This window comes from Drosophila bipectinata, chromosome 3R (genome assembly GCF_030179905.1).
Source record: "Drosophila bipectinata strain 14024-0381.07 chromosome 3R, DbipHiC1v2, whole genome shotgun sequence".
NCBI classification, from domain to species: domain Eukaryota; kingdom Metazoa; phylum Arthropoda; class Insecta; order Diptera; family Drosophilidae; genus Drosophila; species Drosophila bipectinata.
Window position 1 is genome coordinate 91,801 of NC_091739.1, and position 144,179 is coordinate 235,979.

Here is a 144,179-nt window from a genome sequence, read left to right on the forward strand (position 1 = left end):
TTAACCCAACTCGTGTTTTTGAAGATAGAAAGCTAGAACTTGGTACAGATTATATATTTGGTCAGTTGATCCGACCTACCAAATTTCATTAGGATCGGCCGACTATATCCTATAGCTGCCATATAACTGAACGATCGGAAATGGTACTTGGTAGAAATAGAAACTTTCGTATTTTTGAAGATAGAAGTTTGGGACTTTTTTTAGATTTTGTATTGTAAAAAATTGGATTACATATTCCTATTGCCATAAGGATCGGCCAACTATATCCGATGTTTGCGATATATATCCGGTTTTAACTGCAAGGGTATATAAACTTCGGCTCCGCCCGAAGTTAGCTTTCCTTTCTTGTTTTTGGTTATCTGTTGGATAATTTTTCTTAGAGGTGGGTCGTTTGCGTGCATGATAGTGTTAATTGTTTTTGTATGTAAGTGTTCGATTCTGGTTTCTAATGGTTCGATGTTAGATTCCAGGTATAGATTGAAAGTGGGGGTAGAGCAGAAGGCTCCCAGAGATGTTCGCAAGATTGAGTTAATTAACGTTTTAATTGGTTTTATAAGTGACTTAGAGGAGTTACCGTATATCGGTAAAGCGTAATCAATTTTGGAAATACATAGGCTTTTGACGATTTGATCGAGGGTGATGGGGTGGCTGTTGTATTTTCCGCTGGAAAGGCATTTTAATATATTTGATGATTTCTGTAGTGATTTGTGTAATTTATTGAAGTGGGGTTTGAATTTGTATTTTGTGTTGAAGGACAGACCTAGAATAGTTAGTTCGTTAACTGTGTTTATAATTGCGGATTGTGTAGAGACCTGGCATGAACATTGTTTTTTCCGGCAAATGTGGATGTGTTTGCATTTTGAAATTGAAAGCATTGCGCCGGATTTTTGGCACCATTCATTTCAGTAAATTTCAGTATTTCAGTAAACAGCATGTCGAGGTTGATTGAAATGTTTTTATCTTTTTTCAATGGTATTAAGATGTTAAAATCGTCCACATAAGCTGTGTGTTGAAGTTCCTTGTGCTTGTCGATTATATCTGAGAGACTGTTGAACGCAATGAGAAAAGGTACTACCGAGAGGGGAGATCCCTGCGGAATGCCATTGTGGAGTGGGTGTGTCCTTGAGGTGTTATCATTGGCACGAACTCTTATTTTCCTTTTTGACATGAAGTTCATCACATATTTGATAATTAATGGGCCGAAGCCCCATACTGATAGTTGATTTGTGATGGTATGCAAACCTATTTTTTCGAATGCTTTTGCGAAGTCAAGAGATATAATGGATATGTGTCTTCTTTCAGCGAGGGCTCTGCTAATTAGAGCGTCTGCGTAAAGCAGACAATCCATTGCAGATTTCCCTTTTTTAAATCCGAGTTGACGGCTGTTCAGTAGCTTGTTGGTTGTAGCAAACCACTGTGAGGAGAATTAGCCTCCTCACACGCTAAGATAGCAATGGCCAATCATTTGGGGGGGCCGCGGGAGATAGGCTAAGGACCAATACGATCGGGGAGGGGTAGGGTTTCACCATCGAGTACGAAGACGGAATCAAGGTGGAACGTAACGGTTCCCGGAGCAGCAGCAGACGAATGGAAAGACAAGGTTACATCGCCCAGTGGGAGGACAGAATCGACGTGGAACGTAACGGTCAGTGAGGGCAGTGAGGGGCTGAGGCCCATCATCGAGTGGGAAGACGGAGTCAACGTGGAACGTAACGCAGCGCCGCGCAGCAGTGTTCAGGATGGGCGACAAGACTGGGAGCAGCAAAGGAGCAAGGAGCAACAGGGGAGGCGAAGGAGGCCAGCGGCACGTCGCATAGCAACAGCAGGGGTCAGCGGCCGAACGGAAAGTGGCGTGATCTTGGAAACAGGAGTAACGGCAGCCCGCCAACGGGAAAGTGGCGTAATATTGGAAGCAGGAGTAACGGCAGCCCGACAACGGGAAAGTGGCGTGATCTGTGGAGCAGAATCCAGGAGGATTAACGGGCGCTCCAGAGGGTATAAAAGGAGGCCCATTGGAGCGGCTCGGGACGAGTCTTTTTAGGAAGCTTGTAGCGTTGAGTTGGAGGACCGCCTGTGGAGAATCCGCCAATTAAGTGTTAGAGCGTTTCTAAAAAGGATTCGGTTGTTTGAGTTGAAGGACCGCCTTTGGAGAGTCCAACAGCCAAACGTAAGGAGAACGAACGAGACAAGGAAAGATCAGTACAAGGACAGTTCCGTGGAAAGACCTAGGCGACAGGAGACGAGTTGGACCGGTTCCTGGCCCCGGCAGGTAGCCTTGCTAGGAAGTGCGGGAAGGATAAGTCTGGCACACGCCACTCTGACTCCTGACTCACAACCAACAGGCGTGGTCTTGCAACGGAAAGGACAGGCCAACTCAGGATCCCGAGCCCGGTTCGCTCCGGAGAACGAGAAGGACAGGACGAGAAAGGATCGGCGTGGGTTGGTTTCCTCGACAGCGACAGGGTATCAGAGTCGAGTTTGGGCTATTCCCGGTCAAAGCAGGTAGCCTTGCAAGGAAGTGAGGAGGGAACAAGTCTGGCGTACGCCACGCGGGTTCCTGACTCGCAACCAACAGGCGTGGTCCTGCAGGACACGGATAAGCCGACTCGGGAACTTCACGCCCGTTTAGGAACGCGATCGGGGAGGCACCGATCACCCACCGAGCAGCTCTTGACCCGGGCCCATTGGCGCGTACGCGCGGTGGTCACCCGGCCGAAAGGGAGGCGTGACATACGGTCCTGGACAGGCGACTTCCGACCCCGTCGGAACTGACAAGACTTCGGCGACTCCCAATCCAGGCCCGCAGGTGCCAAAAGGCACGGCGTCTCCTGGCGTAGAGGAGCCGGCTGTAGACAGCAAACTCTGAACCGGGGCCGCTGGTGCGCATGCACAGCGGGTTACGGAGACGACCACCAGTAGCCATCTTCCAAACCGGACTCGCCGGTGCGAAAAGCACGGCGTTTTCCTGGCGTAGCGGAGCCTACTGCAGGCCGCACACTCCGAACCAGGTCCGCCGGTGCGCATGCACGGCGCATCTCCCTGGTGGTGCAGAGGCGACAGTCAGTAGCTATCTCCTGAACCAGTGTCGCTGGCGCGCAGAGCACGGCGTTTATCCTGGTGTAGCGGAGGCTACAGCCCGCCAACTCCCGAGCCCGGCAGTACAGCGCGTAGGCGCGGTATCCCCGGCGACTTAGTGGAGGCTTTTCAGTGCATAGCCGAAGGCCAGCCCAAGTCAAAGAGGTGGAATGCTTGACGACGGATCAACGAAGAGGAACCCCGGCAACGAGAGCACCAGCGGAAACACCAGCAACGGAGCAGATCACCAGTACGGCCGAAGGAGACACCAAGGGTCACGACCACTAGGAGTGGGGCCCATTCCCGGGAATCCGCGTAAACCATCATTGTAAGCAGAAAGAGCAGCGAATAAAGAGACTGCACAACGGAAAGCTATTTGTATTATTTTCTGGGCTTGGGCAATCACGTCGAATCTATAAATTCGGTGGAACGGATCCGCGAAACTCTGTGAGCTAGCCGCGGCAAATTGTGGCGAGCGGAAGCAGAAAAGACAGTTCGTTGCACCACCATAGCCGCTTTGAGATTATTTTGTCAAGGGTTTTAGATATACATGGGTTGAGGGAGATAGGTCTATATGATTCCGTCATGGTTTTGTCTGCACCTTGTTTGTGGATAGGTATAATTGTGCTGATTTTGTACGATTGAGGAATATAAGATTTTAAAATTTTGTTGAAAAAACGGATAATTCTCATTTTCAGTGATTGAGCGACGTGTCGTATCATGTCATAGTTAATTTTATCTTAACCTGGGGTGTCACCCTTTAAGCTATTTAGTTCCGATGAGAACTCTAGGAAGTTTATACCCTGTTCCATGAACGCTGCAGTTTTGTGTGGGGGAGATAAAAAGTTTAGCGTATTTAGATTATTTTTTTCTTCAATGAAAAGGTTGGAGAATTGGGAGTCTTCTGAACGGAGTGACCAATAGCTTGCGAAGGCTTCAGAAATATCTTCGGAGCTGGTGAGCAGATCGCTACTGCTGTTATCCTTGATAGCGTGTATTTGTGTAGCTTTGTGAAGACCACAGAGCTTTTTTATATAACTCCAAATTGCTTCCGGTTTGGACTGAGGAGAGATTGTCGAAGTCAATTTAAATAGTCAATTTTTCCTTATTCAGACCTTCCAGTTTTTTATTCCACCAAGGAACATTGTGGTGGGTCTTAGGTGGTCTCGTGTGTGGAATGCTCTCGTATGCACTTTGCAAAATAATTTTCTTGCTTCCTGCTGCCTGCTTCCTGATTAATGTTTAGTGATATTGGTATTTTATTGTTCAGGTCTTTAGTTAGCATCTCGAATTTTTCCCAATCAGCTCTGCTAGTAATGAATCGTTGTACAAAGTTTTGACTTGCTCTCTGATTTTTCGGAAAAATTTCGATGGTGATTGGAAAGTGATCGCTTCCTTGGAGGGAGTCACTGATTTTGAAGTCGCAATATACTTTAAGTTCAGGTGAACAGAATGCCAAGTCAATATGTGTAAAGGACCTATGTGTTGAGAAATGCGTGGGTTGTCGTTGTTAAGGATAATGAAGTTGTTATCCAGAATGAATTTTCCTAATATTCTTCCCCTCAGATTAATTTTTGGGGATCCCCAGCTGGTATTCCAGCTGTTGAAGTCTCCTGTAATTAGATTTGGGGAGTTTTCTGGTGGTAAAATTGAATGGAGATCTGTTTGGTTGAATTTCTTGTTAGGAGGTATATAGGATGCTATTATATTAAATTTTTTTACAGACTGAATTTCCAATGCAATGGAATCAACTGTGCTCTGAAGAGGGATGGATTTGCGCTGTATAGATTTGTGAATTAAAATTGCCGCGCCGCCATCCGGGCTGTGCGAGGCTGTGTAGTAAATATTGTAGTTAACTGGAATAGGGATTGGTTGGGTGTACGTTATGTGGGTTTCTTAAAGTGAAATGATTTTGGGAGTAAAGCGTTTAATCAGGACTTGCAGTTCGTTGTAATTGTTCAGGTATCCATTCATGTTCCATTGTTTTAGGGTCATTATGATTGTTACTGTGTTGTTTTAGTTTCAATTGAGGCAAGGGATTTAAGTTTAGATCTGGTGATAATTGCGCTCTGATCGTTTTTAAAAAGCCTTTTGGTTCTATTTGTAGTGTTAAGCGGAAGGATTTTTGCCGGTTTTTTAGCAGTGTGGGAAGTGCAGGGAGTTTCCGAGCTGGATGACATAGGTTCGTCTGGGTCTGGGTCGAGGTTCCTGGAAGTTGGTGTTTCAAATTCATTTGGGGCATAGCTTATTGTTTTCCTTGTTGACGTTTGGTTTGAGTTGGCTAGATTGGATTTGGCTGCTGAGGAGTAGAGAGATCCATCGTGGTGTCTTCTGTTGTATATGGACCAGGCTGTCCTATTGTCAACTTTTTGTAGGGTCCTAATGGCCTGGACTTCCTTGTTCGACAGGAAGACAGGGCCGTCCTTGCGGGCATGGTGGTCAGATGTTGGGAGTTTTTTAAGGGAGCAATTTATGCAATTCGGCTTGTTTTGGCAAATATCTGAGTTCTCATAGTTAACGTGGGCATCGAGACCACAGTTGGCGCAAGTTGGTGTGTTTTTGCAGAACTTTGCGGTATGACCAAACCTAAAGCAGTTATTGCAACGCATAGGACGCGGTATAAATGTACGCACATCAACTCTCTCATAGCCAATATAGAGAAAGTCTGGCAGATGGGTTAGCTTAAATGAGATTTTTTATTAGACCCGTTTCGTTTTGTGGAGTTTTATTGAGAACCTGGTTGGGAATATATTTATATATTTTCTCGACTCTTTCAACTTTTTGCAACTTTAGGTTGTCCAAGATGACTTTTTCATCGATTCCTCGCAAATCGTTCGAATATATTATCCCAATACTCGAGTTAAGACTTCGGTGTTCAGATATTTTAATGGGGACATCGACATATGGAGTGTTGGAAGGCATACTGACGAGTTTCTTAAGTTTTTCGGCTTGTAATAAGTTTTTAGTCTTAATCAGTAAATTGCCGTCTTTGGTTTTCTTACAACTTGAAACTTCACCTTGAATAGTATTGTCGATTGTCTTCTTAATAATGAACGGGCAGATTGCAGCCAGGGGCTGGGAATCTTCGTCCGTTGTGGTTGCAACCAAATATATACCGTCTGGAGGGTGTTTTCTCCAGATATCTGGAGGGTCCAGCATTGTGGGGTCAACAAACTTTAAGGCCACTTAAATTCTGCCAAAATTGTCCGTCGCTCCAGTTGGAGTAGAGATAAGAAGATTTCGTTATTTCGTTTGCTTTGTGCTTGTGTTGTTGTTTTGAAGCTGCGCTACGTAGACGTCTCGCGGAAGAATACGAACGATCGGTTAGACTGTCGAAGGTAAACTGTTGCATATTATAGTGTAGTCGTCTGCATAGGCGGTGAATTGGCAATTCTTTTGTTTGGCTATTATTTGGCTTAACTTGTTTTAGGATATAACAAACAGGATAACCGACAAGGGTGAGCCTTGGGGTATGCCGTTGTCTAAGGGTTGTGAGGATGAGTACACCTTATTGGCAAGAACTGATATTTTTCTATTGGTAAGAAAGTTGAATATATATTTGGTTATTTTAGGACCTATTTTCCAATCTTTGAGTTCATCCATGATGCTGTGAATGCCTACCCTGTCAAAGGCTTTGGCAAAGTCTGAAGAAATGATAGAGGCATGATTTTTTGTTGACAGGGAGGAGGTTATCTGATAATCTAGTATGGCTAGAGAATCAGAGGTCGATTTTCCCTTTTTGAATCCGAATTGACGGCTGTCTAATAGCTTGCAGTTTGAAGCTAGCCACCAAAGCCGTTTAGATATTATTTTATCCATGACTTTTGCTATGCATGGGTTGAGGGAGATAGGGCGATAAGAGTCAATGGAGGTTTTATCCAAATTTGGTTTGGGTATAGGTATAACAGTGCTAACTTTAAACTGCTGGGGGATATGTGAGTTAAGGATGTTATTAAAAAGTTTGAGAATTCTTATCAGTAGGCTTGGAGATAGGTTTTTTATTACGATCTCGCTAATACGATCTCGTCCCGGTGTCGTTCTTTTAAGTTGATTAATGGAAGATAGAATTTCGATCATGGTAATATCTTTTTAAATACTAAGGGCAATAGTAGATGGGGTGTGTGAGGAGTCGTGTGTTGAATTTGATTTTTGTTGAATGAAGGTTGAGGAAAAATTGTTGTCAAGTGATGAGTTAGACCAATGGGTACTAAGTGTGTTGGCTATTTCCTTATTATCAAGTATGTTTTGTGTGGGGTTGTTGGGGTCAGTAAGGCAATGAATGTTGTGTTGTGTTTTTAAGCCACAGGCATAGATAGTCGTTTTAGACTTTTGATATTTTGGACATTTTCTTATGTACTCTTTTATGGTTAAACATATTTTTCCAGTAGTATATCTCTGGACCTTAGCCAAAGTTTTTGTAATGCCTGTGTGACCTCCTTGTATCGGATCATCATGCAATGTAGACAGTATTGTGCTTCCTTTTCTTTTTTATTATTTATTACGGTCACCGGGTTGAGTATCGCTACTCTTAATAATTTCAATATTTTATTGCCCATTAATTTGAAATTATCAATTGAAACTAGTTCAAAGTTATTTTCTCACCGTGCCACTTTGGAAGAATTGACCTAAGTCAAGGGTTCCATTAGTATACAAATCGCTAACATCATATCTTGCTGTAATTTTTTTTCCGCGCTTAAATAAACACATCTTATTATTTACATGCAAGGTCACTACTTTACGTACCTCATCATTATTAATGACTTCATATACGTTGGGCTCTGAAGCTTTTTCAATAGATTGCTTATGCAATTCTTTTTGTTCTTTTCCTGCGCAGGATTTTAATCTACTTTGGTTTCTGGTAGTAACTTTCAGAATATTTAATTGTATGTTTTTTAAGTCTTTGATTGTTATTCTGGAGAGCGCATCGGCTACATAATTATCTTTGCCCTTTAGGTACTCTACCGTAGAATTATAGTCCTCTAATTCAAGTCTCATTCTTGTTAGTTTGGAACTGTGATTTACCATTGAAAATAAGTAAATAAGTGCTCTGTGGTCTGTTTTGACAGTGAAATGTCAACCATAAATATATTGTCTGAAGTGTATTATTGCCCAATGAATAGCTGCTAGTTCTTGTTCTGTAGTGCTCTTGTCGCTATCACCTTTCGTAAAGGATCTTGATGCGTATGCAACCGGAAGCTGAAGTCCATTTTTGTTTTGAGTTAGGACTGCTCCACAAGCGTATATGCTTGCATCTGTGATTATGCAAAATTCTTTGCTAAAATCTGGATATTGCAACAGAGTTGGATTTATTAATGCTGATTTAAAATGTTCAAAGGCGTTTTGACATTCTTCTGTCCATTCGAATTTTACATTTTTCCTACATAATCTTGTTATGTGACGGGAGTATTCTGCTAAATTCTTTATGAAACGTCTGTAATAATTGCAAAATGTGATGAATCTTCTAGCGCTGTCCGCATCATGTGGGACTGGATAATTTTGAATTTGACGATAGTCCCATCGGCATTTTTTATTTTCCGGAAATGATTTTTTGGAAGTGATTATTTTGGTACTAACAATAGTATGCCATTATAAGGTGATACAAAGGGTTTTTTTTTTTTTTTTTTTTTTTTTACGCGGTCTTTCAGAATTTGGAAATGGCTTGTGCATCAATAAGAGCATCAGCTAGCATTCCTGTATTCATCATAAAGCTTAGAGGCCCAGACGACGAAGGGGCGCTCGAGAAACGATTTTTTAGTACATATTAAGCTATTTAAAATTTGTTAAGCTAAGAGGAGTTAGTAAGGAAATTTAAAATTCTATATTTTAAATTAGAGGGACAGGAAAGTGATGTAATAGAGTAGAGACCATTGTAGTTCGAACATAATACCCATGCAGTGCATATGTCGAACTACAACGGCTAAGGAACAGAGGACTAAAGTTTCGAGTCCTTCTATTAGGAATGTTAAAATTAAAGCGTGTTAGTAAATGCTGGCTATCTACACCCCCGTTAATAAGGTTATGCAGAAAAACTACACCGAGCATTGTCCTACGATTTGTTAAGCTAGGTAAGTTTATAAGTAAAAGTCTGCTACTGTAGGATGGAAGCTGAAGATTGGCATCCCAGTGTAGACCTCTAAGTGCAAATATTAAAAAGTTCTTTTGTACGGATTCTATGCGTTCCTTATGTACTCCATATTGGGGACTCCAGACACATGAACCGTACTCTAGTATAGGACGGACCAAGGAAATAAATAATGTTTTGGTTATATAGGGGTCATTAAATTCTTTTGACCACCTTTTGATAAAACCAAGGACTCCTTTAGCCTTATTAACCATTAAGGAAATATGTTCGGCAAATTTAAGTTTTATGTCTAATAGGATGCCGAGATCATTAACCTGGGTTAATTTTTCTAAGGCAATCCCATTAATAGAATAAGTAGCTTGCAGAGGGCAAGAACGATAAAAAGACATATGTTTGCATTTTGATCCATTAAGTATTAGATCATTAGCTAAACACCATTTTTGAAAGTTATCAAGGTCAGACTGAAGACTGTATTGGGCAGAGATGGATTTGTACTGAAGACAAAGCTTTACATCATCTGCATACATAAGAACTAGAGAGTTCGTTAAAGCAGGGGGCAAGTCTTTTATAAAAAGCGTAAATAATAACGGGCCAAGATGACTTCCTTGAGGGACGCCGGATGTAGCACGGACCAGACGGGACTGTATGTTTTTAAATAAGACTCTTTGTGTCCTTCCATCTAGGTAGCTGGAGATCCACATTAAGAGGTCTTTAGGAAAACCCAGCATATTTAGTTTACTAAACAAGAGTGAGTGATTAACTGAATCAAATGCTTTGCTAAAGTCTGTGTAAATTACATCGGTTTGATATCTTTTACAAAAGCCATCTATGACAAAGGAGGTCAACTCCAATAAGTTTGTGGTGGTGGAGCGACGCTTAATAAAGCCATGCTGACAAGGAGTGATAATCGAAGAGCAAAGGTTTTGCAAACGAGGGGTAATTAATTTTTCAAATAACTTTGGAATTGCCGACAACTTTGAGATGCCTCTGTAGTTGGCAGCCTCGGACTTTTTCCCTTTTTCATGTAGGGGAATTATAAATGATTCCTTCCACTTAAGGGGAAAAATCGAGGTTTCCAAAGATAAGTTGAAAAATCTTAGAAGAGGTTTGCACAGAGCCCTGGCGCAGTATTTTAGCACACAGCCTGGTACTCCGTCGGGGCCTGGCGAATAAATGGGTTTTACCCTTAAAAGACCAGATAATAAGTTGTTCTTAGAAAAAAACGCACAGAAAATAAGATTTGCTGCTTGAATGTTACATGCGTAAGGCTGATCTGTCAAATTAGGCGGAGAATAAGTTGTTTGAAAAAATTCTGCGAATAGATCGGCAATGGCCTGATCAGAGGTCGCAGAGGAATTTTCAAACGTAAGCAGGGATGAAAAAGATACGTGTTTACGCTTATTGTATCCGGCAGCGGTCAATATAATTCCTATAACATTCCGCGTTATGCACGGTAAAATTCGAGCGAGCTAGCAGGTATCTTGAAAAATCAACACCACTACAGTTTTTTTTGTATTTTAGTAAGAGCCTATTTTTAATATTTTTTAGGTTAGTGAAGCACCTTGTATACCAAGGAGGATTTTTTGAAGCGGACGGATATTTCCATGGCACACAGGAATCAAAAAATTTATTTAAAGTAAAATAAAATTTTTCTAAAGTGACGTTAAGATCAGTGCATGCCAGAATATCAGACCAATCGTATGTATCAATAAGGCTATTAAGTTTCTGAAAATCAGCTTTACGGAAGCAGCGAATCTTATTTGCCACGCATAAAGACATCTGATCGATACCAGGAATAGTTTCGATAGAGACCTCCAGCGTGGGGTGATAAGGATCCTCTGAGGTTGAAAGGGGAAAAGCTCTGGAGAGAGCGGTACCATCAGGATCAGATACAAAACATAAGTCTAAAAGCCGACCTAACGAATTTCTAACATGGTAAATCTGACCTAGGGACATGTCAAACATGCCCGCGGTGAAGTCATGGTGAGTGATAAGTGACAAAGATGGTGAGTTATCGACGTTGGACCACTTTAATTCTGGGATATTAAAGTCGCCCACCGCTACAAGTTGGTCACGATCCGTCATTAAATTAAAGACGTGTCGAATAGCGGACAAATGCTGCCAATATGTAGGCGGTTCAGACATAGGCGGTATATATGAACATGTAATGTATAAATATTTCACGGACATAGTGATTTTAACGCAAATAAATTCTATGTCACCAAACTCTTGGGATTTCACCTCTTCAGAAGCAAGAGTAGAGTCTACCGAAATGAGGACTCCACCCTCCCTTCGCTGAGGTCGATCCCGTCTAAAAGTGGTGTACTTACTTGGAAAAACTTCGGAGCTAAAGATCTCCGACTTTAACCAAGTTTCTGTAAAGGCTATAATGTGGGATGCAAAGGAAGAACTATCAGAATATAGTTCTGATAGTTTAGGGAGTTTAGGGAGTTTGCTACGGAGCCCCCTAGTGTTCTGATAGGTAAGAGTTAGTGACGAAACTAGTTTTTTGGGTTAGAGGCCAAAGAAGAGGTAGAGGGTTGGTCAGTGGTTCCGATATTGGGAAGTCTCACTCCCACTGGTTTTTTAACTTTTTTCTTTACGGAACTAGGCTGATGTTCTTGGACGAAAAGATTCTCTGGTCAAAAACTGGGAGAACAAATCGTCTTGAACATCAGCGCGGGCACACGAATCTTGAAAGAAGACGTGCGCCATGTATAATTATATTTAAATTTAGTTATGTCCTCCACCTTTATATCGGCTTTTGTTTTGGCTTTGATATAAGCCGAGATATCAATCTCTGAAGTATCAGGGGCAAGCCGAGAAACAAATATATGTTTCGATGGAGGGTAATAATAAGGTAACACCCTTAACCCTGTAAGGGTTTAGGTGTCGCAGGTATGAGAACTGCAGAACTGCAGTCCGGTGGTCCGGACTGTAGAATACCCTTTTGGGTGACTCTAATGGGGGTTTAGTTCCCTAGGACTTGTGGCATCACTTAAAGGGATGCCATGGCGGACATATCGGACAATTGCTCATTATCCCTGAGAAATTCGGACGAATTTTTCTCAGTTCTAGCCCTTGGGAAGGCCAGAGATATAAGCGGCTGCATTAATGTCGGCTGAGCAGGCTGAGGCGGATCACAAACAGCGGATTTCTTACGCTTAGGAGACTCCGTTGGTAGCTGAAGGCTGCTAAACTGAGTGTCAAGCTCACAGAGTTGGTCATTGACTTTACGAAAGCCAGTGATCAGCTCTTTAAATCCATTTTTTGTCTGTCCCATGAACGACCTCATTTCGCCTTGGACAGCACAACAATTCTCACAACAATAGTGTATACCCGACCTACGGGAAATGGCATCCGAAACTGAGGCAGTGAATTCGGCACACTTGGCGTGCACGACGTTTTCACATAACCAGCAATGGATGGTAGGCTGGGATGTGGAAATTGTCTTGTTACCAGACTTAATTGCGCAGACAAGTTTAAATTCAATTTTTTTTTTGTAATTAATAAAAAAAAATTAATATATAAAAAGTTAAAAAACACAATACCTTGAACCACTGTGCCAAATAGGAGGCCGAAGCGGGAGCTTTGAAATAATGCAAAAGAGAAATGCAGAAATAAAGATAAGCCGGGGAAGAAGCAGAGCTGAGCTATGCGTGGAATTGAAATTATTCAATTTATTAATTCGACTCCAAATATACCACAGCACTAGCGAAGCGATATGGTTTAAGATTAAGATTCACAATATATGTATGCAATTGATTAAGTGAGTAAACACCGGTTTACCAATATTTATAATAAAACGCAGTGCGCACAAAAAAAACACGACCGTTCGCTTAAGAGAAAGAGAGGGAAGTTCCCCTATTTTATCTTTAATGAGTTTTTGGACATGTTTTTGAATTTCGTCTTGTTGACTATGAGGATTTCTATAATTTTTAATATATACGGGTTCATCATCAGTTAATCTCAGTTTTTGTTTAGAGAAATTATTGGTAGTGATTGATTCGGTTTCTAGTCCGAAGACATCACTATACTGGGTGCATAATGTTGTGAGTTGTTCGTTGAATTGAGGAGGGAAGTTTTTGAAAAGTTGGGATAATACAATTTTTCTCGGGTTTCTAAGTCAGTTTGTACTACTTCGTAATGGTTCATGCTGAATATTTTTAATATAAACTACTTGATCCAAATCTGTAGTATTTAATAGCCCTATATATGCATTCTGGGTTGTTGCTATGGTATTTGCTATATAGATACCATGCTGGACTTCTTGATTCGGAATTAATACACTGTCATTTTCTGAATTTATTTCAATCATGTGGAATTCCAAATCATGTTGAATTATGTATTTTGAAGTTTGAATTTCAATAGAAGTTAAACATTTTGATTTGGTAACTTCTTGACTTATACCCTGTATGTTTATTATTTGATTATTTTTGATGTTTTGAAAAGCATCAGAATTTTCCTTTAATATGGATATTTCTGCACCTGTATCTAATAGAAAAACTAATTCTTTTCGTGTTGCTACGTTTGTGAAACTAACAAATGTACTTTGACTGAGATTTATGGTGTGAACTTTGGTGTTTCTTACTGTTGTGTACCTAAAGGCGCCTGGGAGTTTCCCGAATCTGTATGGACTACCCTGACGTTATTGTTATGGTTGTTATTGCCATTATTATTATGGTTTCCACCACGGCCGTGTCCGCCGCGATTGTTTCCACCACGGTTGTTCTTGTTCCTGTAGTTATTGTTATTATAGTTATTATTGTTTCCATAGTAACCATTATTATGGTTATTTCCATAATTTTGGTAATATTCGTCATTGTTATATCTACCTCGATTATTACCTCTACCGCGATAATTGTTTTTGTAATTATTACCGCGATAGTTTCCTCGATGGGCGTATAATATGGAATTTGCATTGACTGTCATTTCAGTACTGCATTGCTGCAGTACTGCATATGTACTTCGTGACGGCTTCATTCATTGTTGCAAAATTACTTGCTTCCAATATTGTTTTAAGTCGGCCATGCTCACAATTTTTAGCCATTGTGAAGATGGCCTCATTGGTGCTGAATTTGTCAGCGTGCTCGGACGATAGACCTTCATCAATATACGAAGCTTCTAGAAGCTTCCGTAGATTGTCTATCTCTATCGTTTTTCCTTTCTGGTTTTTGCCATTTTGGCTTTCATCACGTCAGATGTTTCTCCGACTATAGTATCTTGCAGTTTTTTAATTATTGCTTCTATAGTCGTTTCGCTTTGGACTCTGTACAAAGTGGATCCAACTATTTTGGATTTAATAACTTCTACAGCCAAAGCTTCGCTTTGCCTCGCAAACCTTTCGTTAGGTTGACTAACCTCAAAGCTGTTATAAATGCTTGCAGGTGTAACCTTTGCCCGTTTAATTCTGGGATGGTACTCGATATTTCCCTAATGTATGCCCTTTGGGCAATTGTTTCGTCAGCCATTGTGGTAGGTTTTACTTCCAAAATGCTGTTGTCTAAATCTGAGTCTGTGTAGTCCTGGTCTGACAATTCAGATTGAATAAGGACTGCCGTAATTGTAAAATTGTTTATATCTTTTTCCTCAATTTCGGGTTCCGTGGAGATAGGGTCATCAGTTTAGGCTTGTACCTGTGCTGATAAATCTGAATATTCTGACTCTTCACCAGTTTCTATTGTCAGAGGTGTGTTCAGAACCGTTGGTACTGAAATTGTTAGGTCGTACCTTTGCTTTATAAATATGAGATTGTCTCTTAATTTATTCAGATATTTTGACACCTGAGACCAATGGGCTTTGTCTAGTAATGTATCAGTGTACGCTCTGTATTGAAGCGGTTTACTAATATTTCTGCATGCTTATTCACAGTGTTTATCTGTGCTGGCCTAGGCCTCGAAAATGACTTATAAGATTTGTCAAAATCAATTTTTATACCATGCAATCTTTCATAAATTTCCTTCCATTCCATTATCTTCCATTCTTTTCTATTTTGTTAGACATAAAAATAGATTAAGCTTCATACTTTATAAATATATATTCTGTTCTTCAATATAGCATCCTAAGAATAACATATCTCCATATGGATATACATATTATAGGTGTTGTATTTTATTTCTTAACGGAAATAAAATAAATTTTCTTTATATTTTGTCCAGGTTATTAGCCTGGCTTCTGTTTATGGCTCTTTTGTTGTGAAATATATAAGCCTTATACAAGATATATGCGCTCATAATTAATACAATTATTAAAAATAAGATGTTCGTTAGCTCTACATCAATTGTTTTGGATTCAATTTTATTTATCACATTAGCAGTGGAGTCCACCTGCTTTACATCTACTAACCCTATTTTGGGTGTCCTCTCATTCGTTAATATGTTTTTCCTTAATTTAATTGTGTGATTCAATTTATTATTAATTTGCCATTTATTGTGGCTCATTTATTTTTTTTTTAAGTTTCTTTGGAGTTTTTCTTTGCGTAAATGTGCAATGTCTCTATATGAAAATTGCCTTATTTGGCCATATTATTAAATTAATTTTTTTACTTGTCCTTTATTTGTTTTTTTAACATAAAGAAACCTGCCTAGTTTTTGTATGGTTTTCAGGCCACACGCTAATTGGGCAACATTAATATTGCTCAATTTTCAATTATTATATATAATATTATAAAAAAATAAATATATATTATAAAAAACAAGAAAGGAAAGCTAACTTCGGGCGGAGCCGAAGTTTATATACCCTTGCAGTTAAAACCGGATATATATCGCAAACATCGGATATAGTTGGCCGATCCTTATGGCAATAGGAATATGTAATCCAATTTTTTACAATACAAAATCTAAAAAAAGTCCCAAACTTCTATCTTCAAAAATACGAAAGTTTCTATTTCTACCAAGTACCATTTCCGATCGTTCAGTTATATGGCAGCTATAGGATATAGTCGGCCGATCCTAATGAAATTTGGTAGGTCGGATCAACTGACCAAATATATAATCTGTACCAAGTTCTAGCTTTCTATCTTCAAAAACACGAGTTGGGTTAAAGTTGGGTCATTTCCGATCGTTCAGTTGTATGGCAGCTATAGGATATAGTCGGCCGATCCTTACGAAATTTAGCATGTCGTATTATTTTGCCAAAAATAGCTCTCACCTAAAATTTGAACTCTCTAACTTTAAAAACACCAAAGTTATACCATTTCCGATCAATCAGTTATATGGCAGCTATAGGATATAGTCGGCCGATCCGGGCCGTTCCGACTTATATACTGCGTGCAAAGGAAAGAAGGGTGTGTGCAAAGTTTCAAGACGATAGCTTTAAAACTGAGAGACTAGTTTGCGTAGAAACAGACAGACGGACAGACAGACGGACAGACAGACGGACAGACGGACATGCTCATATCAACTCAGGAGGTGATCCTGATCAAGAATATATATACTTTATAGGGTCGGAGATGTCTCCTTCACTGCGTTGCACACTTTGCACACCGTGGAGATAGGGTCATCAGTTTAGGCTTGTACCTGTGCTGATAAATCTGAATATTCTGACTCTTCACCAGTTTCTATTGTCAGAGGTGTGTTCAGAACCGTTGGTACTGAAATTGTTAGGTCGTACCTTTGCTTTATAAATATGAGATTGTCTCTTAATTTATTCAGATATTTTGACACCTGAGACCAATGGGCTTTGTCTAGTAATGTATCAGTGTACGCTCTGTATTGAAGCGGTTTACTAATATTTCTGCATGCTTATTCACAGTGTTTATCTGTGCTGGCCTAGGCCTCGAAAATGACTTATAAGATTTGTCAAAATCAATTTTTATACCATGCAATCTTTCATAAATTTCCTTCCATTCCATTATCTTCCATTCTTTTCTATTTTGTTAGACATAAAAATAGATTAAGCTTCATACTTTATAAATATATATTCTGTTCTTCAATATAGCATCCTAAGAATAACATATCTCCATATGGATATACATATTATAGGTGTTGTATTTTATTTCTTAACGGAAATAAAATAAATTTTCTTTATATTTTGTCCAGGTTATTAGCCTGGCTTCTGTTTATGGCTCTTTTGTTGTGAAATATATAAGCCTTATACAAGATATATGCGCTCATAATTAATACAATTATTAAAAATAAGATGTTCGTTAGCTCTACATCAATTGTTTTGGATTCAATTTTATTTATCACATTAGCAGTGGAGTCCACCTGCTTTACATCTACTAACCCTATTTTGGGTGTCCTCTCATTCGTTAATATGTTTTTCCTTAATTTAATTGTGTGATTCAATTTATTATTAATTTGCCATTTATTGTGGCTCATTTATTTTTTTTTTAAGTTTCTTTGGAGTTTTTCTTTGCGTAAATGTGCAATGTCTCTATATGAAAATTGCCTTATTTGGCCATATTATTAAATTAATTTTTTTACTTGTCCTTTATTTGTTTTTTTAACATAAAGAAACCTGCCTAGTTTTTGTATGGTTTTCAGGCCACACGCTAATTGGGCAACATTAATATTGCTCAATTTTCAATTATTATATATAATATTATAAAAAAATATTATAAAAAAATAAATATATATTATAAAAAACAAGAAAGGAAAGCTAACTTCGGGCGGAGCCGAAGTTTATATACCCTTGCAGTTAAAACCGGATATATATCGCAAACATCGGATATAGTTGGCCGATCCTTATGGCAATAGGAATATGTAATCCAATTTTTTACAATACAAAATCTAAAAAAAGTCCCAAACTTCTATCTTCAAAAATACGAAAGTTTCTATTTCTACCAAGTACCATTTCCGATCGTTCAGTTATATGGCAGCTATAGGATATAGTCGGCCGATCCTAATGAAATTTGGTAGGTCGGATCAACTGACCAAATATATAATCTGTACCAAGTTCTAGCTTTCTATCTTCAAAAACACGAGTTGGGTTAAAGTTGGGTCATTTCCGATCGTTCAGTTGTATGGCAGCTATAGGATATAGTCGGCCGATCCTTACGAAATTTAGCATGTCGTATTATTTTGCCAAAAATAGCTCTCACCTAAAATTTGAACTCTCTAACTTTAAAAACACCAAAGTTATACCATTTCCGATCAATCAGTTATATGGCAGCTATAGGATATAGTCGGCCGATCCGGGCCGTTCCGACTTATATACTGCGTGCAAAGGAAAGAAGGGTGTGTGCAAAGTTTCAAGACGATAGCTTTAAAACTGAGAGACTAGTTTGCGTAGAAACAGACAGACGGACAGACAGACGGACAGACAGACGGACAGACGGACATGCTCATATCAACTCAGGAGGTGATCCTGATCAAGAATATATATACTTTATAGGGTCGGAGATGTCTCCTTCACTGCGTTGCACACTTTGCACACCGTGGAGATAGGGTCATCAGTTTAGGCTTGTACCTGTGCTGATAAATCTGAATATTCTGACTCTTCACCAGTTTCTATTGTCAGAGGTGTGTTCAGAACCGTTGGTACTGAAATTGTTAGGTCGTACCTTTGCTTTATAAATATGAGATTGTCTCTTAATTTATTCAGATATTTTGACACCTGAGACCAATGGGCTTTGTCTAGTAATGTATCAGTGTACGCTCTGTATTGAAGCGGTTTACTAATATTTCTGCATGCTTATTCACAGTGTTTATCTGTGCTGGCCTAGGCCTCGAAAATGACTTATAAGATTTGTCAAAATCAATTTTTATACCATGCAATCTTTCATAAATTTCCTTCCATTCCATTATCTTCCATTCTTTTCTATTTTGTTAGACATAAAAATAGATTAAGCTTCATACTTTATAAATATATATTCTGTTCTTCAATATAGCATCCTAAGAATAACATATCTCCATATGGATATACATATTATAGGTGTTGTATTTTATTTCTTAACGGAAATAAAATAAATTTTCTTTATATTTTGTCCAGGTTATTAGCCTGGCTTCTGTTTATGGCTCTTTTGTTGTGAAATATATAAGCCTTATACAAGATATATGCGCTCATAATTAATACAATTATTAAAAATAAGATGTTCGTTAGCTCTACATCAATTGTTTTGGATTCAATTTTATTTATCACATTAGCAGTGGAGTCCACCTGCTTTACATCTACTAACCCTATTTTGGGTGTCCTCTCATTCGTTAATATGTTTTTCCTTAATTTAATTGTGTGATTCAATTTATTATTAATTTGCCATTTATTGTGGCTCATTTATTTTTTTTTTAAGTTTCTTTGGAGTTTTTCTTTGCGTAAATGTGCAATGTCTCTATATGAAAATTGCCTTATTTGGCCATATTATTAAATTAATTTTTTTACTTGTCCTTTATTTGTTTTTTTAACATAAAGAAACCTGCCTAGTTTTTGTATGGTTTTCAGGCCACACGCTAATTGGGCAACATTAATATTGCTCAATTTTCAATTATTATATATAATATTATAAAAAAATATTATAAAAAAATAAATATATATTATAAAAAACAAGAAAGGAAAGCTAACTTCGGGCGGAGCCGAAGTTTATATACCCTTGCAGTTAAAACCGGATATATATCGCAAACATCGGATATAGTTGGCCGATCCTTATGGCAATAGGAATATGTAATCCAATTTTTTACAATACAAAATCTAAAAAAAGTCCCAAACTTCTATCTTCAAAAATACGAAAGTTTCTATTTCTACCAAGTACCATTTCCGATCGTTCAGTTATATGGCAGCTATAGGATATAGTCGGCCGATCCTAATGAAATTTAGTAGGTCGGATCAACTGACCAAATATATAATCTGTACCAAGTTCTAGCTTTCTATCTTCAAAAACACGAGTTGGGTTAAAGTTGGGTCATTTCCGATCGTTCAGTTGTATGGCAGCTATAGGATATAGTCGGCCGATCCTTACGAAATTTAGCATGTCGTATTATTTTGCCAAAAATAGCTCTCACCTAAAATTTGAACTCTCTAACTTTAAAAACACCAAAGTTATACCATTTCCGATCAATCAGTTATATGGCAGCTATAGGATATAGTCGGCCGATCCGGGCCGTTCCGACTTATATACTGCGTGCAAAGGAAAGAAGGGTGTGTGCAAAGTTTCAAGACGATAGCTTTAAAACTGAGAGACTAGTTTGCGTAGAAACAGACAGACGGACAGACAGACGGACAGACAGACGGACAGACGGACATGCTCATATCAACTCAGGAGGTGATCCTGATCAAGAATATATATACTTTATAGGGTCGGAGATGTCTCCTTCACTGCGTTGCACACTTTGCACACCGTGGAGATAGGGTCATCAGTTTAGGCTTGTACCTGTGCTGATAAATCTGAATATTCTGACTCTTCACCAGTTTCTATTGTCAGAGGTGTGTTCAGAACCGTTGGTACTGAAATTGTTAGGTCGTACCTTTGCTTTATAAATATGAGATTGTCTCTTAATTTATTCAGATATTTTGACACCTGAGACCAATGGGCTTTGTCTAGTAATGTATCAGTGTACGCTCTGTATTGAAGCGGTTTACTAATATTTCTGCATGCTTATTCACAGTGTTTATCTGTGCTGGCCTAGGCCTCGAAAATGACTTATAAGATTTGTCAAAATCAATTTTTATACCATGCAATCTTTCATAAATTTCCTTCCATTCCATTATCTTCCATTCTTTTCTATTTTGTTAGACATAAAAATAGATTAAGCTTCATACTTTATAAATATATATTCTGTTCTTCAATATAGCATCCTAAGAATAACATATCTCCATATGGATATACATATTATAGGTGTTGTATTTTATTTCTTAACGGAAATAAAATAAATTTTCTTTATATTTTGTCCAGGTTATTAGCCTGGCTTCTGTTTATGGCTCTTTTGTTGTGAAATATATAAGCCTTATACAAGATATATGCGCTCATAATTAATACAATTATTAAAAATAAGATGTTCGTTAGCTCTACATCAATTGTTTTGGATTCAATTTTATTTATCACATTAGCAGTGGAGTCCACCTGCTTTACATCTACTAACCCTATTTTGGGTGTCCTCTCATTCGTTAATATGTTTTTCCTTAATTTAATTGTGTGATTCAATTTATTATTAATTTGCCATTTATTGTGGCTCATTTATTTTTTTTTTAAGTTTCTTTGGAGTTTTTCTTTGCGTAAATGTGCAATGTCTCTATATGAAAATTGCCTTATTTGGCCATATTATTAAATTAATTTTTTTACTTGTCCTTTATTTGTTTTTTTAACATAAAGAAACCTGCCTAGTTTTTGTATGGTTTTCAGGCCACACGCTAATTGGGCAACATTAATATTGCTCAATTTTCAATTATTATATATAATATTATAAAAAAATATTATAAAAAAATAAATATATATTATAAAAAACAAGAAAGGAAAGCTAACTTCGGGCGGAGCCGAAGTTTATATACCCTTGCAGTTAAAACCGGATATATATCGCAAACATCGGATATAGTTGGCCGATCCTTATGGCAATAGGAATATGTAATCCAATTTTTTACAATACAAAATCTAAAAAAAGTCCCAAACTTCTATCTTCAAAAATACGAAAGTTTCTATTTCTACCAAGTACCATTTCCGATCGTTCAGTTATATGGCAGCTATAGGATATAGTCGGCCGATCCTAATGAAATTTGGTAGGTCGGATCAACTGACCAAATATATAATCTGTACCAAGTTCTAGCTTTCTATCTTCAAAAACACGAGTTGGGTTAAAGTTGGGTCATTTCCGATCGTTCAGTTGTATGGCAGCTATAGGATATAGTCGGCCGATCCTTACGAAATTTAGCATGTCGTATTATTTTGCCAAAAATAGCTCTCACCTAAAATTTGAACTCTCTAACTTTAAAAACACCAAAGTTATACCATTTCCGATCAATCAGTTATATGGCAGCTATAGGATATAGTCGGCCGATCCGGGCCGTTCCGACTTATATACTGCGTGCAAAGGAAAGAAGGGTGTGTGCAAAGTTTCAAGACGATAGCTTTAAAACTGAGAGACTAGTTTGCGTAGAAACAGACAGACGGACAGACAGACGGACAGACAGACGGACAGACGGACATGCTCATATCAACTCAGGAGGTGATCCTGATCAAGAATATATATACTTTATAGGGTCGGAGATGTCTCCTTCACTGCGTTGCACACTTTTGACCAAAATTATAATACCCTCTGCAAGGGTATAAATATGCATCGCAGTGCCGCAATACAAAAAAAATATGCAACGCTGTGCATTGGGTAAAGAAAAAATTACGATGTGAAAGCTCTAGAAAGCGCTGCCGGACTCCCTCCTTGGTCGTCAGTCGGGGCTGGTGTTGGCTGCAGGCTGTTGTCTCTTTGATGGGGCACCGGTGCTGGCTTCACAGGTGCTTGTCAAGGATAACGGTGTGCGCTCTAGGAAGCGCTGTTGGTCTTCCTTCCGCAGGTAAACTCGCAGTACGGCGAGTAGAGCGGTCCCTCGCAGTCGTTCGGGCACTTTTTCTCCAAATTTGTTATCTCTTTTTTCGGCGGTGGAAGAGTCTTTTTGTTGGTCATTGCAATGTTTTTAATTACCGCGTAGGTGGATGTGTGCGTGGCCGTGGTTTCAGTTTTTCTTTTTTCGAGCAAGTTTTTTAAGTGCTCCAATTCGGCATGAATCCTTACCAAGCTGTTCCAGCTTAACTTTTCGCTATTCAACAGCTTAAGTAGCTCAGCGGCAGAGAGGTGGTTATATATTCTTTAATATAAAGCTAATCGCTTAAGCGGAGGTTTTTATGCACATATAAGTGGTTGTTCATATTAAATTTACGCTGCATATGCAGTTTCGGCGTGCGGCTAAGGCACAGCGAGTGTAAATTGATTTACATTTATTAAAGTCGAAAATTTGTATTTTATTGAAGTCGAAAAATTTGAATTATAGTTATAGCTGAATTGTATTTGTTAGTTGTTAGTCTATAAATTTACTCTTAGATAGCTTAGGGCGGAGCGGGAGCGAAAGCTCATATTCGCTCTTGTGCGAATTCGCCCCGCTTCGCCGCAATAGATAAGTTAGGCTTAAGATTAGAGAAAGATTAGAAAATATACTCGAATTTATAACGTTGAAGAAGCAAGACCTTTCGTTTTCGTTTTCGCCCAGTTTTTATTAAATATTACGCAGCCACCTTTTTGTTTTGTGATTTAAAGTGTGAGATAAACTAATCTCGTTATACATTTTGGCGCCCCCGGGTGGACAATAGTGCAAAATATTTAATAAATAAACAAAAACAAACAAAGTGACAGTGACACTGTGTAATTACACACAAAAAAAAAAAAAAAATAAATAAATAAACATACAATTTAAAGAGCTGCTCGCGACGCGTCCGTGCTGTGGAAAATAAAACCCAAAAATCACCGCGTCGTGAAACCCTCAATCCTCCAGCCTCCAGGATCATCACCGCAGGATCTTCGCCACTCATCAATACCAATCTCCTTCCATGCCGTGCACCTGCATCGACTGCAACAGGAAAGTGGCAGCGGGATTAAAGGATCCCAAGGCAGAACCCCAGGTATTTGTGCGAAAAATTGAAAGTTGAGAAGAGACAAATTAAATCTTCGTCTTGTGTTGAAATATTGCACCCTCCTTTCAATTCTTGGCGCATACGTACTTGAAATTAGTAGAGCTTAAAAATTTGAGTAGTTAGTTAAATTATTAACAAACTGCCTGTGGCTAAAATTGACAAAAACATACATTGTAAATACATATCCACATCACTGTCGCCCTCCCCTTTACCCCTCGTTCGTTTTCGCCAAACAAAATAGTTAAATTTAGTGCAGCCAAACATTTATTTATATACAAATATATGTACAAATATAATACATATTTACGTGCATAAATAATTTGGCGTACATACAAATATATGCAGCGGTAAAATTTTCGTTTTCGCTCCAACCGTTGTCCGCTGCTATATATGTATGTATGTATATGCATTAGTTTGGCGCATTTTATTTTACCGGAACGCCAAGTGACGCGCTACCCTATAATTGTGGGGTATACACCTTTTTCGGTGTCATTGGCAACCAACTATTTTTTTGGATACTCAGTGCCTCGACTATCAACATAATTCGACTATCAAAATAATTAATTAATTATTTTATCTTTTTTCGCCATATTAATTAATTATTTTTCGTTTTCGCTAGATATTAAATTAAATATCCTTTTTTCGTTCGTTTTCGTTTTTTGAATTTAATTTATTAATTAAATAATTAAAATTAAAAAATTTGTTATATTAGTCAAAATTTTTATTTTTTTTGCTAATTAACAAATAAATTAAAAAATTTTTATTTAAAAATAAAAACAAAAATTTTAAATTTTTTTATCGTCGTCTGTTTATTAAAAATAAATAAATAAATTTAAAAATGGAAAGTAATAAACAGAAAGTAAAATCCACGACTCTTGATGAATTAAGAAGAAGATTAAATGTCAGAGTAAAAAGCATTCGCCGGTTAGAGGAACGTTTGGAAGCTGGGTCAGTTCCTTTAGTGAAGACCGAGCTAGAGTGCCGGCTTCAGGTTTTAAATGAGACAATATTTAAGGCAAACGAGTTGCAAGACCAGATCGAGCAATTAGATGAGGAAGATGAATTTGGAGCCGAGTTGGAAGAATTAGAGATAACAACTAAGGCAAGGGTGATGTCTTTATTAAATGCTTTCACGTTAGCTGAAGAGTCCCCACCAGCTACTGCAATTTCTGCAGCCCCAACTCGAGCTCGACTTCCCAGTTTGGCATTGCCAAAATTCAGTGGAAACTATTCGGAGTTTAAAAATTTCATGAGTCTCTTTGAGACATTAGTAGACAAGGATGTGAACATTCCTGTTATCGAGAAATTTAACCATTTAATTTCTTGCCTCTCTGGTGAAGCCTTAGGAACTATCAAGGCATTCCAAGTCACCGAGAGTAATTATGACAAAGCTATTGCTAGTCTAAAAAGAGTTTACGATAACGAATGTCTCATCTTTGCGAACCAAATAAGCAAATTATTCAGCCTTCCGAAAGTTTCCCAGCCGTCTGCGTCGTCGTTGAGAGGTCTCATCGACACAGTGTCATCGATCTATGGGTCACTTTTATCCATAGGAGATGACACTAAAATTGCAAACTCAATGATCATTCATTTAGTTTTGAGTAGAGTAGATCCAGTGACCAGAGAAAAATGGGAAGAGTCACTGGATTATGAGGAATTGCCGCTGTGGTCCGATTTCGAAAAAATATTAAACCGTAGGTACCAGCACCTGTCCGCTGAAGAGACTGGCAAGCCAAAGCAGGAGAAAATTGGGTTCGGGAAGCAGCACAATAGGAGTTCGTTGGCTTGCTCCGCTTCCAATAAACAAGCTTGCAGTTATTGCAACGCACAAGACCATAGTCTTGCCCAGTGTAGTCCGTTCGCTCGCCTTGCTGTAATGCAACGGTTTGAGTTTGTCAAGTCAGCCTCATTATGTTTAAATTGTCTGCGAAAAGGTCACACGGTTGCGAAGTGTAAATCGACTAGATGTCAAATTTGTGCAAGATCGCACCACAAACTTCTGCACCGATTTACTGTGACCGAAAATAACTTGGCGTTACCACCACCAAATGAACATCCTCCCCCAGCGCTACATCTTGATGGCCCTTCTACGTCACATGCTTTGCATGCGTCATCACTAGAAAGGGTTTTGTTAGCGACGTCGATCGTAAGCGTTAGAACTAAAAATGGCGAGCATATATTGGCCCGAGCACTACTTGACTCTGGGTCTCAAATGAACTTCATTACTGAAGAACTTGCTCAACGCTTACAGATCCGTAGGGAGGAATCGTGTATCAACTTGCTTGGAATTGGTCAAGCTAATTCCCAGGTTAAGAAAAAGATACACACTGTGGTGAAGTCAACGATTAATGGTAGTGAGTTTCCGTTCGACTTTTGGATTTTGAGAACTATCTCGGGTTATCACCCTGACCAGTCAGTGAACGTGAAAGATTGGGACCTACCAAAGAACTTGCCGCTAGCAGACCCATATTTCTACAAACCTCAGCGGATAGATATGTTAATTGGAGCTGAGTCATTTTTCGAATTGTTGTCCGTGGGCCAAATAAAACAAGGGCCAAACCATCCCATCCTCCAAAAAACTCTCCTTGGATGGATAGTATCGGGAAAATATAAGGCAAATACTTCAACTCCTCAACAGCCTGTCTCTAGCCTGAATTGCCAAGAAGAACTACTCGAGTCGATAGATGGCAATTTGAAAAAATTCTGGTCGTTGGAAGAAGTACCAACTTCCAAAAAGCTTTTGTCACCTGAACAAGAGTTATGTGAGGAACATTATCAGAAAAATACAGTTGTGCTGCCTTCAGGTCGATTTGAAGTCAGGCTTCCATTTAAATCGGATCCAAGCGTTTTGGGAAACTCGTTCGAGGTAGCCAAACGCCGTTTTTTGTCGCTCGAGAAAAGATTATCTCGAGATCCGAATTTAAAGAAAATGTATGTGGAATTTATGGAAGAATACGAATCCTTAGGTCATATGTCCCCTACAAGCAATGATGTTCTTGCTACTCCACACTACGTCATACCCCATCAGTGTGTCTTACGGCCTCAAAGCACATCGACTAAATTACGAGTCGTGTTTGATGCGTCTTGTAAGACATCAACACATAAGTGTCTTAACGATCTGTTGATGGTTGGTCCTACCATCCAGGAAGAGTTGTATTCAATTCTTCTTAGGTTCCGGCTGAACAGATTCGCTCTGATAGCCGACATAAAAAAGATGTATCGCCAAGTAATGGTAAATGAAGCCGATAGGCGATACCAGTTGATAGTGTGGAGGAAAGACCCATCAGAGTCCTTGAAACTGTGCAAGCTCAACACCGTTACATATGGCACTGCGCCAGCCCCATTCCTGGCCATAAGGTGTTTGAAGAGGTTGAGTGAATCTGTGAAAAATACATTCCCTCGAGCTGCCGAAGTTATTGGGTCCGACTTTTACGTCGACGACATGTTAACGGGTGCTGGTTGCATTGAGGAGCTAAAGACAATTAAGTCTGAAGTAACTCAGGTTCTTCAAAACGCTGGGTTTGAATTGAGCAAGTGGTTTTCAAACTCGCCTGAAGTTACTGCATCCGAGAGCACGGTTAAGCCAATAACACTTTCGGACTCAGAACTGACTAAAGCATTAGGAATCGCTTGGGTTCCTAAAGAAGATGTATTTAAATTTGAAATTGATGCTTCAGTCATGGGTCAAAGGGCGACCAAGCGGAACATCCTTTCGGTGACATCGAAGTTGTTTGACCCCCTTGGCCTATTAAGCCCTATACTTATAAAAGGAAAGATCCTATTGCAGGAACTTTGGCTAAATAAGCTAGATTGGGATGAGTCAATTCCACTGCACTTAGAAACAGCGTGGAACAAAATACAAGTTGCCCTGTCGCAATTAGAGGACATCTCAATTCCGAGATTCGTGTTTACCGAGCCGATGTCACCGATTCAAATTCATGCCTTTTCTGACGCATCGATGAGAGCCTATGGAGCCTGCGTCTATATTCGTTGCAAATCTGCAGAAGGTATTAAAGTTTCATTGTTGACGGCAAAGTCCAAAGTAGCGCCGCTCAAGACAAAGACGCTCCCCCGTCTTGAGTTATGTGCCGCTCACCTTCTCGCAGATCTCTGCCGCAAGATAAAGCCTCTAATAAAAGTTCCGATCGAACGAAGTGTATTTTGGTCGGATTCAGAAGTAACTCTTCATTGGATTCGTTCCCATCCATCGTCGTTGTCAACGTTCGTATCGAATAGAGTAGCTGAAATTCAAGAGTGGTCAGATGATAGCACGTGGCGGCATGTACCAACTAAGCAGAACCCGGCAGATATAGTGTCCAGAGGTGGAGACGTAAAGGAGACTGTAGAATCGATCTGGTTTACAGGTCCATCGTTTTTAAAGGAACCGGAAGATAAGTGGCCGACGAGCCCCCGGTTTGATCTGTCACCAGAACTTATACAGATGGAAGCGAAAAAGAATGCGGTCGGATTAACCGCAATCGTATCTACCTCAGATTTATTGGAAGTGATAGAAGGTTATTCCTCTCACCTAAAACTGCTGCGAGTGTTCGTTTATATGTTCCGCTTTATAAGGAAATCGAAGAAATTAGTAGTGAATTCTGATATTGTTCCCTCACCTGTCGAATATAATGAAGCATTTAAGAAAATAGTCGAAATAGTCCAAGAGCACGAGTATCAAGATGAAATAGAAAAGATCCGAAAAAATTTAAGTGTTAGCCCTAGCCTACAAAAGTTAAATCCCTTTCTACACGAATCTTCAGAGGCTGGGCTTACCTTTTCGTTGGTGCGGGTTGGGGGGCGACTAGCTAATCGATGCCTATATCGTACGATGCCAAGTTTCCAGTATTGTTGACAAAACGCTCTCAATTTGTTCAGAGCTACGTCCGATACTTGCACGAGTCGAATTTTCATGTGGGTCCACGAGCACTTGTGAGTCTTTTGCGACAGCGCATATGGATCGTAAATGCGCAGGAAGTCTGCAGTCAGACAGTACGGTCATGCATTCGCTGCTTTAAATGCAAGCCTCGTCTGATGACTCAAATCATGGGTGATTTACCCTTAGATAGAATTCGTGCTCTCCGCCCATTCTCCATATGTGGTGTTGATTTTTGTGGCCCTATAGATACGACATTGAAAATTCGTGGTAGGCCACCCTATAAGTCCTACATTGCCTTATTTGTTTGTTTTGCGTCCAAGGCAGTTCATTTAGAAGTAGTTTCCGACCTTTCAACTGATTCCTTTTTATTGGCTTTTCAAAGGTTCGTTGGGCGCCGAGGATGTCCGCAGATCGTGCACTGCGACAACGCGACGAACTTCGTCGGAGCGAGTCGCCACTTCGCAGACCTTCGTCGGAGAATCGAGGACGAGGTCGACGCGGTCACGCAATACGCATCAAAAAGCGGATGCGTATTTGCGTTCATACCGCCGCGGGCTCCGCACATGGGCGGACTATGGGAGGCAGGTGTGAAGTCTGCAAAACACCTACTCCTACGAGCGGTAGGGAACGCCAGACTGACCGCGGAGGAGCTGCAGACCGTCCTCGTTGGAGTCGAGGCCGTCCTGAACTCACGACCCCTCGGGGCTCTGAGTCAGGACCCAAGCGACGGCGAGGCGCTTACTCCCGGGCACCTGTTGACAGGCGGGCCGCTCATCGCCCCACCAGCACCGCGGACCCCGGACCAGCAGGGTCTAACGTGCTTGCGGCGATGGCGGCTTGTCTCGTCAATCAAGCAAATGTTTTGGCAGCGATGGTCCCGGGAGTACGTCTTGGGCCTACAGGCGCGGTCGAAGTGGCAGCACCAGGAGGACGACATCCGGACGGGCGAGCTGGTCCTGATCGCAGAGGATCACCAGCCGCCACAACAGTGGCTCACGGGACGAGTAGGAGCAACACACGCCGGCGCGGACGGAAGGGTCAGGGTCGCCGTCGTCCGAACTAGCTCTGGAGCGGAATATAGGAGAGCGGTCCACAAGCTGGCGCGGCTGCCAGTTAGTTGAAGCCTGATGGAGGCCTTCAACGGGGCCGGTGTAAATTGATTTACATTTATTAAAGTCGAAAATTTGTATTTTATTGAAGTCGAAAAATTTGAATTATAGTTATAGCTGAATTGTATTTGTTAGTTGTTAGTCTATAAATTTACTCTTAGATAGCTTAGGGCGGAGCGGGAGCGAAAGCTCATATTCGCTCTTGTGCGAATTCGCCCCGCTTCGCCGCAATAGATAAGTTAGGCTTAAGATTAGAGAAAGATTAGAAAATATACTCGAATTTATAACGTTGAAGAAGCAAGACCTTTCGTTTTCGTTTTCGCCCAGTTTTTATTAAATATTACGCAGCCACCTTTTTGTTTTGTGATTTAAAGTGTGAGATAAACTAATCTCGTTATACAGCGAGTATTTGGAAATTCGGCCACTTAAGGATGTAGTCTCATGTGTGAGGTTGAAAAAATCGATTTTTTTTGTTTTCACATATTTCGATAGTATTGTTTATTAAGAATGTACTGTTAAAGTTTCAAATAAAAATATCAAATAATGACAGAGATACAGCCCATAATCGTAGCGCGCCTACACCGAAAAGTATGAGTTTCTCGGTAGCGTCTAAACTTTAAACGCGTTTTTCTCGGAACGACATTTTTGTGTGCGGCGCAGGTGATTCACAAAATTCTATGGTACCGATATAGCTGAAATTTGGATATGTTGTTCTAAAAAGTAACACCTCTGTCCCGTACTAGAATCATTTATTTTTAATGATTAGTTTTTTTATCATTAATTTAAGATAAATTTCTTAAATTTTTTAAAATTTTTTTTTTTTGTGAATTCGCCATTTTGTTGTTTATTGATGAAAATATTTCATTCTAGTACGGGACAGAGCCATCAGCTTACAAAACAATAATCTATTCTAATTTTTTGTTTCGGATGACTCTAGCAGTCGAAATCACCTGCGCCAGGGACCTACCTTTTTTTTTTATATGCATACTTTGGCATGCTATAAAGTGTATTAAACTACACAAGAATAAATTGAACAAAATATTTTCAAATAGTTTATGATGCCTATAAAAACATATGTGAAAATTGGAACGATGGCATTATTTTTTATTACAAAAAAATTTTTTTGAAATAACCTCTAAAAAGTAGCCCGGAACATGAGACTACATCCTTAAGGCTTATGACCCAGGTTTCAAATAACATAAACAAACGTAAATACTACAGTGTTTGCCCTTGAAATACTCTTGGTACAGTGGGTGGTCAACATATGTGTTTCTATATATGTGCATATTACAGGATCGGCCAGGCACTCCACGCGTCGGCTGCGGGATCGGCCGGTTACTCCAGGTCTTGGCAGGGAGATCGTGAAGGCATATCATTTATTGGCTGGCATGGGAATTGGCTAGGCACTCCACGCTTCGGCAGGGGAATCGGCTGGGCACTCCAGGCCTCGGCGGGGGGATCGGCCGGGCTCTCCAGGCCTTGGCAGGAGATCGGAGAGGCACTTTACGTATGGGCAGGTTATCAGCTGGCAGGGTATCGGCCAGACACTCCAGAGGGATCGGCCGGGCACTCCAGGCCTTGGCAGAGAGATCGGCCAGGCACTTCACGTATTGGCGGGTTATCAACTGGCAGGGGATCGGACAGGCACTCCACGCGACGGCAGGGGAATTAGCTGGGCACTCCCCTTCTCGGCAGGGGGATCGGCCGTGCACTCCAGGCCTTGGCAGGGGGATCGGCCAGGCGCTTCACGTATTGGCGAGTTATCAGCTGGCAGAGGATCGGCCAGGCACTTCACGCGTCGGCAGGGGAATCGGCTGGGCCTTGACAGGGAGATCGGCCAGGCTTTTCACATATTGGCGGGTTATCAACAAGCGTGGGAATCGGCTAGGCACTCCACGCGTCGGCAGGGGGGGCGAGGAGGCGCGAAAGCGGAAAAAGGGGGTCAACCACCGGTCATCAACCTTGCAGCGAAATGGAATATCGCCAGGATCAGGACGGGGGGTTGGGGGAAATGTGAAAGCCAGTTACTAACCGGGCTACCCGTGGGAGGACGGAATCTACGTGGAACGTAACGGTGTCCGGTGAAGGCGGGCTTTCGAAGCCCACCGGTACACCACATACCAGCAGCAGAGATCGTGGCCGGGGGAAAAAGGGGCCACGGACAGCGACCCACCAACGGGAAAGTGGCGTGATTCTAGAAGCAGGATTAACGGCAGGAGCAGAATCCAGGAGGATTAACGGGAGCTTCAGTCAGTATAAAAGGAGGCCCATTGGAGCGGCTCGGGACGAGTCTTTTAGGAAGCTTAGCGTTTATTTAGAGGACCTAATGAAATTTGGTAGGTCGGATCAACTGACCAAATATATAATCTGTACCAAGTTCTAGCTTTCTATCTTCAAAAACACGAGTTGGGTTAAAGTTGGGTCATTTCCGATCGTTCAGTTGTATGGCAGCTATAGGATATAGTCGGCCGATCCTTACGAAATTTAGCATGTCGTATTATTTTGCCAAAAATAGCTCTCACCTAAAATTTGAACTCTCTAACTTTAAAAACACCAAAGTTATACCATTTCCGATCAATCAGTTATATGGCAGCTATAGGATATAGTCGGCCGATCCGGGCCGTTCCGACTTATATACTGCGTGCAAAGGAAAGAAGGGTGTGTGCAAAGTTTCAAGACGATAGCTTTAAAACTGAGAGACTAGTTTGCGTAGAAACAGACAGACGGACAGACAGACGGACAGACAGACGGACAGACGGACATGCTCATATCAACTCAGGAGGTGATCCTGATCAAGAATATATATACTTTATAGGGTCGGAGATGTCTCCTTCACTGCGTTGCACACTTTTGACCAAAATTATAATACCCTCTGCAAGGGTATAAATATGCATCGCAGTGCCGCAATACAAAAAAAATATGCAACGCTGTGCATTGGGTAAAGAAAAAATTACGATGTGAAAGCTCTAGAAAGCGCTGCCGGACTCCCTCCTTGGTCGTCAGTCGGGGCTGGTGTTGGCTGCAGGCTGTTGTCTCTTTGATGGGGCACCGGTGCTGGCTTCACAGGTGCTTGTCAAGGATAACGGTGTGCGCTCTAGGAAGCGCTGTTGGTCTTCCTTCCGCAGGTAAACTCGCAGTACGGCGAGTAGAGCGGTCCCTCGCAGTCGTTCGGGCACTTTTTCTCCAAATTTGTTATCTCTTTTTTCGGCGGTGGAAGAGTCTTTTTGTTGGTCATTGCAATGTTTTTAATTACCGCGGAGGTGGATGTGTGCGTGGCCGTGGTTTCAGTTTTTCTTTTTTCGAGCAAGTTTTTTAAGTGCTCCAATTCGGCATGAATCCTTACCAAGCTGTTCCAGCTTAACTTTTCGCTATTCAACAGCTTAAGTAGCTCAGCGGCAGAGAGGTGGTTATATATTCTTTAATATAAAGCTAATCGCTTAAGCGGAGGTTTTTATGCACATATAAGTGGTTGTTCATATTAAATTTACGCTGCATATGCAGTTTCGGCGTGCGGCTAAGGCACAGCGAGTATTTGGAAATTCGGCCACTTAAGGATGTAGTCTCATGTGTGAGGTTGAAAAAATCGATTTTTTTTGTTTTCACATATTTCGATAGTATTGTTTATTAAGAATGTACTGTTAAAGTTTCAAATAAAAATATCAAATAATGACAGAGATACAGCCCATAATCGTAGCGCGCCTACACCGAAAAGTATGAGTTTCTCGGTAGCGTCTAAACTTTAAACGCGTTTTTCTCGGAACGACATTTTTGTGTGCGGCGCAGGTGATTCACAAAATTCTATGGTACCGATATAGCTGAAATTTGGATATGTTGTTCTAAAAAGTAACACCTCTGTCCCGTACTAGAATCATTTATTTTTAATGATTAGTTTTTTTATCATTAATTTAAGATAAATTTCTTAAATTTTTTAAAATTTTTTTTTTTTTGTGAATTCGCCATTTTGTTGTTTATTGATGAAAATATTTCATTCTAGTACGGGACAGAGCCATCAGCTTACAAAACAATAATCTATTCTAATTTTTTGTTTCGGATGACTCTAGCAGTCGAAATCACCTGCGCCAGGGACCTACCTTTTTTTTTATATGCATACTTTGGCATGCTATAAAGTGTATTAAACTACACAAGAATAAATTGAACAAAATATTTTCAAATAGTTTATGATGCCTATAAAAACATATGTGAAAATTGGAACGATGGCATTATTTTTTATTACAAAAAAATTTTTTTGAAATAACCTCTAAAAAGTAGCCCGGAACATGAGACTACATCCTTAAGGCTTATGACCCAGGTTTCAAATAACATAAACAAACGTAAATACTACAGTGTTTGCCCTTGAAATACTCTTGGTACAGTGGGTGGTCAACATATGTGTTTCTATATATGTGCATATTACAGGATCGGCCAGGCACTCCACGCGTCGGCTGCGGGATCGGCCGGTTACTCCAGGTCTTGGCAGGGAGATCGTGAAGGCATATCATTTATTGGCTGGCATGGGAATTGGCTAGGCACTCCACGCTTCGGCAGGGGAATCGGCTGGGCACTCCAGGCCTCGGCGGGGGGATCGGCCGGGCTCTCCAGGCCTTGGCAGGAGATCGGAGAGGCACTTTACGTATGGGCAGGTTATCAGCTGGCAGGGTATCGGCCAGACACTCCAGAGGGATCGGCCGGGCACTCCAGGCCTTGGCAGAGAGATCGGCCAGGCACTTCACGTATTGGCGGGTTATCAACTGGCAGGGGATCGGACAGGCACTCCACGCGACGGCAGGGGAATTAGCTGGGCACTCCCCTTCTCGGCAGGGGGATCGGCCGTGCACTCCAGGCCTTGGCAGGGGGATCGGCCAGGCGCTTCACGTATTGGCGAGTTATCAGCTGGCAGAGGATCGGCCAGGCACTTCACGCGTCGGCAGGGGAATCGGCTGGGCCTTGACAGGGAGATCGGCCAGGCTTTTCACATATTGGCGGGTTATCAACAAGCGTGGGAATCGGCTAGGCACTCCACGCGTCGGCAGGGGGGGCGAGGAGGCGCGAAAGCGGAAAAAGGGGGTCAACCACCGGTCATCAACCTTGCAGCGAAATGGAATATCGCCAGGATCAGGACGGGGGGTTGGGGGAAATGTGAAAGCCAGTTACTAACCGGGCTACCCGTGGGAGGACGGAATCTACGTGGAACGTAACGGTGTCCGGTGAAGGCGGGCTTTCGAAGCCCACCGGTACACCACATACCAGCAGCAGAGATCGTGGCCGGGGGAAAAAAGGGGCCACGGACAGCGACCCACCAACGGGAAAGTGGCGTGATTCTAGAAGCAGGATTAACGGCAGGAGCAGAATCCAGGAGGATTAACGGGAGCTTCAGTCAGTATAAAAGGAGGCCCATTGGAGCGGCTCGGGACGAGTCTTTTAGGAAGCTTAGCGTTTATTTAGAGGACCGACTGTGGAGAGTCCGCCATTCAAGTGTTAGATCGTTTCTAAAAAGGATTCGATTTGTTTGAGTTAAAGGACCGCCTTTGGAGAGTCCGACACCCAAACGCAAGGAGGGCGAGTAGACAAATAAGGAAAGGTCCATTGCTGGACTTTCCTCTAAAAACCCAGGGTCGTGTAGTCGAGTTGGTCCATTTCCGAACACGTCAGGTAGCCTTGCAAGGAAGTGGGGAAATGATACGTCCTGAAATCGCAACCAACAGGTGCGTTCCGGCGAAACAAGGATCGGCCGACTCGAGAACTCGCGCCTAAGTCAAAGACCGAGTGAGAACACCCCGTTCACCAGCCCCGCCACTACAAACTCGGGTTCGCCGGCGAAAACAAACTCCCAACAAACTCGCAAACCTGGCACCGGAGCGTATGCACGGTGTCCCGGTGTAGCGGAGGCGACAGTCCGCAACCAGCTTTTAATCCCGGCCCGCCGGTGCTTATGCACGGAGGTTCTCGGGAGTAGGGAGGCGAAAGATCACTGCCAATTGTCTGGCCAGTCGTAGTCGACCCAAGGGGGTGTTCTCAAGGCAGAAAAGGAAGGAGCAACGAATAACAGAGAAAGAAAGCCCTTTGTGGCGTAAAGAGGTTTCGAAATAAAGAGTGTGGAAATTTCAAGCTGTTTGTATTATTTTCTGGGCTTGGGCAGTCACGTCGAATCTATAAATTCGGTGGAACGGATCCGGGAAATAGCTTTGAGCTAGCGGAAGCAGAAGAAACAGTTCGTAACAACGTATAGGCGGGTTATCAACAAGCAGGGGAATCGGCTAGGCACTCCACGCCTGGGCAGGGGGATCGGCCAGGCACTCCAGGCCTTGGCAGGGAGATCGGCCAGGCCCTTCACGTATTGGCGGGTTATCAGATGGCAGGGGATCGGCAAGGCATTCCACGCCTCGGCAGGGGTATCGCCCGGGCACTCCAGGCTTTGGCGGGTTATCAGCTAGCAGGGGATCGGCCAGGCACTCCACGTCTCGGCTTGGCACTCCCACATCGGCAGGGGGATCGGCCGGTCCCTCCAGGCCTTGGCAGGCAGATCGGCCAGGCACTTCACGTCTTGGCGGGTTATCAGCTGGCAGGGGATCGGCCACGCCCTCCACGCGTCGGCTGCGGGATCGGCCGTGCACTCCAGGTCTTGGCAGGGAGATCGGGAAAGCATATAATTTATGGGCGGGTTATCAGCTGGCAGGGGAATTTGCAAGGCTATCCACGCGTCGGCAGGGGAACCGGCTGGGCACTCTACGCCTTGCAAGGTGATCGGCCGGGCACTGCAGGTCTTGGCAGGGAGATCGGCCAGGCACTTCACGTATTGGCGGATTATCAGCAAGCTGGGGATCGGCCAGGCTTTTTATGCATCGGCAGGGGAATCGGCTGGGCACTCCACGCCTCGGCAGGGGTGTTGGCCGGGCACTCCAAGTTTTGGCAGAGACTTCACGTATTGGCGGGTTATCAACTGGCAGGGGATCGGCCAGACGCTTCTAGTCTCGGTAGGTGTATCAGCTTGCAGGAATTACGGCTTGGCACTCCCACATCGGCAGGGGGATCGGCCGGTCACTCCAGGACTTGGCAGGCAGATCGGCCAGGCACTTCACGTCTTGGCGGGTTATCAGCTGGCAGGGGATCGGCCAGGCCCTCCATGCGTCGGCTGCGGGATCGGCCGGGTACTCCAGGTCTTGGCAGGGAGATTGGGCAGGCATATAATTTATTGGCGGGTTATCAGCTGGCAGGGGAATTGGCAAGGCTATCCACGCTTCGGCAGGGGAACCGGCTGGGCACTCCACGCCTTGCAAGGTGATCGGCCGGGCACTGCAGGTCTTGGCAGTGAGATCGGCCAGGCACTTCACGTATTGGCGGATTATCAGCAATCTGGGGATCGGCCAGGCTTTTCATGCATCGGTAGGGGAGTAGGAAAATCGGCTGGGCACTCCACGCCTCGGCAGGGGGATCGGCCGGCCACTCCAGACATTGGCAGGGAGATCGGTCAGGCACTTCACGTATTGGCGGGTTATCAGCTGGCAGGGGATCGGCAAGGCATTTCACGTGTCGGCAGGGGAATCGGCTGGGCACTCCATGCCTCGGCAGGGGGATCGGCTGGGCACTCTAGGCCTTGGCAGGGAGATCGGTAAGGCACTTCAGATATTGGCGGGTTATCAACTAGCAGGGAAATCGGCTAGGCACTCCACACATTGGCCTTGGCAGGCAGATCGGCCAGGCACTTCACGTCTTGGCGGGTTATCAGCTGGCAGGGGATCGGCCAGGCCCTCCACGCGTCGGCTGCAGGATCGACCGGGCACTCCAGGTCTTGGCAGGGAGATCGGGCAGGCATATAATTTATTGGCGGGTTATCAGCTGGCAGGGGAATTGGCAAGTCTATCCACGCGTCGGCAGGGGAACCGGCTGGGCACTCCACGCCTTGCCAGGTGATCGGCCGGGCACTGCAGGTCTTGGCAGGGAGATCGGCCAGGCACTTCACGTATTGGCGGATTATCAGCAAGCAGGGGATCGGCCAGGCTTTTCATGCATCGGCAGGGGAATCGGCTAGGCACTCCACGCCTCGGCAGGGGGATGGGCCGGGCACTCCAGGTTTTGGCAGAGACTTCACGTATTGGCGGGTTATCAACTAGCAGGGGATCGGCCAGACGCTTCACGTCTCGGTAGGTGTATCAGTTTGCAGGAATTACGGCTTGGCACTCCCACATCGGCAGGGGGATCGGCCGGTCACTCCAGGCCTTGGCAGGCAGATCGGCCAGGCACTTCCCGTCTTGGCGGGTTATCAGCTGGCAGGGGATCGGCCAGGCCCTCCACGCGTCGGCTGCGGGATCGGCCGGGCACTCCAGGTCATGGCAGGGAGACTGGGCAGGCATATAATTTATTGGCGGGTTATCAGCTGGCAGGGGAATTAGCAAGGCTATCCACGCGTCGGCAGGGGAACCGGCTGGGCACTCCACGCCTTGCAAGGTGATCGGCCGGGCACTGCAGGTCTTGGCAGGGAGATCGGCCAGGCACTTCACGTATTGACGGATTATCAGCAATCTGGGGATCGGCCAGGCTTTTCATGCATCGGTAGGGGAGTAGGAAAATCGGCTGGGCCCTCCACGCCTCGGCAGGGGGATCGGCCGGGCACTCCAGACATTGGCAGGGAGATCGGCCAGGCACTTCACGTATTGGCGGGCTATCAGCCAGCTGGGCACTCCATGCCTCGGCAGGGGGATCGGCCGGGCACTCCAGGCCTTGCAAGGTGATCGGCCGGGCACTGCAGGTCTTGGCGGGTTATCAGCTGGCAGGGGATCGGCCAGGCACTTCACACATCGGCTGCGGGATCGGCCGGGCCCTCCAGGCTTTGGCAGGGAGATCGGCCAGGCACTTCACGTATTGGCGGATTATCAGCAAGCAGGGGATCGGCCAGGCTTTTCATGCATCGGCAGGGGAATCGGCTGGGCTCTTCACGTCTTGGCAGGGGTATCAGCTTGCAGTGAATACGGCTTGGCACTCCCACCTCGGCTGAGGGATCGGCCGGGCACTCTGGGTCTTGGCAGGGAGATCAGCGATTCACTTCACGTATTGGCGGGTTATCATATAGAAGGGGAATCGGCTAGGCACTCCACGCGTCTGCGTGAACTCGGCTGGGCACTCCACGCCTCGGCAGGGGGATTGGCCGGGCACTCCAGGCTTTGGCACGGGGATCGGCCACGCACTTCACTTGGTGACGGGTTATCAGCTGGCAGGGGAATCGGCTAGGCACTCCAGGCCTTGGCAGGGAGATCGGCAGGGCACTTCACTTGGTGACGGGTAGGGGCAGGGTATCGGCTGGGCTCTTCACGTTTGGGCAGGGGTATCAGCTTGCAGGGAATACGGCTTGGCACTCTCACCTCGGCTGAGGGATCCTCGGCACTCAAGTTCTTGGCAGGGAGATCGGGCAGGCATATAATTTATTGGCGGGTTATCAGCTGGCAGGGGAATTGGCAAGGCTATCCACGCGTCGGCAGGGCACTCCATGCCTCGGCAGGGGGATCGGCCGGGCACTCCAGACTTTGGCAGGGAGATCGGGCATGCATATAATTTATTGGCGCGTGATCAGCTGGCAGCGAATCGGCCAGGCACTCCACGCGTCGGCAGGGGAATCGGCTGGGCACTCCACGCCTCGGCAGGGGATTCGGACGGGCACTTCAGGTATTGGCGGGTTATCAACTATCAGGGGAATCGGCTAGGCACTTCACACATCGGCTGCGGAATCGTCCGGGCACTCCAGATCATGGCAGAGAGATCGGGCAGGCATATAATTTATTGGCGGGTGATCAGTTGGCAGGGGATCGGCAAAGCACATCACGCATCGGAAGGGGAATCGGCTGGGCACTCCACGCCTCGGCAGGGGGATCGGCCGGGCACTCCAGGCCTTGGCAGGGAGATCGGCAAGGCACTTCACTTGGTGACGGGTTATCAGCTGGCAGGGGAATTGGCAAGTCTATCCACGCGTCGGCAGGGAAATCGGCTGGGCACTCCACGCCTCGGCAGGGGGATCGGCCGGGCACTCCAGGCTTTGGCACGGGGATCGGCCACGCACTTCACTTGGTGACGGGTTATCAGCTGGCAGGGGAATCGGCTAGGCACTCCAGGCCTTGGCAGGGAGATCGGCAGGGCACTTCACTTGGTGACGGGTAGGGGCAGGGTATCGGCTGGGCTCTTCACGTTTGGGCAGGGGTATCAGCTTGCAGGGAATACGGCTTGGCACTCTCACCTCGGCTGAGGGATCCTCGGCACTCAAGGTCTTGGCAGGGAGATCGGGCAGGCATATTATTTATTGGCGGGTTATCAACAAGAAGGGGAATCTGCTAGGCAACCCACGCGTCGGCGGGGAATAGGCTGAGCACTCCACGCCTCGGCAGGAGGATCGGCCGGGCACTCCAGGCTTTAGCGGGTTATCAGCTAGCAGGGGAACGGCCAGGCTTTCCACGCGTGCAGGGGAAGCGACTGAGCGCTCCACGCCTCGGCAAGGGGATCGGCCGGGCACTCCAGGCCTTGGCACGGAGATCGGAAACGCACTTCACTTGGTGACGGGTTATCAGCTGGCAGGGGAATCGGCCAGGCACTACAAGTCTCCCTTCATGTATCGGTGCGGGGAGTTGCCAGGCCGATCACGGGCATCAAGTGTCCGCAGGGGTATCAGCTCGCAGGGGTATCAGCTCGCAGAGGATACGGTTAGGCACTCCACGCGTCGGCGGGGAATAGGCTGGACACTCCACGCCTCGGCAGGGGGATCGGCCGGGCACTCCAGCCTTTGGTAGGAGGATCAGCCAGGCCCTTCAAGTCTCGGCACGAGGATCAATCGGGGACTTCACGCCTCGGCAGGGGCATCGGCCAGTCTCGTCACATTTCGGCACGAGGATCAACCGGGCACTCCACATCTCGGCAGGGGGATCGGCGAGGCACTTCAGGTATTAGCGGGTTAGCTATCACAGAATCGGCCAGGCACTCCATGTGTCGGCAGGGTAATCGGCTGGCAGGGGGATCGGCCGGGCACTTCACGTATTGGCGGGTTATCAACTGGCATGGGGTCGACCAGGCTCTTCACTCACCTTGGCTGCCGGATCAGCCGGGCACTCCAGGTCTTGGCAGGGAGATCGGGCAGGCATATAATTTATTGACGGTTTATCAGCTAGCAGAGGATAGGCCAGGCACTCCCTGTGTCTGCAGGGGAATCAGCTGGCAGGGGGATCGGCCGTGCACTGCAAGCTGTGGAAGGGGGATCGGCCGGACACTCCAGGCCTTGGCAGAAAGATTGGCAGCGCACTCCACGTGTTAACAAGGGAATCGGCTGCCAGTGGGAATAACTCCAGGCTTTGGCAGGGAGATCGGGCAGGCATATAACTTATTGGCGGTTATCCGCTAGCAGACGATCGGCCTGGCACTCCACGTGTCGGCAGGGGAATCGTCTGGCAGGGTGGTCTGCCGGCAACTCCAGGCCTTGGCAGGGGGATTGGCAGGGAGGTTGGCTCGGCACTTCACGTATTGGCGGGTTATCAACTGGCAGGGGACCGGCCAGGCACTCCACCCGTCGGCAGGGGAATCGGCTGGGTACTCCACGCGCCGGCAGGGGAATCGGCTGGGCACTCCACGCCTCGGCAGGGGGATCGACCGGGCACTCCAGGGCTTGGCAGGGAAATCGGCCATTTCGTATTCACGTATTGGCAGGTTATCAGCCTGCAGGGGATCGGCCAGGCACTCATCAGGGAATACGGCCCACCTCGGCTGAGGGATCGTCCGGGCACTCAGGGTCTTGGCAGGGAGATCGGCGAGGCACTTCACGTATTGGCGGGTTATTATATAGAAGGGGAATCGGCTAGGCACTCCACGCGTCTGCGGAAAATCGGCTGGGCACTCCACGCCTCATCAGGGGAATCGGCTGGGCACTTCACGCCTCGGCAGGGGGATCGGCCGGGCACTCCAGGCCTTGGCAGAGGATCAGCCAGGCACTCCACGTGTTGACAAGGGAATCGGCTGGCAGGGGGATCACTCCAGGCTTTGGCTGGGAGATCGGGTAGGCATATAACTTATTGGCGCGTGATCAGCTGGCAGCGATCGGCCAGGCACTTCACGCGTCTGAAGGGGAATTGGCTGGGCACTCCACGCTTCGGCAGGGGATTCAGCCGGGCACTTCAGGTATTGGCGGGTTATCAACTATCAGGGGTATCGGCTAGGTACTCCACACATCGGCTGCGGGATCGGCCGGGCACTCCAGGTCTTGGCAGGGAGATCGGGGAGGCACATAATTTATTGGCGGGTGATCAGTTGGGAGGGGATCGGCAAAGCACTTCACGCATCGGCAGGAGAATCGGCTGGGCACTCTACGCCTCGGCAAGGGGATCGGTCGGGCACTCCAGGCTTTGGCAGGGAGATCGGCCAGGCACTTCACGTATTGGCGGGCTATAATACTAGAAGGGGAATCGACGAGGCACTCCACGCATCGGCAGAAAATCGGCTGGGCACTTCACGCCTCGGCAGGGGTATCGGCCGGGCCCTCCATGCCTTGGCAGGGAGATCGGCCAGGCATATAATTTATTGGCGGGTGATCAGTTGGCAGGGGATCGGCAAAGCACGTCACGCATCGGAAGGGGAATCGGCTGGGCACTCCACGCCTCGGCAGGGGCATCGGCCGGGCACTCCAGGCCTTGGCAGGGAGATCGGCCAGGCACTTCAGGTATTGGCGGGCTTTCAACTATCCGGAAATCGGCTAGGCACTCCACACATCGGATGCGGGATCGGCCGGGCACTCCAGGTCTTGGCAGGGAGATCGGGCAGGCATATCATTTATTGGCGGGTGATCAGTTGGCAGGGGATCGGCAAAGCACTTCACGCATCGGAAGGGGAATCGGCTGGGCACTCCACGCCTCGGCATGGGGATCGGCCGGCCACTCCAGGCTTTGGCAGGGAGTTCGGCCAGGCACTTCACGTACTGGCGGGTTATCAACTGGCAGGGGATCGGCCAGGCATTCCACGCGTCGGCAGGGGAATAGGCTGGGCACTCCACGCCTCGGCAGGGGATTCGGCCGGGCACTCCAAGCCTTGCAGGGAGATCGGCAAGGCACTTCAGGTATTGGCGGGTTATCAACTAGCAGGGGAATCGGCTAGGCACTCCACGCGTCGGCGCGGAATAGGCTGGGCACTCCACGCCTCGTTGAGGGGTTAAGCCGGGCACTCCAGGCCCTGGCAGGGAGATCGGCCAGGCACTTCACGTATTGGCGGGCTATTAGCTGGCAAAGGATCGGCGAGGCACTGCACGCTTCGGCAGGGGAATCGGCTGGGCCCTCCACGCCTCGGCAGGGGGATCGCCTAGGCTCTCCAGGCTTTGGCAGGTAGATCGGCCAGGCATTTCACGAACTGGCGGGTTATCAACTGGCAGGGGATCGGCCAGGCATTCCACGCGTCGGCAGGGGAATAGGCTGGGCACTCCACACCTCGGCAGGGGATTCGGCCGGGCACTCCAAGCCTTGCAGGGAGATCGGCAAGGCACTTCAGGTATTGGCGGGTTATCAACTAGCAGGGGAATCGGCTAGGCACTCCACACATCTGCTGCGGGATCGGTTGTGCACTCCAGGTCTTGGCAGGGAGATCGGGCAGGCATATTATTTATTGGCGGGTTATCAACATGAAGGGGAATCGGCTAGGCACCCCACGCGTCGGCGGGGAATAGGCTGGGCACTCCACGCCTCGGCAGGGGGATTGGTCGGGCACTCCAGGGCTTGGCACGGAGATCGGAAACGCACTTCGCTTGGTGACGGGTTATCAGCTTGCAGGGGAATCGGCCAGGCACTACAAGTCTCTTTTCATGTATCAGTACTGGGATTTGCCAGGCCGATCACGGGCATCAAGTCTCCGCAGGGGTATCAGCTCGCAGGGAATACGGCGGGGCACTCCACGCCTCGGCTGGGTATCTACCGGGCCCTCCAGCCCTTGGCAGGAGGATCGGCCAGGCCCTTCAAGTTTCGGTACGAGGATCAATCTGGCACTCCACGCGAGGATCAGCCAGGCCCTTCACGTCTCGGAACGAAGATCAATCGGGCACTCCACGTCTCGGCAGGGGGATCGGCCAGGCACTTCACGTCTGCGCAGGGGTATCAGCTGGCTGGGGATATGGCTAGACACTCCACGCCTTAGCTGGGTATCTGCCGGGCACTCCAGCCCTTGGCAGGGGGATCAGCCAGGCCCTTCAAGTCTCGGTACAAGGATCAATCTGGCACTCCACGCCTCGGCAGGGGGATCGGCTAGGCACTTCACGCCTCGGCTGGGGTATTTGCCGGGCACTCCAGCCCTTGGCAAGAGGATCAGCCAGGCCCTTCACGTCTCGGAACGAGGATCAATCGGGGACTTCACGCCTCGGCAGGGGCATCGGCCAGTCTCGTCACATTTCGGCACGAGGATCAACCGGGCACTCCACATCTCGGCAGGGGGATCGGCGAGGCACTTCAGGTATTAGCGGGTTATCAGCTATCACAGAATCGGCCAGGCACTCCATGTGTCGGCAGGGTAATCGGCTGGCAGGGGGATCGGCCGGGCACTTCACGTATTGGCGGGTTATCAACTGGCATCGGGTCGACCAGGCTCTTCACTCACCTTGGCTGCCGGATCAGCCGGGCACTCCAGGTCTTGGCAGGGAGATCGGGCAGGCATATAATTTATTGACGGTTTATCAGCTAGCAGAGGATAGGCCAGGCACTCCCTGTGTCTTCAGGGGAATCAGCTGGCAGGGGGATCGGCCGTGCACTGCAAGCTGTGGAAGGGGGATCGGCCGGGCACTCCAGGCCTTGGCAGAAAGATTGGCAGCGCACTCCATGTGTTAACAAGGGAATCGGCTGCCAGTGGGAATAACTCCAGGCTTTGGCAGGGAGATCGGGCAGGCATATAACTTATTGGCGGTTATCCGCTAGCAGACGATCGGCCTGGCACTCCACGTGTCGGCAGGGGAATCGTCTGGCAGGGTGGTCTGCCGGCAACTCCAGGCCTTGGCAGGGGGATTGGCAGGAAGGTTGGCCCGGCACTTCACGTATTGGCGGGTTATCAACTGGCAGGGGACCGGCCAGGCACTCCACCCGTCGGCAGGGGAATCGGCTGGGTACTCCACGCGCCGGCAGGGGAATCGGCTGGGCACTCCACGCCTCGGCAGGGGGATCGACCGGGCACTCCAGGGCTTGGCAGGGAAATCGGCCATTTCGTATTCACGTATTGGCAGGTTATCAGCCTGCAGGGGATCGGCCAGGCACTCATCAGGGAATACGGCCCACCTCGGCTGAGGGATCGTCCGGGCACTCAGGGTCTTGGCAGGGAGATCGGCGAGGCACTTCACGTATTGGCGGGTTATTATATAGAAGGGGAATCGGCTAGGCACTCCACGCGTCTGCGGAAAATCGGCTGGGCACTCCACGCCTCATCAGGGGAATCGGCTGGGCACTTCACGCCTCGGCAGGGGGATCGGCCGGGCACTCCAGGCCTTGGCAGAGGATCAGCCAGGCACTCCACGTGTTGACAAGGGAATCGGCTGGCAGGGGGATCACTCCAGGCTTTGGCTGGGAGATCGGGTAGGCATATAACTTATTGGCGCGTGATCAGCTGGCAGCGATCGGCCAGACACTTCACGCGTCTGAAGGGGAATTGGCTGGGCACTCCACGCTTCGGCAGGGGATTCAGCCGGGCACTTCAGGTATTGGCGGGTTATCAACTATCAGGGGTATCGGCTAGGCACTCCACACATCGGCTGCGGGATCGGCCGGGCACTCCAGGTCTTGGCAGGGAGATCGGGGAGGCACATAATTTATTGGCGGGTGATCAGTTGGGAGGGGATCGGCAAAGCACTTCACGCATCGGCAGGAGAATCGGCTGGGCACTCTACGCCTCGGCAGGGGGATCGGTCGGGCACTCCAGGCTTTGGCAGGGAGATCGGCCAGGCACTTCACGTATTGGCGGGTTATAATACTAGAAGGGGAATCGACGAGGCACTCCACGCATCGGCAGAAAATCGGCTGGGCACTTCACGCCTCGGCAGGGGTATCGGCCGGGCCCTCCATGCCTTGGCAGGGAGATCGGCCAGGCATATAATTTATTGGCGGGTGATCAGTTGGCAGGGGATCGGCAAAGCACGTCACGCATCGGAAGGGGAATCGGCTGGGCACTCCACGCCTCGGCAGGGGCATCGGCCGGGCACTCCAGGCCTTGGCAGGGAGATCGGCCAGGCACTTCAGGTATTGGCGGGCTTTCAACTATCCGGAAATCGGCTAGGCACTCCACACATCGGATGCGGGATCGGCCGGGCACTCCAGGTCTTGGCAGGGAGATCGGGCAGGCATATCATTTATTGGCGGGTGATCAGTTGGCAGGGGATCGGCAAAGCACTTCACGCATCGGAAGGGGAATCGGCTGGGCACTCCACGCCTCGGCATGGGGATCGGCCGGCCACTCCAGGCTTTGGCAGGGAGTTCGGCCAGGCACTTCACGTACTGGCGGGTTATCAACTGGCAGGGGATCGGCCAGGCATTCCACGCGTCGGCAGGGGAATGGGCTGGGCACTACACGCCTCGGCAGGGTTTCGGCCGGGCACTCCAGGTCTTGGCAGGGAGATCGGGAAGGCACTTCACGTATTGGCGGGTTATACACTAGCAGGGGAATCGGCTAGGCACTCCACGCGTCGGCGCGGAATAGGCTGGGCACTCCACGCCTCGTTGAGGGGTTAAGCCGGGCACTCCAGGCCCTGGCAGGGAGATCGGCCAGGCACTTCACGTATTGGCGGGCTATTAGCTGGCAAAGGATCGGCGAGGCACTGCACGCTTCGGCAGGGGAATCGGCTGGGCCCTCCACGCCTCGGCAGGGGGATCGCCTAGGCTCTCCAGGCTTTGGCAGGTAGATCGGCCAGGCATTTCACGAACTGGCGGGTTATCAACTGGCAGGGGATCGGCCAGGCATTCCACGCGTCGGCAGGGGAATAGGCTGGGCACTCCACACCTCGGCAGGGGATTCGGCCGGGCACTCCAAGCCTTGCAGGGAGATCGGCAAGGCACTTCAGGTATTGGCGGGTTATCAACTAGCAGGGGAATCGGCTAGGCACTCCACACATCGGCTGCGGGATCGGTTGTGCACTCCAGGTCTTGGCAGGGAGATCGGGCAGGCATATTATTTATTGGCGGGTTATCAACATGAAGGGGAATCGGCTAGGCACCCCACGCGTCGGCGGGGAATAGGCTGGGCACTCCACGCCTCGGCAGGGGGATTGGTCGGGCACTCCAGGGCTTGGCACGGAGATCGGAAACGCACTTCGCTTGGTGACGGGTTATCAGCTTGCAGGGGAATCGGCCAGGCACTACAAGTCTCTTTTCATGTATCAGTACTGGGATTTGCCAGGCCGATCACGGGCATCAAGTCTCCGCAGGGGTATCAGCTCGCAGGGAATACGGCTGGGCACTCCACGCCTCGGCTGGGTATCTACCGGGCCCTCCAGCCCTTGGCAGGAGGATCGGCCAGGCCCTTCAAGTTTCGGTACGAGGATCAATCTGGCACTCCACGCGAGGATCAGCCAGGCCCTTCACGTCTCGGAACGAAGATCAATCGGGCACTCCACGTCTCGGCAGGGGGATCGGCCAGGCACTTCACGTCTGCGCAGGGGTATCAGCTGGCTGGGGATATGGCCAGGCACTCCACGCCTTAGCTGGGTATCTGCCGGGCACTCCAGCCCTTGGCAGGGGGATCAGCCAGGCCCTTCAAGTCTCGGTACAAGGATCAATCTGGCACTCCACGCCTCGGCAGGGGGATCGGCTAGGCACTTCACGCCTCGGCTGGGGTATTTGCCGGGCACTCCAGCCCTTGGGAAGAGGATCAGCCAGGCCCTTCACGTCTCGGAACGAGGATAATGGGGCACTTCACGCCTCGGCAGGGGGATCGGCTAGGCAATTCACGCCTCGGCTGGGGTATTTGCCGGGCACTCCAGCCCTTGGCAAGAGGATCAGCCAGGCCCTTCACGTATCGGAACGAGGATAATCGGGCACTTCACGCCTCGGCAGTGGGATCGGCCAGTCTCTTCACATTTCGACACGAGGATCAACCGGGCTCTCCACGTCTCGGCAGGGGGATCGGCGAGGCACTTTAGGTATTAGCGGGTTATCAGCTAGCACGGTATCGCCCAGCCACTCCATGTGTCGGCAGGGTAATCGGCTGGCAGGGGGATCGGCCGGGCACTTCACGTATTGGCGGGTTATCAACTGGCATGGGATCGACCAGGCTCTTCACACACCTGGGCTGCAGGATCGGCCAGGCACTCCAGGTCTTGGCAGGGAGATCGGGCAGGCATATCATTTATTGGCGGGTTATCAGCTTGCAGAGGAAAGGCTAGGCACTCCATGTGTCTGCAGGGGAATCAGCTGGCAGGGGGATCGGCCGTGCACTGTATGTCTCGGCAGGGGGATCGGCCAGGAACTTCACGTCTGCGCAGGGGTATCAGTTGGCTGGGGATATGGCTAGGCACTTCACGCCTTAGCTGGGTATTTGCCGGGCACTCCAGCCCTTGGCAGGAGGATCAGCCAGGCCCTTCAAGTCTCGGCACGAGGATCAATCTGGCACTCCAGCCCTTGGCAGGAGGATCAGCCAGGCCCTTCAAGTCTCGGCACGAGGATCAATCTGGCACTCCACGCCTCGGCAGAGGGATCGGCCAAGCACTCCAGGCCTTGGCAGGGAGATTGGCCCGGCACTCCACGGGTTATTAGCTGGCAGAGGATAAGCCAGGCACTTTAACTCTCCCTTCATGTCTCGGTGCGGAAATCGGCCAGGGACCAGCCGGGCACTCCACGTCTCGGCAGGGCTTTCAGCCGGCTGGAGGTCGGCTAAGCACTTCACGTTTCGACAGGAGGATCGGCCAGGCACTTCACGTATTGACGGGTTATCAGCTGGCAGAAGAAACGGCCAGGTACTACATGTCTCAGCATGGAAATCGGCTGAGCACCCTACGCCTCGGCAGGGGTGTGGACCAGGCAATTAACTTATTGGCGGCAGGGGATCGGCTAGGCACATCACTTCTCAGCAGGGGTATCAGCTGGCAGGGGAATCGGCTAGGCACTCCACGCCTCGGCACAAGGATCAGCAGGGCACACCACGCCTCGGCAGGTGGATCGGCAATGAACTTCACGTTTTGAGAAGGGGATTAGCTGGCTGGGGAATCGGCTAGGCACTCCACGCCTCGGCAGGGGGATCGGACGGGCACTCCCGGCCTTGGCAGGGGGATCGGCCGGGTCCCGCACGGCACTTCACGTCTCGGTACGAGAATCAACCAGGCACTCCAGATCTTGGCAGTGAAATCTGCCAGGCACATCACGTCTCGGCAGGGGTATCAGCTGGCAGGGGAATCGGGAAGGCACTCCACGCCTCGGCAGGGGGATCGGCAGGGCACTCCAGGCCTTGGCAGGGGGATCGGCCGGGGACCCGCAGGGCACTTCACGTCTCGGAACGAGAGTCAACCGGGCACCCCACGCCTTGGCAGGGGGATCTGCCGGGCAATCCACGTCTCGGAAGGGGGATCAGCCGACCCCCCGGGTCGGCTTGGCACTTCACGTTTCGGCAGGGGGATCGGCCAGACCCTTCATGTCGTGGCATAGGGTATCAGCTGACAATGGATGCTGCTAGGCACTCGACGCCTCGTCTGGGGGATCTGCCGCGCAATCCACGTCTCGGAAGGGGGATCAGGCAGGCCATTCACGTGTCGTTAGGAAGATCTGCCGGGCCCTTCACGTCTGGGCAGGAGGATCAGCCGGGCACCTTAGGCCTGGGGAGGGGGATCAGCCGGGGATGAGCCGGGTACTCCACGTCTCGGCAGTGGGATCGGCCTGGTATTTCACGTCTCGGGACGAGGTTCAGCCGGCACTCTATGATCGGCAGGGGGATTGGCCACTTCAGCTCTCGGCAGGATGATCTGGAAGACCCTTCACGTCTCGTCAAGGTGATCTGCTTGGCACTCTACGTCTCGGAAGCGGGATCGGGCAGGCCATTCATGTGTCGGCACGGGTTTCAGCCGGTCACTCAACATCTCGGCTAATGGATCGGAGAAGCACTTCCCTTCTTGGCACTGGGATAGGCCGGGCACTCCACTCGGAACTGGGTTCAGCTGGCACTCCACATTGACAGGGGAATCACCCAGGCAGGAGGATCAATCTTGGCCGGGCACCTCAGGCCTAGGGACGGGGATTGGACGGGCACTCTACGTCTCGGCAGGGGATCGGCCTGGCAAATCACTTCTCTGCAAGGGGATCAGCTGAGCACTCCATGTCTCGGCAGGGGGATCTGGCAGGCCCTTCACTTCTCACACGGGAATCAGCCGGCACTCCACGTCTCGACAAGGGGATCACCCAGGCCCTTCTCGTCTTGGAAAGAGGATCACGTTTTTGCCGGGCACCTCAGGCTTGGGGAGGTGGATCGGCCGGGGATGAGCCGGTCACTGCACCTCTCTGGAAGGGGATCGCCCTGGCACATCACGTCTCGGCAGGGGAATCAGACGGGCACTCCATGTCTCGGAAGGGGGATCGAGGAGGCCATTTACGTCTTTGCACGGGGATCTTTCAGGCGCTGCACGTCTCGGCAGTGGGATCAGCCGAGCACTCCACATCTCTGTGGGAGATCTAGCAGACCCTTCACTTCTCAGCACGGGGATCAGCCGGGCACTTCATGTCTCGGCAAGGAGGATCAGCCGGGCACCTCAGACCTGGGGAGGAGGATCTGTTGGGCACTCCACTCCGCGTCACGGCAAGAAGAAAAGCCGAGCACTCCGCATCTTCAGGCCGATCCCCCTGCCGAGACGGGGAGTGCACGGGGATCAACCGGGCACCTCAGGCCTGGGGATGGGGATCGACCGGGAAGGAGCCGGACACTCTACGTCTCGCTAGGAGGATCAGCCGGGACCTCAGGCCTGGGGAGTGGGATCCGCAAGGGATGAGGCGGGCACTCCACGTCTGGGCAGGGAGATCGGCCTAGTACTTCACGTCTTAGCAGGGGGATCTGGCAGGACCTTCACTTTTTGGCACGTAGATCAGCCGGGCACCTCAGGCCTGGGGAGGGGATCGGCCTCGTACTTCACGTCTCGGATCCCCTGATCAGCCGAGCACTTTACGTCTTGGCAGAGGGATCGGGCAGGCCCTTCACTTCTCGGCACGGGAATAAGCTGGAACTTCAATTCTCGGCACGGGGATCAGCTGAGCACTTCTGGTCTTGGGAGGGGGTTCTGGCATGCCCTTCACTTATCGCCAGGAGCTTAAGGGATGAGCCGGGAACTCCACGTCTCGGCAGGGGGATCTGGCATGCCCTTCACTTATCGCCAGGAGCTTAAGGGATGAGCCGGGAACTCCACGTCTCGGTAGAGGGATCGACCTCGTACTTCACGTCTCGGATCCCCCGATCAGCCGAGGACTTCACGTCTTGGCAGAGGGATCGGGCAGGCCCGTCATTTCTCGGAAAGGCAATAAGCTAGCACTCCACTTCTCGGCACGGGGATCAGTCGGGCACTCCACATCTTGGCAGGGGGATCGGCCTGGCACATCACGTCTCGGCAGGGGGATCTATCATGCCCTTCACTTCTCGGCAGGAGGATCTCGTCTTGGCCGGGCACCTCAGGCCTAGGGAGGGGGTCGGCCGCGGATGAGCCGGGCACTCTACGTCTCGGCAGGGGAATCGGCGTGGCACATCTCTATTCGACAGAGGGATCAGCCGAGCACTCCACGTCTCGGCAGGGGGATCTGGCAGGCCCGTCATTTCTCGGCATGGTGATCAGCCGGGTACTCCACGTCTCCGCAGGAGAATTAACCGGGGAATCGGCCAGGGATGAGCCGGGCACTTCACGTCTCTGCAGGGGGATCAGTCGAGCATTTCACGTCTTGCAAGAGGGATCTGGCAGGCCCTTCACTTCTCGGAACGGGAATAAGCTGGCAATCCACTTCTCGGCACGGGGATCAACCAGCACTCCACTTCTCAGCACGGGGATCAGCCGGGCACTCCACGTCTCGCAAGGGGGATCAGCCGAGCACTTCACGTATTGGCGGATTATCAGCTAGCAGGGGATCTGCCAGGCACTCCACGCTTCGGCGAGGAATAGGCTGGGCACTCCACGCCTCGGCAGGGGTATTGGCTGGGCACTCCAGGCCTTGGCAGGGAGATCGGCCAGGCACTTCACGTATTGGCGGGTTATCAACTAGCAGGGGAATCGGCTAGGCACTCCAAACATCGGCTGCGGGATCGGCCGTGCACTCCAGGCCTTGGCAGGGAGATCGGCACCCTGGCCGATTCGAGGCACTGCACTTTTCGGCAGGGGAATCGGCTGGGCCCTCCACGTCTCGGCAGGAGGATCGGCTGGGCTCTCCAGGCTTTGGCAGGTAGATCGGCCAGGCATTTCACGTACTGGCGGGTAATCAACTGGCAGGGGATCGGCCAGGCATTCCACGCGTCGGCAGGGGAATAGGCTGGGTACTCCACGCCTCGGCAGGGGATTCGGCCGGGCACTTCAGGTATTGGCGGGTTATCAACTAGCAGGGGAATCGGCTAGGCACTCCACACATCGGCTGCGGGATCGGCCGTGCACTCCAGGTCTTGGCAGGGAAATCGGGCAGGCATATTATTTATTGGCGGGTTATCAACAAGAAGGGAAATCGGCTAGGCAACCCACGCGTCGGCGGGGAATAGGCTGAGCACTCCACGCCTCGGCAGGAGGATCGGCCGGGCACTCCAGGCTTTGGCGGGTTATCAGCTAGCAGGGGAACGGCCAGGCACTCCACGCGTGCAGGGGAAGCGACTGGGCGCTCCACGCCTCGGCAAGGGGATCGGCCGGGCACTCCAGGCCTTGGCACGGAGATCGGAAACGCACTTCACTTGGTGACGGGTTATCAGCTGGCAGGGGAATCGGCCAGGCACTGCAAGTCTCCCTTCATGTATCGGTACGGGGATTTGCCGGGCCGATCACGGGCATCAAGTCTCCGCAGGGGTATCAGCTCGCAGGGGATAGGGCTGGGCTAGGAATAGGCTGGACACTCCACGCCTCGGCAGGGGGATCGGCCGGGCACTCCAGCCCTTGGCAGGAGGATCAATCTGGCACTCCACGCCTCGGCAGGGGGATCGGCTAGGCAATTCACGCCTCGGCTGGGGTATTTGCCGGGCACTCCAGCCCTTGGCAAGAGGATCAGCCAGGCCCTTCACGTCTCGGCAGGGGGATCGGCGAGGCACTTCAGGTTTTAGCGGGTTATCAGCTATCACGGTATCGGCCAGGCACTCCATGTGTCGGCAGGGTAATCGGCTGGCAGGGGGATCGGCCGGGCACTTCACGTATTGGCGGGTTATCAACTGGCATGGGGTCGACCAGGCTCTTCACTCACCTTGGCTGCCGGATCAGCCGGGCACTCCAGGTCTTGGCAGGGAGATTGGGCAGGCATATAATTTATTGACGGGTGATCAGTTGGCAGGGGATCGGCGAAGCACTTCACGCATCGGAAGGGGAATCGGCTGGGCACTCCACGCCTCGGCAGGGGGATCGGCCGGGCACTCCAGGCCATGGCAGGGAGATCGGCCAGGCACTTCAGGTATTGGCGGGCTTTCAACTATCCGGAAATCGGCTAGGCACTCCACACATCGGATGCGGGATCGGCCGGGCACTCCAGGTCTTGGCAGGGAGATCGGGCAGGCATATAATTTATTGGCGGGTGATCAGTTGGCAGGGGATCGGCAAAGCACTTCACGCATCGGAAGGGGAATCGGCTGGGCACTCCACGCCTCGGCATGGGGATCGGCCGGCCACTCCAGGCTTTGGCAGGGAGATCGGCCAGGCACTTCACGTATTGGCGGGTTGTAAACTAAAAGGGGAATCGACGAGGCACTCCACGCATCGGCAGAAAATCGGCTGGGCACTCCACGCCTCGGCAGGGGTATCGGCCTAGTACTTCACGTCTTAGCAGGGGGATCTGTCAGGACCTTCACTTTTTGGCACGTAGATCAGCCGGGCACCTCAGGCCTGGGGAGGGGATCGGCCTCGTACTTCACGTCTCGGATCCCCTGATCAGCCGAGCACTTTACGTCTTGGCAGAGGGATCGGGCAGGCCCTTCACTTCTCGGCACGGGAATAAGCTGGAACTTTAATTCTCGGCACGGGGCTCAGCTGAGCACTTCTGGTCTCGGGAGGGGGTTCTGGCATGCCCTTCACTTATCGCCAGGAGCTTAAGGGATGAGCCGGGAACTCCACTTCTCGGTAGAGGGATCGACCTCGTACTTCACGTCTCGGATCCCCCGATCAGCCGAGCACTTTACGTCTTGGCAGAGGGATTGGGCAGGCCCTTCACTTCTCGGCACGTTGTTCAGCCGGGCACTCCGCGTCTCGGCAGGAGAATTAGCCGGGCTCCTCAGGCCTTGTTATGGGTTCGGCCAGGGATGAGCCGGGCTTTCCACATCTCGGCAGAGGAATCAGCCTGGTACATCACGTCTCGGCAGGGGGATCAGCCGAGCACTTCACGTCTTGCCAGAGGGATCTGGCAGGCCCTTCACTTCTCGGAACGGGAATAAGCTGGCACTCCACTTCTCGGCACGGGGATCAGTCGGGCACTCAACATCTTAGCAGGGGGATCGGCCTGGCACATCACGTCTCGGCAGGGGGATCTGCCGAGCAATCCACGTCTCAGCAGGGGGATCTGGCAGGCCTGTCATTTCTCGGCACGATGATCAGCCGGGTACTCCACGTCTCCGCAGGAGAATTAGCCGGGGAATCGGCCAGGGATGAGCCGGGCACTCCACGTCTAGGCAATGGGATCGGCCAGGCCCTTCACGTCTCGGCAAGGGAATCAGCCGAGCACTTTACGTCTTGGCAGAGGGATCTGGCAGGCCCTTCATTTCTCGGAAAGGCAATAAGCTAGCACTCCACTTCTCGGCACGGGGATCAGTCGGGCACTCCACATCTTGGCAGGGGGATCGGCCTGGCACATCACGTCTCGGCAGGGGGATCTGGCATGCCCTTCATTTCTCGGAACGGGAATAAGCTGGCACTCCACTTCTTGGCACGGGGATCAGTCGGGCACTCAACATCTTGGCAGGGGGATCGGCCTGGCACATCACGTCTCGGCAGGGAGTACTGGCATGCCCTTCACTTCTCGGCAGGAGGATCTCGTCTTGGCCGGGCACCTCAGGCCTAGCGAGGGCGTCGGTCGGGGATGAGCCGGGCACTCTACGTCTCGGCAGGGGAATCGGCCTGGCACATCTCGTTTCGACAGAGGGATCAGCCGAGCACTCCACGTCTTGGCAGGGGGATCTGGCAGGCCTGTCATTTCTCGGCACGGTGATCAGCCGGGCACTCCACGTCTCCGCAGGAGAATTAGCCGGGGAATCGGCCAGGGATGAGCCGGGCACTCCACGTCTAGGCAATGGGATCGGTCAGGCCCTTCTCGTCTCGGCAAGGGAATCAGCCGAGCACTTTACGTCTTGGCAGAGGGATCTGGCAGGCCCTTCATTTCTCGGAAAGGCAATAAGCTAGCACTCCACTTCTCGGCACGGGGATCAGTCGGGCACTCCACATCTTGGCAGGGGGATCGGCCTGGCACATCACGTCTCGGCAGGGAGTACTGGCATGCCCTTCACTTCTCGGCAGGAGGATCTCGTCTTGGCCGGGCACCTCAGGCCTAGCGAGGGCGTCGGTCGGGGATGAGCCGGGCACTCTACGTCTCGGCAGGGGAATCGGCCTGGCACATCTCGTTTCGACAGAGGGATCAGCCGAGCACTCCACGTCTCGGCAGGGGGATCTGGCAGGCCTGTCATTTCTTGGCACGGTGATCAGCCGGGCACTCCACGTCTCCGCAGGAGAATTAGCCGGGGAATCGGCCAGTGATGAGCCGGGCACTCTACGTCTCGGCAATGGGATCGGCTAGGCCCTTCACGTCTCGGCAAGGGAATCAGCCGAGCACTTTATGTCTTGGCAAAGGGATTTGGCAGGTCGTACACGTCTCGGCACAGGAATCAGCCGGGCACTCCACTTCTCGGCACAAGGATCCGCCGCGCACTCCACGTTTCGGCAGAAGAATCAGCCGGGCACCTCAGGCTAGGGTAGGGGGATTGGACGGGGATGAGCCGTCTCGGCAGGGGGATCGGCCTGGTACTTCACGTCTCTGCAGGGGGATCAGCGAAGCACTTCGCGTCATGGCAGAGGGATCTGGGAGGCCCTTCACTTCTCGGCACGTGAATCAGCAGGCGCTCCACGTCTCGGCAGGGGGATCGGCCTGGTACTTCACGTCTCGGCAGGAGAATCATTCGGGCACCGCAGGCCTGGGTAGGGGGATCGGCCACGGATGAGCCGAGCACTTTGCGTCTCTGCAGGGGGATCAGCCGAGCACATCACGTCTCGGCAGAGGGTCAGCTGACCACTCCACGTCTTGGCAGGGGTATCTGGCAGGCCCTTTACTTTTTGGCTCGGGGATCAGCCGGGCACCTCAGGCCTGGGGAGGGGGATCGGCCTGGTACTTCACGTCTCGGCAGGAGAATCATTCGGGCACCGCAGGCCTGGGTAGGGGGATCGGCCACGGATGAGCCGAGCACTTCGCGTCTCTGCAGGGGGATCAGCCGAGCACATCACGTCTCGGCAGGGGGTCAGCTGACTACTCCACGTCTTGGCAGGGGTATCTGGCAGGCCCTTTACTTTTTGGCTCGGGGATCAGCCGGGCACCTCAGGCCTGGGGAGAGGGATCGGCCTGGTACTTCACGTCTCGGCAGGAGAATCATGCGGGCTCCACAGGCCTAGGTAGGGGGATCGGCCACGGATGAGCCGAGCACTTCGCGTCTCTGCAGGGGGATCAGCCGAGCACATCACGTCTCGGCAGGGGGTCAGCTGACCACTCCACGTCTTGTACTGTACGTCTCGGATCCCCCGATCAGCCTAGCACTTCACGTCTTGGCAGAGGGATCGGGCAGGGCCTTTACTTCTTGGCAGGGGAATAAGCTGGAACTTCACTTCTCGGCAGGAGGATCGGCCGAGCACTCCTCGTCGCGGCAGGGAGATCTGGCAGGCCCTCCACTTCTCGGCACGGGAATCAACCAGCACTCCACTTCTCGGCACGGGAATCAGCAGGCACTGCAGGCCCTTCACGTCTCGGCAGGAGGATCACGTCTAGGGCACTTCAGGCCTGGGAAAGGGATTAGACGAATGTGAGCCGGGCACTCTACGTCTCGGCAGAGGGATCAGCCGGGAACTTCAGGCCTGGGGAGGAGGATCGGCTGGGGATGAGCCGGGAATCCTAAGGTTCGGCAGGGAGATCTTCCTGGCACTTCACGTCTCGGCAGGGGGATCTGGCAGGCCCTTCACTTCTCGGCAGGAGCATAAGGCATGAGCCGGGAACTCCACGTCTCGGCAGGGGGATCGACTTCGTACTTCACGTCTCGGGAGGGGGTTTAGCCGAGCACTTCACGTCTTGCCAGAGGGATCTGGCAGGCCCTTCACTTCTCGGAACGGGAATAAGCTGGCACTCCACATCTCGGCACGGGGATCAGGCGGCCACTCCACATCTCGGCAGGGGGATCAGCCGAGCACTTCATGTCTTGCCAGAGGGATCTGACAGGCCCTTCACTTCTCGGAACGGGAATAAGCTGGCACTCCACTTCTCGGCACGGGGATCAGACGGGCACTCCACATCTTGGCAGGGAGATCGGCCTGGCACATCACGTCTCGGCAGGGGGTCAGCTGACCACTCCACGTCTTGGCAGTGGTATCTGGCAGGCCCTTCACTTTTTGGCTCGGGGATCAGCCGGGCACCTCAGGCCTGGGGAGGGGGATCGGCCTCGTACTGTACGTCTCGGATCCCCCGATCAGCCGAGCACTTCACGTCTTGGCAGAGGGATCGGGCAGGGCCTTTACTTCTTGGCACGGGAATAAGCTGGAACTTCACTTCTCGGCAGGAGGATCGGCCGAGCACTCCTAGTCTCGGCAGGGAGATCTGGCAGGCCCTCCACTTCTCGGCACGGGAATCAACCAGCACTCCACTTCTCAGCACGGGGATCAGCTTGGCACTCAACGTCTCGGCAGGAGAATTATTCGGGCTCCACAGGCCTAGGTAGGGGGATTGGCCACATCTCGTTTCGGCAGAGGGATCAGCCGAGCACTCCACGTCTCGGCAGGAGAATCATTCGGGCTCCGCAGGCCTAGATAGGGGGACCGGCCGCATCTCGTTTCGGCTGAGGGATCAGCCGAGCACTCCACGTCTCGGCAGGTGGATCTAGCAGGCCCATCATTTCTCGGCACGGTGATCAGCCGGGTACTCTTCGTCTCGGCAGGAGAATCATTCGGGCTCCGCAGGCCTAGGTAGGGGGATCGGCCACATCTCGTTTCGGCAGAGGGATTAGCCGAACACTCTACGTCTCGGCAGGAGAATCATTCGGGCTCCGCAGGCCTAGATAGGGGGATCGGCCACATCTCGTTTCGGCAGAGGGATCAGCCGAGCGCTCCACGTCTCGGCAGGAGAATCATTCGGGCTCCGCAGGTCTAGATAGGGGGATCGGCCGCATCTCGTTTCGGCAGAGGAATGAGCCGTGCACTCTACGTCTCGGTAGGGGAATCGACCTCGTACTTCACGTCTCGGCAGGAGAATTAGCCGGGCTCCTCAGGCCTTGGTATGGGATCGGCCAGTGATGAGCCGGGCTTTCCACAACTCGGCAGAGGGATCGGTCTGGTACATCACGTCTCGGCAGGTGGATCGACCTCGTACTTCACGTCTCGGCAGGGGGTTTAGCCGAGCCCTTCACGTCTTGGAAGAGAGATCTGGCAGGCCCTTCGATTCTCGGTAAGGGAATAAGCTAGCACTCCACTTCTCGGCACGGGGATCAGTCGGGCACTCCACATCTTGGCAGGGGGATCAGCCGAGCTCTTCACGTCTTGCAAGCCGAGGAATCGACCAGGGATGAGCCGGCCACTCCACGTCTCGGCAATGGGATCGCCCAGGCCCTTCACGTCTCGGCAAGGGGATCAGACGAGCACTTCATGTCTTGGCAAAGGGATTTGGCAGGTCCTACACTTCTTTTTTTTTTTTTTTTTTTAACGTTGCTTTTATTTCTTGAATCTTCTCTTTGCGAGACTAACAAGAGGTGTATCAAGTCTTATATTTTTAACTTAACTAACAGTCATATTGACTGATACGGTGTTAGACGGCCCTAAAAATCGGCGGGATACGCTAAAAACCCGAGACAATCCCCGAGCGAGAAAATTTGGGTGCGAAGACAGTTTTTCTTTGTATGACTCTTTTTGCTTCTGGATTTCGTCTTTCACTGCGAGGATGCCCAGATCCCGGTGGATGTTTTCGTTGCGAACATACCAAGGTGCCCCTGTGATAGTTCTCAAGATTTTTGATTGTGCGCGCTGTATGATGTCTATGTTGCTGCTGCTCGCGTTTCCCCACACCTGGGAGCCATACGTCCAGATTGGCTTTAGGACTGAATTGTACAGTAGTAACTTGTAGTCCTGGCACAGTGGCGATCGTAAGTTTATGATCCAGTGGAGACTGCTGGCTTTCAGTTTTAGGTGCATCTTTTTGCATTCGATGTGCTTGCGCCAGGTAAGTCGTCTATCAAGGTGAACGTCAAGGTACGTTACGTCGTTAGCTTGAGGGATCTGTTATATTGTATTATATCATTATATTGTAATGTTATCTCGAAGGCTCCCCAGGTTTGTGGTCGTGTTCCCTGTTTTATTGATTATATCGGTTGGTTTGAAGGTTTAGCATATCTTTATTTTATTTAAGGTTTGAGTTGTATTCGGAGCAGCTGTTGTTGCCGCTCCGAGCTCATGGGAGTTTCTGCTTTCTACAAATTTACTTATGAGTAAAAGGAAGTCTAAGTCTCGTAGCTGCGCTGCCCAAAGCAGCAGCGGAGCGACGGTTATGTATTCAAAATATTTATATATGAATATATATTTATGTTATGTTCGCTTAGGCGGAGGTATGTGGACATCAGGGCCGTAGCTAGAGCCTCGGGGGCCCTGGGGCAACAAGTAAATTTGGGGCCCCCTATACGGAAGTCTTTTGCCCCGGCGGGGCCCTTTCCCTTCGGGGGCCCTGGGGCACCGCCCCACCTGCCCCATGCTAGCTACGGCCCTGGTGGACATGCATAAGGTCCACTCGTGTTACGTATATGCGGACATATGCACTTTTCGGCGTACAGCAAAGGCACAGCGGGCGATTCATATTTCGGTGCACTTAGGTTTATGACCGAGACCTTGGATAACATAAACACTGCGACAAAGTGTTACAGTGTGTACCCTTTAAGTACTCTTGGTACAGTGGGTGGTCGACATATATATATGATATTAATAGTGCATATATGTGCATATTACATCTCCCTCCTTTTGAAAAATAACGTAATATAATGAAGTTATTTTCTAACATAGATTGTACAAAATTTAATAAATTATGTTAACAATAAGTTTTTTTTTGTATTTTTATATTCGGTATGCTTATTTTTCTCTTTTTTTTTTTATTTATGTTGATGTTGATTGATTATGAAATAAAAAGTTTTAATCTATCTTTATGTACTATTTGTTATTTATTTTTATACCCTTGCAGAGGGTATTATAATTTTGGTCAAAAGTGTGCAACGCAGTGAAGGAGACATCTCCGACCCTATAAAGTATATATATTCTTGATCAGGATCACCTCCTGAGTTGATATGAGCATGTCCGTCTGTCCGTCTGTCTGTCCGTCTGTCTGTTTCTACGCAAACTAGTCTCTCAGTTTTAAAGCTATCGTTTTGAAACTTTGCACACACCCTTCTTTCCTTTGCACGCAGTATATAAGTCGGATCGGCCGACTATATCCTATAGCTGCCATATAACTGATTGATCGGAAATGGTATAACTTTGGTGTTTTTAAAGTTAGAGAGTTCAAATTTTGGGTGAGAGCTATTTTTGGCAAAATAATACGACATGCTAAATTTCGTAAGGATCGGCCGACTATATCCTATAGCTGCCATACAACTGAACGATCGGAAATGACCCAACTTTAACCCAACTCGTGTTTTTGAAGATAGAAAGCTGGAACTTGGTACAGATTATATATTTGGTCAGTTGATCCGACCTACCAAATTTCATTAGGATCGGCCGACTATATCCTATAGCTGCCATATAACTGAACGATCGGAAATGGTACTTGGTAGAAATATCAACTTTCATATTTTTGAAGATAGAAGTTTGGGACTTTTTTTAGATTTTGTATTGTAAAAAATTGGATTACATATTCCTATTGCCATAAGGATCGGCCAACTATATCCGATGTTTGCGATATATATCCGGTTTTAACTGCAAGGGTATATAAACTTCGGCTCCGCCCGAAGTTAGCTTTCCTTTCTTGTTATTGTCTGATATAGTTATATTATCCCTATCTCCTATTTGTTCTACCTTATAGGGGCCTATATATTTAAAATCTACCTTATGTCCAGTTTCATTTTTTAATAAGACCTTATCTCCTATTTTCATCTCAAAATCTAAACTAGTTTTGTCGTAAATAATTTTTTGTTTTATTTTATGAGATTCTAGCATTAGTCTGGCTCTCTTAAATGCCTGTTCTAATCTGAATTTTGATTCCTTAGCATAGTCTTCTATATTATAAAGAGGTTTTATGTTTTCTATGCTATTAAAATGCTTTGGTAAATTTGAAGTTTTACCAAAAACTAGCTCGTATGGACAATAGTCATGTGCCATCGAGGGGGTCGTATTAAAGCAATAGACGAAATATTGTAGCTGTCGCGGATCGATTATCGATTATTTAGTATTAAGTAATTTTATTGAAATTTGGTATTGTGCCCTCATGAAGAGATTGGGCACACTAGGTAGATAATTGGTGAATTTGGTGGTGAATTTGTCGTCGAAAGCCATGGAGTGTGGGAGGTTATACTGCGGTAATGTTTATTATTATTATTAGCATCTTTTCTATAACTTGTACTTCCACTAGAATAAAACATACATATATACACGGAGCTACATTGGTGTTTTAAGGCGGGTCGCCCCATCGCCATCGTATGTTTAAGGCAACTCCCACCCGAGCGACGAGAGAAGCTTTTATTCGCAGTCAGGCGATTGGCGACTTGGATCTGGAGTAGCACCCTGGTGAGAGGGTTGATCTTGCGCAGACAGCGCAAAGTGCATGGACGACATGATGCAGCATTCGCCCAGAAGGAGTCCTCGACTAAACGAGAGACAGGATATCGTGACGCAAATGGATGGCAGCGTATTGGTTCCGCAACCGAGCGCAGGGACGCCGCAAGATGGCGGCCGAAGCAGTAAAGCCCCGGCGTCATCTGCTCAGCCGGCAGCATCTGGAGCCGCCAACAAACCGAAGGTGGCCGACCTCTTGGAGAGGATCGCCGAGCTGGAGAAGGAGTTGGAACGCGCTCGCAGCAGTAACGTGCAGCGCACTGACCCCGTTATGTCGAGTGAGGTTGGGGTAGGTCAGCAACCGCCATTTGCAACCGGCCTGACCATACCTAACCCAACCCAGCTGGAGAAGGAATTGGAACGAGCTCGCAGCAGTAACGCGGAGCGCACTGACCCCGTTATGTCGAGTGAGGTTGGGGTAGGTCAGCAACCGCCATTTGCAACCGGCCTGACCGTACCTAACCCAACAAGTGCCTTTCATATGGCGTCAGGGAGACTGCCATCTTGGAGCGGATCCCAAACGGTACCGTGTACTAGGACTACTCACGCATCGCCATTTTGCGCTACCGGCAATACGGTTCCAGCGCATGGTTTCGGGCTACACAACGAAGCGGCCGGCGGAACATCGGTACGAGTGCCTTCTCCTGGATACGGTGCTTGGGCGACGAGTATTGGAGGAAATGCAAGCTGGGCCCCACGAAAGCTTCCTGAGCTGCCTACGTTTGGAGGGAAGCCAGAGGATTGGCCCATCTTCTATTGCGCGTTTACGGAAACGACGCAAGCATATGGTTGTACGGACTTGGAGAACAACCAAAGGCTACTGAAGGCGTTAAAGGATGACGCGCGTGAGACGGTTAAGGCGCTGTTGATTCACCCCAGCAATGCGAATGCACCGATGGAGCAGCTGCGTTTCAGATATGGACGACCAGAGCAACTAATACGCAGCCAGCTCAACAGCCTTCGAGATGTGCCCGCAATTTCGGAACACAATCTAGGAAAGCTCGTCGCATACGCCACACATGTGAGTAACCTCAAGGCCTTCTTGCAGTCGGCGAAGGCAGAGCAGCACCTGGGTAACCCTACCCTGATGGAAGACCTTGTGGCCAAGCTCCCGATAAGCAAACGAGTGGAGTGGGCAAGGCACGATTTAACTATTCAGCCCTTTCCCACTATTGTGGACTTTAGTTCGTGGTTGATGGAACTAGCGAACGTGGTCTGCATGGTGGCGGACATTGATGGAAAGGAGCCAAGGCGTCAATTGCTTCATGCCAGCATCGACCACGGGCAGGACGAGCAACAGGAGAGCTGCCTCAGGAATTGTCCAATATGTGAAGGCCTTGGACAACATGCAGTTTGGGACTGCCAACGATTTATTGGAGCCACGACTACAGACAGGTGGAGGCTCGCAAGAAGACATCGCTTGTGCTTCATGTGCTTGCAAAGCGGGCATATGACTGGATCGTGCGCTGCGTCAGGAGAGTGCCCCATGAATGGATGCAGGAGGAAGCATCACCGTCTTCTTCATGAGGCAAGCAATGAAGGCTTCAGGAGATCGCCACAGCGAGGCGGCCATTGGAGAAGCTACAACCGGGACCGACAGGCAGTCGAACCTAGGGAAGGCGTCCGGTTCAATGAAGGAGCAGCGTCATCCGTGGATGCTCCTGCGACGCCGGAAAGGAATTTGAGCTGTGTCGACGAGGACCGAGAACGACTACTGTTCCGTATATTGCCGGTGACGCTATACGGAGGTGGGAAGCAGGTAGATACGTACGCTCTCCTGGACGAAGGTTCTCCGGTGACGATGGTCGACAAAGAGCTGGTTGCAGAGCTAGGCGTACAAGGAGTACGTCGTCAGCTGAACATTCAATGGTTCGGAGGCATGGCCGCAAGAGAGCCGTCGAACGTGGTACGTCTGCAGATTAGTGGAGCAGGCAACTCTTCCCGACATGTGCTGAGAAACGTGTATGCCGTTCCGAAACTGAGTTTGCCGATGCAGAGCCTGCACAGAAGAGATGTCAGGAGCGTGAACAAGTACGCTCGATTACCGATGAAGCCCTACGAAAATGCAGTGGCGAAGCTACTTATTGGATTGGATCATGGGCGTTTAGGATTGCCATTGAGAACGAGACGCTTCGCCAGAGAGGGACCGTACGCCGCCGCAACCGCATTAGGATGGGTCGTTTTTGGGCTTGTAGAAGGACGACGAGACACGCCATCACCGCAGCCTTGTCTGCTAGCCACGTCGTTGGATGATAATGTGGAACGGATCGTCGAGGACTACTTCGAGATCGAGAACTTCGGTGTGAAGGCGGCGCCAGCGGCCGCAGCCAGCGGAAAATATCGAAAAGAAAATAAAGCGAGATGGGCAGTTCGCCCAAGAGTACTCACGGATTATCAATGATTACGTCGTCAAGGGATACGCTCGGCGTCTGGAGCGACAGGAGATCGCTATGGGAGGCGATAGGATATGGTACTTGCCACAAATTTGGGAGTGGCGAATCCTAACAAGCCAGGAAAGATTCGATTGGTGTTCGATGCAGCGGCACGAGTTGGAGAAGTATCGCTGAATTCTGCGCTGAGCAAGGGGCCGCAACACTAGTAGGCCTTGGCATCTATCCTCTTCCATTTTAGAGAAGATGCTGTCGGAGTCTGCAGTGACATTAAGGAAATGTTTCACCAGGTGCTGATCCGACCCGAAGATAGATGTGCGCAACGATTTCTGTGGAGAGATGGGGATAACCAACGAGACCCCGACGTTTATGAAATGTGCGTGATGACCTTTGGAGCTGCATGCTCACCGAGTGCGGCGCATCACGTGAAGACAGCGAATTCCAAGCGATTCCAGGATTCGGATCCCAGAGCAGTCAAGGCCATCGAGGACTACCACTACGTGGATGACTACGTGGACAGCTTCGCCACAGAGAGGGAAGCTATCGAAGTATCTACTAGAGTAAAGGAGATACATGCAGAAGGCGGTTTTGAGCTTTGCAGGTTTTCGTCTAGTTCGCCTACAGTAGAGAGGATGCTTGGACCCAGTGACCACGCCCAGAGTATTGGATGGGGTGAAGCCGAGCAAAAGATTTTGGGAATGCGGTGGCAGCCAGCCACGGACGACTTCAGGTTTCGAGTGAAGTACCACAAAGTTGCCATCGTATCCGATGGGAAGAGAATTGCCACAAAAAGGGAATTCTTGAGTATGGTCATGTCAACGTTTGACCCCTTGGGATTTCTGTGTTGCCTAATGGTAACAGCGAAGTTGCTGTTGCGAGAAGTCTGGAGAAAGAGGATCTCATGGGACGAGCCACTACCGGCTGAGATGTACAACGCCTTTATGGATTGGCGTAAGGAAATGGATAAAGTGGAAAACTTTCGGAGCCCACGTCACTATTTTGGATCTGGACTGGTGAAGACTATCGAGATGCACGTTTTCGTGGATGGGAGTCAGTCGGCATTCGCGGCAGTGGTCTACTGGAGAATCACGTATGAGGACGGCGACGTGCATGTGAGGTTCGTGTGCGCAAAGACAAAGTGTGCACCTATGCGAACGATGACGATTCCACGGTTGGAGCTGCAGGCAGCAGTTCTAGGAACGAGATTGATGGACACAGTCAGTCAGGACCATAGTGTGCCCATTGCAGAGATTGTGCTATGGACGGATTCGAAGACAGTGCTGCGTTGGATTGGCAGCACGCACAGGCGCTACAAACAGTTCGTAGGGAACAGAGTAGCCGAGATTCTGGAGTCAACGAAGGTGGCCCAATGGAGATGGCTACCGTCCGCCGACAACGTGGCGGATGATGCGACTCGGGCGCAACGCAGCGTAGACCTGAGCGAGGAGTCACGCTGGTTAAAAGGACCGGCATTCCTGAGGAGATCACCGAGCTGCTGGCCGGGAACCGCACCTACCGACGAAGCGGACGCAGAAGATGAAGAGGAAATGCCGAGTGAGTTTGTGCTCGTTGGCACGAGTGACACGTTTATATCCTTGCAGAGATTCTCAAGCTACAGGCGATTGTTGAGGACTACGGCCTGGGTCCTAAGGTTCACACGTCGATGCCGTGGACAACGAGACGAGCTTGAGAACTACGGCCTCACTGCAGCTGAGTGTGAAGCAGCTGAGGACTTGTTAGTCCGTAAGTATAGCACAACGTGAGGCGTTCCCCGACGAGATGCAGGCCGTCGAGGGCCTGTACATAGACTGCGCAGCGACAACGGCAAGAACTTCGTTGGAGTTGACAGGGAGACCAAGAGATTTTCGGAGATCTTCGAACCCGAAAGGATCCAGTCGGAGCTGTCAAGTAAGGGCATTGAATGGATCTTCAATTGCCCAGCGAACCCTTCAGAGGGTGGAGTCTGGGAGCGAATGGTGCAGTGCGTGAAGAGGGTGCTGCGTCAAACAGTGAAGGAAGTGGCGCCGAAGGAGCACGTAATGGAGAGTTTCCTGATAGAGGCGGAGAACATTGTTAACTCTCGTCCGCTCACCCATTTGCCAGTGAGTGCGGACCAGGAAGCCCCTCTTACGCCAAACGATCTTCTCCAAAGGGAGCAGCTTGCCCACCGGATACACCCGGCCTGGAAGCAGTGGCGCGTGGCAAGGATGCTGAGGGACCGTTTTTGGAAAAGGTGGGTCTTGGAGTACCTTCCCACGCTGACACGGAGAGAGAAGTGGTGCCGCAGAGAGAAGCCGATTCAGCGGGGAGACATCGTCTTCGTTTGCGATCCAGCCGTTCCGCGTCGAGACTGGCGGAAAGCCGTCGTGGAGGAGGCCTTTACTGGAACGGATGGTGAGGTCAGACGAGCCCGCGTTAGGATCATGGATGGAGATCGGACTCGCTGGATAATGCGCCCCGCTTCAAAGTTGGCGGCTTTGGATTTGAGTGAAGGGGTTCTTCACGGAGGTGGGGATGTCGCGGATCGATTATCGATAGTTTAGTATTAAGTATTATTATTGAAATTTGGTATTGTGCCCTCATGAAGAGATTGGGCACACTAGGTAGATAATTGGTGAATTTGGTGGTGAATTTGTCGTCGAAAGCCATGGAGTGTGGGAGGTTATACTGCGGTAATGTTTATTATTATTATTAGCATCTTTTCTATAACTTGTACTTCCACTAGAATAAAACATACATATATACACGGAGCTACATTGGTGTTTTAAGGCGGGTCGCCCCATCGCCACCGTATGTTTAAGGCAACTCCCACCCGAGCGACGAGAGAAGCTTTTATTCGCAGTCAGGCGATTGGCGACTTGGATCTGGAGTAGCACCCTGGTGAGAGGGTTGATCTTGCGCAGACAGCGCAAAGTGCATGGACGACATGATGCAGCATTCGCCCAGAAGGAGTCCTCGACTAAACGAGAGACAGGATATCGTGACGCAAATGGATGGCAGCGTATTGGTTCCGCAACCGAGCGCAGAGACGCCGCAAGATGGCGGCCGAAGCAGTAAAGCCCCGGCGTCATCTGCTCAGCCGGCAGCATCTGGAGCCGCCAACAAACCGAAGGTGGCCGACCTCTTGGAGAGGATCGCCGAGCTGGAGAAGGAGTTGGAACGCGCTCGCAGCAGTAACGTGCAGCGCACTGACCCCGTTATGTCGAGTGAGGTTGGGGTAGGTCAGCAACCGCCATTTGCAACCGGCCTGACCATACCTAACCCAACCCAGCTGGAGAAGGAATTGGAACGAGCTCGCAGCAGTAACGCGGAGCGCACTGACCCCGTTATGTCGAGTGAGGTTGGGGTAGGTCAGCAACCGCCATTTGCAACCGGCCTGACCGTACCTAACCCAACAAGTGCCTTTCATATGGCGTCAGGGAGACTGCCATCTTGGAGCGGATCCCAAACGGTACCGTGTACTAGGACTACTCACGCATCGCCATTTTGCGCTACCGGCAATACGGTTCCAGCGCATGGTTTCGGGCTACACAACGAAGCGGCCGGCGGAACATCGGTACGAGTGCCTTCTCCTGGATACGGTGCTTGGGCGACGAGTATTGGAGGAAATGCAAGCTGGGCCCCACGAAAGCTTCCTGAGCTGCCTACGTTTGGAGGGAAGCCAGAGGATTGGCCCATCTTCTATTGCGCGTTTACGGAAACGACGCAAGCATATGGTTGTACGGACTTGGAGAACAACCAAAGGCTACTGAAGGCGTTAAAGGATGACGCGCGTGAGACGGTTAAGGCGCTGTTGATTCACCCCAGCAATGCGAATGCACCGATGGAGCAGCTGCGTTTCAGATATGGACGACCAGAGCAACTAATACGCAGCCAGCTCAACAGCCTTCGAGATGTGCCCGCAATTTCGGAACACAATCTAGGAAAGCTCGTCGCATACGCCACACATGTGAGTAACCTCAAGGCCTTCTTGCAGTCGGCGAAGGCAGAGCAGCACCTGGGTAACCCTACCCTGATGGAAGACCTTGTGGCCAAGCTCCCGATAAGCAAACGAGTGGAGTGGGCAAGGCACGATTTAACTATTCAGCCCTTTCCCACTATTGTGGACTTTAGTTCGTGGTTGATGGAACTAGCGAACGTGGTCTGCATGGTGGCGGACATTGATGGAAAGGAGCCAAGGCGTCAATTGCTTCATGCCAGCATCGACCACGGGCAGGACGAGCAACAGGAGAGCTGCCTCAGGAATTGTCCAATATGTGAAGGCCTTGGACAACATGCAGTTTGGGACTGCCAACGATTTATTGGAGCCACGACTACAGACAGGTGGAGGCTCGCAAGAAGACATCGCTTGTGCTTCATGTGCTTGCAAAGCGGGCATATGACTGGATCGTGCGCTGCGTCAGGAGAGTGCCCCATGAATGGATGCAGGAGGAAGCATCACCGTCTTCTTCATGAGGCAAGCAATGAAGGCTTCAGGAGATCGCCACAGCGAGGCGGCCATTGGAGAAGCTACAACCGGGACCGACAGGCAGTCGAACCTAGGGAAGGCGTCCGGTTCAATGAAGGAGCAGCGTCATCCGTGGATGCTCCTGCGACGCCGGAAAGGAATTTGAGCTGTGTCGACGAGGACCGAGAACGACTACTGTTCCGTATATTGCCGGTGACGCTATACGGAGGTGGGAAGCAGGTAGATACGTACGCTCTCCTGGACGAAGGTTCTCCGGTGACGATGGTCGACAAAGAGCTGGTTGCAGAGCTAGGCGTACAAGGAGTACGTCGTCAGCTGAACATTCAATGGTTCGGAGGCATGGCCGCAAGAGAGCCGTCGAACGTGGTACGTCTGCAGATTAGTGGAGCAGGCAACTCTTCCCGACATGTGCTGAGAAACGTGTATGCCGTTCCGAAACTGAGTTTGCCGATGCAGAGCCTGCACAGAAGAGATGTCAGGAGCGTGAACAAGTACGCTCGATTACCGATGAAGCCCTACGAAAATGCAGTGGCGAAGCTACTTATTGGATTGGATCATGGGCGTTTAGGATTGCCATTGAGAACGAGACGCTTCGCCAGAGAGGGACCGTACGCCGCCGCAACCGCATTAGGATGGGTCGTTTTTGGGCTTGTAGAAGGACGACGAGACACGCCATCACCGCAGCCTTGTCTGCTAGCCACGTCGTTGGATGATAATGTGGAACGGATCGTCGAGGACTACTTCGAGATCGAGAACTTCGGTGTGAAGGCGGCGCCAGCGGCCGCAGCCAGCGGAAAATATCGAAAAGAAAATAAAGCGAGATGGGCAGTTCGCCCAAGAGTACTCACGGATTATCAATGATTACGTCGTCAAGGGATACGCTCGGCGTCTGGAGCGACAGGAGATCGCTATGGGAGGCGATAGGATATGGTACTTGCCACAAATTTGGGAGTGGCGAATCCTAACAAGCCAGGAAAGATTCGATTGGTGTTCGATGCAGCGGCACGAGTTGGAGAAGTATCGCTGAATTCTGCGCTGAGCAAGGGGCCGCAACACTAGTAGGCCTTGGCATCTATCCTCTTCCATTTTAGAGAAGGTGCTGTCGGAGTCTGCAGTGACATTAAGGAAATGTTTCACCAGGTGCTGATCCGACCCGAAGATAGATGTGCGCAACGATTTCTGTGGAGAGATGGGGATAACCAACGAGACCCCGACGTTTATGAAATGTGCGTGATGACCTTTGGAGCTGCATGCTCACCGAGTGCGGCGCATCACGTGAAGACAGCGAATTCCAAGCGATTCCAGGATTCGGATCCCAGAGCAGTCAAGGCCATCGAGGACTACCACTACGTGGATGACTACGTGGACAGCTTCGCCACAGAGAGGGAAGCTATCGAAGTATCTACTAGAGTAAAGGAGATACATGCAGAAGGCGGTTTTGAGCTTTGCAGGTTTTCGTCTAGTTCGCCTACAGTAGAGAGGATGCTTGGACCCAGTGACCACGCCCAGAGTATTGGATGGGGTGAAGCCGAGCAAAAGATTTTGGGAATGCGGTGGCAGCCAGCCACGGACGACTTCAGGTTTCGAGTGAAGTACCACAAAGTTGCCATCGTATCCGATGGGAAGAGAATTGCCACAAAAAGGGAATTCTTGAGTATGGTCATGTCAACGTTTGACCCCTTGGGATTTCTGTGTTGCCTAATGGTAACAGCGAAGTTGCTGTTGCGAGAAGTCTGGAGAAAGAGGATCTCATGGGACGAGCCACTACCGGCTGAGATGTACAACGCCTTTATGGATTGGCGTAAGGAAATGGATAAAGTGGAAAACTTTCGGAGCCCACGTCACTATTTTGGATCTGGACTGGTGAAGACTATCGAGATGCACGTTTTCGTGGATGGGAGTCAGTCGGCATTCGCGGCAGTGGTCTACTGGAGAATCACGTATGAGGACGGCGACGTGCATGTGAGGTTCGTGTGCGCAAAGACAAAGTGTGCACCTATGCGAACGATGACGATTCCACGGTTGGAGCTGCAGGCAGCAGTTCTAGGAACGAGATTGATGGACACAGTCAGTCAGGACCATAGTGTGCCCATTGCAGAGATTGTGCTATGGACGGATTCGAAGACAGTGCTGCGTTGGATTGGCAGCACGCACAGGCGCTACAAACAGTTCGTAGGGAACAGAGTAGCCGAGATTCTGGAGTCAACGAAGGTGGCCCAATGGAGATGGCTACCGTCCGCCGACAACGTGGCGGATGATGCGACTCGGGCGCAACGCAGCGTAGACCTGAGCGAGGAGTCACGCTGGTTAAAAGGACCGGCATTCCTGAGGAGATCACCGAGCTGCTGGCCGGGAACCGCACCTACCGACGAAGCGGACGCAGAAGATGAAGAGGAAATGCCGAGTGAGTTTGTGCTCGTTGGCACGAGTGACACGTTTATATCCTTGCAGAGATTCTCAAGCTACAGGCGATTGTTGAGGACTACGGCCTGGGTCCTAAGGTTCACACGTCGATGCCGTGGACAACGAGACGAGCTTGAGAACTACGGCCTCACTGCAGCTGAGTGTGAAGCAGCTGAGGACTTGTTAGTCCGTAAGTATAGCACAACGTGAGGCGTTCCCCGACGAGATGCAGGCCGTCGAGGGCCTGTACATAGACTGCGCAGCGACAACGGCAAGAACTTCGTTGGAGTTGACAGGGAGACCAAGAGATTTTCGGAGATCTTCGAACCCGAAAGGATCCAGTCGGAGCTGTCAAGTAAGGGCATTGAATGGATCTTCAATTGCCCAGCGAACCCTTCAGAGGGTGGAGTCTGGGAGCGAATGGTGCAGTGCGTGAAGAGGGTGCTGCGTCAAACAGTGAAGGAAGTGGCGCCGAAGGAGCACGTAATGGAGAGTTTCCTGATAGAGGCGGAGAACATTGTTAACTCTCGTCCGCTCACCCATTTGCCAGTGAGTGCGGACCAGGAAGCCCCTCTTACGCCAAACGATCTTCTCCAAAGGGAGCAGCTTGCCCACCGGATACACCCGGCCTGGAAGCAGTGGCGCGTGGCAAGGATGCTGAGGGACCGTTTTTGGAAAAGGTGGGTCTTGGAGTACCTTCCCACGCTGACACGGAGAGAGAAGTGGTGCCGCAGAGAGAAGCCGATTCAGCGGGGAGACATCGTCTTCGTTTGCGATCCAGCCGTTCCGCGTCGAGACTGGCGGAAAGCCGTCATGGAGGAGGCCTTTACTGGAACGGATGGTGAGGTCAGACGAGCCCGCGTTAGGATCATGGATGGAGATCGGACTCGCTGGATAATGCGCCCCGCTTCAAAGTTGGCGGCTTTGGATTTGAGTGAAGGGGTTCTTCACGGAGGTGGGGATGTCGCGGATCGATTATCGATAGTTTAGTATTAAGTATTATTATTGAAATTTGGTATTGTGCCCTCATGAAGAGATTGGGCACACTAGGTAGATAATTGGTGAATTTGTCGTCGAAAGCCATGGAGTGTGGGAGGTTATACTGCGGTAATGTTTATTATTATTATTAGCATCTTTTCTATAACTTGTACTTCCACTAGAATAAAACATACATATATACACGGAGCTACATTGGTGTTTTAAGGCGGGTTGCCCCATCGCCGCCGTATGTTTAAGGCAACTCCCACCCGAGCGACGACAGTAGCCATACGTCCCAATCCGTTTTGTCAACTGAGATGTATAAACTAATGTACTCATTGAGTGTTCTGTGCCTTCGCTCCACGGTACCTACAGTTTGGTGATGATGTGCAGTAGAAGTTATGTTTTAAATATTTAAATTTTTACATAGACCTTCAATAATTGAATTTTTATATTCCGTTCCCATGTCCGTAATGAACGTCTTCATTGGACCGTACCTTAGAATAAAATCTTCAAATATAGCTTTTGCTACCGTATTTGCACTTTTATTTGGTATTGGTATCGCTACAAGGTATTTGGTTAAATCGCATATGAGTGTTACTGCATACTCGTTTCCATTGATTGATTTTGGTAGTGGACCAACCGTATCCACAATTACTCTATCGAAAGCTCTTTGTGGAGTTTCAGTTAAAGTTAATGGGGTCTTAGTGTGTTTAGTTGTTTTTGACTTTTGGCATTAAGGACATTTCTTTATGTACTCTTTTATGTATTTGGACATATTTTTCCAGTAATAGTGCCTCTGGACCTTGGCCAAGGTTTTAGTAATGCCTGTATGACCACCTTGTATTGGATCATCGTGAAATGTAGACAATATAGCTTCTTTTTCTTTATTATTTTGTATTACGGTCACCGGGTTGAGTAGCGCTACTCTTAATGATTTCAATATATAATTGCCCATATTTTTAAAATTATCAATTGAAACATGTTCAAAGATATTTTCCCACGGTGCCACTTTAAGTTGGCTGATTTTGTGCATACCGGCTTGCTTTTCAAGCCTTTGAAAGAATTGACCTAAGTCAAGGGTTCCATTAGTATACAAATCGCTAACATTATATCTTGCTGTAATTTTCCTTCCGTGCTTAAATAAACACATATTGTCATTTACATGCAAGGTCACTACTTTACGTACTTCATCATTATTAATGACTTCATATACGTTGAGCTTTGAAGCTTTTTCTATGGATTGCTTATGCAATTCTATTTTTTCTTTTCCTGCGCAGGATTTTTGTCTACTTTGGTTTCTGGTAGTGACTTTCAGAATTTTAATGTTTAAATGTATGTTTTTCAAGTCGGAGATTGTTATTTTAGACAGCGCATTATTCTGAGTTAGTACTGCTCCACAAGCGTATTTGCCAGCATCTGTAATTATGCAAAATTATTTGCTAAAATCTGGGTACTGCAACAGAGTTGGGTTTATTAATGCTGATTTTAGATATTCGAAAGCGTTTTGACATTCTGTTGTCCATTCGAATTTTACATTTTTCCTACATAATCTTGTTATGTGACGGGAGTATTCTGCAAAATTCTTTATGAAACGTCTGTAATAATTGCAAAATGCAACGAATCTTCTAGCGCTGTCCGCATCATGTGGGACTGGGTAATTTTGAATGACGTCGTATTTTTTGTCGTCGGGCAAGATTCCTTTATTTGTGCATTTATGTCCTAGGAAGGTGACTTCATGCATGAAAAATGAACATTTTTCGGGATGTAACTTTAGGTTGTGTTTCCTAGATTTCTCGAAAACATCAGTTAGGTTCTTGAGCATGTGGTTTTCGGAGCAACCTATGACTATTAAGTCATCCATGTAAAGAAATGCTTGGGAAGGCTCCAATCCAGAGAAAGCTATAATCATTCTTTGAAAGGAATGGTAAACCGAATGGTAATCGCGTGAAACGATATGAACCATTGTTCGTTGAAAAGGATGTTATATCTCGTGAATTTTTTTCGAGTTCAATTTGGTGAAAACCGGACATTAAGTCGAGACATGAGAAATACTTTGCTCTACCTAGTTGATCTAAAATGTCATCGATTCTAGGTAGTGGAAATTTATCAGATAAGAGTTTTTTATTAATTTGACGATAATCTATTACTAATCGCCATTTTTTATTTTCTGAATTTGGGAGTGACTTTTTTGGTACTAGCAAAAGTGGGCTATTATAAGGTGATACAGAGGGTTCTACTATTTTATCATTAATGAGTTTTTGGACTTGTTTTTGAATTTCGTCTTGTTGACTATGAGGGTTTCTGTAATTTTTTGTATATACGGGTTCATCATCACTTAATCTCAGTTTTTGTTTATAGAAATTATTTGTAGTGATCGCTAGTCCGAATACTGAAATTATTACTGCGATAATTATTTCCTCGTTGGGTGTATAATATTGAATTGGCATTACCTGTCATTTCAGTACTGCATTGTATGTACTTTATGACGGCTTCATTCATAGTTATGAAAGTGCCTGCTTCCAATATTGTTTTGAGGCGGCCATGCTCACAGTTTTTAACCATTGTGGTTATGGCCTCCTTGGTACTGAATTTGTCAGCGTGTTCGGCCGATAGGTCAATGTACGAAGCTTCTAGTAGCTTCCTTAAGTTGTCTATTTCCGTCGTGAATTTTTCCGCGGTTTTGCCTTTCTGGGTTGTTTTCGCCATTTTGGCTTTAATTATGTCAGAGGTTTCTCCGACTATAGTGTCTTGTAGTTTTCTGATTATTGCTTCTATAGTTCCTTCATTTTGGACTCTGTATAAAGTTGATCCAATTATTTTGGATTTAATTACTTCTACAGCCAAATTCTCGAATTTGCCTTTCGTTAGGTTAACTAACCTCAAAGCTGTTATAAATCTTTGAAGGTGTAACCTTTGCCCGTTAAATTCCGGGATGGCATTCGATATTTCTCTAATGTATGCCCTTTGGGCAATGCTCTCATCAGCCATTGCGGTTGGCTTTAATTCTACAATGCTGTCGTTAAATTCAGAGTCGGACCTGATCCTTTCTTGGAAATAGGGGTCCTTTTCATATGTTTTGTCTATGGCTCTTTGTGTACTCATACTGGAATTATTTTCTTTTAAACTTTCTTTATTTTATTTATTTTTTATATTTTATTTTCATTGTACGTAAAGATAAGATTATGTAAAGTAAAGATTATGTAAATGTAAATTATGTACGTAAAGATAAGATATGATATAGTTTTTTTTTTTTGTATATATCATAGGTGCATCTTTAACATATCAGAATTTGGCATTGAGCGTTGTTATTTTTATACCCTTGCAGAGGGTATTATAATTTTGGTCAAAAGTGTGCAACGCAGTGAAGGAGACATCTCCGACCCTATAAAGTATATATATTCTTGATCAGGATCACCTCCTGAGTTGATATGAGCATGTCCGTCTGTCCGTCTGTCCGTCTGTCTGTTTCTACGCAAACTAGTCTCTCAGTTTTAAAGCTATCGTCTTGAAACTTTGCACACACCCTTCTTTCCTTTGCACGCAGTATATAAGTCGGAACGGAAATAAGTCCGACTATGTCCTATAGCTGCCATATAACTGAACGATCGAAAATGGTATTTGGTAGAAATATCAAATTTGGTATTTTTGAAGATAGAAGCTTGCGACTTTTTTTTAGATTTTTTATTGTAATTAATTGGTTTTATTATGATGTAATCATAAGGATCGGCCAACTATGTCCGATGTTTGCGATATATATCCGGTTTTAACTGCAAGGGTATATCAACTTCGGCTCCGCCCGAAGTTAGCTTTGCTTTCTTGTTATTTTTTCGTTATTATTTTTTTTTATATTTTGTCCAGATCGATAGCCTGGCTTTTATTAATCGCTATTTTTGCTATGCATTTATTATGAAAAATGTATTCTTTATACAAAATGAATGCGATCAAAATGAATACAATAATTGATAATAGGATATTTCTCAATTCTGTGTTCGTAGTGCTGGACTCAATTTTATTTATTACATTTGCTGTGGAGTCCACTTGTTTTACATCTACTAAACCCATTTTGGGTATTTTCTCTAGAATTGGTATATAATTTTTTGTGTAAATTGTATGATTTAATTTATTATTTATTTGCCATTCAGTTTGGCTCATTTAAAGACTTGCCTTATTTGGCTATGTGTATATTGCGTTTTTTTTTTTTATTTGTACTTTTTTATACCCTTGCAGAGGGTATTATAATTTTGGTCAAAAGTGTGCAACGCAGTGAAGGAGACATCTCCGACCCTATAAAGTATATATATTCTTGATCAGGATCACCTCCTGAGTTGATATGAGCATGTCCGTCTGTCCGTCTGTCCGTCTGTCTGTCCGTCTGTCTGTCCGTCTGTCTGTCCGTCTGTCTGTTTCTACGCAAACTAGTCTCTCAGTTTTAAAGCTATCGTCTTGAAACTTTGCACACACCCTTCTTTCCTTTGCACGCAGTATATAAGTCGGAACGGCCCGGATCGGCCGACTATATCCTATAGCTGCCATATAACTGATTGATCGGAAATGGTATAACTTTGGTGTTTTTAGAGTTAGAGAGTTCAAATTTGACATGAGAGCTATTTTTGGCAAAACATTACGTCATGCCAAATTTCATAAGGATCGGCCGACTATATCCCATAGCTGCCATATAACTGAACGATCGGAAATGGTATTTGGTAGAAATATCAACTTTCGTATTTTGGAAGATAGAAGTTTGGGACTTTTTTTAGATTTTGTATTGTAAAAAATTGGATTACATATTCCTATTGCCATAAGGATCGGCCAACTATATCCGATGTTTGCGATATATATCCGGTTTTAACTGCAAGGGTATATAAACTTCGGCTCCGCCCGAAGTTAGGTTTCCTTTCTTGTTTTTTTATAAAACCTGCCTATAATTTTTTTTTTATATATATTGGTTGTTTTTCTTTGTTGTTCATTGTATTTTTTTACATAAAAACCTGCCTATTTTTTTGTATGGTTTTCAGGCCACACGCTAATAGGGCAACTTTAATGTCGCTCAATTTTACAAAGGATTTTTTATACTAAAAAAAAAAATATGCATCGCAGTGCAATACAAAAAAATATGCAACGCAGTGCATGGGGAAAAAAAAAATTTTACGCTCTTGGTAGCGCTGTCGGTTCACTGTTCCGGGCTTAGCTTGGAGCGCTAAACGGGGCCGGTGCTGGCTGCACAGGCTTTTCTTCTTTATTTGGTTGTTGGGGCACCGATGCTGGCACAGGTTTGTTCGCAGAAGGGTGATTCCATGGATCCTCTGCAGTCATTGGGGCATTTTTTCTTTATTCTCGGTAACTCCTGTTTTGGTGTTGGATTAAGTTTTATCTTGTCTCTGGATATGTTAGGTATTGCAGTGTAGGTGGATGTGTGTATGGCTGTGGTTTTATTATTTCTTTGCGTAAGTAGGTTTTTGATGTGTTCAACTTCGGCGTGTATTTTCACCGAGTTGTTCTATTCTAATTTACTTCCGCTATTTAGTAGCTTCAGTAATTCAGCCTTTCTGGCTTTTAAACGTTGAACCACGCCACTACGTTTTGCACTCATCACACTCTACTTACTGCGATATTCTGTTTTTCCATTTAAATCATTGGAATTCCATTTAAAAGTGGCTGCTGCTGTGTGTGTTTTTTTTTTTTCGTTGATATTGTTTTTTTTTTTCTTCAGTTGTTGATCCTATGATGCCTTCTGCGTTGGGGATCCTTCGATGTCCTTTTGGTCCTGTCACGGTCGCCATGTAATGTTTTCTCGAAGGCTCCCCAGGTTTGTGGTCGTGTTCCCAGTTTTATCGATTATATCGGTTGGTTTGAAGGTTTAGCATATCTTTATTTTATTTAAGGTTTGAGTTGTATTCGGAGCAGCTGTTGTTGCCGCTCCGAGCTCATGGGAGTTTCTGCTTTCTACAAATTTACTTATGAGTTAAAGGAAGTCTAAGTCTCGTAGCTGCGCTGCCCAAAGCGGCAGCGGAGAGACGGTTATATATTCTTAAATATTTATATATGAATATATATTTATATAAGGTCCACTCGTGTTACGTATATGCAGACATATGCACTTTTCGGCGTACAGCAAAGGCAAAGCGGCCGATTCATATTTCGGTGCACTTAGGTTTATGACCGAGACCTTGGATAACATAAACACTGCGACAAAGTGTTACAGTGTGTACCCTTTAAGTACTCTTGGTACAGTGGGTGGTCGACATATATATATGATATTAATAGTGCATATATGTGAATATTACAATATGTTTACACTTTTGTTCGTTTATTTTAATGCGCCAGTCGGACAGCCACCTTTCCACTATTGTGAGATGATTAGCCAGTTGGGTTGTTGCCTGCGTTGGGCATCTGGAGCGACTAAGGATAGCGGTATCGTCGGCGAACGTTGAGGTTGTAAGTTGTGCGCTCGTAGGAATATCCGCAGTATACAAAACATATAGACACGGTCCGAGTGCGCTTCCTTGTGGAACTCCAGCTTCGATGATGTAGTCGCCCGAAGTAGCTGTGTTGCATCTCACTGAGAATACCCTATTGTAGAGGTATGATTCCAGTATTTTGTGTGTGTATGTTGGCAAATACGTTTTAATTTTGTGCATGAGTCCGATGACCCACACTCGATCGAAAGCTTGAGATACGTCGAGGAAAATAGCGTTGCAGTATTCTCGCTGTTCGAAGGCTGAGCGTATTTCGGATGTTAATCTGTTCACTTGTTCGATGGTTCCATGGTTTCTTCGAAAGCCAAATTGGTGTGCCGGGATAATATTGCAAGATTCCAGATGTGGTATTATGCGAGTTAACAAGCATTTTTCAAACAATTTAGACAAACAAGATAGAAGGCTTATTGGTCTGTATGATGACGGAATTGTGTGGTCTTTTCCAGGCTTCGGTATCATTATAATGATGAATTTCTTTCACTTTTTAGAGAAATAGCCAAGATTAATGATTCCATTAAATAGTTTGCAGACGACCTCTATAGCGCATTTTGGAAGTTCGATCAGCATCTTTGGGGTCAATAGGTCACCACCGGGAGCCGGTTTTAGCCTCTTATGATTTTTTGGTTTTAGCCCTCTTATGACTTTTTCGATTTCGTTCGGCCGGAATGAAGGTGCGGCTGGCTGAGGGGAGGACTCTGCCTGAATTTCTGGCCCGAGGAATGGATTTGAGGCTGGGGTTGGCTGGAAGACACTTTGGAGATGTGTGGCGAATGTTTCAGCTCGGTCTTCGTCGCTGCGAGCCCAGCATCCCGAAGAGTTTCTTATCGGGGTGGTCGTTTTAATTGGGGCGCTAAGATTTGGGTGGGCCCTCCACAGGGGGTACTGTGTGCTTGTTGGCGAGAGATTCTGGAAGTACCTCAGCTGTGCATTTTCTTCCTGTTGGTGAAGAACCTGGTCGAGTGATCGGGTTGCTTCCTTAAGGCGTTGTTTTGAAGCTGGTGATCTGCTGTTTTTCCAATCACGACGCGTGCGCCTCATTTCTCGCACAAGCTGTTCGATTTGCTGATTAGATTTGAAGTCTTTGTTTCGGTCTACATCTTTCCTATGAGGAGTAGAGATTTTAGCTGCCGCAACGAGTACTTCTTCCAGGGCGCTCGTAGTGTAGTCGATGTCCGATTCCATGTTAAATTCCGGGCCGAGTTCTATGTGGGCACTCACGTACTTTTTGTATTTTAGCCAGTTCGTTTTTGGCGTCGTCAGGCTGAAGGGGTGTTCGGTTATTTCTGGGCTTTGAAGAAGCGTTAGAAGCACAGGCGAGTGGTCTGATGATAAGTCCGAGACGGCTTTGGCACTTATTAGATTGCGAGGTATGTTTTTTGTCACTGCAAAATCAATAAGCAAAATCCTACACTTCTCGGCACAGGAATCAGCAGGCACTCCACTTCTCGGCACAAGGATCAGTCGCGCACTCCACTTTTCGGATGAAGAATCAGCCGGGCACCTCAGGCCTGGGTAGGGCGATTGGACGGGGATGAGCCGTCTCGGCAGGAGGATCGGCCTGGTACTTCACGTCTCTGCAGGGGGATCAGCGGAGCACTTCACGTCATGGCAGAGGGATCTGGCAGGCCCTTCACTTCTCGGCACGTGAATCAGCAGGCGCTCCACGTCTCGGCAGGGGGATCGGCCTGGTACTTCACATCTTGGCAGGGGAATCGGCCTGGCACATCACGTCTCGGCAGGGGGTCAGTTTACCACTCCACGTCTAGGCAGGGGGATCTGGCAGGCCCTTCACTTCTCGAAACGGGAATAAGCTGGCACTCCACTTCTCGGCACGGGGATCAGTCGGCACTCCACATCTTGGCAGGGGGATCGGCCTGGCACATCACGTCTCGGCAGGGGGTCAGCTTACCACTCCACGTCTAGGCAGGGGGATCTGGCAGGCCCTTCACTCCTCAAAACGGGAATAAGCTGGCACTCCACTTCTCGGATCGGGAATCAGCCGGCACTCCACCTCTCGGCAGGAGAATCAGCCGGCACCTCAGGCCTGGGGAGGGAAATCGGCCAGGGATGATCCGGGCTTCCTTCGTCTCGGCAGGCGCCTCAGGCCTGGAGAGAGGGTCGGCCGGGGATGAGCCGCGCACTCTTCGTCTCGGCATGGGGATCGGCCTGGCACATCACGACTCGACAGGGGGATCCGCCGAGCACTCCACGTCTCGGCGGGGAGATCAACCGGGCACTCCACGTCTCGGCAAGAGAATCAGCCGGGCACCTCGGCATTGGGTAGGCGGATCGGCCAGGGTTAAGCCGGGCACTCCACGTCTCGGTAGGGGAATCGGCCTAGCTTATCACGTTTCGGGGAATCAAGGGGATCAGCCGAGCACTTCACGTCTTGGCAGAGGGATCTGGCAGGGCCTTTACTTCCTTTACGGGGAAGCCGCGCACTCCACGTCTCGTTAGGAGAATCAGCCGGGCACCTCAGGCCTTGGTGGGGGGATCGGCCAGGGATGTGCCGGGCACTCCACGTCTTGGCAGACTGATCTGCAGGCCCATCCCTTCTCGACACGAGGGTCAGCCGGGCACTTCACGTCGCGGCTAGGAGGATCAGCCCGGCACCTCAGGCCTGGTGAGGAGGATCGTTCGGGGATGAGCCAGGCACTGTGGTGAGATATTGATGTGTTGGGTGTGGAGTTATTTAACTATAACCATCTAGGGTAGTTTTAATTATAACCTTCAAATCATGTTGTTCATTTATTGATGTATTGGGTTTAGTGATCTTTATTTAGGAGCAACACGTACGTATCGCTCCAATTTTTGGACAATATCTGTTTTGTACAAAATCATTATGGCTTTGCTTAGGCCAAACCGCGTAGCATTATGTATACGTATATATATATATATATGTTGTTATATATTGGCGGAAGGAATGTGTTATTCGCGCTCTTGTTATGTATGTAAAAGTGCGACGGCCAGCGAGGAGACGCGTGGTCAGCACTTTAAGTTCATAGCGCATATATGTGATCATGTTACACATACACTTGAATTGGGATGCTTACAATAACACTGCAACAAGATTACACAGTGTACTTATACATATAAATTATGAATGTCTTGGTATAAGTACAGTAGGGATTCGATAAATGCGCATAGTACATCTCCCTCCTTTTGAAAAATAACGTAACTAATGAAGTTAATTTATGTAATATATTTGATTATTTAAAAATTGAATATAATTTGAATATTGTATAATACATTGTAATAATTTGTTTTATACCCTTGCAGGTGGTATTAAAATTTTTTGTCCAAAAGTGTGCAACGCAGTGAAGGAGACATCTCCGACCCTATAAAGTATATATATTCTTGATCAGGATCACCTCCTGAGTTGATATGAGCATGTCCGTCTGTCTGTCTGTTTCTAAGCGAACTAGTCTCTCAGTTTTAAAGCTATCGACTATAAACTATAATAAACTATAAAATTTTCACACACCCTTCTTTCCTTCGCACGCAGTATATAAGTCGGAACGACATAGATCGGTCGACTATATCCTATAGCTGCCATATAACTGATTGATCGGAAATGGTATAACTTTGGTGTTTTTAGAGTTAGAGAGTTCAAATTTGACATAAGAGCTATTTTTGGAGCTAGCTATACAAAACATTACGACATGCCAAATTTCATAAGGATCGGCCGACTATATCCTATAGCTGCCATATAACTGAACGATCGGTAATGACCCAACTTTCGTGTTTTTGAAGATAGAAAGCAGGAACTTGGTACAGATTATATTTTTGGTCAGTTAATCCGACCTACCAAAATTTATAACAATCGGCTGACTATATCTTATAGCTGCCATATAACTGAACGATCGGAAATGGTTTTTGGTAGAAATACAATACAAATACAAACTTTGGTATTTTTGAAGATAGAAGTTCGGGACTTTTTTTTAGATTTTATATTATAATAAATTAGGTTATGTTATCATATTCTCATAAGGATCGGCCAACTATATCCGATGTTTGCAATATATATCGGGTTTTAACTGCAAAGGTATATCAACTTCGGCTCCGCCCAAAGTTAGCTTTCCTTTCTTGTTTTTACTTAAACAATTTTTTTTTTTTTTTTTGTAAATTTTTAAGTATTTTTTGGCATTGTGTTGGGTTATTATTCAAGTTTAAAACAGGTAACATTTTAGAAGAAAGAAGAAGAAAAAATTTGTATTCTATTCTTATGAACTGTTTGCTATTGTTTCCGGATAAAATTATATTATCTCTGTCTTCGAATTTTTCTGTTCTATAGGGCCCTGTGCATTGAAAATCTACCTTATGTCCTTCTTCATTTCTCAATAAAACTTTATCTCCTTTGGATAAAAGTATTTCCTTCGCCTTTTTTTCGCGGTCTTTCAGAATTTGGAAATGGCTTGTGCATCAATACGAGCATCAGCTAGCATTCCTGTATTCATCATAAAGCTTAGAGGCCCAGACGACCGAGGGGTGCTCGAGAAACGATTTGTTATTACGTATTTAGCTATTTGTAATTTGTTAAGCTAGTAGGAGTTAGTAAAAAAGTGTCAAATTCTATATTTTTAATAAGAGGAACAGGAAAGAGATGTAATAGAGTAGAGACCATTGTAGTTCGAACATAATACCCTAAAAGGGTCATGCAGTGCATATGTCGAATTACAATGGCTAAGGAACAGAGGACTAAAGTTTCGAGTCCTTCTATTAGGAATGTTAAATTTTAAGCGTGTTAGTAAATGCTGGCTACCCACATCCCCGTTAATAAGGTTATGCAGAAAAACTACACCGAGCATTGTCCTACGATTTGTTAAGCTAGGTAAGTTTAAAAGTAAAAGTCTACTACTGTAGGTTGGAAGCTGAAGATTTGCATCCCAGTGTAGACCTCTAAGTGCAAATATTAAAAAGTTCTTTTGTACGGATTCTATGCGTTCCTTATGTACTCCATATTGGGGACTCCAGACACATGAACCGTACTCTAGTATAGGACGGACCACCTTTTGATAAAACCAAGGACTCCTTTAGCCTTATTAACCATTAAGGAAATATGTTCGGAAAATTTAAGTTTTATGTCTAATAGGATGCCGAGATCATTAACCTGGGTTAATTTTTCTAAGGCAATCCCATTAATAGAATAAGTAGCTTGCAGAGGGCAAGAACGATAAAAAGACATATGTTTGCATTTAGATCCATTAAGTATTAGATCATTAGCTAAACACCATTTTTGAAAGTTATCAAGGTCAGACTGAAGACTGCATTGGGCAGAGATGGATTTGTACTGAAGACAAAGCTTTACATCATCTGCATACATAAGAACTAGAGAGTTCGTTAAAGCAGGGGGCAAGTCGTTTATAAAAAGCGTAAATAATAACGGGCCAAGAACGGGACGCCAGATGTAGCACGGACCAGACGGGACTGTATGTTTTTAAATAAGACTCTTTGTGTCCTTCCATCTAGGTAGCTGGAGATCCACATTAAGAGGTCTTTAGGAAAACCCAGCATATTCAGTTTACTAAACAAGATTGAGTGATTAACTGAATCAAATGCTTTGCTAAAGTCTGTGTAAATTACATCGGTTTGATATCCCTTACAAAAGCCATCTATGACAAAAGATGTCAACTACAGTACAGTGCCCAAAACAGACAGAAAATAAGATTTGTTGATTGAATGTTGTATGCTTAATGCTGATCAGTCAATTAGGCGGAGAATAAGTTGTTTGAAAAAATTCTGCGAATAGATCGGCAATGGCCTGATCAGAGGTCGCAGAGGAATTTTCAAACGTAAGCAGGGGTGAAAAAGATACTTGTTTACGCTTAGTGTTTACAAAATTATAAACTGCTTTGGATCCTGAGTAAATTGTATCCGGCAGCGGCGAACATAATTCCTGTAACATTCAGCGTTATGCACGGTAAAATTCGACCGAGCTAGTAGATATCTTTAAAAATCCATACTACTGCAGATTTTTTTATATTTAAGTAAAATCTTATTTTTAGTATTTTCTAGGTTAGTGAGGCACCTTGTAAACCAAGGAGGATTTGTTGATGCGGACGGATATTTCTATGGCACACATGAGTCAAAAAATGTACTTAAAGTACAATAAAATTGTTCTAAGGTCACGTTAAGATCAGTGCATGCCAGAATATCGGACCAGTCATATGTATCGATAAGGCTAAATTTATGAAAATCAGCATTACGGAAACAGCGAATCTTATTTACCACGCGTGGAGACATCTGATCGATACCAGGAATGTTTTCGATTGATACCTCCAGCGTGGGCTGATATGGATCCTCTGGGGTTGGTTGGGAAAAAGCTCTGGAGAGAGCGGTACCATCAGGATCATGTCAAATATGCCCGCGGTGAAGTCATGGTGAGTGATAAGTGACAAAGATGGTGAGTTCTCCACGTTGGGCCACTTTAATTCTGGTATATTAAAGTCGCCCACCGCGACGAGCTGGTCACGATCAGTCATAAGATTACAGAGATAAGAAACGGATTGAATAGCGGACAATTGCAGCCAATATGTGGGCGGTTCAGACGAAGGCGGTATATACGAACATGTAATGTATATAGATTTCTCGGACAAAATAATTTTAATGCAAATAAATTCAATGTCACCAATCTCTGGTGATTTCACCTCTTCAGAAGCAAGAGCGGAGTCTACCGAAATGAGGACTCCACCCCCTTTGCTGACGTCGATCCCTTCTAAAAGTGGTGTACTTACTTGGAAAAACTTGGGAGCTAAAGATCTCCAGCTTTAACCAAGTTTCTGAAAAGGCTATAATATGGGATGCAAGAAAGAACTATCAGAATATAGTTAGGGGAGTTTGCTATATAGCCCCCTATTATTCTGATAGGTAAGTGTTAATGACGATACTAGTTTTTTGGGTTATTGGACGAAGAAGAGGTGGAAGGTTGGTCAGTGGTTCTGATATCGGGTAGTTTAACTCCCACTGGTTTAATAACTCTTTTCTTCACGGAACTAGGCTGATGTTCTTGGACGAAAATATTCTCTGGCCAAAAACAGGAAGAACAAATCGTCTTGAACATCAGCGCGGGCACACGAATCTTGAAATAGGACGTGCGCCGTATATAATTATAATTAAACTTAGTTATGTCCTCCCCCTTTATATCGGCTTTTGTTTTGGCTTTGATATACGCCGAGATATCAATCTCTGAAGTATCAGGGGCAAGCCGAGAACAAAAATATATGTTTCGATGGAGGAATCACCTGTAAGGGTTTTGGTGTCGCATGTACGAGAACTGCAGCATCAGTCGGTGCCGGTGGTCCGGACTGTGGAATACCCTTTTGGGTGACTCTAACGGGGGTTTCGTTCACTAGGACCCGTGGCATTACTTGAAGGGATGCCATGGCGGACATATCGGTCAATTGCTCATTTTCCTGAGAAATTCTGACGAATTTTTCTCAGTTCTAGCCCTAGGGGTGGCCAGAGATATGAGCAGCTGCATTAATGTCGGCTGAGCAGGCTGAGGCGGATCAGAAACAGCGGATTTCTTACGCTTAGGGGACTCATTTAGCTTAGCGCTTAGCTGAAGGCCACTAAGCTGAGTGTCAAGCGCACAGAGCTGGTCATTGATTTAACGAAAACCAGTGATCAGCTCTTTAAATCCATTCTTGGTCTGGCTCATGAACGACCTCATTTCGCCTTGGACAGCACAACAATTTTTACAACAATAATGAATACCAGACCTACGGGAAATGGCATCCGAGACTGAGGCAGTGAACCCGGCACACTTGGCGTGTACGACGCTTGGAATTGAATTTAGACAAATTGTTAATTCTCCTCCAAATATACCACAGCACTCGCGAAACGATACGGCTTAGGTTAAGATTCTCAAAACTTAAGATTCTCGATAGATTCACAAGTAAGAACTTTCCATCGAACGCAGGTATTATCGATGAGGCTAACCTTAGATAGTCTAATTGTGTCATAGCCATGTTTACTGGTTTTTCGATTACGGACTCTGATTCAGATTCGGATATTATATCTTCTGAATCGCTTGCTACTTCGGAATCGCTAACAAAGTCTATATCTGTATTTGTATCTTCTTCGACTACTGCTGGAGTGTTTAATATTGAGGGTATTGTTATATCCAGTGAGTACTTTTTTTTAATATTTTTTAAATTATTTTTTAATCTATGTAAAAATCTTGATACATACGACCAATGGTGAGTATTTAGTTTTTCTTTGTTGTCGTGTATCAATGATCGTGCTTGATTGAAACAGGTAACTAATATCATCGCGTGCTTACTTATAGTCACGTTTGCAATATTCCTATTTTGCGTTAAGCATTTGTATGACTTATAAAATTTTAATTTGATTTAAACTAATTCGGCATTCAACAGATACCATTCTATTTCATGCTTATAGAGTTTTCAATATAAATTGTGTCAAACAAAAGAACAAACATAGATAGGATAAGAATTTATTTAGTTATGTAAATTGAATTAAATTTTATATATACATATATTGTTAAAATGCAAAAATATATTTAACATTTTGTTTTATGCAATCTTTGTCTTATATTTTTAAAATTTTCTTAAATTTTACCCAGGTCAATTGCCTTGGTTAAATATTTTTTTGTTAGGCACTTTTTGTGCAATTTATAAATTTTAAAAAATACATTAGCACACATTATTACTACGATGATAATCAATAATGACATTTGCAGTGGAGTCCACTGTTTTAGTGTCTATTAACCCCACATCAGTTGGATAATTAATTTCTATTGTTCAATCATTGAACACGACTGTAGGCATAAAATCCAAAGATAGAGTTTCAAGGGATCGGACCCAGGGAAATATGAGATAAACAGCATAATCTAAAACCGATCCCCTGCAGCCTAACATAAATAACACAAAAATATGTGGTGCGCTTATCGCAGCGTGCAGTGCGTTGATGAGTAGTTTTAAATAGATTTAAGATTTTCATGTATCTTACTTATAAGAGAATTGTACAGAATAAAATCAGTTTCTAAACGGAATTCATTGGAGTGCGACCTTATTATTTGGGGCTCCTCTTAACATTTGGTCCTTCGAGACACCCTGACGTTTTCCCCCCTGTGGTAAGAGACTCAGGTTTAAAACTGGCACCTATAAGTGGATGAAGAAAAATAAAAATTCTCAGCCCAAGGTAGCTATAAAATAAGGCTGCGATCTGGGTAAAAAGAGCCCAGTTTAAAAACCGTAGTCCTCTGTTGTTTCCCCCAGAGAGGTAAGGAGCACAGAGAATAAAATAAAATAAATGCCAATGAGCATAACGAAAAATTTTTCAAATCGAAAAGTGTGTGTTTACCCCGGAACAACTCCGGAATAAAAAAAATTATATAAAAATTATAAAGTTTTTGTAATAGCGTGTCCAAGGCTTTACATCGGAAAAATTAAAAAAAAAAAATTGTTTGTATAAAGTGTATAAACTTTGTACACAGTGAGTGTGAAAAAAATAAAAATTGAATAAAATCCCAAAAAACCCCCAAGCAACATCCGCCAAAATAATAACAACAAACATACACCAAAAATAAACAAACCAACATCAACAAAAGTTAAAGTTAAAAAGTTAAAAAAAAAACCTTCACATAAATCAAACCAAAAAACGTCCACAAAAAACATACAAAAACAATAGTAACACAACAACAGCAGCGCAACAATATCAGGAGCAGCAGGGGCAGCGGCAACAATATCAGGAGCAGTTGTTTTTCTTTTTTTTTTTATATACTCGAATTTAGTTTTAAAACTAAAATTTAATTTAAATTTAAAAAAAAATAATAAAAATTTTCAATATGTCGACTAAGGATAAAATTACAATTAAAGCGATATGTGAATAATAGGAAAATATTCTCAGATCAGCTTAATTGTCTCATTGAGCTTCCAAAAATTAATTCGGACTCATATAGGCATCTTAAAAATACAATTGATTCAATCAATGAATCAATTTATACGATGCGCCTAAGGCAAATCTGACTGAAGAATCAGATTTCATTTTTGCGCATATTATTTTAAATATTGAGGCTCTACAACAGTATGAGGGCCAAGTTAAAAAATCAAGTGAGATTCAAAATTTAAAGGATGTCACAGAGTTTTTAGATCAACGGCTTAGTTCGTTGACATCAGTGGAAAACAAGAAAGGAAAACTAACTTCGGGCGGAGCCGAAGTTTATATACCCTTGCAGCTAAAACCGGATATATATCGCAAACATCGGATATAGTTGGCCGATCCTTTTGAGAATATGATAATATAACCCAATTTATTATAATACAAAAACCAAACCTAAAAATGTCCCAAACTTCTATCTTCAAAAACACAAAAGTTGGGTCATTTCCGATCGTTCAGTTATATAGCAGCTATAGGATATAGTCGGCCGATCCTTATGAAATTTGGCATGTCGTAATGTTTTGCCAAAAATAGCTCTCGTGTCAAATTTGAACTCTCTAACTCTAAAAACACCAAAGTTATACCATTTCCGATCAATCAGTTATATGGCAGCTATAGGATATAGTCGGCCGATCCGGGCCGTTCCGACTTATATACTGCGTGCAAAGGAAAGAAGGGTGTGTGCAAAGTTTCAAGAGGATAGCTTCAAAACTGAGAGACTAGTTCGCGTAGAAACGGACAGACAGACAGACGGACAGACAGACGGACAGACAGACGGACAGACAGACGGACAGACGGACATGCTCATATCAACTCAGGAGGTGATCCTGATCAAGAATATATATACTTTATAGGGTCGGAGATGTCTCCTTCACTGCGTTGCACACTTTTGGACAAAATTATAATACCCTCTGCAAGGGTATAATGAGTTACCCACAAAGAAAATTATAAAAAATAATACAAATGACCAAACATGCCCGATATGCCAAATGCCCGGGCATCAATTAGGGTATTGCTACAAATTTAAAGCATTAAGTCCACAGGAAAGAATGGACGTTGGTAAAAAATGGAACTGGTGCCACTTATGTTTTAAGCACAGTTCACACATCAAATGTACAAGCGAGCTAGTATGCTCGTATTGTCAAAATAATCACCATAGCATGATTCACATAAACAAGGCAATAGTGAATACGTGCATGACCTCTGAACAAGTGTTGTTGGCCACCGCTTATGTTTATATAAAAGGTCAAGATGGTGAATTTAAAAAATTCAGAGGTTTGATTGACAATGTACTTTCACAAAGAACTTTAATTTCTAAAAAGGCAGCTCAAAAATTAAAATTGCCTAAAATAAAATCTCCCACACAAATAAGTGGAGTATCACCAACAGATTCCTGTGTTTCAAATCACAAATTAAAATTGACGCTCAAGTATAAAAGTAAATATTCAAAAGAATTTAGCACAAATGCAATTATTATACAAAATTTAAAACAAACTCTTCCCACAAATAATGTAAATGTAAATAAATTTGATTGGAAAGGCTATTATTTAGCCGATCCAGATTTCGATAAACCTGGCCAAATTGATCTAATAAATGGTGCAGATTTATATCCACAAATTATTATGCCGAAAATAGTAAAAAGAGGTGTACTTCTCGGACAAAAGACGATTTTTGGATGGATCGTGTCAGGTTGCACTATATCTAATTCCATTAAAAAATCGATTATTTTTACAGCCTTGGTAAATACAATACAAGATTGGAGGACAGAAAGAGGAAAATATGTGGAACCTTCGATACAAAAATACAAGGGCAAAAAAAGAGTTTAAAAATAAAAAAGAATTTCAAGTTGTCCGACCAAAGTACAAAATCTGTCATTTATCGTGGTGTCCTTTGGGGAAACATAAAATATTTCAGGAAGAAAGGGACAAAAATAATAGTCAAAAATTTCAATTTCGTAATTTCAAATGGTTATACAATTTATCTAATTCATGTATGAAGGAGTTAAATAAAAAATTATCAATAGTAGAAACAAAAAGAAAAATAACCAAACCGAAATAGCAGAAACAGAAAGTGAAAATTCTAAGATTAACTTGAAGTCTTCTAAATCCGTTCGAAAAGAGCTCACCTGGCCAAACAAATAGAAGATATGAAAGAACAAAATTTTGAGTTAAAAAATGTCGATTTTCATCATGTGTCAGGTCATAGCTCCTTACCTTTATAATAATAATCATTGCTGTATTGATTATATCCTAGTTAAGAAAACTATAGTCAAATGACAATTGTTGAATATAGCATTACCATCCCCAAATATTAAAAAAGAATAAAAAGTAAAATTATTTACACTAAAAAAAGAAGAAACAATTTTGTAAAAAACAAGAACCTAATTTCTGTATCCTTTTGTAGAAAGTGATTACAAAAATTAAAATGAATATAAAAATTCAAAAATTGCAATTCAAAATTACTCATATATACAATCCACTACATTTAGTTATCAAACAATTATAATAATTTTCTAATACCGAGGAAATAAAATTTATAAATGTAATACAAAAACAAAAATACACATATATATATATGTCAAATCATGTTCGATGTTGTTGTTCTTGTTTTCCATTGCGGCGCAACGAGTTTCAGCCTTGTACACACTTCAAGTTCTGGTACGCAACTGCCAGCGTCTAATTCTCTACCTCCTGTGCATACTACCGAACCTCGATCGGCGACAGCGACACAACGCTGTCGCCTCGCTACAAAGCGACAACATCCTAACAACGGTTGCCTGGCAACCTGGAGGACTCTGGGACACGAAAATGTGTATTCGCACACACACACACATACATTCGCCGACACGGCCATCCTGACCCTAACACGACCTCGTGTAGAAAATAGCAACATTCGAATTTTCTTTCTTTCTTTTAATTATTAGACTGAACATTAAATAGTTTCATAACAAAATCCAATTTTCTTATCTTAATTCATAACAAATTATCATATTGACAGTTTCACAAAACAGTATTCAGTTCCATAACTATAATTTTTTTTCATCAATTTAATTCAATTTTCTTTCTTTCTTTACATTTCTTTGTTTTTCTTCTTCTTTTATATAATTCATTCTTCCTCATTATTCACTCTTATAGTCGCATAATCAAATACCCCACACGCCATGATCAAAACAAACAATATGTTTTGCACTTGTGCTTGCATTATATTTTATGGACTCAGTACTCTGCCATTTTCATCGGCCAGCAGTACAACTTTGTCACCCTTATTGGTGTACTTCATTTTCTTCTTCAATACTCTCAGTATTTTCATTTTCACTCTTTTCTTCAATACTCTCAATATTATCAATATTTTCATTTTCACTCTCTTCTGTAGCGGTTACGTTTCTTACATCTAAATTATTATAATCATCGTACACATTTAGCTCTTCGGGCACTTGCCCCTCTGGTAAATTTCTTAAATCCTCATGTGCATATTTATAATTTCTTTTATTAGTTAAATACTTTAAAATGTACCTGTCACCTTCCAGAACTTTTACTATTTCAAAAGGCCCCCTAAATTTTGGACTTAGCTTAGTCTGGTGTCTTTCTTCGCTCTTAAGTAATACGAAATCTCCTATTTTGTGCCTTTTTACTTTTGCCTTATTCCTATCAAATCGTTCTTTATCATAAGCTGCACTGGCTAATACATTCTTTGCAGCTTGCGCTCTTACGTTTGGCAAATCAATAACATTTTCTATATCACTAGGTGGAAGTAATCCCAATGGGCGTGCTACCTTTCCCAATAACATTTCTAAAGGACTTGCTTTCGTAGTGCGATTGGTTGTACAATTAATTGCCAACTGCACCTCTCCCAACACATCCTGCCAAGACTGTGTTCCCGTTTCAACCGCCGTTAACATATTCTTCAACGTGCTCATAGTTCGCTCCACTTGACCATTAGCTCGACTTGCACCAGTGGCTATCAAATGCAAGTTTATTTTTTGATCTGAACAAAATTGACTGAACTTTGCGCCTGTAAAACACCTCCCCTGGTCAGCTATTATTCGGTTTGGTACTCCAAACAATGAAACGGCAGATTGAACGGCCCTTATACAACTCTCACTGTCCAATTTAAGACTATGACTAAGATAGACATATTTGGTAAACGCGTCTATCTGAACAATGACATACTCCTTCTGATCACTCTTGCCACTTAATTTTCCTGTGATATCGATGTGGATAGTGTGCCAAGGAATAGTGACTTTTGGTATTAGATGTAATTCCGCCTGTATTTTTCCTGAAGTGGATTTTGACATTTTACAAGTGATGCAGTTGTCGACAAATTTTTTTACGTATTTTGACATATTGTCAAACCAGTAGAAATCGTAAGTTTTATCTAATGTCATGACAGACCATCTGAAAGCTCGTGGCACCACTGGTAAGCAACGTGTTCTCCCATTTCTTTGTATCTTTCTATGAAGAACTTCTGCCCTTAATTCATAGGTTTTCGCAATATCTTCAGGCAGAGAAAAGTTTTTAAAATTCGACTATGTCCAAATCTCGACGTTGTTCAGCAATAAGCCAGTTGCTTGAAATTTCAGCTAAATTTACTTTTTTTTCTTCGACTATTTTTGCGGTTGTAGTAGACTTTTGTGAAAGAAGATTTCTTGATAAAAAGTCAACGTGTGCCATCCTTTTCCCTTCTCTATACTGAATATCGAATGTGAATGCCTGCAAATAACCCCACCAACGCTGAACTCTAGTGGTTAAATCTCGTTTATTTCTCGACGCCTTAAGCGAGTTGCAGTCAGTATAAACTACAAAATTCCTGCCCAGCAAATAATGTCGAAAATGCTTAATGGCGTTCACGACAGCTAAGGTTTCCAACTCGTACGAGTGATATCTTGATTCTGCCGGTGAAGTAGTTTTGCTATAGTATTCTATTACCTGGGGTTTGTTATTAATTTTGTGTAATAAAATTGCACCGTAGCCACTACAACTGGCGTCTGTGTGTAATTCGATTGGATAATAAGGGTCAAAAATAACAAGGACTGGTTTGTCGGTAAGAGTGGCAATGACCTTTTTCCGTATCTGTTCATGCTCTGTTTTCCAAATAAATTTGTTTTTATCTGCAGTTAAGAAATATAACGGTTTCATTAATTGTGAAAATCCCTTAATAAACTGTCGGAAATAGGATGCTAGCCCAATGAATTGTCTAAGTGAAGTGACTGACTGTGGAGGCGGAAGAGCAGTCAACGCTACAACTTTCTGTGGGTTTGGACGAATCTCACCCGCACTTATATTGTAACCCAAATATTGAACCGATGTTTTCATGAATGAGCACTTTGTAAGATTGAATGAAAACCCAGCCTTTGTCAAAACATCTAGAACGATCTGTAATCTTTCTAGCGCCTCGCATTTTGTTGAGGCGGCTATCATGATATCATCCATATAGACGATGACAAAGGAATTTGCTAGATCCCCTAGCGCCTGTATTACTAATCGTTGAAAAACGGAAGGTGCGTTTTTGAGCCCAAATGGCATGGACAGGAACTCGTATTGACCATCCGGAGTCACAAACGCCGTGTACTCGATAGAATCTGAATGTAAAGGAATGTGGTAATATCCGCTGGCCATGTCTAGACATGTAAAGTAATTAACTCCCCCAAGCCTATTGATTTGATCTTGTATAAGTGGTAAAGGGTATTTATCAGCGACCGTATTTGAATTCAGCTCTCTAAAGTCAACACAAAGTCTGTCCGTACCATTTTTTTTTCTTCACTAATAACATAGGGCTTGCATAAGGTGAGCAGCTTGGCCTAATTATATTGCATTTTAGCAGTTCATTAATTTTGTCCCTAACCAAATCTCGCTCGCATGGACTTAAACGATATGGCCTTCTCTGTACGGTTTTTGTTGGATCAATCAACCTAATTTTCATTTCGCCAATTCTGACTTTAGTACTTGGGATCCCAGTTATAAATGAATTTGAGTACTTTGCCAACAGTGAGTGTAGTTTTATTTTATCTTGTCCCTCAAGCTCAGTATCAATATCGGCTGGCTCATTGCCGGTACACAAATTAACTACTTTGGTCTTTGAGATCCTAAATTGGTTTGATGAAATGGCAATATCAAGACCCTGATATAATATCTCACGACCAATTACAATGTCGTTTTGTACATCATCATCGCCTATTACATGAAACAAAATTTCGATACAATAATCATCAATTTTTACATTGCTTAATATTTGTAAAGTACTACATATTCCATTGCTGCCGATACCTCTTAACATAACAATATTATTGAATCTTTTACCAGAAAATTTGGAACTTAGCTTTTCTTTTATCAACGAACATTCCGATCCCGAATCGAAGGTGATTTCGAAAATTTGGCCTCTATGGTTCAGGCATCCCTTTGGTACTGCAACGCTGCACTGTTCCACTCGCTTCTCCCGATTGAATGCCTTGTTCCTGTCAGCTTCCTTTTTTGTACATTGGGTGGATATGTGACCCAATTCTCCGCACTTGTGGCAAGTTAAATTTGATTTTCCACGGTGATGAACATCATGCCTGCCATGTTGGGTTTTATCAGTCGCGAATTGATTTTGTTGTTTCTTGAATCTGCATTCAGACATTTTATGGCCCACTTTTCCGCAGAAATGGCACTCTATCGGTGATTGTTTTTGCCGTTTAGAATAAGTTTCAGACTGATGCTCCATAGCGCCGCTTTTCCTTTTAATAAAAGTGAATGCTTTTAATTCGGACTGTAGATCGCCTCTGGTTCGAACATTTGATGTAAAACTTAAACGCTGCAATCGGTGATCGAAGCTTGCCAGCAGCGCAAGGGTCACAGACACAGCAATCTCTTCGTTATCCATTTGACGCCATTTCGTCGTTAGTTCGGTAACCATGCGACTTGCATGAACAGCCAAACTCTCGCCATCAGTCGGTCGATTTGATAGCATATTAAGAAACATAGCGGCTGGTGTTTCTATAGTGTCTAAGCGTTGTATAAATAATTCTTTAAACTCAGGCCAAGTAATTTCAGCATAGCACACTTGCGAAAGCCATTGCGAAGCACTTCCTTCTAAAGCCGAACTCAAAGCCATAACTAACGCACTGCTTCTCAATGTGTTTTCTTGTAAAATTATTTCCACCGTTGTGCACCACGATGATGCGTTGGCTCCTGGTTTGTCTGGGTTGAATTTGGGTAGATGCACAGTTTTGTTCTGCCCTGCATCAGGTACAGTTGTTTTTATGGCTCTCACTAGTTCAATTAAATTTTTATTTTGCAATTCCATCAGGGTACGCCATGGTCCATCTAGTGTTGAAGGCTGGTGGCCAGATCCCACTTCTGATGTCAAATCATGTTCGATGTTGTTGTTCTTGTTTTCCATTGCGGCGCAACGAGTTTCAGCCTTGTACACACTTCAAGTTCTGGTACGCAACTGCCAGCGTCTAATTCTCTACCTCCTGTGCATACTACCGAACCTCGATCGGCGACAGCGACACAATGCTGTCGCCTCGCTACAAAGCGACCACATCCTAGCAACGGTTGCCTGGCAACCTGGAGGACTCTGGGACACGAAAATGTGTATTCGCACACACACACATATACATTCGCCGACATATATATAATCTTGGGGTTGGAGGTTGGAGGTCGAAGCGGACAGACGCGTAGTGTGGCGCTCCCCGAAGCGCAAGCCGCATATAGTTCCTGCGCGAAACATAGTGTTACATAAAGGTGCTCATCAGGTGCGCAAGGGTCTTACCTGAAAGGGAACATCGAGGCACGCCTCGAAACGCCCTAATCCGGGTTCATCCGACGCGTCCGGATTGATGGCGCCAACGCTAAGAGACGGGGAGATCACTTTCTCTTCCGGTCACTCTCTTTGCAGCTCTTCCGGCTTCCGTGAGATTTTTCTCCGGAAAGAACACGAGCGTGGCCACCCACCAAAAAAGAGCAATGCACTGTCAGCTGTTTACTAATGCAGCCCTGACAGTGTGGGGCAACGAAGACGGATGGGCGGTAGACGCCGATAGATGGCGCTATCAAAAAGCTCCCCCCAAATGGAGCATAACCGTCGGCGCGGGCTATACCCTAGCCTAGCGTTAGGGTTATATTATATATTTATATTTATATTTATATTTATATTTATATTTATATTTATATTTATATTTATATTTATATTTATATTTATATTTATATTTATATTTATATTTATATTTATATTTATATTTATATTTATATTTATATTTATATTTATATTTATATTTATATTTATATTTATATTTATATTTATATTTATATTTATATTTATATTTATATTTATATTTATATTTATATTTATATTTATATTTATATTTATATTTTTATTATTATTATTATTAACAATGAACTGTTATTTCTATATTATTATAACTAAGAGTAAGGATAAATTAAGTTAAAAGATATTCCATAATTTTGGATTTAATTACAACTAGGGATAGTTCAGGGGACATTAAATGGGATAACGAGTTATAATTTTTACAAATAACGCGGAATGGATCGTGTTCCGCAAAATTAGATCTAGAAATTGGTAACCAAAGGGGTCGGAATGATCTAGTTACTCTATTAGGCACAGAAAACAATAATTTTTCAAGAAGTACTTGTGAGTCAACCTGTCCAAGAATAAGCACATGAAGCAGCATAACCCCAGCACAAGTACGGCGCTCTTTTAAAGGAGGTAGGTTTAGTAATCTTAACCGGCAATTATACGACGGGAGGGAAGTGGCAGTATCCCAGTTTAAGCCTTTTAACGCAAATAGCAGAAACTGGTTTTGGACTGATTCAATCCTCCTTTGGTGAACAAAGTATTGCGGACTCCAAACGCTAGAACAGTATTCTAAGATAGGACGAACCAACGATACGTATAGAGTTTTAGTTGTGAAAGGATCATCAAATTCTTTAGACCAACGTTTGATAAAAGCTAGCACGCCTCTGGCTTTATTCACTGTTAGTGATATGTGGTCGTTGAAGGACAACTTATTGTCAAAAATTACTCCAAGATCGTTAATTAGGAAAACACGATCTAAGACGTTATTCCCAAGAGAGTACGAAACGATGTGAGGCGCACTGCGATTGAACGTCATAACCTTACACTTAGAGCAGTTAAGCAAAAGGAGATTGTTTGAGCACCACAAGAAGACTTCGTTAAGGTCTAATTGCAGGTGCCTATGAAGGAAATGGTCTGAGAAAGAAAGACATAACTTGACATCATCAGCGTACATAAATGTAGTAGCATAGTTTACAACACTAGGTAAATCGTTGACAAAAAGAACAAACAGAAGAGGTCCTAAGTGACTACCTTGTGGGACACCAGATGAAACATTTATAATCTGTGATGAACTGTTTTTAAACAAAACACGCTGCGTGCGGTTCGATAGATAAGAGGTCAACCACTGTACTATATGAGGAGAAAACCCCAAAAGACACAGCTTATGAAGGAGGAGATGGTGGTTAACAGAGTCAAACGCTTTACTAAAGTCAGTGTACACCACATCAGTTTGCATGCGGCTCAGAAAACCTCTGTGGATAAACGAAGTGAATTCAAGAAGGTTAGTTGTGGTAGAGCGATGCTTGACAAAACCATGCTGTGAAGTGGAAATAATACTTTTACAAAAATGTTGCAGTTGGAAAGTAACCAGTTTCTCAAGCAGTTTGGGAATCGCAGATAGCTTAGCAATCCCCCGGTAGTTCTCAATAAGTGCTTTAGAGCCTTTCTTATGAAGCGGAATAATAAAAGATTCATTCCATCTCTTGGGGAGACATGCCAGCTCCAAGGATAAGTTGAATAAGATAGTGAGAGGATAGCAAAGGATATCAGAACAGTACCTTAGAACACAGCTAGGAACATTGTCAGGACCAGCAGAGAATGATATATCTATTGTTGAAAGAGCTTCGAACAGATCCTGAATTCGAAATTTTGTAAAGTAAATGTTGTTTATATGTGGTAATTTATAAGGATAAGTAGAATTGTGGTTATATGAATCGGACGAATAGGTGGTTTGAAAAAATGACGCAAAGAGATTAGCAATACCTTGCTCAGAAGAATGTGAAATATTTTTATATGATAGGGAAGGAGGAAAAAGATTTGATTTACGTTTCATATTGACAAAAGAGTAGAAGGAGCTTGGATCATTTCGAAAGTTTACCTTACAATTCCTGATATACTGCTTATTTATATTTATATTTATATTTATATTTATATTTATATTTATATTTATATTTATATTTATATTTATATTTATATTTATATTTATATTTATATTTATATTTATATTTATATTTATATTTATATTTATATTTATTTTTATATTTATATTTATATGTATATGTATAGTTATATTTATATTTATATATTCATAATCTTTTTTGAAACCCCCAAACCTTTAACCCCTCTCCCGCCCGGCAGCGGGAGCAAAGAATACTATCGGAACAAGCTCTGGTTTGTCGTAAGAGGCGACTGACAGGGCAGAGGGATATCCCTGCAGGTAAGCAGGGAAAGAGCTACTCGCAACCTTTCTCCATAACCCGAAAGGCATCCCCTCCAAAATAGCGAGATAGCGACCAGGGCTGAGTCCAGTAAAGCCCTGGGATAGGTAACTGGAAAAAGGATTTTGAGACGACGAACCCTGGGCTGACGGACAGCTGTATTCTGGCACTTGAGTACGCGGAGTGAACTCCCGCCGAAATGGCTGCCAGGCTAATGCAGCTTCTGCCCCCGTCCCGCTAAAATTTGGCAAGTCTCCAGGAAACGCTCCTTAGGTGTCGCCACTAAGCTGGCCGTGCAGGCTCAGATGAACCATACCTGACCAACGCGGATCTGGCTCTGAACTCTACACCTCGTAAGGGCTAGAGTTAACCCTAGCATGGACCTCACTGCGCGCAAAGGCAACCATGGGATCAAGGACGCGACTGCATAACACCTAAGGACAACGGCTCAGGAGTTGGGACCCAATAAAATGAGTATTACCACAAACCAGAATACAGTTGGAGAGGCGGCTTTCGCAAAAAGCTGCAAAATTGCAAGATCTCCCAGCAGCAAGCTGGGGGGTACCCCTCCTATTTCAGGAATCCGAGCAGACCAAAACAGGAATAAAAACCAGAAGGCTGGAGACGCAACAACACTGCAGGACCTCGGGAAGGAGATCGCGCAGCTAGTGGAGATGCTGGAGGACGGCAAAAGGAGGTCCATCCACCAGCCAATGAGGGACACCATAGTGAGCATCCAAGCTCTCTATGAGCGGCTAGCCTCTCAGACGGGCGAGCAGGGACGTAAGGAGGCGCCTAAATCACACCAGGCGTCACAAACATCGCCCCTTTTTCGACCGTTAGCGGAACCCAGGAGGAAGGGAACAGGCCCAGACCCCCCCAACAACAAGAGGAGCAAGAGGGAGACTGCGCAGGCGGCGACTCGAACGAGGGCGGAAGCCAGGACACTAGGGCAGACCGTGGAACCTGAAACTCAGGCGAGCAAGGAGGTCCAAGAATGGAAGCTGGAGAGAGCCTGGATATTTACTTATGCTGTTGTTATTCGTAACCTACATTTTAATTGATAATTTTTATTCGTTTTTTTTTCGTTTTATATTATTAATATTCTATTTAAATTCTATATTAAACATTTGATGTTTCCTGCACTCTTTGTAGTGTGGCCAGCTTCTGTGCACTCTGTGGCACTGTCGGTTCTTTGGCCAGCTTGATGTGCGTGGCGTTGCCGGTGCTGGGTTGACACAGGCTATTGCTTCTTCTGATTGCATGTCGCAGCGCAATGTGGTGAAAATAGCGGTCCCTCGAAGTCTAAAGGACATCTCTTCTTTAGTTTCGGCAGTACTGCTGGTATCTAGATAGGTTTTAGTTTTAACAAGTTCTTTATTTGATTATTATTATCTCGCGAGTTAGAGTGAGAGGCTTCATTTTTAACCCGTAGGGTCTCTATAAGATGGTCGAGCTCAGTTTGTAACTTCTGGGCTGTAGACCATGCAAGCGATGGCGATTGTTTATATTAGCCACTTTAGTTTGGCTATTCTTTTATTTATTTTGTGACAAAAGAGTAGAAGGAGCTTGGATCATTTCGAAAGTTTACCTTACAATTCCTGATATACTGCTTATTTATATTTATATTTATATTTATATTTATATTTATATTTATATTTATATTTATATTTATATTTATATTTATATTTATATTTATATTTATATTTATATTTATATTTATATTTATATTTATATTTATATTTATATTTATATTTATATTTCTATTTATATTTATATTTATATTTATATATATATTTATATTTATATTTATATTTATATTTATATTTATATTTATATTTATATTTATATTTATATTTATATTTATATTTATATTTATATTTATATTTATATTTATATTTATATTTATATTTATATTTATATTTATATTTATATTTATATTTATATTTATATTTATATTTATATTTATATTTATATATTCATAATCTTTTTTGAAACCCCCAAACCTTTAACCCCTCTCCCGCCCGGCAGCGGGAGCAAAGAATACTATCGGAACAAGCTCTGGTTTGTCGTAAGAGGCGACTGACAGGGTAGAGGGATATCCCTGCAGGTAAGCAGGGAAAGAGCTACTCGCAACCTTTCTCCATAACCCGAAAGGCATCCCCTCCAAAATAGCGAGATAGCGACCAGGGCTGAGTCCAGTAAAGCCCTGGGATAGGTAACTGGAAAAAGGATTTTGAGACGACGAACCCTGGGCTGACGGACAGCTGTATTCTGGCACTTGAGTACGCGGAGTGAACTCCCGCCGAAATGGCTGCCAGGCTAATGCAGCTTCTGCCCCCGTCCCGCTAAAATTTGGCAAGTCTCCAGGAAACGCTCCTTAGGTGTCGCCACTAAGCTGGCCGTGCAGGCTCAGATGAACCATACCTGACCAACGCGGATCTGGCTCTGAACTCTACACCTCGTAAGGGCTAGAGTTAACCCTAGCATGGACCTCACTGCGCGCAAAGGCAACCATGGGATCAAGGACGCGACTGCATAACACCTAAGGACAACGGCTCAGGAGTTGGGACCCAATAAAATGAGTATTACCACAAACCAGAATACAGTTGGAGAGGCGGCTTTCGCAAAAAGCTGCAAAATTGCAAGATCTCCCAGCAGCAAGCTGGGGGGTACCCCTCCTATTTCAGGAATCCGAGCAGACCAAAACAGGAATAAAAACCAGAAGGCTGGAGACGCAACAACACTGCAGGACCTCGGGAAGGAGATCGCGCAGCTAGTGGAGATGCTGGAGGACGGCAAAAGGAGGTCCATCCACCAGCCAATGAGGGACACCATAGTGAGCATCCAAGCTCTCTATGAGCGGCTAGCCTCTCAGACGGGCGAGCAGGGACGTAAGGAGGCGCCTAAATCACACCAGGCGTCACAAACATCGCCCCTTTTTCGACCGTTAGCGGAACCCAGGAGGAAGGGAACAGGCCCAGACCCCCCCAACAACAAGAGGAGCAAGAGGGAGACTGCGCAGGCGGCGACTCGAACGAGGGCGGAAGCCAGGACACTAGGGCAGACCGTGGAACCTGAAACTCAGGCGAGCAAGGAGGTCCAAGAATGGAAGCTGGAGAGAGCCTGGATATTTACTTATGCTGTTGTTATTCGTAACCTACATTTTAATTGATAATTTTTATTCGTTTTTTTTTCGTTTTATATTATTAATATTCTATTTAAATTCTATATTAAGCATTTGATGTTTCCTGCACTCTTTGTAGTGTGGCCAGCTTCTGTGCACTCTGTGGCACTGTCGGTTCTTTGGCCAGCTTGATGTGCGTGGCGTTGCCGGTGCTGGGTTGACACAGGCTATTGCTTCTTCTGATTGCATGTCGCAGCGCAATGTGGTGAAAATAGCGGTCCCTCGAAGTCTAAAGGACATCTCTTCTTTAGTTTCGGCAGTACTGCTGGTATCTAGATAGGTTTTAGTTTTAACAAGTTCTTTATTTGATTATTATTATCTCGCGAGTTAGAGTGAGAGGCTTCATTTTTAACCCGTAGGGTCTCTATAAGATGGTCGAGCTCAGTTTGTAACTTCTGGGCTGTAGACCATGCAAGCGATGGCGATTGTTTATATTAGCCACTTTAGTTTGGCTATTCTTTTATTTATTTTGTGGTTTATACCCCCGCGCTGCTTGCTCATTACTCAACATTACTCAATTTCTGTTGTCCAGCTTCCTTTGCCGATGTCGCTGTTGTTGTTGATGTTACTCCTGTCCTTGGTATTACAAGACCGCTGTCACGGTCGCCATGTAGCGAGATATTGATGTGTTGGGTGTGGAGTTACTTTACTATAACCATATAGGGTAGTTTTAATTATAACCTTACAATCATTTGGCAGGGGGATCTGGCAGGCCCTTCACTTCTCGGCAGGAGGATAACGTCTAGTCCGGGTACCTCAGCCTAGGGAGGGGGTGGCCGGAGATAAGCCGGGCACTCCACGTCTCGGAAGGGGGATCGGCCAGGCCATTTACGTCTCGGCACGGGTTTCAGCCGGGCACTCCCCAACTCCGGATCGGCCAAACACTTCACGTCTTGGAACGGGGATCTGCCGGGCACTCCACGTCTCGGCAGATGGATCGGGCATCCCCTTCACGTCTCGGCAGGAGAATCAGCCGGGCACCTCAAGCGTAGGGAGGGGGATCGGCCTTGGATAAGCAGGGCAGTCCACCTCTCGGCTGCGGAATAAGCCTGGCACTACACGTCTCGGCAGATGGATCGGACAGGCCCTTTAGGCTCGGCAAGAGAATCAGCCGGCCACCTCAGGCCTGAGGAGGAGGATTGGCCAGGGATGAGCAGGGCACTTCTCCTCTCGGCAGGGGGATCAGCCTGGCACTCCATATCTCGGCAGGGGGTTCGGCCTGGTACTTCACGTTTCGGTAGGGGGATCTTTCAAGCACTTCACGTCTTGGCAGAGGATCTGGCAGGCCCTTCACTTCTCGGCACGGTATTCAGCCGGGCACTCCACGTCTCGCCAGGGGGATCAGCCAGGCCCTTAACGTCTTGGAACGGGGATCTGCCGGGCACTCCACGTCTGGGCAGATGCATCGGGCAGGTCCTTCACGTCTCGGCAGGAGAATCAGCCGGGCACCTCAGGCCTAGGAAGAGGGATTGGCCTGGGATGGGCAGGGCACTCCACCTCTCGTCAGGGGGATAAGCCTGCCACTAAACCTCTCGGCAGATGGATCGAGCAGGCCCTTTAGGTCTCAGCAGGAGGACCACGTCTCGGCCGGGCTCCTCAGGCCTGGGTGGGGGATCGTTCGGGAATGAGCCAGGTACTCTACGTCTCGGTAGGGGAATCGGCATGGCACATCACTACTCGACAGAAGGATCAGCCGAGCACCCACCGTCTCGGCAGGGGGACCTGGCAGGTCTTTCACTTTTCGGCACGGTGATCACCCAGCACTTAACGTCTCAGCGGGGGGATCCGGCAGGACCTTTACTTCTCGGCACAAGGATTAACCGGGCACTCCACGTCTCTACAGGAGAATCAGCCGGGCACCTCAGGCCTGGGTAGGGGAATCGGCCAGGGATGAGCCGGGCACTCTACGTCGTGGCAGAGTGATCCGCAGGCCCTTCACCTGACGACACGGGGATCAGCCAGGCACTTCACGTGTCAGCCAGGAGGATCAGCCGGGCACCTCAGGTCTGCGGAAGAGGATCGGCCGGGGATGAGCCGGGCACTCTATGTGGTGGCAGGAGGATCGGCCTGGTACTTCTCGTTTCGGCAGGGGGGTCAGCCGAGCGCTCCACGTCTTGGGTGAGAAATTTTGCAGGCCCTTCACTTCTCGGCACGGGAATCAGCCGGCACTCCACTTCTCGGCACGGGGATTTCCACGTCTCGGCAGGGGTATCGGCCTGGCACATCACGTCTCGGCAGGGGGATCTGGCAGGCCCTTCACTTCTCGGCACGGTGATCAGCCGGGCACTCTAAGTCTTGGCAGGAGAATCAGCCGGGCACCTCAAGAGGGGGATCGGCCAGGGATGACCCAGGCACCATACGTCTCAGCAGGGCGATCGGCCAGGTACTTCACGTTTCGGCAGGGAGATCAGCCGAGCACTTCACGTCTTGGGTGAGAAATTTTGCAGGCCCTTCGCTTCTCGGCACGGGGATCTCCAAGTCTCGATCTCCAGGTGCTCCGCGTCACGGTAAGAAGATAAGCCGGGCGCTCCACGTCTCTGAAGGGGGATCGGGCAGGCCTTTTACCAGAAGAAAAACCAGAAGGCTGGAGACGCAACAACACTGCAGGACCTCGGGAAGGAGATCGCGCAGCTAGTGGAGATGCTGGAGGACGGCAAAAGGAGGTCCATCCACCAGCCAATGAGGGACACCATAGTGAGCATCCAAGCTCTCTATGAGCGGCTAGCCTCTCAGACGGGCGAGCAGGGACGTAAGGAGGCGCCTAAATCACACCAGGCGTCACAAACATCGCCCCTTTTTCGACCGTTAGCGGAACCCAGGAGGAAGGGAACAGGCCCAGACCCCCCCAACAACAAGAGGAGCAAGAGGGAGACTGCGCAGGCGGCGACTCGAACGAGGGCGGAAGCCAGGACACTAGGGCAGACCGTGGAACCTGAAACTCAGGCGAGCAAGGAGGTCCAAGAATGGAAGCTGGAGAGAGCCTGGATATTTACTTATGCTGTTGTTATTCGTAACCTACATTTTAATTGATAATTTTTATTCGTTTTTTTTTCGTTTTATATTATTAATATTCTATTTAAATTCTATATTAAACATTTGATGTTTCCTGCACTCTTTGTAGTGTGGCCAGCTTCTGTGCACTCTGTGGCACTGTCGGTTCTTTGGCCAGCTTGATGTGCGTGGCGTTGCCGGTGCTGGGTTGACACAGGCTATTGCTTCTTCTGATTGCATGTCGCAGCGCAATGTGGTGAAAATAGCGGTCCCTCGAAGTCTAAAGGACATCTCTTCTTTAGTTTCGGCAGTACTGCTGGTATCTAGATAGGTTTTAGTTTTAACAAGTTCTTTATTTGATTATTATTATCTCGCGAGTTAGAGTGAGAGGCTTCATTTTTAACCCGTAGGGTCTCTATAAGATGGTCGAGCTCAGTTTGTAACTTCTGGGCTGTAGACCATGCAAGCGATGGCGATTGTTTATATTAGCCACTTTAGTTTGGCTATTCTTTTATTTATTTTGTGGTTTATACCCCCGCGCTGCTTGCTCATTACTCAACATTACTCAATTTCTGTTGTCCAGCTTCCTTTGCCGATGTCGCTGTTGTTGTTGATGTTACTCCTGTCCTTGGTATTACAAGACCGCTGTCACGGTCGCCATGTAGCGAGATATTGATGTGTTGGGTGTGGAGTTACTTTACTATAACCATATAGGGTAGTTTTAATTATAACCTTACAATCATTTGGCAGGGGGATCTGGCAGGCCCTTCACTTCTCGGCAGGAGGATAACGTCTAGTCCGGGTACCTCAGCCTAGGGAGGGGGTGGCCGGAGATAAGCCGGGCACTCCACGTCTCGGAAGGGGGATCGGCCAGGCCATTTACGTCTCGGCACGGGTTTCAGCCGGGCACTCCCCAACTCCGGATCGGCCAAACACTTCACGTCTTGGAACGGGGATCTGCCGGGCACTCCACGTCTCGGCAGATGGATCGGGCAGCCCCTTCACGTCTCGGCAGGAGAATCAGCCGGGCACCTCAAGCGTAGGGAGGGGGATCGGCCTTGGATAAGCAGGGCAGTCCACCTCTCGGCTGCGGAATAAGCCTGGCACTACACGTCTCGGCAGATGGATCGGACAGGCCCTTTAGGCTCGGCAAGAGAATCAGCCGGCCACCTCAGGCCTGAGGAGGAGGATTGGCCAGGGATGAGCAGGGCACTTCTCCTCTCGGCAGGGGGATCAGCCTGGCACTCCATATCTCGGCAGGGGGTTCGGCCTGGTACTTCACGTTTCGGTAGGGGGATCTTTCAAGCACTTCACGTCTTGGCAGAGGATCTGGCAGGCCCTTCACTTCTCGGCACGGTATTCAGCCGGGCACTCCACGTCTCGCCAGGGGGATCAGCCAGGCCCTTAACGTCTTGGAACGGGGATCTGCCGGGCACTCCACGTCTGGGCAGATGCATCGGGCAGGTCCTTCACGTCTCGGCAGGAGAATCAGCCGGGCACCTCAGGCCTAGGAAGAGGGATTGGCCTGGGATGGGCAGGGCACTCCACCTCTCGTCAGGGGGATAAGCCTGCCACTAAACCTCTCGGCAGATGGATCGAGCAGGCCCTTTAGGTCTCAGCAGGAGGACCACGTCTCGGCCGGGCTCCTCAGGCCTGGGTGGGGGATCGTTCGGGAATGAGCCAGGTACTCTACGTCTCGGTAGGGGAATCGGCATGGCACATCACTACTCGACAGAAGGATCAGCCGAGCACCCACCGTCTCGGCAGGGGGACCTGGCAGGTCTTTCACTTTTCGGCACGGTGATCACCCAGCACTTAACGTCTCAGCGGGGGGATCCGGCAGGACCTTTACTTCTCGGCACAAGGATTAACCGGGCACTCCACGTCTCTACAGGAGAATCAGCCGGGCACCTCAGGCCTGGGTAGGGGAATCGGCCAGGGATGAGCCGGGCACTCTACGTCGTGGCAGAGTGATCCGCAGGCCCTTCACCTGACGACACGGGGATCAGCCAGGCACTTCACGTGTCAGCCAGGAGGATCAGCCGGGCACCTCAGGTCTGCGGAAGAGGATCGGCCGGGGATGAGCCGGGCACTCTATGTGGTGGCAGGAGGATCGGCCTGGTACTTCTCGTTTCGGCAGGGGGGTCAGCCGAGCGCTCCACGTCTTGGGTGAGAAATTTTGCAGGCCCTTCACTTCTCGGCACGGGAATCAGCCGGCACTCCACTTCTCGGCACGGGGATTTCCACGTCTCGGCAGGGGTATCGGCCTGGCACATCACGTCTCGGCAGGGGGATCTGGCAGGCCCTTCACTTCTCGGCACGGTGATCAGCCGGGCACTCTAAGTCTTGGCAGGAGAATCAGCCGGGCACCTCAAGAGGGGGATCGGCCAGGGATGACCCAGGCACCATACGTCTCAGCAGGGCGATCGGCCAGGTACTTCACGTTTCGGCAGGGAGATCAGCCGAGCACTTCACGTCTTGGGTGAGAAATTTTGCAGGCCCTTCGCTTCTCGGCACGGGGATCTCCAAGTCTCGATCTCCAGGTGCTCCGCGTCACGGTAAGAAGATAAGCTGGGCGCTCCACGTCTCTGAAGGGGGATCGGGCAGGCCTTTTACGTCTTGGCACGAGGATCTGCCGGGCACTCAACGTCTGGGCAGATGGATTAAGGCCCTTTTCGTCTCACCATGAGGATAAGCCGGGACCTCAGACCTGGGGAGGGGATCGGCCGGGGATGAGCCGGCCACTCTACGTCCCGGCAGGGGAATCAGCCTGGCACATTACGACTCGGCAGGGGGATCAGCCGAGCACTCCACGTCCTGGCGGGGGGGATCTGGCAGACCCCTCGCTTCTCGGCAGAAGGATCACGTCTAGGCCCCGGGCACCTCATGCCTGGGGAGGGGGTCGGCCAGGGATGAGCCGGGCACTCTACGTGGTGGCAGGAGGATCGGCCTGGTACTTCTCGTTTCGGCAAGGGGGTCAGCCGAGCGCTCCACGTCTCGGCAGGGGAATCTGGCAGGCCCTTCACTTCTCAGCAGGAGGATCACGTCACGGGCACCTCAGGCCTGGGAAGGGGGTCAGCCGGGGATGAGACGGGCACTCTAAGTCTCGGCAGGGGGATCGGCCTGGCACATCACGTCTCGGCAGGGGATCAGCCGAGCACTCCACGTCTCGGCAGGGGGATCTGGCTGGCCCTTCACCTCTCGGCAGGAGGATTACGTCTAGGCCGGGCACCTCATGCCTGGGGAGGGGGTCGGCTAGGGATGAGCCGGGCACTCTACGTGGTGGCAGGGGGGATCTGGCAGACCCCTCGCTTCTCGGCAGAAGGATCACGTCTAGGCCCCGGGCACCCCATGCCTGGGGAGGGGGTCGGCCAGGGATGAGCCGGGCACTCTACGTGGTGGCAGGAGGATCGGCCTGGTACTTCTCGTTTCGGCAGGGGGGTCAGCCGAGCGCTCCACGTCTCGGCAGGGGAATCTGGCAGGCCCTTCACTTCTCAGCAGGAGGATCACGTCACGGGCACCTCAGGCCTGGGAAGGGGGTAAGCCGGGGATGAGACGGGCACTCTAAGTCTCGGCAGGGGGATCGGCCTGGCACATCACGTCTCGGCAGGGGGATCAGCCGAGCACTCCACGTCTCGGCAGGGGGATCTGGTCGGCCCTTCACCTCTCGGCAGGAGGATTACGTCTAGGCCGGGCACCTCATGCCTGGGGAGGGGTTCGGCCAGGGATGAGCCGGGCACTCTACGTGGTGGCAGGGGGGATCTGGCAGACCCTTCGCTTCTCGGCAGAAGGATCACGTCTAGGCCGGGCACCCGATGCCTGGGGAGGGGGTCGGCCAGGGATGAGCCGGGCACTCTACGTGGTGGCAGGAGGATCGGCCTGGTACTTCTCGTTTCGGCAGGGGGGTCAGCCGAGCGCTCCACGTCTCGGCAGGGGAATCTGGCAGGCCCTTCACTTCTCAGCAGGAGGATCACGTCACGGGCACCTCAGGCCTGGGAAGGGGGTAAGCCGGGGATGAGACGGGCACTCTAAGTCTCGGCAGGGGGATCGGCCTGGCACATCACGTCTCGGCAGGTGATCAGCCGAGCACTCCACGTCTCGGCAGGGGGATCTGGCTGGCCCTTCACCTCTCGGCAGGAGGATTACGTCTAGGCCGGGCACCTCATGCCTGGGGAGGGGGTCGGCTAGGGATGAGCCGGGCAATCTACGTGGTGGCAGGGGGGATCTGGCAGACCCCTCGCTTCTCGGCAGAAGGATCACGTCTAGGCCCCGGGCACCCCATGCCTGGGGAGGGGGTCGGCCAGGGATGAGCCGGGCACTCTACGTGGTGGCAGGAGGATCGGCCTGGTACTTCTCGTTTCGGCATGGGGGTCAGCCGAGCGCTCCACGTCTCGGCAGGGGAATCTGGCAGGCCCTTCACTTCTCAGCAGGAGGATCACGTCACGGGCACCTCAGGCCTGGGAAGGGGGTCAGCCGGGGATGAGACGGGCACTCTAAGTCTCGGCAGGGGGATCGGCCTGGCACATCACGTCTCGGCAGGGGATCAGCCGAGCACTCCACGTCTCGGCAGGGGGATCTGGCTGGCCCTTCACCTCTCGGCAGGAGGATTACGTCTAGGCCGGGCACCTCATGCCTGGGGAGGGGGTCGGCTAGGGATGAGCCGGGCACTCTACGTGGTGGCAGGGGGGATCTGGCAGACCCCTCGCTTCTCGGCAGAAGGATCACGTCTAGGCCCCGGGCACCCCATGCCTGGGGAGGGGGTCGGCCAGGGATGAGCCGGGCACTCTACGTGGTGGCAGGAGGATCGGCCTGGTACTTCTCGTTTCGGCAGGGGGGTCAGCCGAGCGCTCCACGTCTCGGCAGGGGAATCTGGCAGGCCCTTCACTTCTCAGCAGGAGGATCACGTCACGGGCACCTCAGGCCTGGGAAGGGGGTAAGCCGGGGATGAGACGGGCACTCTAAGTCTCGGCAGGGGGATCGGCCTGGCACATCACGTCTCGGCAGGGGGATCAGCCGAGCACTCCACGTCTCGGCAGGGGGATCTGGTCGGCCCTTCACCTCTCGGCAGGAGGATTACGTCTAGGCCGGGCACCTCATGCCTGGGGAGGGGTTCGGCCAGGGATGAGCCGGGCACTCTACGTGGTGGCAGGGGGGATCTGGCAGACCCTTCGCTTCTCGGCAGAAGGATCACGTCTAGGCCGGGCACCCGATGCCTGGGGAGGGGGTCGGCCAGGGATGAGCCGGGCACTCTACGTGGTGGCAGGAGGATCGGCCTGGTACTTCTCGTTTCGGCAGGGGGGTCAGCCGAGCGCTCCACGTCTCGGCAGGGGAATCTGGCAGGCCCTTCACTTCTCAGCAGGAGGATCACGTCACGGGCACCTCAGGCCTGGGAAGGGGGTAAGCCGGGGATGAGACGGGCACTCTAAGTCTCGGCAGGGGGATCGGCCTGGCACATCACGTCTCGGCAGGTGATCAGCCGAGCACTCCACGTCTCGGCAGGGGGATCTGGCTGGCCCTTCACCTCTCGGCAGGAGGATTACGTCTAGGCCGGGCACCTCATGCCTGGGGAGGGGGTCGGCTAGGGATGAGCCGGGCAATCTACGTGGTGGCAGGGGGGATCTGGCAGACCCCTCGCTTCTCGGCAGAAGGATCACGTCTAGGCCCCGGGCACCCCATGCCTGGGGAGGGGGTCGGCCAGGGATGAGCCGGGCACTCTACGTGGTGGCAGGAGGATCGGCCTGGTACTTCTCGTTTCGGCATGGGGGTCAGCCGAGCGCTCCACGTCTCGGCAGGGGAATCTGGCAGGCCCTTCACTTCTCAGCAGGAGGATCACGTCACGGGCACCTCAGGCCTGGGAAGGGGGTAAGCCGGGGATGAGACGGGCACTCTAAGTCTCGGCAGGGGGATCGGCCTGGCACATCACGTCTCGGCAGGGGGATCAGCCGAGCACTCCACGTCTCGGCAGGGGGATCTGGCCGGCCCTTCACCTCTCGGCAGGAGGATTACGTCTAGGCCGGGCACCTCATGCCTGGGGAGGGGTTCGGCCAGGGATGAGCCGGGCACTCTACGTGGTGGCAGGGGGGATCTGGCAGACCCTTCGCTTCTCGGCAGAAGGATCACGTCTAGGCCAGGCACCCGATGCCTGGGGAGAGGGTCGGCCAGGGATGAGCCGGGCACTCTACGTGGTGGCAGGAGGATCGGCCTGGTACTTCTCGTTTCGGCAGGGGGGTCAGCCGAGCGCTCCACGTCTCGGCAGGGGAATCTGGCAGGCCCTTCACCTCTCAGCAGGAGGATCACGTCACGGGCACCTCAGGCCTGGGAAGGGGGTCAGCCGGGGATGAGACGGGCACTCTAAGTCTCGGCAGGGGGATCGGCCTGGCACATCACGTCTCGGCAGGGGATCAGCCGAGCACTCCACGTCTCAGCAGGGGGATCTGGCCGGCCCTTCACCTCTCGGCAGGAGGATTACGTCACGGGCACCTCAGGCCTGGGAAGGCGGGTCGGCCGGGGATGATCCGGGCACTCTAAGTCTCGGAAGGGGGATCGGCCTGGCACATCACGTCTCGGCAGGGGAATCAGCCAAACAATTAAAACGAAACAATTAAGCCAAACGAACATACCTCGATCAGCTCCTAAACGTGCACGGAACCGGATCAGGCTAGAGCCGCGTTCGGCGAGAAGTTTCTGCAGCTCCCGGGACGTGTGCGTGATGGGGGCAGCATAGGATCAGGAGAAGTGTCGAAACCTTGAAAAATGAGAACCTAAAAGGAAACCTCATGTCTAAGTCATTAAAATATGGGTAGTGTGATAGGATGTCTCCAAGGGTTAAGTTTGGTTGGTTTTTTATTTGGAAGGAGCAGCTGAGGTGCCGCTCCAACGATCAAAATGTCTCTGTTCTTTTACAATATTTCTTAAGTCTAAGTAAGGCTAAGTCTCGTAGCAGCGCTGCTCGCAGGCGGCGGCAAAGACACGGCTATGTACTTATGTATAAAGAAAAATAATAATATACGTTGTTATGCGCTCTCAAGTGGAGGTGCGAGGGGTATGCATATGCTGACCGTTTGTTACGATTATGCTGACACTAGCACTTTCTGTATGCGGGCTAAGCCATAACGATCGGCTCATATTTCGGCCACTTAGGGTTTATGACCGGGACTTTTGATTATGTAAACACTGCAACAAAGTGTTACAGTGCGCACCCTTTAAGTACTCTCGGTACAGTGGGTATTCAATATATGTGCATACTACATCTCCCTTCTTTTGAAAAATAACGTAATATAATAAAGTTGGGAGAATGGGGGAAAGCATACAGGTCAAAGTGTCTGATTGCATTCAACTTGGTGAATGCCAGCATGATTCCTGTCACTGCTTTCTTCAAGCCGACGCACTACCTCCACGGATTGTCGCTCGACAGCCGTTGTGTGGCAAACTAAAGCGCGCGACGAGAGTCCTAACTCTACAAACTAGGTTGTGGCGTAGGACTTGAAATCCACCCATGTAAAACACAATTTCAGTGAAGGAAGCAAGAGAAGCCTCGGAAAGGAACCGATCTAACGTTGACGACCATAGCAAGCGTAAAAAGGACAATGATTTGAGAGTATGCACCTGGAACGTACGAACATTGTACAGACCTGGTGCTGCTCAACAACTAGCAGATACCCTCAACAAATGTAGGGCTGACATCACTGCTATCCAGGAAATGCGATGGATAGGACAAGGCTGCATAAAGAAGAAGAACTGTGACATTTACTACAGCTGCCATCCAGAACGGCATGAATTTGGTTGTGGTTTCGTTGTAGGTGCCAGGCTGCGGCGCCGAGTCTCTCACTTTCGGCCAACAAACGAGAGAATTGCAACGATCCGAATTACTGCCAAATTCTTTAACATCAGCCTGATATGCGCACATGCCCCAACGAAGGAAAAGGATGATGCCACCAAGGACGCTTTCTATGCGGAGCTCGACCGAGCTTATGGCCGCTGTTTTTCCCATGACATTAAAATTCTCCTCGGGGATTTTAATGCCAAGGTAGGACGAGAAGACATCTTTGGTGCCACCGTCGGGCGATTTAGTCTACATGAGACCACCTCTAGCAATAGTCTCAGATTAATAGGCTTTGCAGCTGCGCATAATATGGTAGTTCGTAGTACTGGATTCCACCATTTGGACATCCATAAAGCATCTTGGCTCTCTCCCGATCGACTGACCAGAAATCAGATCGATCATGTTGTGATCGATGCAAGGCACGCATCTAATATACTCGACGTGCGATCCTGTCGGGGTCCCAACATCGACTCCGACCATTATCTTGTTGCAGCTAAGATTCGCACACGGCTATGTGTGGCGAAGATTGCACGTCGAAGTGCGTTAAGAAGGCTGGACATCGGAAAGCTGCAATCACAACAGGCGAAGAATGCATTCTCCACTCACGTCTCGGGGCTATTAAGCCGAGCACCTTCAATACCTGAAGACATAAGCGATATGTGGGCGCTCATATCTCACTCCCTGCGAGCTTCGGCAGAAGAAGTGCTTGGATTCCAGCGTCCTCTATCAAGGAATCCATGGTACGATCAGGAGTGTCATGACGCAACAGCTGCAAAGGATGCCGCCTACGGAAGAACACTGCAGGCTGGGGCGACACGAGCGATTGTGGATGTCTACAGGTCGAGAAGAAGAGACGAGAAACGCCTTTTCAGACGCAAGAAGAAAGACCAGGAAAGGCGAGAGTGTGAGAGCACAGAGAGCAGCAGATGCAGAAATGAAGCACGTAACTTCTACCAGAGGGTCAAGCGTCTGACCCAAGGATTTAAGACTGGTACAGTGGCGTGCAGGGACAATGATGGAAATCTTGTCACAGAAACAGAGGTCGTGCTGAGGTTATGGAGGGATCACTTCTCGAGTTTGTTATCTGGATCAAGCACAGACTCTGAAGACTATGATCCACGAACCCCAATCTATGGCACTGATATTGAAGTGCCAATCCCAAGTCATATCGAAGTCAAGGATGCAATCCAACGGCTTAAAAACAACAAGTCTGCAGGTGCTGACGGCCTGCCGGCAGAATTGCTTAAAGCAGCCGGTAATATGCTGGTAGGGTGCATGCACAAACTAATCAGTAAGATTAGATCATGCTCATGAAGAGCATGCCCGAAGATTGGAACCTAAGCATGATCTGTCCCATCCTGAAGAAGGGTGATGCTACGGTGCGCACCAACTACCGCGGAATTAGTCTTCTTCCAGTTGCATACAAGGTCCTAACGAGCGTATTGTGTGAAAGACTGAAACCCCATGCTGAAGCACTGATTGGACCTTATCAGTGCGGGTTCAGGCCTGGCAAGTCCACTGTTGACCAGATTTTCACCTTGCGCCAAATCCTGGAGAAGTCTTACGAAAACCAGATCGACACGTACCATCTCTTCGTCGACTACAAAGCCGCATGTATAACGAGATTAGTTTATCTCACACTTTAAATAACCAAAAAATAAAAAAAGAAAGGTGGCTGCGTAATATTTAATAAATGGGCGAAAACGAAAACGAAAAAATGATCTTGCCTCTTTGACGTTATAAATTCGATTATATTTTCTAATCTTTCTCTAATCTTAAGCCTAACTTATCTATTGCGGCGAAGCGGGGCGAATTCGCACAAGAGCGAATATGAGCTTTCACTCCCGCTCCGCCCTAAGCTATCTAAGAGTAAATTTACAGACTAACAACTAACAAATACAATTCAGCTATAACTATAATTCAAAATTTTCGACTTCAATAAAATACAAATTTTCGACTTCAATAAATACAAATCAATTTACACCGGCCCCGTTGAAGGCCTCCATCAGGCTTCAACTAACTGGCAGCCGCGCCAGCTTGTGGACCGCTCTCCTATATTCCGCTCCAGAGCTAGTTCGGACGACGGCGACCCTGACCCTTCCGTCCGCGCCGGAGTGTGTTGCTCCTACTCGTCCCGTGAGCCACTGTTGTGGCGGCTGGTGATCCTCTGCGATCAGGACCAGCTCGCCCGTCCGGATGCCGTCCTCCTGGTGCTGCCACTTCGACCGCGCCTGTAGGCCCAAGACGTACTCCCGGGACCATCGCTGCCAAAACGTTTGCTTGATTGACGAGACAAGCCGCCATCGCCGCAAGCACGTTAGACCCTGCTGGTCCGGGGTCCGCGGTGCTGGTGGGGCGATGAGCGGCCCGCATGTCAACAGGTGCCCGGGAGTAAGCGCCTCGCCGTCGCTTGGGTCCTGACTCAGAGCCCCCAGGGGTCGTGAGTTCAGGACGGCCTCGACTCCAACGAGGACGGTCTGCAGCTCCTCCGCGGTCCGTCTGGCGTTCCCTACCGCTCGTAGGAGTAGGTGTTTTGCAGACTTCACACCTGCCTCCCATAGTCCGCCCATGTGCGGAGCCCGCGGCGGTATGAACGCAAATACGCATCCGCTTTTTGATGCGTATTGCGTGACCGCGTCGACCTCGTCCTCGATTCTCCGACGAAGGTCTGCGAAGTGGCGACTCGCTCCGACGAAGTTCGTCGCGTTGTCGCAGTGCACGATCTGCGGACATCCTCGGCGCCCAACGAACCTTTGAAAAGCCAATAAAAAGGAATCAGTTGAAAGGTCGGAAACTACTTCTAAATGAACTGCCTTGGACGCAAAACAAACAAATAAGGCAATGTAGGACTTATAGGGTGGCCTACCACGAATTTTCAATGTCGTATCTATAGGGCCACAAAAATCAACACCACATATGGAGAATGGGCGGAGAGCACGAATTCTATCTAAGGGTAAATCACCCATGATTTGAGTCATCAGACGAGGCTTGCATTTAAAGCAGCGAATGCATGACCGTACTGTCTGACTGCAGACTTCCTGCGCATTTACGATCCATATGCGCTGTCGCAAAAGACTCACAAGTGCTCGTGGACCCACATGAAAATTCGACTCGTGCAAGTATCGGACGTAGCTCTGAACAAATTGAGAGCGTTTTGTCAACAATACTGGAAACTTGGCATCGTACGATATAGGAGCATTAGCTAGTCGCCCCCCAACCCGCAACAACGAAAAGGTAAGCCCAGCCTCTGACTTTAGCCTTAACTTTTGTAGGCTAGGGCTAACACTTACATTTTTTCGGATCTTTTCTATTTCATCTTGATATTCGTGCTCTTTGACTATTTCGACTATTTTCTTAAATGCTTCATTATATTCGACAGGTGAGGGAACAATATCAGAATTCACTACTAATTTCTTCGATTTCCTTATAAAGCGGAACATATACACGAACACTCGCAGCAGTTTTAGGTGAGAGGAATAACCTTCTATCACTTCCAATAAATCTGAGGTAGATACGATTGCGGTTAATCCGACCGCATTCTTTTTCGCTTCCATCTGTAGAAGTTCTGGTGACAGATCAAACCGGGGGCTCGTCGGCCACTTATCTTCCGGTTCCTTTAAAAACGATGGACCTGTAAACCAGATCGATTCTACAGTCTCCTTTACTTCTCCACCTCTGGACACTATATCTGCCGGGTTCTGTTTAGTTGGTACATGTCGCCACGTGCTATCCTCTGACCACTCTTGAATTTCAGCTTCTCTATTCGATACGAACGTTGACAACGACGATGGATGGGAACGAATCCAATGAAGAGTTACTTCTGAATCCGACCAAAATACACTTCGTTCGATCGGAACTTTTATTAGAGGCTTTATCTTGCGGCAGAGATCTGCGAGAAGGTGAGCGGCACATAACTCAAGACGGGGGAGCGTCTTTGTCTTGAACGGCGCTACTTTGGACTTTGCCGTCAACAATGAAACTTTAATACCTTCTGCAGATTTGCAACGAATATAGACGCAGGCTCCACAGGCTCTCATCGATGCGTCAGAAAAGGCATGAATTTGAATCGGTGACATCGGCTCGGTAAACACGAATCTCGGAATTTAGATGTCCTCTAATTGCGACAGGGCAACTTGTATTTTGTTCCACGCTGTTTCTAAGTGCAGTGGAATTGACTCATCCCAATCTAGCTTATTTAGCCAAAGTTCCTGCAATAGGATCTTTTATAAGTATAGGGCTTAATAGGCCAAGGGGGACAAACAACTTCGACGTCACCGAAAGGATGTTCCGCTTGGTCGCCCTTTGACCCATGACTGAAGCATCAATTTCAAATTTAAATACATCTTCTTTAGGAACCCAAGCGATTCCTAATGCTTTAGTCAGTTCTGAGTCCAAAAGTGTTATTGGCTTAACCGTGCTCTCGGATGCAGTAACTTCAGGCGAGTTTGAAAACCACTTGCTCAATTCAAACCCAGCGTTTTGAAGAACCTGAGTTACTTCAGACTTAATTGTCTTTAGCTCCTCAATGCAACCAGCACCCGTTAACATGTCGTCGACGTAAAAGTCGGACCCAATAACTTCGGCAGCTCGAATGTATGAATGTATTTTTCACAGATTCACTCAACCTCTTCAAACACCTTATGGCCAGGAATGGGGCTGGCGCAGTGCCATATGTAACGGTGTTGAGCTTGGACAGTTTCAAGGACTCTGATGGGTCTTTCCTCCACACTATCAACTGGTATCGCCTATCGGCTCCATTTACCATTACTTGGCGATAGATCTTTTTTATGTCGGCTATCAGAGTGAATCTGTTCAGCCGGAACCTAAGAAGAATTGAATACAACTCTTCCTGGATGGTAGGACCAACCATCAACAGATCGTTAAGACACTAATGTGTTGATGTCTTACAAGACGCATCAAACACGACTCGTAATTTGGTCGATGTGCTTTGAGGCCGTAAGACACACTGATGGGGTATGACGTAGTGTGGAGTAGCAAGAACATCATTGCTTGTAGGGGACATATGACCTAAGGATTCGTATTCTTCCATAAATTCCACATACATTTTCTTTAAATTCGGATCTCGAGATAATCTTCTCTCGAGCGACAAAAAACGGCGTTTGGCTACCTCGAACGAGTTTCCCAAAATGGTTGGATCCTATTTGAATGGAAGCCTGACTTCAAATCGACCTGAAGGTAGCACAACTGTATTTTTCTGATAATGTTCCTCACATAACTCTTGTTCAGGTGACAAAAGCTTTTTGGAAGTTGGTACTTCTTCCAACGACCAGAATTTTTTCAAATTGCCATCTATCGACTCGAGTAGTTCTTCTTGGCAATTCAGGCTAGAGACAGGCTGTTGAGGAGTTGAGGTATTTGCCTTATATTTTCCCGATATTATCCATCCAAGGAGAGTTTTTTGGAGGATGGGATGGTTTGGCCCTTGTTTTATTTGGCCCACGGACAACAATTCGAAAAATGACTCAGCTCCAATTAACATATCTATCCGCTGAGGTTTGTAGAAATATGGGTCTGCTAGCGGCAAGTTTTTTGGTAGGTCCCAATCTTTCACGTTCACTGACTGGTCAGGGTGATAACCCGAGATAGTTCTCAAAATCCAAAAGTCGAACGGAAACTCACTACCATTATTCGTTGACTTCACCGCAGTGTGTACCTTTTTCTTAACCTGGGAATTAGCTTGACCAATTCCAAGCAAGTTGATACACGATTCCTCCCTACGGATCTGTAAGCGTTGATCAAGTTCTTCAGTAATGAAGTTCATTTGTGACCCAGAGTCAAGTAGTGCTCGGGCCAATATATGCTCGCCATTTTTAGTTCTAACGCTTACGATCGACGTCGCTAACAAAACCCTTTCTAGAGATGATGCATGCAAAGCATGTGACGTAGAAGGGCCATCAAGATGTAGCGCTGGAGGAGGATGTTCATTTGGTGGTGGTAATGCCAAGTTATTTTCGGTCACAGTAAATCGGTGCAGAAGTTTGTGGTGCGATTTTGCACAAATTTGACATCTATTGGTTTACACTTCGCAACCGTGTGACCTTTTCGCAGACAATTTAAACATAATGAGGCTGACTTGACAAACTCAAACCGTTGCATTACAGCAAGGCGAGCGAACGGACTACACTGGGCAAGCCTATGGTCTTGTGCGTTGCAATAACTGCAAGCTTGTTTATTGGAAGCGGAGCAAGCCAACGAACTCCTATTGTGCTGCTTCCCGAACCCAATTTTCTCCTGCTTTGGCTTGCCAGTCTCTTCAGCGGACAGGTGCTGGTACCTACGGTTTAATATTTTTTTGAAATCGGACCACAGCGGCAATTCCTCATAATCCAGTGACTCTTCCCATTTTTCTCTGGTCACTGGATCTACTCTACTCAAAACTAAATGAATGATCATTGAGTTTGCAATTTTAGTGTCATCTCCTATGGATAAGAGTGACCCATAGATCGATGACACTGTGTCGATGAGACCTCTCAACGACGACGCAGACGGCTGGGAAACTTTCGGAAGGCTGAATAATTTGCTTATTTGGTTCGCAAAGATGAGACATTTGTTATCGTAAACTCTTTTTAGACTAGCAATAGCTTTGTCATAATTACTCTCGGTGACTTGGAATGCCTTGATAGTTCCTAAGGCTTCACCAGAGAGGCAAGAAATTAAATGGTTAAATTTCTCGATAACAGGAATGTTCACATCCTTGTCTACTAATGTCTCAAAGAGACTCATGAAATTAGGCAATGCCAAACTGGAAGTCGAGCTCGAGTTGGGGCTGCAGAAATTGCAGTAGCTGGTGGGGACTCTTCAGCTAACGTGAAAGCATTTAATAAAGACATCACCCTTGCCTTAGTTGTTATCTCTAATTCTTCCAACTCGGCTCCAAATTCATCTTCCTCATCTAATTGCTCGATCTGGTCTTGCAACTCGTTTGCCTTAAATATTGTCTCATTTAAAACCTCACTAAAGGAACTGACCCAGCTTCCAAACGTTCCTCTAACCGGCGAATGCTTTTTACTCTGACATTTAATCTTCTTCTTAATTCATCAAGAGTCGTGGATTTTACTTTCTGTTTATTACTTCCCATTTTAAAATTAATTTATTTATTTTTAATAAACAGACGACGATAAAAAATTTAAAATATTTTTTTTTATTTTTAAATACAAATTTTTTAATTTATTTGTTAATTAGCAAAAAAATAAAAATTTTGACTTATATAAAAAATTTTTTAATTTTAATTATTTAATTAATAAATTAAATTCAAAAAACGAAAACGAACGAAAAAAGATATTTAATTTAATATCTAGCGAAAACGAAAAATAATTAATTAATAATGGCGAAAAAAGATAAAATAATTAATTAATTATTTGATAGTCGAATTATGTTGATAGTCGAGGCACTGAGTATCCAAAAAAATAGTTGGTTGCCAATGACACCGAAAAAGGTGTATACCCCACAATTATAGAGTAGCGCGTCACTTGGCGTTCCGGTAAAATAAAATGCGCCAAACTAATGCATATACATACATATAGCAGCGGACAGCGGTTGGAGCGAAAACGAAAATTTTACCGCTGCATATATTTGTATGTTCGCCAAATTATTTATGCACGTAAATATGTATTATATTTGTACATATATTTGTATATAAATAAATGTTTGGCTGCACTAAATTTAACTATTTTGTTTGGCGAAAACGAACGAGGGGTAAAGGGGAGGGCGACAGTGATGTGGATATGTATTTATGTATGTTTTTGTCAATTTTAGCCACAGGCAGTTTGTTAATAAAAGAATTGAAAGGAGGGTGCAATATTTCAGCACAAGACGAGGATTTAATTTGTCTCTTCTCAACTTTCAATTTTTCGCACAAATACCTGGGGTTCTGCCTTGGGATCCTTTAATCCCGCTGCCACTTTCCTGTTGCAGTCGATGCAGGTGCACGGCATGGATGTAGGTAGGTTTTGATGATTGGCGAAGATCCTGCGCTGATGATCCTGGAGGCTTGAGGGTTTCACGACGCGGTGATTTTTGGTTTTTATTTTCCACTTCACGGACGCGTCGCGAGCAGCTCTTTAAATTGTAGGTATTTTTTGTTTTGTTTTTATGTGTAATTACACAGTGTCACTGTCACTTTGTTTTTGTTTATTTATTAAATATTTTGCACTAAGTCCACCCGGGGGCGCCAAAATGTATAACGAGATTAGTTTATCTCACACTTTAAATAACCAAAAAAGAAAGGTGGCTGCGTAATATTTAATAAATGGGCGAAAACGAAAACGAAAAAATGATCTTGCCTCTTTGACGTTATAAATTCGATTATATTTTCTAATCTTTCTCTAATCTTAAGCCTAACTTATCTATTGCGGCGAAGCGGGGCGAATTCGCACAAGAGCGAATATGAGCTTTCGCTCCCGCTCCGCCCTAAGCTATCTAAGAGTAAATTTACAGACTAACAACTAACAAATACAATTCAGCTATAACTATAATTCAAAATTTTCGACTTCAATAAAATAAAAATTTTCGACTTCAATAAATAAAAATCAATTTACAGATAGCCCCCGGCGAGATCGCCTATATGCCGCCATGTCTGAGCTTGGTATACCAGCAAAGCTGACTAGACTTTGCAGAATGACATTGAGCAACACCATCTGTTGTGACAAATGCCGTTCATGGGCGTAATGTCATAGTTGAGCACAGTTCTGCTCGGGGGTTTTAAATCCAAACGACTAGACACAATTATGCATTGAACTTCATTTTATTTACTTGCTTAATTTATGTTGATTAGTTTTACAATTATTTAAATGGGTCGGCCTTTATCACGCGTGGTTCCCTCTGACCTTCACTACTCCGATCGCCTTGCTTGCTCTATGATTCTTCTTATAATAATAATTTTACTAGGGGAGAGACCAGACAAGGAAAAGCTTTGCAAAGATTACAGAAATCTGGGTGGATTCTAAGCTCGCTGAAGATGGAGCGATAAATCGAAAAGATAAATAACGCCCGTACATGCCGCCCCCGGAATGCTGGGATCAGCATGATATAGCTTCAATTGTGTTATTGGACTTCTTCAGGTTTCGGAGTAGGATTGGTGGATATTGGCAATGGACATAACTTGGACAGGGATCTCTTATAAGTTCCAGAAACGGTTTTCAGTGAGGCGACGCGAACTAGTCCATCTTCTCCAGGATGTAAATCGATAATTCGAGCCATCTTCCATTCGTTTGGAGGGAGCCGGTCATCCTTGATTACAACTAGATCGTCAATTTGCAGATTCGTTCGTTCTTGGCGCCATTTCGGACGTGCTTGTAGATGTGAAAGCCAATCGGCGCTCCATCGATGCCAAAATTGTCTCAGGAGTCGTTGACCGTCGACGAAGCGTGCGTTGATGGACTTGTCTGAAAGAGAAGGTTCCGGAGGTGCCAATAAAGGTCCTCCTATAAGGAAATGCCCGGGAGTAAGTGGGGACAAATCGTTTGGATCTGCTGATAAGGGGCAGAGTGGACGTGAGTTTAAACATGATTCGATTTGGGTGAGCACCGTGGATAGTTCTTCATAGGTCATAGCAGTGAGTTTGAAGGAACGATACAGATGAGTTTTGACGGCCTTTACGTTCGCCTCCCACAGTCCCCCAAAATTAGGACTGTGCGGTGGGTTGAAATGCCATTGGATTCCGCGAGCCGTAAGAGTGGGTGCGATGTCCGTGTCGATGGAATTTCGAAACTCCTTTTGCCAAATGCGAAGAGAATTGTCTGCTCCGATGAAATTGGTTCCTCCATCGCTGTATAGATGCTTGCACAAACCTCTACGTCCAATAAAGCGTTGAAGAGCCCAAAGGAAGTGTTGAGTAGATAGCCCTGTGACCGCTTCTAGATGTATCGCCTTGGTTGCTAAACATATAAACACTGCGATATATGCCTTGTATGTGTGATGCCCACGGAATCTGGATGCTTTCAAGTAAAAGGCGCCCGTGTAGTCGACGCCAGTGGCTTCAAAGGCTCGACCAGGTGGGTTGACTCGATGTAGTGGCAGATCACCCATTAACTGTGAGGCAGGCTTTGGGCGATGTTTGAAGCATTGGACACATTGTCGTAGAATTCTTTTTACTGCTTGTTTCCCATTGACTATCCAGAATGTGTGCCGAATAGTTGCTAAGGTGAGCTCGGTGCCTCCATGAAGAGTGTTCAGGTGCGCATTTTTGATTACGAGGTCAGTAAAATGATGCACTTTGGGGATAATGATCGGATTTTTCTGTGCTTGAGACAGTTGTTGAGCGTTCTTCAGTCGGCCTTTGAGTCGCAGAATTCCAAAGTCGTCTAAAAACGGGCAAAGAGCGCTGAGGGCACTGTGCCTGGATAGAGATTTTCGTGCCAGGACTCGGCTGATCTCTTGAGAAAAGGCTTCTTTCTGAACCATCCTTACGATTTTATGTAGAGCTTCTCGTAATTCTGGTACTCGAATCGCGCCCACATGACGAAGTTCTTGTGGGTGGCGTAAGTTATGCAGATACCTTTGGATGTAAGCCATAACAAATAACAATTTGTTATATGATGAGTAAGAGGTTAGGATTGAGTCGCCCAGTGAACAAACATGTGCTGTGATGTTGGTTGGTTGTCTTCTTTCTTCGTGATGTTGGTCAGGGGGAGGGGAGCACGTGTTCTTCGGCCACCGATTTTCATCCTGCCGTAGCCAATCGGGACCGAACCACCAGATGTCATGCCTGGCTAGTTGGTGAGGAGTAAGACCCCTTGAAGCGCAATCGGCTGGGTTTTCTCCAGAAGGTACGTGCTGCCATTGGGTTGTAGTACTTAGTTCCAAAATCTTGCCAATTCGGTTGGAGACGAAAGTCTTCCAACGGGTCGGATTTCCTTTAATCCAATATAGAACGATTGATGCATCAGTCCAGAAATTAACTGACATGGGAATTCCGGTGGATGAAAACTGCGTCAGTACCCATTTAGCCAGTTGTGCAGCCAACACTGCACCAGAGAGTTCGATTCGAGGTATAGTTAGCGGCTTCGTGGGCGTGACTCGACTCCGTGCTGTCAATAGGGCCGTGCTCACTCTCCCGGATGGATATTGTATTCGGAGATAAACACAGGCTGCGTAAGCTTGCGAGGAGCCGTCACAAAAGACGTGTAGTTGGTGTGACTGTGGCTCACCGTTCTGGTGGCCAAGCCACCGAGGTATTTTCAACTGTTCAATGTTTGGTAAATGATGTCGGAATTCTTCACATCGGGCTTGAAGTATTGGGGGCAACGGGCCGTCCCAATCGAGAGCGGTTTGGGTTTTGTCGGAGGTCTCGGGTCGCCACTGCCAGATGTCCTTTAGAATACTCTTGGCAGCAGTAGTGACAGGGACTATAAACCCTAATGGATCATAGAGGCGAGCGACTACTGAAAGAAAGGAACGTTTAGTAAAGGAGGCAGGAAGGTCAAATCGAACCTTGAAGCTATATAAATCCTCGTGTGGGCTCCAATAAAGTCCCAGAGTTTTAATAGTCTCCTGGAAATTTACTTCTACATGTCTCTTTTGAGCCATGTGCTGGTCAGGAATTCCGGATAAGATCTGTGGATGATTTGATGCCCATTTCCTGAGTTCCATTCCAGCCGATTTTAGTGTAGCAATAAGTTGATTTCGTATTTCCAATGCTCCATGAACAGTATTGTGACCAGTTTGGACGTCGTCGACATATACTTCATTTAATAAGACTGGAGTTGCTAAGGGGTAGCGATGTTGTTCGTCGTGAGCGAGTTGACGGATTACGCGTATGGCTGTATACGGTGCTGATGCAGTCCCAAAGGTGACAGTATTTAGGCTGTACTCGGCTATTTCGTTTTGATCATTCCTCCATAAGATGCGTTGAAATTGAGCATCCTCCTGGTGCATGTCGATACAGCGATACATTCGTTGGATATCTGCTGCAAACACGTAACGATGTAGCCTCCATTTCATGATGACTCCTCCTAAATCGTTTTGTAGCGGTGGGCCGATGCACAATATGTCGTTAAGGGATTTTCCGTTCGAAGTGGTACATGATGCATCGTACACCACCCGAACTTTGGTCGTTGTACTGTCCTCCTTTATCACGGCGTGGTGTGGGAGAGTACATGATGAGAAATACTGTTGACCTCTTGGAGTGATCATTTGATGTCGAGTTTCTGCGGTAGTGACTTTGGAGAGTTGCTTCAGATCAAAATATTCCTTAATGGTGGAGTGATATTGTTGTTTAAGTGTGTCGTTTCTGTTTAGCCGACGTTCTAAGAGATGGAATCGATTGAGTGCGATTTGGTGAGACTTTCCGATGACTTGTTCTTTATCAAATTCAGTTTTTAACGGAAGCCGGACCAGGTATTTTCCATTGGGTTGTCGGGTGCAGGTACGCTGGAAGTGATCCTCACACCATTGTTCTTCTGCCGTTAAGGCCCTCTCAGAGCTGATTTGATCGAGATCGAAGAAACCCTTTACCAGTGCATCCAGATTAGTCTGATGGCAACGAATGGTTACCACATTTGCCCTTGTTTCATTGCTATGGCCAAACACGATCCAACCCAATTGAGTGAGTTGAGCAATAGGTTGATTTGAAGCTCCTTTCCGTAAATCTGGCAGCAACAAATATGGTATTAGATCTACTCCAAATAACGCGTCGATGCGGCCTGGCCTGGTAAAGGTGGGATCGGCCAAGTGTAATCCCTGAAGATGCTGACAAGTGTCCACGTTGACATTGCTTCTTGGTAAATGAGAGGTTATCGAGTTGAGGACATACGCTGGTCGCACCAGATGGTGAAATTGAGGGTCCGTACATGAGCTTATGGAGAACTCTGTACTAAATCTACAGATGTTCTTTGAGTTATCACCGACCCCGGTGATCTGTGCTGTGACTCGGTGACGTGAAAGTCCCAGCAACTGAGCGGCACGTTCTGTGATTAACGTGCCCTCAGAGCCATGATCGATCAAGGCTCGAATAACGGCAGTTTGTCCGGTGCTGTTATTATGTAGTTGTACTAGAGCTGTGGCCAGCAAAATAGATCGAGTTGACTGCGCGGCAGTGGCCATCAGCACTGTAGTGGAATCGGAAGGATGAGCAAGATCGGAGCTCTCGCTTGCTGCGTTCTGACTGATCGGGGATGGGCTGGTATTCGTCGTGGGGAAGTGAAGCAGGGTATGGTGACGATGTCCACATTGTAAACAATTCTTGTTACTGCCACACTGCGACAAGGGATGATGGATGCTGAGGCAATTTAGACATGCCTTTGTATGGTCAATGATTCGTTTGCGGGCAAAGCAATCCTTGGACAAAAAATCAGGACACCGCCGCAAAATGTGTTGCCCCTTACAGTGTACGCAAGAGATGGAACCGCTGGTTCCAGTCGTGGTGTGGAACGTGCTGCCCTTGTAGAAGCCGGAACCCTTTTGCTTGGGATTTTGGCGTTGATAATTTGCGGATTTGTTGATCGTAGAGTTGTGCGTGGGCTGTGAACATTTCCGGTTCTCAATGATGTTCATGCTGACGAGGCGATTGTTGAGGAAGGTTTCCAAGTCGAGGAAACTCGGAATGTCGCTGGAGTTTCCCAAGCAATGCTCCCAGGCTTGTACAGTTGTCGTTGGTAATCTAGCGATCAAATGATGGACTATCCATTGCGTGCTAGAATGGATATTCGTTTTGAGACGATTGAACTCGTTGATGCATACGTTGGTTACGTTCAGCATATGTTTGATCTCTGATGAGCTTTCCCTTGAGATAAAGGGTAAGTCGTAGAGGGCGTTCATGTGGTGCATGAATTGTAAACGGGGGTTATCATAGCGTTTGATGATGAGATCCCATGCGATTGTGTAGGCGCCATCCGTTAGTTCCATTTGGTGTACATCTTGGTCCTGCTCTTTAGGCAGTGCTTGCTTGAGGAAATGGAATCGCTGAATATTTGACAACGCCTGGTTCTGGTGAATGAGTTGCATAAACAGATCATGGAAAGCTGGCCAATCTGTATACTTTCCGGAAAAGTTAGGTACTGGCAACTTTGGAAGTTGGACTGCCGCACCAGGGCCGAGCATTTTAGGAACAGGCGTCGCTTGTTGCTCGGCGCACGCTGGTAGCTGACTGGGGAAAAGTGTTTCGGACTCCGTAGATATTAAACAGAACGCTGTGATAAATTCCTCTTCGAACTGGTCCGCTAAATTATCCACGAAGTAAGGGTGTGTGGGGTAGCCAGCGCTTACAAACTCTTGATGATTCTTGTTGAATTGCTGGCTTATTAAGTTGAGTTTGGAAAGGCGCAGTTGGAAATAGGGCTTAGTTTTCCGAGACGTGCTGTCCTTCTTGAAGTTAACTTGGAGTTGGTTGAGCTGATTGTGAAGATCTTTCTGGAGCGCAAACAAGCTGTCGGCGTTGCCACCCTTTGCCATTGTTTCAGACTCTGCACTGGAAGTGCTCGCTGGCTTGGGCTTGCTCATTTTGCGTATGCACTCACACTTACGTACGTATCTTCCAAAGTGAGAGAGCGACAATGGGCAAGCGTTTGCGCGACACGTGCGATGCAAAGTTTGATTCCGTTATTTTCGCTTTTTCTTTGTCGAAGAGCATACAGTAGTTGAAAAGGAGAATAATGGTTCCGTGATGAGATTAGGTTTCCATTATCGATTTTGATGGAAATGTTGGAGATGATTATGGATTGTGGAGTCGTGTGTGGATTGTTCCCCTCATGGGCCACCAAAAATGTTGTGACAAATGCCGTTCATGGGCGTAATGTCATAGTTGAGCACAGTTCTGCTCGGGGGTTTTAAATCCAAACGACTAGACACAATTATGCATTGAACTTCATTTTATTTACTTGCTTAATTTATGTTGATTAGTTTTACAATTATTTAAATGGGTCGGCCTTTATCACGCGTGGTTCCCTCTGACCTTCACTACTCCGATCGCCTTGCTTGCTCTATGATTCTTCTTATAATAATAATTTTACTAGGGGAGAGACCAGACAAGGAAAAGCTTTGCAAAGATTACAGAAATCTGGGTGGATTCTAAGCTCGCTGAAGATGGAGCGATAAATCGAAAAGATAAATAACGCCCGTACACCATCAGCTCTGTCAAGGTAGGAAGTGGCCAATCCGAAACCTTTATTACCAAGTGTGGCCTCAGACAAGGTGACTCGCTGTCTTGTATACTCTTCAATATTTTAATGGAGAGAATTATAAGAAAGGCTGGTGTACATCGGTCGGGCACGATATTAACCAACAGATGTGTCCAGCTCCTTGGTTACGCTGATGATATTGATATCATTGGCCGCACCAAGCGTGATGTCACAGGAGCCTTCGGGGCTATTGAAAAGGAATCAGCAAAAGTAGGACTAGCAGTGAATATGAAGACAACAAAGTTTATGGTGTGCTCTAGCAGAGAATCGCGGCGTCTTGATTCTCAGCTGACTGCAGAAAACTATAGCTTTGGGTCCTTCAAGGAGTTTATCTACCTAGGCACTGCTATAACAAGCACAAATGATGTCAGTCTGGAGATTAAGCGGAGAATAACACTTGCCAACAGGTGTTACTTTGGGCTCAGTAGGCAGTTTAATAGTAGAGCTCTCTCTCGACGCACAAAAATCACACTCTACAAGACGCTCATTCTTCCAGTACTCCTATATGGTGCGGAGTGCTGGACAGTGACGCAGTCAGATGCAGCTGCTCTTGAAATGTTCGAGAGGAAAATTCTTCGTTAAATCTTTGGCCCAATCTGCGTGGACGATGTTTATCGCATCAGATACAACCACGAGCTGTATGAGCTGTACGGTGATGTTGACGTAGCCAGTCGAGTGAAATCTCAAAGACTTCGCTGGCTGGGCCACGTTGCCCGTATGGATGAAGACGCTCCGGCTCGTAAGGTGTTTGATGCGGTGATTGTTGGGACACGAAGGAGAGGACGACCCCGAACGCGTTGGCAAGACCAGGTGACTGAAACCCTGTCCACACTTGGTGTTACCAACTGGCGAAGGCGCGCTCAGGACAGAGTCGCGTGGAGGCAAATTGCGCTTCAGGCCGAGACCCGATAAAAGGGTTGTCATGGCCATATAATAATAATAATAATGAAGTTATTTTTATAATAAAAATTTCTAATTAATACATCTTTTTTTTTATTTTTTTGTTGTTTTATGTTGTTAGAATCATAGAAAATGAAATTATTAAAAGAATATGTGTTGTGAGGAGATTTAGTCCCCCACACGCTAAGACAGATAGCCGGGGGCAAAGGGGGGGCGTAACGGGTAAAACGTAACGGATAAACGTAACGGGGCAACGTTGGGAAAGTAGTCCAGTGGGGGAATCAGCCCGATGCGCAGGCGTGCCTTGGCGGGGTGAGCGGCAAGGAGCAGAGGCGGGGGGGGAGGGGGGGGGGGGTGGCGACGAAGAGTGCAACGGGCCCTGGAAGCCCACCGGTGCACCACGTACCAGCAGCAGAGATCCGTGGCCGGGGGAGACGAGGGGCCACGGACAGCGACCCGCCAACGGGAAATTGGCGTGATTCTGGAAGCAGGATTAACGGCAGGAGCAGAATCCAGGAGGATTAACGGGCGCTCCAGTCAGTATAAAAGGAGGTCCATTGGAGCGGCTCGGGACGAGTCTTTTTAGGAAGCTTGTAGCGTTCAGTTGGAGGACCGCCATTCAAGTGTTAGAGCGTTTCTAAAAAGGATTCGGGTTTTGTTTGAGTTGAAGGACCGCCTTTGGAGAGTCAGACAGCCAAGCGCAAGGAGAGCGATTAAGAAAATAAGGAAAGGATCCATTGCTGGACCTTCCTCCGGAAACCCAGGGTCGTGTAGTCGAGTTGGTTCATTCCCGAACACGGCAGGTAGCCTTGCAAGGAAGTGAGGAAAGGATAAGTCTGGCGTATGCCTTACCGACTCCTGAAATCATAACCAACAGGCGTGGTCCTGCGAGACAAGGATAGACCGACTCGAGATCGCGCGCCCGGTGTACACGAGACGTAAAGGACGAGACACAAGACAGAACCAGGGTGGGGAGACCGAGTTGAGCCACTCCCGAACACGGCAGGTAGCCTTGCAAGGAAGTAAGGAAAGGATAAGTCTGGCGTATGCCTTACCGACTCCTGAAATCATAACCAACAGGCGTGGTCCTGCGAAACAAGGAGGCCTACTTGGAATCACACGCCCGGTAACCACGAGACGTACAGAACTAGGGAGACAAGGATCCGTTGCTGGACGGTTTCCTCTACAAGCCCGAGGCGTCAGAGTCGAGTTGAGCCATTCCCAAACACGGCAGGTAGCCTTGCAAGGAAGTGAAGAAAGGATAAGTCTGGCGTACGCCTTACCGACTCCTAGAATCGCAACCAACAGGCGTGGTCCTGCGAAACAAGGATCGGCCGACTTGAGAACTCGCGTCCAAGTCACAGACCAAGTGAGAACACCCTGGTCACCAGCCCCGCCACTACAAGCTCGAATCCGCCGGCGCGTATGCACGGTGTCCCGGTGTAGCGGGAGCGCGACATACGATCAGGCACACGGCGGCTTCCAAACCTGGCACCGGAGCGAATGCACGGTGTCCCGATGTAGCGGAGACGTCACACGGCAACTTCCAAACCTGGCGCCGGAGCGTATGCACGGTGTCCCGGTGTAGCGAAAGCGGCAGTCAGCAAACAAACTCCCAAACCTGGCACCGGAGCGTATGCACGGTGTCCCGGTGTAGCGCAGGCGACCGACCGCAGCCAACCGTCAGATCAGTCGTAGTCGACCCAAGGGGGTGTTTTCTCAAGGCCAAAGGGCAGAGAGTAGCGGAATCGCAGAGTACCATCGGCGACGGAGTAACGGCGGCGACGGAGTAGCGGTGGCGTACCCTGGACAACCCGCATAGGGCGCCGACGACGGAGCCAGCAGGAACGGAAGGAGCAACGAGTAAAAGAGAAAGGAAGCCTTTTGTAGTGTAAAGAGGTCTCAAAATAAAGAGTGTGGAAACTTCAAGCTATTTGTATTACTTTCTAGGCTTGGGCAATCACGTCAAATCTATAAATTCGGTGGAACGGATCCGCGAAACTCTGTGAGCTAGCCGCGGCAAATTGTGGCGAGCGGAAGCAGAAGAGACAGTTCGTTACAGTGTATTTATTTATCTATGTATGTGTGTCTTTGTATGGCTATACTAAGTGCAATTTATGAAATAAAGATTTTTAATCTATCCTTATGAACTGTTTGTTTCTTATGTTTATTATTTGTTATTTCTATGTTATCTCTATCTCCTATTTCCGTTACTATATACGGACCTGTATATTTAGGATCTAACTTATGACCTGTCTCGTTTTTTAATAAAACTTTGTCACCTACTGATATATCTATATGCCTTACTTTATGATCGTATAGTAGTTTATTTCTATTCTTATTTGCTTCTTACATAACTCTAGCTCTTTTATAGGCTACTTCTAATCTATACTTACTCTCCTTAGCGTAGTCATCTATATTATATAGTGCTTCTACACTATCTATGCTATTAAAATGCTTTTGCAAATTACTTGTTTTACCGAATACTAGCTCATATGGACAATAAGTATGTGCCATAGAGGGGGTCGTGTTGAAACAGAAGACAAAATATTGAAGCCATACGTCCCAATCAGTTTTATCAACCGATATGTAAGATCGTATGTATTCATTGAAAGTTCTATGACTTCTACTATTGTTCCAACTGTCTGGTGGTGGTGTGCTGTGGATGTAATATTTTCAATATTTAAATATTTGCACAAATCGTCTATAATTGAATTCTATATTCTGTTCCCATGTCCGTAATGAACGTCTTCATTGGACCGTACTTCAGGATAAAAGATTCAAATATTGCTTTAGCGACAGTATTGGCATTTTTATTCGGAACAGGTATGGCAACTAAATACTTACTTAAATCACATATTAAAGTGACTGCCATTTTCTGATTTTGACAGTGGACCGATAGTGTCCACTATCACTCTGTCGAAAGCATTTATTGGTGTGTCTGTAATTGTTGTTTAGTTATTTTGGATTTCTGGCATTTTTGACATTTTCTTACGTACTCAGTTATATCTTTAGACATGCTTTTCCAGTAATAGTGTCTTTTTACTTTGGCCAAAGTTTTTGATATTGTCATATATACTTACATGCATACACACAGAAATCCTATATGTATGTACACATGCTGTATAAGTGAGCTTTTACCTCGCAGAATTTCACAGCTTCGAAAGCCTAGATCATAAGTTAGTCTTAAGCTGATCACGACTCAGAGCGGATGTTTAATTGAAGAATTAATAAAGTTATTAATTATACTATAAACATAAACCCGCGTATTATAATTAAACAACAAATTACAAGTGTCATGAGAGCATTTTTGTACCAACTGAGAAAGTTGGCAATCAACACTAAACTGGCGACGAGGATTTAAAACATAAAACTACAGCTACCAAATATCGACAATTATAAATTCTAAAATTGCGTGTTCCAGTACAATATTTTACATTAACAGAGGGAAAAATATAGTATTGGACATCGCTAAATACAAAGCGCACACGTGGTAAAAGCACCTTACGTAACACGCAGAACAAGATAAGAAGGAAGAACGAAAAACTAAGACGAACGTGGAGAAGGTAAACTACAAGCTTTTCTTACCGCTACGACTGGAAACTGTGAACAAGGCGATCGGTGCGAAGCAGCAATTGACAAACCGTGGTTCTAAACATAAATTAAAACTTTTTCTTGTCTGGGTAATTTACACATAAGTTAAGTTAAGCTAAGTTAAAAATGGATGCTACTAGTATTAACGCCTTTAATTTAACTTTGAACTGCTTGAAAAATGTACAAGACTTTGATGGTACCGACGTTAACCAATTGCCAGACTTTATTTCGCAAATTGAAGCAATTATGCCAACGCTCGCCGGTTTCGACGATGCAACGGGAAAAATCTTATTCGGCTTTGTACGAAATAAATGTGTAGGAATATCAAGACCAGTTATTCACAGGTACGGTAAAATCGAAAATTGGGATAAACTCAAAGAAATTTTGCTAAAAAACTTCGGAGAAAAAGAAAGCAGCGATAACTTAATGGACATGCTTAAAATGTGTAGGGTAGACGGTTCAATAGAACAATATTATGATAAAATTAACGACGTTTCAAATCGCTTGCATAATCGTATACTTACACACAACGACGATACATACAGCACAGGCGAAATAAACAGAATTGCCTTGCGAGTATTTAGAGATAACTTGCCAGAGCCGACTAAGACTATGATTTTCGCTAGAAACCCCGAAACATTAGGTGAGGCCTATAAAATCATCGAGGATGCTAGACATCAGAATTATACGATTTACGGACCTTTCCGGAAAACTAATAAAAATAGTAAACCAAACTATAGGTCAAATTTCAGCGATGATAATAAAAATTCTAATGAGCAACTAATACCCGAGACGGACGATTCTAATAAAGGCCAGCAAACCCACTTCAAACCTGGCAATAATAAACTCAGTACCAACTCAAGGTTCCAGGATAATCAAAAACAGGCAAAAGACACTTCAGCTAGCGCATGCTCAAAAATGTCAACAAATAGCCGAAACAGCCAGTCCTCTGGGCAAAATAAACTGTTTTCGGAACCAATGGAAATTAATCAATCGAGTGGAAATTTTCAATCGGTAGGGTCAGAAGATTACCCTATATAGAAATTAAAACTCACGTTAGGACACTACTTTTCGTTATAGATACTGGAGCAGAGTTCAGCATCATTAACGAAAACGTCTGTAACCCAAAATGGAAAACCAATGTTGATATAAAAATACGAGCTCTAGGAAACGAAATAAAAATAAAAAAATTATGTAGATTCCCATCATTTAAGGAATTTAATATAAAAAATTATTGGTGTGAATTCCTCGAATATAATTTCCATCAAAATTTCGACGGGCTAATAGGAGGGAACCTTCTAAACGATTTAAATGCCATCATAGATTATCCTAACAAGAAGTTAATAATTAATAACGTCACTCTAAAACTTTTTATACAAGACGACATTAATATAACACACAAACTTATAACTCTTAATAACTCAATCCAAAAAATCGATGTCAATCAGGAATCAAAAACCTTGCTAGAAGAGCTTGTACATGAATATGATTGCCTCTTTTATAGGAATTATCAAAATCTGACCTTTACTAACGAAGTCAAACATAGCATTAAAACAAGAAACGATATTCCATGTTACTCAAAAGCTTACAAATATCCTGAGATCCATACTGAGGAGGTTAACAGACAAATAGACGAGATGCTCGAGCAAAAAATAATTAAACACTCTAATAGTCCATATAATAGTCCGTTATGGGTGGTCCAGAAGAAGACAGATGCCTCAAATCTCAAGAAGTGGCGGTTAGTTATAGACTACCGTAAATTAAATAAAGAGACAATCGAGGATCGTTTTCCTATACCCAATATTGACGAGATTTTTGACAAATTAGGTGGATGTAAGTTTTTCACAAGCTTAGATCTCGCTAAAGGGTTTTACCAAATCGAGATGGATCCGGATGACATACATAAGACAGCATTTTCTACATCCAGTGGGCACTACGAATTCTTGCGTATGCCATTCGGATTAAGAAACGCTCCGTCCACATTCCAACGCCTTATGAATAACGTACTTAGGCCATTCATAGGACACATATGTTTGGTATATATGGATGATGTTCTCATTTTTTCTAAGAGCATAGAAGAACATGTTGAACATATCAAGGCCATATTTGATTGTTTATTGAAATCAAACCTAAAACTACAGATTGACAAGTGTCAATTTGCAAAACAAGAAATCGAGTTTTTAGGGCACATAGTGAATCAAGAAGGGCTAAAACCTACTAAAACCAAAATCGAAGCAATTAACAAAATCAAACTACCATCAAATCAAAAAGAGATTAAAAGTTTCTTGGGCATGACAGGGTATTTAAGACGGTACATAAAAGATTATTCAAAAATTGCACAGCCCCTTATAAAATATTTGAAGAAAAATTCGAGAGTAAACTTAGAAGATGAAGACTTCGTAGAGGCATTTGATAAACTTAAATTACTAATCACAAGCGAACCAATTGTAGTATACCCCGACTTTAAAAAACTATTTACTCTCGTCACGGACGCAAGCAACTATGCGTTAGGAGCCGTCTTAATGCAAGATGATAAAGTCATTTACTATGCGAGTCGAATGCTCAAAACTCACGAACTAAACTATAGTACGATCGAGAAAGAGCTCCTAGCCATTTACTGGGCAACCAGATATTTTAAGCATTACCTGTACGGAAGGAAATTTGTGGTAAAAACAGACCATAAACCTTTGGTTTGGCTAAACAATTTAAAAGAGCCAAATCTAAAACTTCAACGTTGGAAAATTCTGTTAAATGAGTTTGATTTCGATATAAGCTTTATCAAAGGAAAAGAAAACGCTCTGGCGGATGGCCTCAGTAGAATCCCAAGCTCCAATAGCGCAAAAGTAAACGAAGACAGCCTCGAGATAGATAGCGAAGATATTTTTTTGGCCGACATAGAAAACAATCTCCGCATCAACGTCTTAAACGTCGTAGATGAAATTCAGGATTTCTCCGAACAGCTAATAAAATTATTCAATAGCGAATTGGACGATATTGAAACCATCCACACTGCAATATCGGACGATCGAAACTTTATCCCAATTACCGAAAAATGTCTAAATATTTTTAGAAATCAAATAATACTTAACATTGGTGAAAATGATTCACGATCCACAAAGATCTTGTACAAAAAGAAAGTTAGACACATTGTTAAAACAAAAGGCGATGCCGAAAAATTGTTAAAAGTCATGCAAGAAATAATACCCGAAAAAGGACTAGTTGTAATTTATTGCGAAGACACAAAATTATATTTAATGTTCCAAGAAAATTATAGACAATATTTCTCCAACAATACAAATTTAAGAGTACTAAAAACATGTATACTATTAAAAGACGTTACAGATAGAGAGAAAATGTTAAAAATTATAGAAAATGAACACTTAAAAAACAACCACAGGGGCATAAATGAAATTTTGTTAGAAATTAAGCAATTATATTATTCCCTAATTTGTTAAAAGAAATTCAAAAGTATATAAATAACTGCAATATATGCAACACAGCTAAATATGATCGCCGCCCAATTAGATATAATTATTGTATAACCGAATCATCTGAAAAACTGAATGATATAATTCATATGGATATATGGTTTCCACAACGAAATATCATGTACCTTACTACAATCGATAAATTAAGTAAATATGCAACAACACATTTTTTAAAAGACCGATCATGGATTTCTCTGCTTAACGCAATTAAACTAAGACTCCAATATCTAGGAAAACCTAAGAAAATTGTTACGGACAATGAATTTAATATACTAACAATTAGGGAATACCTCCAGGACAATGATGTCCAGATCCATTTCACGACCCCATACAAAAAAACTGGAAATTCAGATATTGAACGCCTTCATCTAACTTTAAACGAACACATACGGTTATTCAATGCGGATCCTAACAATAAAGATAGCCTGGAAGACAAAGTTTTAAAGGCTATAATATCATACAACAACACAATCCATAATACAACTAACATTAGGCCAATCGATATTCTAAATAATTTACTCTCTTCTGAAGACATCGAAAAACTATCTAAAAAGATAGCAGACAATAAAATAAAGCTTATGTCAAAACAACCTATAGAATCTAATGATAATTTTAAGAACGATTTTGTCAAAAATAATAAAGTAGGTAAATCACAACCAAAATATAAACGTATTGAAGGTTATGAGCAACAGGGTAATTATCTCGTATCTGTCGACAACCCGAATCATAAAATTTATAAGGATCAAGTTAAACGAATATATAACCACCAAGACGTTAATATGTAAGCTCGATAAAAATATTGTAAGATACAATTAATTTTCAACAAAGATATTGTCGAAACTTGCGCGCGGGGTGTCATATATACTTACATGCATACACACAGAAATCCTATATGTATGTACACATGCTGTATAAGTGAGCTTTTACCTCGCAGAATTTCACAGCTTCGAAAGCCTAGATCATAAGTTAGTCTTAAGCTGATCACGACTCAGAGCGGATGTTTAATTGAAGAATTAATAAAGTTATTAATTATACTATAAACATAAACCCGCGTATTATAATTAAACAACAAATTACAAGTGTCATGAGAGCATTTTTGTACCAACTGAGAAAGTTGGCAATCAACACTAAACTATATGCCAGTATGACCTACTTGAATTGGATCATCATGAAATGTAGACAAAATTGCTTCTTTTTCTTTTTAATTTGTTATTTGGGTCACCGGGTTGAGTAGCGCTACTCTTAATGTTTTCAATATTTTATTGCCCATTAATTGAATTTATCTATTGAAGTATATTCAAAGATATTTTCCCACGGTGCCACTTTGAGTTGGCTGATTTTATGTATACCGGCTTGCATTTCAAGCCTTTGGAAAAATTTATCTAGATCAAAAACTCCATTAGTATGTACCATTAGTGGTATATAAATCGCTAACATCATATATTGCAGTAATTTTTCTGCCTTGTTTAAATAAACATAACATATTTTTTATCTGCAAGGTCACTTCTTTACGTACTTCATCATTGTTTATGACGTCGTATACGTTGGGCTTAGAAGCTTTATTTAAAGATTGCATTGGCAATTCTTGTTCTTGATTTTCCGCGCGGACTTTTTGTCTACTTTGATATCTAGTAGTGACTTTTAATATATTTATAGTTATATACTTTCTACTTTTTTTTACTTTATAGTTATATACTATACTTGTTACTTTCACCTTTTGTAAATGCTATTGATACGTATGGGGCCGTCCATATATTGCGTGACGCGAATTTCAGACTTTTTTGACCCCATCGCCCCCTGCGTGACAAACCATGACACGAGGTTAGACCCCCGTGACCACAAACCGTGACGTTACGCCGGACCCGGTCCCCCCCCCCAGGCGCGTCACGCAATATTTGGACGGCCCCTATGCAATGGGAAGTTGGAGACCATTATGATTTTGAGTTAAAACCGCTCCACATGCTTGCTTACTTGCATCTGTTATTATACAGAATTCTTTAGTGAAATCTGGATATTGTAGCAAGGTAGGTTCCATAAGTTTTGTTTTTAAGTATTGGAATGCATTTTCACACTCATCCGTCCATTTAAAAGGAAAATTCTTTTTACATAATCTTGTTATGTGCCGTGAATAATCGGCGAAATTTTTTATAAAACGTCTATAATAGTTACAGAATGCTACGAAACGTCTAGCACTGTCCGCGTCGTGCGGAACTGGGTAGTTCATAAAGACATCGTATTTCTTGTCATCTGGAAGTATTCCTTTATCAGTGCATTTATGACCTAGAAAAGTCACTTCATGCATAGGTTAGGTTAGGTTGAGGCGGCGATGAGGGCCGGTTCTGACCCCCATCCACTTGAGCCGCTGGGGCTCCTTGTGATACCGCACAGGCAAGGATCCTACAAAAGGACCTCTCCCTTCCCACTACTTATGTGCCCAAGGGTGCTCTATCCTTCTTGAACCGGCTCGCGGTCCCATCCAGATTTACGGATGAAGGCTACGAGTCGGTGTGGAGCGACCTCCGCGAGGTCTGTAAGGTCTGTAAGTATTGCTGCGCCCAGGAATTTGAGTCGGATGCGCCCCAGCGCAGGGCATTGACACAGGAGGTGTGCGACTGTCTCTTCCTCTTCTTCGTCTCCACAGCTCCTGCAGTAGTCATAATGAGGCACCGCTAGTCTAGCCGCGTGTGCTCCTATTAACCAATGTCCCGTAATGGCCTTGATCGCCAGACTACAGTCCTGCCTATTCAGGGCGATAAGCATCATGGACCTCTTCCTAGATCGGATTGGCCATATCATGCGGGAGTTCCTGCAGTTTTGGAGGTTTCTCCATTTCCGCAGTGATGCGCGGTCAAAGTGATCCCTGCATTTTAGCCTACACGTAGCTAAGGGGATACCTACTGGTTCCTTTTCCGGTAGGAGAGGATTGGTAGTACCTGCTCTTGCTAGTTCGTCGGCGGCGCAGTTACCCTCGTGGTCCCTATGCCCGGGCACCCATATGAGGTGTATGTCATGCTGCTCTGCCATCTCGTTAAGAGATCTGCGACAGTCATTCACTGTCCTGGAGTTGGATGAAAGACCGTCAAGGGCTTTGAGTCCCGCTTGACTGTCTGAGAAGATACAGATTGTGTCCTGATTACCAATAAGTGCTGGGGATCTGAGTGCTTCTCCGATAGCTATTACTTCTGCTTGGAAAACACTACAGTGGTCTGGGAGTCTGAAGGACTCATTTAAACACAGCTGTTCGCAATGGAAACCGCCTCCCACCTGGCCATTCAATTATGAACCGTCTGTGTAGATATGGAGGGAACCGGCTGGTCCCGGGATTTGTTGCTCCCATTCCTCCCTTGTTGGAATGTAGACCTTGTATTTTAAGGTGGGATTATCAACAGGTACGCAGTAGTCTGTAGACCCCGTTGGCGTGCAGTGGTGCAGATTTTTTTTTTTTTTTTTTTTTTTTTTTTTTTTTGATTGCGCCATTGAGGTGAAAATCTATCCTAGATACCATTGGCCCGTACCAATAGCATGCACGATTCACCGGCATGTCTAGCCGGCGCCTACGTACTAAAGACACCCCCGCACACACAACAGACCCCGCGGTACCACTGCTAAGTATTACTTCGCGGGGAAGGGTTGCCTAATCTAGGCATTCTCCCTTAAGCGACGTTCATTTTCGAGTCTTCTTAAGTCGCCCTGTGTATAAGCTATCAACTGGCTTACCCAGTTCCATTGCTCCTGTGAGCTACACATGAATTCCACGAGCTGCTCTGGATCTGGTAGCGATCCGACGGTGGCACGATATCTCCTACAATTGTATAATATGTGCTCTGGTCCTCGTCTGCTCCTGGGCAGTTGGGGCACATTGGACTCTCGTCGTGTCCGAATCTATAGAGGTATTTTCTGTACCCCCCGTGACCTGTAAGAAACTGGGTAAGCTGGTAACTAACCTGACCGTTATTCCTTCCGATCCACTCCTGGATGTTTGGTATTAGCCTGTGCGTCCATCTACCTTTGGTCGTTGCGTCCCACCTCTCCTGCCATGAGGATAATGCCGCTTGTCGGGCTGACGTCTTAATGGCCTCTCGGGATGAGTTCCTTCCCCGTTGCCGATTGGCTGCGTAAATTTCCTCCGCTTCGTTAGCCAGGATATCGATGGGAATCATTCCGGCTAGAACGAGGGCGGCTTCCTCGGATATGGTTCTAAATCCGGATATGACTCGTAGGGCCGCTAGTCGGTACGATGCCCCTAGCTTTTTCTTAAGCCCCTGATGTCTTCTGACTGACGCAGCCCATATCGGCGCAGCGTACAGCAAGACCGACGTGACGACACTGGCTAAAAGGCGTCTCCTGCTTTCCTTTGGGCCTTCCACGTTTGGCAGCATCCTTGAGAGTGCGCCTTGGATCCTTGCAGCTTTTATGGTGGAGTACTCGACGTGCGCTCCGTAGGACAACCTGTTGTCCAGCATTACCCCTAGGTATTTAATTGCCTCCTTTGAGGTGATGCAGCAGTTGCCCACCTGGATGGTAATATACTCCACCTTCTTCCTGCTCGTGAAGAGAACTGCCTCCGTTTTATGTGCTGCTAGGTCCAATCCAGAGTCAGTCACCCAGGTTGATATCCTTCGTATTGCTTCACTCGCATTGGTTTCCACGTCCTTGATTTCCTTCGCCACCACGAGCAGCGCCAGGTCGTCCGCGAAGCCGATGAGTTTGCATCCTGTCGGTAGTTCGATCCTGAGTACTTCGTCGTACATGATGTTCCAAAGAAGTGGCCCGAGGACCGATCCCTGCGGCACCCCCGCAGTCACCTCATAGGATTTTGGTCCTTCGTCCGTGTCGTACAGCAGTGTCCTATCTGAAAGGTAGCTGGATAATATTAGTTGTAGGTATCTAGGAGTTCCTGCCAAGAACAAGGCTCGTTGGATACGTGTCCAATTAGCCGAGTTGAAGGCGTTGCGGATGTCCAGTGTTACCATCGCGCAATACTCCTTATCTCCCCATTTCCACCGGGTTCCCGCGATGGCTGCTTCCGCCGTGTCGGTCACGGCTTTGATGGCGTCCACCGTAGAGCGCGCCTTCCGGAAACCGTACTAGCTGACCGAGAGCGTTCCTTTTGCCTCAGCGAATTTCGAGACGCGAGTAGCTATGGCCATCTCGAGGACTTTCCCTACCGTGTCTAGGAGACATATGGGCCTGAATCCTGATGGGTCGTCTGTCGCCTTGTTCCCTTTCGGCAGCAGAATGAGGTTCTGCCTCTTCCACTTTTTTGGAAAAGTGTCGTGCTGAAGACACTTGTTGAAGGTCTCAGCGAAGACCTCCGGTTTCTCCTGCATGGCCTGCCTCAGGACGGAATTCGGCACTCCGTCTGGTCCTGGAGTCTTTCTAGCCTTAATCCTTTTTGCGTAGTTCCGGATCTCCACCTCCGTAACTGGCGTAAACGGCTCCCCATCATCGGCTGGTATAGTCTCCCTTTTTGGCGGGTGCTTCGGGAACAGAGCCTCCACTATTTTCCTTAATAGTGTAGGGCAAGTTGGTCTTAGGTGCTCTTGCCCTTTAAGCCTTTTCATGACGACCTTGTAGGCTGTGCCCCATGGGTCCACCTCCGCCTCGTCGCAGATTTTTTGAAAGCATTCCCGTTTGCTGGCTTTTATAGCCAGTTTCAAGGCCCTCTTAGCTGCCTTGAACTCCTCCGTTCTTGTGGTTAGGTCCTCTGAGCCTCTTGCCCTTTGGAAGCGTCTTCTTGCCCGCAGGCAGGCGGTCCTTAGTTGCTGAATGTCCTGGTTCCACCAGTATACTGATGCTCCTCTTCTGCTGGGTTTCCTCCTAGGCATGGCACTGTCGCAAGCATCTGATAGTGATCCTGAAAGTTCTTCCGCTGCTCCCTCCGGGGAGGATGATGAAGTCCGGTCTAGCGTCTGCAGGGTTACCGAGAGTGCTTCTCGATCCAAACGCGAGTCCTTCCATTTCGGTCCTGTCACCTTGGGAATCCGTTTCCTACTTACCCCTCCAAGGGTAAAGTGTATGGCCTGGTGGTCGCTGAAAGTAAAAGCATCACTGACCTCCCAGTTGCACCTCCTTTTTAGTGCGCTGCTAACGAAGGTGATGTCGATAATAGATCCACGCCCTGCCTTGCTGTACGTCAGCTTTTGGCCTCTATTGGCCAAGACCACGTCTAGTGCCGCAAAGTGTTCCAGTAGACTGGTACCCCTCTCGTTCGGTGCTCGGCTTCCCCACTCCGGGGACCACGCGTTGAAGTCCCCTCCAATGACCACCGGCGATCTGCCTCTTGCATCCGCTACCAGGCTTCGTAGCATTCTTTGGTAGCGCGAGATTTCCCATCTTGGCGGGGCGTAGCAACTGTAAAATGTAACCCCATTTATTTTGGCCCGGACAAAACCTTCGCTGGATGTCCTAATGTCCTGTGGAGCGGTCTCCGTTGACCACAGAGCCGCACCCTTGCAGCTGCTTGTCAGCCATCCGTTTCCTGGGATGCTCCTATATGGTTCCGAGATGAGGACTACCTGTGTCCTTTCGTCTCTGACCGCCTGCCTAAGCAGCGACTGAGCCGCCTCGCAATGGTTAAGGTTGAGCTGGGTGCACTTCATTAGCTTTTCCTTTGTGATAGGGCGCTCCTAAACATCGGACATTTCCCACTTCCTGCTATATGTCCTGCTTCCTTCCCGGCGTTGCTGCAGAACGCACACCTTGGCTCTTCCGCGCAGTCTTTTGCCATATGGCCGTCCTTGCCACATCTCCTGCACATTCGTGAGCGGTCGATGGCGCTCTGACATTGTTTCGCCATGTGCCCAAACTCGAGACATCTGAAGCACTTAATGACTCTGGTCCTTTCCCTGAGTCTGCACCGCACCCAGCCTACCTTCAACCAGCCTACCTTCATTGCTTTCCGAGCACACGCTGCAGGCAGTCTAATTATGGCCGTCTGCGTCTGGCCAAAAGCCTTCCTTAAAAGGATGTCGCTTACCGGCACTCCTGGAGATTCCACCAGCTTTCCAATGGCTTCAGAAACCTCCTCCTTTGTAGTGATCTCGTCCAGATCCCTGCACTCGATTTCGAGCTTGTGCGACAAGGAGCGCACTTCTACCTGATCACCTACCGATTCCGAGCCCAGGGCTTTGAAAGCTGCTGTTTCCTCCCCTGATCTCTTCAGTTGGAGCAATAGCTCTCCTTTCTGGGTCCTCCTAATCCTCGATACCGCTTCGCCTAGTCCTTGCAGCTTCTTGTCCTGCTTCACACGTCGCAGGATGTCGGCGTAACTAGATTCGCCCTTAGCTGTGATGACCAGTGCGTCCGGCCTTGGCTTCTCCTTGGGAATTGAGCTAGTTGCCCGCTGCTTCTTTGGCAGTTTCTTTTTGGGGCCAACCAGCTTCCATTCTTGGACCTCCTTGCTCGCCTGAGTTTCAGGTTCCACGGTCTGCCCTAGTGTCCTGGCTTCCGCCCTCGTTCGAGTCGCCGCCTGCGCAGTCTCCCTCTTGCTCCTCTTTTTGTTGGGGGGGTCTGGGCCTGTTCCCTTCCTCCTGGGTTCCGCTAACGGTCGAGAAAGGGGCGATGTTTGTGACGCCTGGTGTGATTTAGGCGCCTCCTTACGTCCCTGCTCGCCCGTCTGAGAGGCTAGCCGCTCATAGAGAGCTTGGATGCTCACTATGGTGCCCTCATTGGCTGGTGGATGGACCTCCTTTTGCCGTCCTCCAGCATCTCCACTAGCTGCGCGATCTCCTTCCCGAGGTCCTGCAGTGTTGTTGCGTCTCCAGCCTTCTGGTTTTTATTCCTGTTTTGGTCTGCTCGGATTCCTGAAATAGGAGGGGTACCCCCCAGCTTGCTGCTGGGAGATCTTGCAATTTTGCAGCTTTTTGCGAAAGCCGCCTCTCCAACTGTATTCTGGTTTGTGGTAATACTCATTTTATTGGGTCCCAACTCCTGAGCCGTTGTCCTTAGGTGTTATGCAGTCGCGTCCTTGATCCCATGGTTGCCTTTGCGCGCAGTGAGGTCCATGCTAGGGTTGACTCTAGCCCTTACGAGGTGTAGAGTTCAGAGCCAGATCCGCGTTGGTCAGGTATGGTTCATCTGAGCCTGCACGGCC

The 144,179-nt window shown here is 46.9% G+C and overlaps 7 protein-coding genes across 7 annotated transcripts; 5 read left to right on the plus strand and 2 right to left on the minus strand.

The window, feature by feature from the left end:
- The first annotated feature begins 61,468 nt into the window (after positions 1 to 61,468).
- LOC138926690 (uncharacterized) lies at positions 61,469 to 64,286 on the plus strand. Its single transcript, XM_070281679.1, has 2 exons — positions 61,469 to 61,577; positions 61,631 to 64,286. The coding sequence occupies exon 2, from the start codon at positions 61,823 to 61,825 to the stop codon at positions 64,232 to 64,234; it is 2,412 nt and encodes an 803-aa protein (XP_070137780.1). The 5' UTR covers positions 61,469 to 61,577; positions 61,631 to 61,822; the 3' UTR covers positions 64,235 to 64,286.
- Positions 64,287 to 64,597: 311 nt separating this feature from the next.
- On the plus strand, positions 64,598 to 66,953 carry LOC138926689 (uncharacterized). Its single transcript, XM_070281677.1, has 3 exons — positions 64,598 to 65,958; positions 66,031 to 66,617; positions 66,949 to 66,953. The coding sequence occupies exons 1-3, from the start codon at positions 64,598 to 64,600 to the stop codon at positions 66,951 to 66,953; spliced, it is 1,953 nt and encodes a 650-aa protein (XP_070137778.1).
- Positions 66,078 to 69,609, plus strand: LOC138926669 (uncharacterized). The gene is made up of 2 exons (XM_070281608.1): positions 66,078 to 66,895; positions 66,949 to 69,609. Exon 2 carries the CDS (start codon positions 67,141 to 67,143, stop codon positions 69,550 to 69,552), a length of 2,412 nt encoding a protein of 803 aa, XP_070137709.1. The 5' UTR covers positions 66,078 to 66,895; positions 66,949 to 67,140; the 3' UTR covers positions 69,553 to 69,609.
- A 306-nt stretch (positions 69,610 to 69,915) lies between these two features.
- LOC138926691 (uncharacterized) lies at positions 69,916 to 72,032 on the plus strand. The gene is made up of 3 exons (XM_070281680.1): positions 69,916 to 71,276; positions 71,349 to 71,935; positions 72,010 to 72,032. The coding sequence occupies exons 1-3, from the start codon at positions 69,916 to 69,918 to the stop codon at positions 72,030 to 72,032; spliced, it is 1,971 nt and encodes a 656-aa protein (XP_070137781.1).
- A 39,164-nt stretch (positions 72,033 to 111,196) lies between these two features.
- Positions 111,197 to 115,205, plus strand: LOC138926693 (uncharacterized). Its single transcript, XM_070281698.1, has 4 exons — positions 111,197 to 111,351; positions 113,037 to 114,223; positions 114,298 to 114,582; positions 115,084 to 115,205. Exons 1-4 carry the CDS (start codon positions 111,197 to 111,199, stop codon positions 115,203 to 115,205), a joined length of 1,749 nt encoding a protein of 582 aa, XP_070137799.1.
- Positions 115,206 to 122,031: 6,826 nt separating this feature from the next.
- LOC138926695 (uncharacterized) lies at positions 122,032 to 123,390 on the minus strand. The gene has a single exon (XM_070281702.1). The coding sequence runs from the start codon at positions 123,388 to 123,390 to the stop codon at positions 122,032 to 122,034; it is 1,359 nt and encodes a 452-aa protein (XP_070137803.1).
- Positions 123,391 to 123,392: 2 nt separating this feature from the next.
- LOC138926697 (uncharacterized) lies at positions 123,393 to 127,425 on the minus strand. Its single transcript, XM_070281703.1, has 2 exons — positions 123,561 to 127,425; positions 123,393 to 123,484 (listed from the first exon to the last, which is right to left on the minus strand). The coding sequence occupies exons 1-2, from the start codon at positions 127,423 to 127,425 to the stop codon at positions 123,393 to 123,395; spliced, it is 3,957 nt and encodes a 1,318-aa protein (XP_070137804.1).
- Between the last annotated feature and the right edge of the window lie 16,754 nt (positions 127,426 to 144,179).

Coding starts and splice junctions, on each gene's coding strand:
- LOC138926690 (XM_070281679.1), top strand. CDS start 61,823: ATGGACGACATGATGCAGCATTCGCCCAGAAGGAGTCCTCGACTAAAC.
- LOC138926689 (XM_070281677.1), top strand. CDS start 64,598: ATGTGCGTGATGACCTTTGGAGCTGCATGCTCACCGAGTGCGGCGCAT. Junction 65,959..66,030: donor TGTGAAGCAGCTGAGGACTT/GTTAGTCCGTAA, acceptor GCCTGTACATAG/ACTGCGCAGCGACAACGGCA.
- LOC138926669 (XM_070281608.1), top strand. CDS start 67,141: ATGGACGACATGATGCAGCATTCGCCCAGAAGGAGTCCTCGACTAAAC.
- LOC138926691 (XM_070281680.1), top strand. CDS start 69,916: ATGTGCGTGATGACCTTTGGAGCTGCATGCTCACCGAGTGCGGCGCAT. Junction 71,277..71,348: donor TGTGAAGCAGCTGAGGACTT/GTTAGTCCGTAA, acceptor GCCTGTACATAG/ACTGCGCAGCGACAACGGCA. Junction 71,936..72,009: donor GGCCTTTACTGGAACGGATG/GTGAGGTCAGAC, acceptor CCCGCTTCAAAG/TTGGCGGCTTTGGATTTGAG.
- LOC138926693 (XM_070281698.1), top strand. CDS start 111,197: ATGAGCCGGGCACTCTACGTGGTGGCAGGGGGGATCTGGCAGACCCTT. Junction 111,352..113,036: donor GTGGCAGGAGGATCGGCCTG/GTACTTCTCGTT, acceptor CTTTAACATCAG/CCTGATATGCGCACATGCCC. Junction 114,224..114,297: donor AGAATTGCTTAAAGCAGCCG/GTAATATGCTGG, acceptor GCATGCCCGAAG/ATTGGAACCTAAGCATGATC.
- LOC138926695 (XM_070281702.1), bottom strand. CDS start 123,390: ATGGTTCAGAAAGAAGCCTTTTCTCAAGAGATCAGCCGAGTCCTGGCA.
- LOC138926697 (XM_070281703.1), bottom strand. CDS start 127,425: ATGAGCAAGCCCAAGCCAGCGAGCACTTCCAGTGCAGAGTCTGAAACA. Junction 123,485..123,560: donor CAACATCACAGCACATGTTT/GTTCACTGGGCG, acceptor TTACATCCAAAG/GTATCTGCATAACTTACGCC.